The sequence below is a fragment of the Sciurus carolinensis genome, chromosome 1 (genome assembly GCF_902686445.1).
Source record: "Sciurus carolinensis chromosome 1, mSciCar1.2, whole genome shotgun sequence".
NCBI lineage: Eukaryota > Metazoa > Chordata > Mammalia > Rodentia > Sciuridae > Sciurus > Sciurus carolinensis.
This window is the reverse complement of record NC_062213.1, coordinates 105,934,393-106,038,149: the sequence shown is the minus strand read 5'-3', so window position 1 is coordinate 106,038,149 and position 103,757 is coordinate 105,934,393. Positions and strand designations below refer to the sequence as shown.

General features: G+C 41.6%; 1 protein-coding gene and 1 non-coding gene across 2 annotated transcripts; one reads left to right on the top strand and one right to left on the bottom strand.

Moving 5' to 3' along the window:
• Positions 1-7,840: 7,840 nt before the first annotated feature.
• On the bottom strand, positions 7,841-69,060 carry Casq2 (calsequestrin 2). The gene is made up of 11 exons (XM_047529663.1): positions 68,666-69,060; positions 47,119-47,203; positions 44,199-44,299; positions 42,076-42,187; positions 36,257-36,330; positions 30,583-30,713; positions 29,143-29,188; positions 23,004-23,058; positions 12,779-12,879; positions 10,776-10,850; positions 7,841-9,161 (listed from the first exon to the last, which is right to left on the bottom strand). Exons 1-11 carry the CDS (start codon positions 68,897-68,899, stop codon positions 8,934-8,936), a joined length of 1,242 nt encoding a protein of 413 aa, XP_047385619.1. The 5' UTR covers positions 68,900-69,060; the 3' UTR covers positions 7,841-8,933.
• A 4,696-nt stretch (positions 69,061-73,756) lies between these two features.
• LOC124968188 (U6 spliceosomal RNA) lies at positions 73,757-73,863 on the top strand. The gene has a single exon (XR_007105645.1). It is a non-coding gene; the product is annotated as a U6 spliceosomal RNA (small nuclear RNA).
• Positions 73,864-103,757: the final 29,894 nt, after the last annotated feature.

Sequence of the window (103,757 nt, the reverse complement as noted above, 5' to 3'; positions counted from 1 at the left end):
CTGCAGTGGCGCATTGTGTGGGAGGCAGCATCATTTCTTTCAACTGTGGGTTTGCACTATATAGTCCCTTGGATATTCTCCCTTGTGCTGGCAGAGTTCTTGGGGTAAGTCCATGGAAAAAATTCAAAAAGACCCTTCTTTCTAGAAAGGCTTCCAGGCAGCCAGTGTTGCAGCTACTGCAAGACACAGGAGTGCTGTTAGTCTCAGCAGATACCTGGTGCTTTTGCCTCTCCACCTTCCTCTCCTCCCTGCTGGCTTGGGCAGGATGGGCACCTTAGGCCTTGGGTACACCTGACCTCTTCCTAGTGCAAGGGCACCTTCATGCTCAGCCCATGTTGAGAGAGATGCTCTCTGTAGAGCAGTCTGGGAGGTCTGGAGCTGGGGCTCCTGGCATGGTTCCTTGGCATGGGTGTTCTCAACAAGCAATTTGCATCCCACTATTTCCCCACACCTGCCCTCAGGACTTTTGACAAAACAGACATAAAATGGGACTTGGGTGGGGAACTATTTGTAAGTTTTGATTCAGTTGTGCGTAAACCATCATTTTCTGCCCTGCTGTCTGTTTCAGTGGGAGGCAGGACAGAGGGGGTGGTATGCTTATCCCTCAGCATGGCTTCTCCTGTGGAATTAAGATGAGCTTTCAAAGGGTGGTTAAGAAATATAAAGCTACTGAATAAAATTAGACTTTAGGACTCTGAGTCCTTTTGGCGAGGTCCTGTCTCATTTCTGCTTAGGTAGCCCAGTTTACTTCATCTGTGAAATAAATCTCTCTAATGAATTGTTTTAGTCTCCCAAGCACAACCGAGATTCCTAAAGCCTGAGGCAGCACAGAGAAGGTTGCTTCCAATATGGCACTACCAGCCTACGAGTTATGTCGTCCTCAGAAACATCAGTGTTTTCTCTGTATCATAGAAGAGACTTTTCTCTTAAGTCTTGGGGACAAATGTAACAAACCCCTAGGCTATCATCTGAACTGTGTCTTAGGTACTTCTTTTGGCACTGAATTTGTATTTGGATGACAATATTTGAATGCACAGGTGCCTAGATTTATATGTGTTTCTATTTATCTGAAATTTCACTTGTGGCCAGCAGCTTTCATTTGTGAAGTTGCTCATCCTTTAGGAGTTTTTAAAACTTAAGAATTCTAGGAAAGATTTATCTGAGAGGACAAGGAACTATTGCTCAGGGAATTTGTTATGGGACCCGGGCATCTGATCTGCAGGTGACAAGTCTAGTTCAACTCATATTGTGGGAGATTTAGACAGATAAACATTCATCACCATTCTAGGGACCAGGAGGTGGCCATTGCTTTCATGTGCAAGTGCCTCACAGTTCCAGCAATACAGAAATATTCAGAAATACACAGAAAATAGGCGTATTGTATCTTAGTATTTAGGTACTAAGTGTTTAGTACTAAGTACTTAGTATTATGTCTTCATACTTATGTCTTAGTTCTTAAGGGACACATAAGAAAACCTAAACTTTAATGATAACTCCTTATTTTATGCTGAGCTTACTCTGGGATTTAATTACATTGCAAGCTCTTCTGGGTCCCCATTTTGACATGGTTAACCAGATTTGATTTCTAAGCAGTCATTTATGTACACAACTATTGCACAGAGTGCAGAACACCATAAAGTGTGATGTGGGACATATACTGACTCCCCAGGGCAGTTAACCACTTTGTGGATGTCACATCTTCAAAAATGGTGCTAATCAGAGGACCAGAGAGTCCTGGGTCAGGACTCTCTGAGAAGAGATTGACAACTGCTTTTGTTAGCAGTACTTCACATTTCTAAATTTATACTCCAGCATCAATCCAAAAAGTTTAGTGATAAAATCATCTTATCTATTTCTGATGGTGTCAACTGCAAAAAATATAGTCGGGGACCTTTTGTGTTCTTTACAATTAGTTAGTTCTGTACTTTGTAACCAGGAGGGGTAGTTTTGCAAGCTAGCCTCTACTCAAAGTCACTGGTCACTGTATGTATAAGACAAAGCCTGAGTGGGAGTTGCTGCATTAACTGGGTGGTGGGCTCTATTGAGACATTCCTAAACATGTAAATGAATGAATTATACTACCAGCAGTCATCTACACAAGTCCATTTACTTGCACAAGTTTTACGCTCTGAAACCTCTTCTCATTGTGTTGTTGGTAGCTGTGTTAGCCTCTGTCATGGTCACAGTGTATCTGGTATCCAAGTTACTTTGTTCCCTTTCGGGTCCTCCAGTGATAGCCCTCCCCCATCTCAATTAACATAAAACATTTTACACATTACACTTTTTATACTGTAAACATGGAAAATAAACTAAAATCCCAAATTGTATATTGTTTCTTTCTTTTGTGTGATTATTTCAACCTAGAAAGTTTTAAAAAGGGAACATTTTCACTCTTGCATAATTTAAAGAGAACTTGATTTAACAGAAATGGTGACACTTGCCTTCTGCTAAACTCAGATATCCTTTACTTGCATGGAATGTTGATAGCACATGATTATATTTTCATCGGTTACCATGGACAAAGATCAAAGAAAGCAACTAACTTGAAGATATTCATTATGTAGATTATTGATAAGCTTTTTGGGCCATTGGCCAAGATGTGCACAGTTCATAACTGTACATTCAAACAGTGCTAGAGAAAAGATTGAAGCCTATGCAGATATAACAAAGGCTCTTCTCCTTTTCTTCCTGGTGTAGCTATAGAATTTGGAGGCATTTTGAGAATCTCAGATGACACACCATCAGATCATGGAAGTGGAGTGAGGAATACCAGGATGGGACCAAGTATAGCACAGAGCCAGAGAAGGCCCTCCAGTAGTAGGGTGCACATGGGCAGGATCCCTGCTGTAGGAGAGATGTGGTGTCACCCACTGGTGTCAGTGTTCCTGAAAGTATTCCCTAGCCACACAGGCTCACGTGGGCATGGACAATCCAAAATCATAGTTGACTTTTAGGTGTGTACTCTGTGTTCACATCTGAATGTGCTTCTGTGATCTGAGACTTTACAATGTTTCGGGCAAAATGAAGATGCGTTTGCAAGGTGCCTCAAACATTTTTTTCTTTTCTGGCTCTCTGCTCAACTCTTCCATTTACCCCACATTTTTACCTTCAGTCACCTACACATGGTTAGATTTAAAGGTTCATCCATTTAATTATTTTTTCTTTTGTTTTTATACTTGTTCTTTTTAGATATATATGACAGTAGCATATATTTTGATATATTATATATACATGGGGTATATCTTATTCTAACATCCATTGAAGTTTTGAATGAACAAATGTTCATTCCAAAGAGAACATGATAGTATGCTCAATGCTAAAATTACCAGCTTCAATCTAACTGTATATGATTGTTTTTAGGGAATATTAGGATTTTGTGAGGTCCCAAAATTATCATTAAGAATTCTGGTCATCATTGTTCTAAAGAGTTCAGATTGTTAAATTGTCACATGAATTCTGAAAGAGATTGTTAATTCACCTTGCAAGTATTTGAGTCTGCAGATGCATTAAGTAGATGAATTGACGTTTAGATGGCTGTGGTCATTTCATTCCCAGAGAGTGGGACTTAGCACTTCTGCTCTCGGCTCCAGTCTGCTTTGCTTCTCCTCATGATGGTTATGTTTCTGGAAGACTTTGCTCACTCAGAAAAATAGAAATATCCCACACTAGAAACTTTCTCACTAGACCAAGGAGATTCTCTGTTCCATTTATGTAGCAATTAGTGATCCTATGCAAATTTAATAGATGATGGTGTGTGGCCAAAAAATTTTTATGATAAGATTTACCTTCAATAATCACTAGATTGATTTTTGCACATTCTTAGCAGGAATAATTGCTGTTAAATTCGCTTTGCATTGTGATTAAAGAGTATTTAGACCGATGAGACTTATTAAGTACCCATCAAAACTTAGGCACTGAAGATGTAACTAAATCAAACTGTCTTTTCACTAAGGTTAATTTCAGACTAACAGGGGAGAAACACATACTGGTGAAAGGTCAATCAACTGTAGATTCCACAAAAGAAGGCTGCGTAGGATGCAGTGAGGATTCTGGAGGAAATGGCCATCTTGCCTGGGGCATGAATGGAAAAGAGTCATAGAGTAAGATACCCAGGAGTTTGCTGAGGCAGGTCAGACATTCCAACAGACAGAAGGGCATGAACAACAGACTTGGAGGTTTTAAGCAACCAGGCAGCTTCCACCAACTTCAGATTCTAAGATTAGAGGGCCAGATAGTGGGGGACATCATGAGAGCGGTCACAAGAAGCAGCTCACATTGACCTTAGGAGTCCTACATAGGAAACTGACTTTTGCCCATGACAAAGTTAGAACTGACCCCCTACCTTTTGCCAGTAGTGCTAATTTGACTTCTGCTAAAATACCAATGGGGTGCCATAATCCTCAATGAGGTAGTTGGATGCCATAATCCCAAAATGGACACTATGTATGCTCCATGTGCACAGTGGAGGTCACCCCAACCAGTCCAGGACTTCTCTAACCCATGAGCCTGGTATTCCCAGACTCAGTGCTACTCACACTTTGCTCTGCTCCTAGGTAGGAGAGACACTTGGAGGACTTTGAGTTTTACAAGACGTACTTGTATCTTCTCCCCAACCTCACACCTCTCAGCCTAGACTTTACATTTGACAGTTAAAATGTTTCCATTCAGAGTTTACTATTTGGCCTCTTAGACTAAAAAAATAATTTTAAAACATCTATCAGGATGGCATAGCATATCAGGAATAGAGAGCCATCAAAGAATTTCAAGCATGGGCATGACATGACCAATTTTCTGTTGTGGATTAATAATTGATTTCAATCTGGATTGGAGTTGAGAGGACAATCTGAAAGTTGAAGTAATCCAGATGAGAGGGGAAAAAAAAGCCCTGTCAATGTAGAAATGGTGGGGAAAGAGAGGATTGCAGGGCTTGCTCCTGGTTAGTGCAGGAGCCCGAGGAACTGAAGGGCTCTAGGGCATCTGGCTTGAACACTATCAGAGGAGGATGCCCCTTCCCACCACCCTGCATTACAAGGATAGACCTTTTCCAAAATGCTGCTGGGCTTTTTTCCAGCCCTGATTGCTATCCTGGTTACTAGGTAACACTTGTTCATGTTTCTCAAGAGTAAAGTTCCTATATGGGGGTTCCAACCTTTTGCTCCTCCCTCTCCACTGAGAGGCAATGGCCTGCATCTTTTCTGCACATTAGATACCCTTTGCAGGTTCACTTGGGGGCAGGAAACTGGGAAACCCATTTTCCTAAACTCTAGTCTCCTAAGAGTTGCTTTTCCATAAGAACAGTGATATTTTGGAATGTGCTCACTTTTTTACCTAATTTTTTAATTGGTTGATATCTTAGGAAAAGAGCTACCTTTTAAGGGAATCCATTTAGAGTCCCAAAGCTTTGTTGATCCCAGATACCCAAGGGATGCACAGAGAAAGCTAGACAGGGGCAGTGGACTGAGAGCTTGGAACTCAGGAGAGGCCAGGCCACAGAGAGAGGAGGTGAGAAAGCCACAGGTGGGACAAGATGACTCGGAGTGGGAAGAGTGGTGGTCCCCAACCCTGGCTTGTGTCAGTCTCCAGTGACTATGGAGATGGTCAGTTTCCAGCTCTGGAGAGGGCATAGCTGTGTTCTGGGCTGGTGACAGGTTTCCGTGTTTTCTAAAATAAACTCAAGTGTTATCCTAATGCTCACTGAGCAGAGCAGAGAAACCCTGCTGGAAGTGTTAAGTTTTCAGAGTCTCAGGAATCAGCATTTAAAAGGAATCTGGATTATCAGGGTCTGTGGAACAAAAGTCATTTGATAATGACCTATGATGAGTGATATTAACAGCATGGGGTTCCCAAGGGCCTGAATGGGACACAACCTTGTTACAGAAGACACAAGTTCATTTCAAGTTCTGGAATTTTTTTTTTAACAGAAATACATTGAAAATATTTATCCTGGATAACACAATGAATCTTACTTCTTTTTTTCTTTTTCCAACAGGATGGCCAGATCTTGTGTTTCTAATTAGCCCACATTTCAAATATTATTTAGGTTGATCATGGCCTCAGAATGAAAGGAAAAGGGGCATTTGGTTCTAGCAATAAAGGGGATTATGGGAAATTCACTGAATCCAACTTTGGACAGTATCTGAGAAAAATAATCAATTCTTTGATCCTTAATTTAAGGAGGTAATTAAATTTAAATCCTTATAAGTACAAAAATGGAGTTACATTTATACTCCTTCAAAGTGTTTGTGTGAGCATGGGAAATTACTTGAGTCCTTGGTCTTAGTTTCCTCATCTGTAAAATGAGAACAATAGCAAGATGCATCTCTTAAGCCTATGTGAAGATTAAATGAGATAACACATGTGAAGTACTTAAAGTACTCTGGGTACATAAATATTTCATGAATGTAGCCTAAAAAGTTTAGACTAAATGGCATTAGGACTTACAGACAGGACTGGTATTAACTCTAATGGCATTAGAGTAATGCCATTTAGTCTAACGTGGGAGTCTAACGTGGGAGTACCATATCAAGATTTTAACTTAATGCATATTTTCAGGCCTCTGAGAACAAGGAAATTTTCTCTAGCTGAGAAATAGAGACCACTTTTGCAATGGACCACACTCCTTGGCTGCATGAAAGATTAGCATTGGAAACTCTTTATTCCTTTTCCAAGAGCTTATTGAAGGTATGAGTGAGCCTGGGTGGATAGCAACACAGTGCAGCCTGAAGAGCATCTCCCTCCTTTCATGAAAAGAGAATAAATAGCAAGATCTGGTGTTATGGACCCAATTGTGTGTTCCCCAAATTTATGTTGAATCCGTAACTCTCAATTTGACTATATGGGGGCTTTAAGGAGGGAATCAAAGGTAAATTAAGTCACAGGGGTGGGGACCAATCTGATAGGACAGTTATCCTCATAAGTAGAGGAAGAGACATCAGAACTTGCTTGTGTGCCCTATCTCTATCTCTGTCTCTATGTGGAGGAAAGGCCTTGCAAGGATATAGTGAGATGCCAGGAAGAGAGTCCTCCCCAGGAACCAACCCTGCTGGCAACTTCATCTTGGACTTCTGATATCTAGAACTGTGAGAAAATTTTCTCTTGCTTTAGCCACCCAGTCTGTGGTATTCTGTTATAGCAGCCCAAGCTGCCTAATACACCCTATAAGTGCCATTATTCAGTAGTGCTGGGGAATTATAGCTATTCTGGTTAATCAATTATTCATGTATTAACTCAATAAATGAGCCACTTTTTGGTGATAAGCAAAGTTTTAAATACTAGAGATTTGAAGATAAATAAATTTCTTACTTCTAGGGAGCCTGCAATTTAGTGAAGGGACAGATGCGCAAGTATAGGTTATAATTTAAATGATAAAGGCCACGATGGAGCGTATACACAAAATGCCATGGAAGCAAAGGGGAACAGGGCACACAGACAATGGTAGAGATGGCCAAGCTGGGACTCCAGGAGGAGGAGGAGAAGTCGTTTCAGATGGACAGTAATAACTACAGGTTGTGTTGTGTTGAGTTTGAAGTGGGTGAAGGGCATTCAAACCAAGGTGATCAGAGACAGTTGACTAAGTGGATCTAAAACTAGGGCAAGAAAGGAGTCAAGGTTAGAGAGCTATGTTTGACAGTATTAGTACACAGGTGGTAGTTGATGTGCAAGGAGGATACTGCCTTGGAAGAGTGGACAGAGTTGAGAGACCGTGAAAAACACCAACATTTGAAGGGCAGGCCAAGGGAGAGGGACCAGAAGAAAGCCGAGAAGGGATAGAAAGGTAGGACTGGACCTGAATGAGAATGAACAGGATCAGAACAACCAAGGTAGGATTTTCAAAATAGTCTCAGCATTTTCAAAATCTGAATTTAATGCAGAGTTAGTTAGCGACTATTCCACAAAAGGATGTCCCTAATTTCAAAAAATTTGCACAGATTGCAAATATTTGTTAACAGATTGAGAAAATAAATGAGAAGTTTACTGCACACTTAATACTAAAATTATCAAGCACAATGTAACTTTTAGGCAATTCAGAAGGCACTTTGGGTTTTTCTCCCTCTATGGCCTCAGGGCATCCTTATGAACTCCAATTATTGTTGCCCTGGTCAACCGTGGGAGCGCTGATAAATGGAGAGTTAATTGACCACTGGATAAAGCAACCTTTACGTGGGAAGGCTTACTAGCAGCACAGAGAAGGCATATTCCAGCTCAGGCTAAGGGGCCAGCTGATCCATGCAGAGACATGAGCCCTCCCCAATATAAAAATAAAAAAAACATCTAAGCCTTCAGTCTCTTCCCCTCTCCCCCACTACTGGTGAATATGAGGGACTTGTCACCTGGTAGGAAATTCAGAGAGCAAATCAACCTCCCATCCCAGCCTCCTAATACCCTAGAAATGACAGTGACACCTTAACAGAAGTTCCAAGGTCTCTCAATAGCCATCCAAGGGCTCAGGTCAAAGTCCACTGATGTTCTAGGTCTGGGGGCTGAATTGATAAATAGTGTGTCCTCCCTGGGCTCTGATGACAAGGTTACTCCATGCTTGTGAATTAGCAAACTGTCAGCTCTGTTACTGGCATAGTCAAAGGTGACAAGTGAAATTGAGTAGAGGTCTTAGGAGATGGTTCTCCCCAGACTGTCAGATTCAGGCACAGCTAGGACCCTGGATGGTCTAGCAAAGAACAAGAACTGTTCTGTGACAGTCAGGACAAGTCAACACGGGAACATGCCTCTCCTGTCCCTGCTGAGTGGGACTGCTGGATTTGAAAAGGCATCTGCTGAACTGTACTGCTCCTGATGAGAAGGGGGTGGGAGACAATGTTGGAAAAAGGAACGGAGCTGGCTGGGTGTGAGGCAGGGCTGCTGGCTGCCACGCCGGCCATCTGTATGGTGGGAGGTGGCCGGGATCTTGTCTTCATCAGAACCATTTGGAGTCGGAGTTATTCATCATCATCATCACTGTCATCATTCTCCTCTTCATCAGAATCCTCATCTTCATCCTCATCGTCATCCTCATCATTGTTGTTATCATCGTCATCATCTTCGTCTTCATTGTCATCGTCTTCAGTGTTGATCTTTCCAGAAAGCACATCCTCAATCCAGTCTTCCAGCTCCTCCGCTGTGGGCAGGTCATCGTCATCTGGAATCTCCATCCAGACACTGTCAGCCTGCAGCAAGGGACACAATGAACCAGTGAGCAGAGGCATGAAGGCAGGGTCAGACTAGAGGGTTCTAAGTAGCTGTGTGGAGTCACCCGCCAGGTCTCTTACACCTATCAGGAATGTGTACACATTGTTAAAGGCCAAGTTGCAGAATGGTATGTGTAGTGTCCTGTTTGTATAACGTAAAACAAAATGTGCATCCCACTGTCCAATGGCTATCCATGTATGTGAAATCTCTGGTAGGATACTCATGCAACAACCAGCAGGCATGGGAATGTGTGCTTGTATTCCCAGTTCCTGGCAGGGTGGAGGTGGGGACTGAGGCAGAAGATGGCAAGTTCAAAGTCAACCTCAGCAACTTAGCACAGCCCTAAGCAACTTAGCAAGATCCTGTTTTAAAATAAAAAATAAAAAGGACTCAGTGGTAAAGCACCCCTGGCTTCAATCCCTAGTACTGCAAAAACAAAACAAAATAAAACAAAAAACAAACAAAACAAAACAAACAAAAAAATCAATGCAACAAGCACCAATGATTTGTCAAGGAATGGGACTAGGGGTAAAGTTAGGGCAGTGAGGAAAAAAAAAAGCCTTTTCCTTTTCATTTATAGCCTATGATTTTATTTGACGTTGTTTTAACTTGAGCATATTTTTACTTATTTGTTTACATTTTGGTATTGGGGATTGAACCCAGGAGTGTTTTTACCACTGAGCTACATCCCCATCTCTTTTTATTTTTTTATTTTGAGAAAGGGTCTCACTAAGTTGCTGAAGCTAGTATCCAACTTGCAATCCTTCTGCCTCAGCCTCCCAAGTCTCTGGGATTACAGATATGCACCACCAAGCCCAGAAAGCATATTTTAAAAATTATTTATTATTATTTTTATTAATTTTAAAAGTAGTTTACAAAGTGAATGAACACTTACCAATAAGGCAAAAGGACATTGCTAATGATCCCTGTTCACAAGATTATCAACCTCAATTAACTTTGGCTCCAATGTGTGATCTGTGATCATCCTTTCTGCCCACCGTTTGCCTGGTTGTGTCTGTCCTCACTTGTTTGTTATGGTGGAATTGCATCAAAATCTGGACTGACGTCTGAAATTCCTTCACACTCTGCCCGTTCAGCTCACTGGTTCTTCCCACCCTCAGCTCACCAGCACCTGAATTGTGAGGGGACCACCTTAGCTGTGCATGGTTTTCTTCCTTCTCTTCATGACCTGGTCTCCCAACTGCAGGGTGTTGCCTGCATGAGCTTCTAGACCACAGTTGCCCCTTTGCTGAGTGTGCAATAACAGCTCCAGGTGTGGGTTTCCTTATGTGAAGAGACCTTGTTGTTTGGCTTTGGGAGGGGGATACAAAAGAATTTTTTGGGTGGAGGGTTATAGATTGATGAGTTGGATCAAGCTGGTCCCAAGCAAGAGAACGTACCCAAGGAGGAACAATAGCTTAGGACTGGTTCAGAGACCAGGCTTGGGCCACACCAGCAAGTTTCCTGAGCTCAGGCTGGGCCAAGGGTTCTGCCCATCTCTGAAGGAGCTGATGATCTCACAGTCTGGGCCACAGAGCAGCAAACCATGCAGGCTAAGGGCGCCTGAGCAAACCTTCACAGGGTATACTCACGTCTGTCACATTCACCACCCCAATCTGTGGCTTGAACAGATCAATCTTGAAAGTTTTCTCCCAGTAAGCAACAAGCTGTAACAGCAAAAAATCAGATTACACAGCAGGCAGAGGGCAATCCCTGTTAAAGCCACTTTTTGTGGCTGGACTCACCTGCCATTCTACCATAGTAACTGGGTCACCATTGGTTAAAGGTCTTCCACACAGCTGTGGGCACTTAGGAAATTGAAGACTTGGCCCCAGCCCTCAGGCACTTTAAATAAGCATTTAATAAAAGATGCCATAGCATGAACTATGAAAACATATAATATAAAAGCTTCTACAGCTGTAAGGAAGAAAATTACAGAGATGGTCCAACATTGATTCCCAAATTACTTGTGGCTCTTTTATAGTTCAAGGGTGATGAAAGAGCCATTTCCCTCCATCTCTCTTTCACCATCTCATTTGAAAAATCCCCTATCTTGTGCCATTCTGCTATAGGAAATGGCTGGGAAAGCAGTGATCTACCATGAGTTGGCATAAAACAAATAAATAGAGGAAAGATTCTTCATTCAGCCAGGCTTGGGCTCCACATTGACAAGTGTCTGACTGGGGCAGGACTGAAGGAGCCAGAGGCCATGGGGCTTAGAAAATGGAGATGCTCACTGGTCGAAAGTGTCCCAGGGAAATATAGAGACTGGTGGCCCTGGGATATTCAGGAATCTGGAACTCACAATAGTGTGAAGATTACCCCTTTGCAAAAACCAAGACTAACACACAGAAGTGACCAATAGCATTGCAGATTATCTACAAGCTTACCTTACAAAATAGTAAGATAAACAAGAAATACAACCAGGCAGAAGCAAAATAAATGAAGCTGTGCTCTGTTCAGTCTTATATGGCCAGGACTTTCCAGAATTACTCAGAATTATGACTTCAGAATTGGCTTCAAATGTCATAGAAGTCTCTGCCTTTCATTCACCCATTCTCTACACAGGATTGGGTATCAGGATCTTTGAGATCATTAAAATCCCTTCATTTTCTGTATTTAATCATAGTACTCATGATTTTATGTATTTAATCATCAGTTATAACCTATACAACTAATACTAATTAGATATTAGTTAAAACTTTAGAGGTAAAGTTTTCATTTATAACTGACTGATAACTAAACTTATACTCATTACCAACAGTTAGCTCTACCAGAAATGATCACTGTAGACGTAGGTTGGAATATCTCTCCAGCTGTTATTCTTTTCATCTGTCTGATAGAGATCATGATAGTACCTGCATCCCAGGGTACTATCATGTTGTTGAGGGGATGAGATGTGATAAAACAACTCACTGTAGTTGCAGATACACAGTAGAGGGCATTACCTATGTTTATAATTATTTCTACCGAATTCATGTAGCACGCAAATTCTCTTTATTCTTTTTAAAGCTAAGCATAATGAAAGTTTCCTGGCCATTGATCATTGACACTGGTTAGAGTTTGGACTCCAAGGTTCTTGCACCTTCAATACACACTAGATACTCCTGAGCTCCTGGGGAACACAGTGGATGAGGTAGGCATGGTCTCTGCCCTCAAAGAGGTCTCTCCACCAAGTTCTTAACTCTGTGAAAAATGTTCATCTCTGGATTTTATCACTTAGTAATTCTAGTTGCTTCAAAATGATGGTCCCCACTCAGAAAATGAAAGGAGTTACAGGGAGGGGTAGTGGTGGGATGAGGAGTAGCTATAGAGAATGACAGAAGGAATCCACCCAGCTCACTTGGGCGGGTCTCTCTGAGAGTCTCCAACTCCTGTCTTAGGGAATGGGAACAGTATTAAGTCTGGCCATTTCCGTGACTGCACCAGGCCCCAAGGTCAATACTCTCCCATGAGCCAGGATTTCTACCCCACAAGGGATGGCCACTGGGTTTCTTTGAGTGCCCTTACCTGTTTCATCTCTTCCTTCATGCTTGAGGGCCTCATACTGCACACAAACATGACCAGAAATGGGGCCCTGGCCTGAGCCACTCACCAGAGGAAAGTCATCTGGGTCGATCCACACGATGCTCAGGTCAGGGTTGTCAGTGTTGTCCCGGGCAACCTGTTTCAGGATCTCCAGGAACTCATAGCCATCTGAAGTAGGATTCAAGAAGGTTGAGTAACCCCTACATATATGTGGAGAGCGGGGAGCTCAGCTTTCCATGAAGGTGTCTTAGGCCATTTGGTGTGTACTCTCAATTATAGGATTAGTCTATAAAATGAGTCATATAAGGGTTCCAGCCACAAAGCAGCTTATATGAAGGAAACAATAAAAGTTTTTTGTTTTTTTTTTAACAATAAATTTTTGAATAAAGAAATTAAAAGCTCACATGAAACTGACCAGTTTCTAACCTAAAGCCAAGCCCCATTTGTTCACTTGAATGGCCTTAGTGAAAAAGTTCAGTTCCCAAGCAGATGACCACTTCCTGTTCCCAGTGGCCTTCTGTGCCATCTCTTGAAGCGTGTGCTATCCATCAGAGTTCCCCACATCTGCTCTATGAACATTTAAGTCTGCCTTTGGTTCTTTACAACCTGGAATTCCTAAAATCTTCAAACTAAGTGTGCTCCTGATCCACAGTCAAATGGGGCTTCCCACTCCCTCCTTCACCAGTTCTGTTTATACTCTGTGCTCCCTCTATTCAGTCAGCAGTATTCACCACCCTCAGGGAGGGATGATTCATAGGAAAAGCAGAGACAAGCCTTCTAACCTTCAAGAAACAAACTTTCTTTTCAAAGCTTAAACCTTGAAGAGTCGGTACATACAATTTTTGCTATAAGCAAAAATTCTGGAAGAACTTTTGGTAAGAGATGGTGTACTATAAACCTTCAGTGCCACTCTTCTATCCCTAGCTAGCACAGACAAGAGTATAGATTCTGGCGGGTTCCTGAGAATAAATTCTGTGTGTGTGTGTGTGTGTGTGTGTGTGTGTGTGTGTGTGTGTCTGTGAGTATGCAGGAATAAACACAAGCTGTGTGTGCATATGTATCCACCTATAGAATCTCCACAAGGTCAGGGAATCCCAAAGTAGAGAGGACTCACACTTTGCTTCATAATGAAACTTAGGCAAATGAAAGTCCCCAGAATACTTGAGAGAAGCCCTTAGCATTAGAGCAAAAGAAATCGGGAGGCTTGATGGAACTGTTTGTGCTTCTGAGGAACATGGCTAGAGTCAAGAATGGAGACAGATATGATCATTTACTATAGGTGGGAGGGAAAAGGGCCAGTGGTGACCTGCTTGGAACAAGGACCAGAGAGCAGACAGCATGACAGAATTCTCTGAAGATGCCCATGTGGACAGATGATGATGACTACACCAGCTATGACTGGGTACCAGCAAGAGTCTGGTCCTTAGGATGGTTGGGTGGGGTTGGGGGACCATTAATTGTCAGGCTAGTTCCCACCGTTCAGTGGTACACAACTCAAAGTAGACATTTAGGTTTAATTCTAAACAATAAAGTTATTTTCTTGCATAGCTGAATTTGTGACCTGAAATTTACACCTTGTATAGAAACAGCTCACCAACTGCTTGGGAATTCAATGCAGCAACTGCCCTTTCTTTGAAAAGCATTTCTTTCTCCCTCCCCATAACTGACCCTTGTCCCATGGCCTCAGTTTAACAAACCTCCCTCTCTAGGAACTGGCTTTTGTTTGACCATTTCAGCCTCTTGGTCAAGGTGTTGCTTACAATTATTCTTCTCTGATATATTCCAGATAAAATGCAAACTATTAGCATCTCTGCTTTGGGTGGGTGAAGTCTCTTTAAATGTTACTAACTGGTACTGAAGATTCCCACTGGTGCCCTTAGGCATTATTACCTGGAAATCAAAGTGACAACTAATGGAAAAGAGGGTCTTTAAGGCCTGCAGCCTCTTCCTGCAGATATGACAGTATTGGCCTAAGTGGTTTGTCAATCTCTGCTCATCCTTATATTGCAAATGAGATTACATGGCAGCCACCTGAAATTGATAGGGCCTGTGCTTTAGAGTTCATAAACCTATCAAGGATAAGGGTTCTGTTCCTGCTTCCTGTAGGTGTGGCCGAGAAGGTCAAGTCCCTCCAGAATGTCATCAGCTGCTCTATGTGGAGACTGTGGCTCTCCTCCAGGCATGTGCCCTTGTCACAGGAGAGGGAAATAGGGAAATGCACAGAGCATCTGAGGATTTATGAATCATAATGCACAGACCACTAGGAGGAATTCCCCCAAAACACTACGGTTACTGCTTTCAGCAGCAGAGAAGAAAAGGAACAATAATTGTGGTGACATTGCCTATTCTCTGGAAGATGAGATTCTAAAGTTAAAGTGGCCTTGATAAATCTAAAATTCACAAAGAGGATAAAATTCAACAACACAGATCCAAACTCAAATCAAGAGTAAACCTGAAGTACAACTTGAGACTGATTTATGTAAAAGAAAAGTAGAGAACTAAGCCTACAGAGAGGAGCTCAAGTTCTCAGGGAATCATGCCTAGAGGTGCAGAGGGCACTGTCTGCAGTCAGAACTACAGGCTGAATGTACAACAGAGCACTGTAGTTTTGTGATGGAAAAAATTCACATAATGTTAGGGTTTATAAAAAGGAATGTTCCATGTAAGAACCAACAGCACATTTCTAGTCTACATTTTATAGCAGGTTCAGAGAAAAAAACAATGGAAGAATAAAAATTGAGTTCTAGAAGCAAAAATAAAATGGATTAGAATTTTGACATAAATAAAAGAATTCAAAAGTGGGGATTTAATGCCTGTTTTTAAGAATATGAAAGATGTTTGTGAAGGGAATATTCTTCATGTCTATGAAAGGGCAAGGGAAGCTCAAAACCTATTCAAAGAAAAAATAAACAAGATTGGCATTAAAGCCAGAGAAGTTTCATTGAGATCAAGGGCAGTCCTTTGACTTGAGGGGTGAGGGATTCTGTAATGGGCTGCCATCGATGGCCCTGGATACTTTCAATAACACAACTGCCCCTTCTTCAGAGAGGTAGCCAGCACAACACGGAAACACAGGGGTTCTGGGGCCAAATGACCTTGTCTAGATCAGCGTGTGACTCAGACCAAGTTACTTAATGTCTTGTTAACTTGTGTGTAAAATGGGGGCAATGATGATACTACCTACTTCATGGGGTGGTAGTACATTAAATGGGCATCTCTGAGGCATTTAAGACAGTGCCTGGCACCCAGTAAGGTTCAACCGTTATTTTTCCTCAGTGATCTGACATTCTTCTGTCTGAGTGAGAGGAAGCCAGCGAGCCCTCTCAGCCCAGCCATTCATCAGTGTATTCAACACACATGTATTAAGAGCAGTGACCTAGGTGCCAGGAGAAGGTTAGGAATAGTCTTGGATCCAAGTGACAGAGAAGATACATGCTCACAGAAAAATAACCCACAAGACAGTATGTCCAGGGCTGGTTCTTTCTGGCTCCTATTGCTAATTCTGTGAGTGAGTTTTGGGACAGCTGTGAGAACCTTGCCTCCATAACTGGTTAGAACCAGTTTAACTGCTTTGTTTGTGAGGCATTATTAGCTCACTTGGATATTCCTGATTTGAGGCATGTAAGCCTCCATGGCTGCCCCCTCTTCAGTCCCCAGCCTTGAGCAGAGCTATTTGAATGGCTTCTCATCAGACTGGGAAGCCTAAATCAGGGCAGTTAACCTGGTGTCATATGTATTCAGGTGCTAAAATCATAAGTTGTAAGTTCCATTTTCTGCGCTGGAGAGCTTAAATTTCTTGGTAAAACTGGCAGATGCCCTGGACAAGGAAAACAGCCACTGTGGATCCCCCCTCTGGCCAGGAAGGCCGGGGCAGGAAACCTAGTTCACTTTTGTGATTAGGCATTAAGCACAGGACTAGAGCACAGCTGGAATCCCGTGAGTGAACCAGTAAGTTTGAAGTGAATAAATATTTCCTTTATCAGCGATGGACCTGGCTTCGAGGTCTTTTTAGATTGTGACCATCTAGCTTTCAAAAGGAATAGCCCATAATTCAAAACTGCATGTAAAGAAAAAGGCGGGAAGGGCTATTCAGAGACTTGCAGGCTGAAGGCTCCTTAGACTTGTCAGTTAGAGGACTATTCCCTGAGGCTAGGAGAAGCACCAATTCCCAGAGCCACAGAAGATTCCTGAACATCCTGAGAACCAAGCAGGTGAACAGCCCCCTGTCTTTTCTTTTGAATATCTGCAGGGCTAAAATCCTTTGACCCTCCTTCAGGCCAAATATGAGGTTGATAATCCTTAACAGTCAAGAATGTTTTCCTTGCATTCAACTCCTTGTGAAATCTCCTTCTTCACAAGAAGTTCATTTCCGGATTTCTTCCTTTAGGGACACAGTACTTTTTTCTTTACATGCTGAAAGTCTGTAATCATGCTGCCCTGACCTTTATTTCTTAAGCACTTATTGAGCACTTACTGGGCACAAAGTACTTTTGCATTTATTCTTCACGTCTGGTCTTGATGGTCTTATCTCCATTTCTCAGAGGAAGGAAGCAAGATACAGGGAGAGGAAGTGACTTGCTCATATCATGTGTGGCAGAGCCAGGAGTTTAACTCAGGTCTTTAGTCTGTATGTCTGGCGCTGATTCCATCATCCATCTTCCCTCTAAGGTCTCAGCCCTCTTCCCAATATTGCTGCCATCTTCCTTCCTTCCTGTGTGCCTGAGAACCTCAAACCCTGAGTAAAGCTTCAACATCAGGGAGGCAGGAGCTGGGTCACAGAGGGACCAGCCTGTGTTGTAGCCTTGGTGCTGGCGGGCTGCTCCTGCCTTCCCCGTGGAGCAGTTGAAATAGAGTCCCTCCCTACCTCTGATCACACTCCTGAGCCTTGTCCTGCCCACAGCTGCAGTGAGATGGGTGGTTTAATCAATGACATTGAGTAGGACTAGAATCTCAGAGATGAACCAAAATAAAGAGGAGTGCTGTGAGAACTCCACTTCCTTTCCAGCCACTTGGGCTCTAGTCCCCAGAGTCCAGGACCCAGGTCTAAGGGATGCACACTGAGCCAGGAGGTTTCCCACGGCAAGCAAGTGGCCTCTGGGAATCACAGTTTTGTGGGAAGAGAAACCAGTGATTATCCTTTCCTGCTTCCCTGGCAGAGTCTGGTGGGAATGAGCCTGCACCAAGCCCTGGGGGACTAGCTCCAGGCCGGGAGCAGCCATGATGGGAGCCAAGGCCCCACTTGGCAGAGGCACATGTGTCTCAGTCCAAGCCATGGCCCAGAAGCAGACAGGCCCGCTGTGCTGCCCCCCTGCCCTTACCTCTGTCCTGTAACCTAATCCTGGGGAACTGGCTGTGCTCAGTCCACTAGGCACTGAAAGAAGCCCTCCCTGACTCCATACCATGGAGTGTTGTGAACTTTAGGATCTTTGCCTGGGGAGAGAGGCTGAGGCTTGGGACAGCCATGTGGCAGGTACACAAATAAGTAGGCCAGGGGTCGACCCATCCCACAGCTTAGAGATTATGTTTGGAGAGGACACCATGTCCAAAGTTTGGAGACCTCACATGGTTCCCTAAAGCCTTCTGTGCCCTCCATTTTCCCCTCTGAAATTGGAGCAAATAGCTTCCTTGTTACCTCGCAGGCTGGTTGATAGTTAGGAGATGCTATTGTCATCATGTGAGGACAGTGGGCCACATGCCCTGGGGCCTTCTTCCTTTCTCTCCTACACCCACATCAATCTTTTACTCACTTTATGTTTTTTCTCACTACTTTCACTTTCCACTGATGGAAGCCTTTGGTTTTTTGCCTTAGGTAAGTATATTTTGAGTCCCTATAATGTTTCAGGCCCAGGGCCAGGTGCTGGGACACAAAGGTGTGTGAGGCAGGTGACTGCTCTCAGGTCCTCCCTCAGAAAGGCCCAGGGGGTCCTTAAGCAAAACCCACTTAGCAAGTACGGAATTCTCCGACAGCAGAATTCTGTGAGCCCGGGCCCTGTAGGGAGGCTCAGAAGGAAAGACAAGCCTGGCAGCTCTCCCTGACTAGATACAGTCACCAAGAAGCCACATGTCAGAGCAAGACATCCACTTAGAACAGGGACATTGTAAGGGCCCTAGGATTTTGAGATGATACAAAATGCCTGAGATACAGGAACCTGCTGCTCCTTACCTAGCCTTCTTTCTGTGCTGTCTTCTCCTGGCCCTCAAATCCAAGAACTGGGGAGACAGGTCCATTTTCATAATGGAGAGAAGCATAAGGTGGTAGTTACAGAGCCCAGACTTGGGGCTGGACTGCTAGGTTTGAATTCCAGTTTTACCACTTATTTGACCCATGAGCTGGGGATGCTCTTTAACCCCCTGTACCTGTGCTTCCTCATCTGTACACTGGGAAGATGACATGACAGCCCCTATCTACACTATTGTTGTGGAGATTACACGCATTGATGTTTGGAATAACATTCAGCACCTAACCTTGTTAGGAATTGAATATTGGACTTGGTAAACTGTCTTTAAATTTAAAAACTCAAAGAAGCATTTAGTGTTCCCATTTGAGACAACGGGTCTCAAAATCATTTTTACAAGAACCTGAGGCAGTGGAAGCTCAGGTGCAAGAGTGCTTGGAGACTTCCTTCCAGGGCCTGTCACTAATTCTGTTCCACTCCTCACAGACAGCAGCCTGTCCTTGCCTTTCCAGCTTGTTAGTGCTAATATTCCTGGTGCCCTTGGAGAATATCCATCCAGCACGCGCTCATGTAGAAACACTGCTTTGCAAACCTTTCATCAAGTGTTATAAAGAAGATGTCAGCCTGATGCCGACACATCTGGGGGCAGCAGGGAAAAAAGTCGTTCATCTTCAAACCTGTCAAACAAGCAGCTCTGGGCCGACACTTGAGTGTTGCTGTGGGAGAGAAGGTTTGGGTGAAGGTTCTTGGGCTGCTGTGGGCCACCAGCAAGACAACAGAATGTCCTTCCCAGCCAGGTCTGCCCTCAGGTACCCCGAAAGGAGCTTATGGGAGTGGAGAAACCTGGTGGTTCGGCTCCAGGGTCAGGAGAGCAGGCACAGCCTTCTCCCAGGGAGGCCTGCCCGCCCTCAGCTTTCTGCAGTGGGCAACCATAGCCTTGTAAAGGTCAGAATTGCAACAAGAGTCCCTGGGGGCCCAGAACACTGGGATAGATACTATTGTTGATGCTGCTTTGTAATCTCAGATTCCAATTCTGGGAACATCAACGAGCAGCGGAGAAAGTGGGATTTGTCTTCATTAACTGGGCGCTCAAGCTCCCAGATGGCTCTGCCCTCCTCTCACTTCCCCACCCTCCTCCTGCTTGCGCAGCCCTTGCCCTTTCGCCCTACATTGCAGCAGCACTGCGCATGCTCTGAGCCTGAGGCCTGCCAGTTGGCAGGGGCACTGTCAGAGAGGTGGTGTGATAGGGTGGACTTTTCCCAGAAGGAGCACGCAGGAAATCTAAGCGCACATTTCTGCGATCCCATAACCCTGTGATCTTGATCATGCTACCAAACTTATTGGGTTTCCACTTTCTTGTCCTTCAAACGTTGGAGATGGAGGGGGTGGTGAAAGACAGTGGAGAGGGAGGAAGGTGCACTGAATGGTAGGAACTCAAAGTGGCATATAAATGTCTGCAGCAGGTCTCCCCGTTAGAGTGTGGACTGGGGAGCCAAACAGCTCTCAGCTGAATTCCACTGCTTCCCAGTAAACATCTCTCAGTCTCAGCTTCCTCAGTTGAAAAATGGGAATAAAAAAGACCCCCCCTCATGGGATTATGTCATATAAGCCCACAGTAAATGACCATTATCACCACCTTCATCATAATCATGGTACATAATCCTGATGCTCTAGAAAGCCTACTAGAAAGTGAATTTTGGTTTAGGTGCTGTGAATGCTGGAGGCAAATTATTTAAGACTTCCTTTCCTCATGTCACTGGAATAATAATTAATTCACCATGCACATGTCACAGAGTGGCTTTAGGACTAAATGAGATCGTCTACATAAAACTCCCAGTTCAGTTCCTCAATACTGTTAGCTCTTTAAGAAGAACCATGCCGCTTTCCTAGATGTATAAACTTCCTCCTTTGGCAGACAGGTAGCAGTCTGGTTAGGTAATAGGTCCTGTGCAACTTGTTAGCAAGAGCAAAATTATCCAAGGAACTGTCCTGAGCAGAATTGAAATTCTCAGTCCTGCAGTCAGGCCTCTGGGCCCAGGTTACACATTGATGCCCCGCAGGTAAATCACTGACTAACCACAAAGTCAAAGTCAGGGACTAGGATGGAAAAGCCCTTCATTTTCCGGCCGATTGGCCAGGTCCTCCCTTTGCTGAAGGATGATGCTTCCAGAGCTCCTCCCCCTCACCTCAGTGCAGTGCTTCAGCTTCTCAGAAACAAGCCCCAGCTTGGCCTCCTTGGGAGAAAGACAGAGCTTTCAGGCCCAGGGATATTTGTATAGGGAGGAGGTAGAAGAAGTTTCAGGAGCTTGATTCATTACAGCAGCAATCTCCGTCAAACAGGTTTTTGCAACTTCAGGGAAGGCTCTTTGTTCCATTGTTGCAGAGAGCCAGACAGGCCTCCCCACAATCCTGAAAGGGGGCAGTGGGGCGGGGAAGGAAGTTCCCTGGAGTCATGCCAGCAGGCAGCTGCCAGTAGCAACTTCATCTCAGTTCACACAACACCAGGGATCCGATTCTGTTTGATTATTGCTTGTAAACCTTAGGCAATTGGCTTCCTTTGGTATTTTCTCCCCCAGGGACAGAGGGATGGTCAGAAACTGTGAAAAAAAGCTGAAACTATTCTGGTTTTTATTTACTTACTTACTCATTTATGGAGAAGGTCAATATCTCTTTGAAGATGTTTTCCAACTCTACAAATTTATAATGGGAAATTTGGCACATTAATGGATATTCAAAAAAATTAATAGAAGAGATAAAGAAAGCTCTCAGGTAATTTGGAGCATAAATTTGGTTTCAATGCAATGGAATATTATTTGGTCCTAAAAAGGAATGAAATACTGATACATGCTGTATAATGGTTACACCTTGAAAACAACATGCAGGATGAAAATGTCCTAGAATTAAATAGTGCTGATGTTTGCATAACTTTGTGAAATCCAGAACCCCACTGAACTGCACACTTTAAAAGGGTAATGTTTATGTTATGTAGATTATATTTTGATTTTTTAAATTTTAAAAAATTGGAATTTCAATCTGTAGGTCATTCTGACAATCTGTCCCAAAAATACTTATTGGGTACCTGCCCTGTGTCAAGGTACTGTGAGGAATTAGATAAATACTGAAAGACATCTATCCCTCCTTCATGATGTGCCACTAAGTGTGTTTTCTTGGACAGCTAGATAAATTTCTCTGAACCTGTTAAAGTCAGCTCTAGATGTCTCCCTATGAGAGCAGCTGAGGTCCTGACAAATACATTTCGAGTCTACATTTCCTGGAGCAGTGCTCCTAAGCCTGATGGTACATCACAGCTTGGCTAAGGTTCTGTCTCAGGCAGCTCAGGGATCTTTGATGTTTTGCAGTCTGGACACTGTCAGGTTTTGGAATCCTGCCTAGGCACCTCATGACCCAATGCCTGGCTGCTAAGCCATCCATGATGGAGTTCCTTGCATCCCTGGTTGCATTCTGGATGGTTCCAGGTTTCTCAAAGAACACAGAATCTCTACTTCCACTGTCTTGTTGGGAACACTTTATCTCACAGAGCATTGCCATAGGGAACCAGCATTTTGCCTCCTGCAAAATTCAATTTTTCTGCACTTCACCAGGGAAAAGTTGTGTAAGTTGCAATAAAAATAATTACTCATCCATTTATAGAGTCAATCTTGCACCTTTTAAAATAAGCTGCTTGGTTTGCTCAGTTCTCATAGGTTAGGGAAATATGTTTCATTCTGTTGAAGGATACATGTATGATTATGTTAACATAGGATGGTGATTTATATAGGCTATATCACGAAATTGGTAAATAAACATATAAAGTGAACAGAAGTTCATACACACACGTCCTGTCAGGCTCGGATGTTCTAGTACCCTCGCCAGTACTCAATGCTCCTTCCAGTTTGGGCAGCCTAGCAGAATGTCTAAAATTCTAATCTGTGCATACCTTCTTTTCCCTTAACTGTGTGCACAACTGAAGACAGACTCACACCTAACAGGTGACCACCAGGGGGTGCCCAATATCTTGCGGTTGCCTTGTAGAAAGGATGTGAGGGAAGAGAAGGTGAGGGCTGGGGAAGGTGAGACCGTTCCTTCTAAGAGCTAAGCAGATGGGGGGTTTCCTACCTGGGTCACTCCTCTCTGCAAAGGCCACAATGTGGATCCCGTTCAAATCATCCTCCTGATGGAGAAAAGAAACCAAGGTCACACTCTCAGGTGGAACAATACAAAGGAGTGAGCCAGGGACAGGGACACAGAGGCTGGACTGTAAAGGGGGGGTGCGTAGGGAGAGTGCAGAATGTGGAAAGGGAACAGACACTGAGGCACAGAAGAACAGAGCAGGGCACACATTAAGGAAGGGAACCGTGATGAGCAGTTGGCAGAAATGCATTGAATTTTGATCAGGGATTTGTATAAATGGGTTTGCTAGACAGCAAAACACCAGCTACACATAATAAGACATTACACTAAATGGATCTCACTCCTTCATTTGGTCAGTCCAGAATAGCATCAGTGAAAAGTAAAATGAGGAAGAATAAATCTGGCTTATCAGGAGCTCCCAGGGCAGCAGGCACTGCAGAGGCAACTCAGGAATGACAGCTACCCCTCTGTTTCAAGAATTCGCCACCAGGAGATATAAGCAGCAATGTATCCAGTTATGGGAACTTCTGCATGCTGCTGACAGATCCTGAAACTATCCCCAAATGGGCAGCAGAGAACACTCCACGTAGGTCTATTTGAACGTGGCTGCTTTTGTTTACACAAGAATTGTGTACAAGTCAGGACTCTGATTGAAGAAACAGCCCATGAATTAAGTAGGGGATACCCTGCTGGCTGTGACTTCCAGGTGGTTTTCTTGGGGTCCTTTCTACTCTCAAACCAAAGCTTGCCAAATCCGTATGAGCACTTCTGTGAGTGTGGGAGGCCCCAAGAAGACTCTGGAATTGGGATCTCTGGAAGATTGAGGGTGTGTGACTGGGAACAGTGAGTGTGATGGTTGGGGCCAAGACAAGGAAAAGAAACTAGAGAGAGTATTTCAAATAACGGGCAAGCAAGGGATATTTTGTGTTTTCACATCCTCGACACAAAGGGCCTTCTGCCTTGTGGCTCCTTTGCATTGACTGTTGCTGGAGAAGGAAGAGTGGGAGCTTGGAGGGGCCTCTGTGAAAAGAAACGTGATGCCCAGGAGATTTGGAAAGGAATATGTGTGAGATTGAGGCACCTGGGGACAAAGCCAAGTGAATACTGATTATGACACGGGAGAGGTATTCACTGGGCACCCTGAATGTCATACCAGAAGCATCTTATGGGAGAAAAAACTCCAGGCAGCTCAACCCTCCCCAGACCTCCGTTTCCATTTCAATTGATTTTAATGCTGGTGCAATCCTATCTAAATGCTAATTTTTTCCCTTTGAGTTTAAAATGGACAAAACCTCCAAAAATTCTAAGAGAGATTAAATAGAAAATATTATTATTAAAAACAAGACAGTGGGCACTGCCTTGGTCAGATTCTTTGGGGAATTGAATTTTACAGATATAGATATGTGTGTGCGCGCCAGTTTATTACACAAATCCGACAGCAACCAGAAGGGGAGTCTGAGGTCTCACTGTTTTACATTTGCTATTCTTGCCAGATGGAATATCCTGGTCAGTTCTCATTAGGCTGCCCGGCGTCTCTGTCTCCTGCCATCAGTTGGAAGTGAGTGCTGTTAACTCTCTGAAGCAGGCCTCATTTCTGTGTGCCCTTCTAGAAGGCGTTTGGAAATTGGTTTTAGAATTAAGAATCCATATTCGTTTTCTAAGAGGCTGCTCGTAATACGCCTGTCACTCTCCAGGCCTGACACTGTCCCTGGCTGGAGAGCTGTAATCAAGGGACAGAGCCCTTCTCTGCCTGCATCTCACAGATTCAGCACATGAACCCCTATTGAACAGAAGCAGATGCATACTAGGGGCCAGGCATTTTCAGTGATAAACTCACAGAATAAGAATCCATGCAAGTCCATGAGTCGGGGTTACTTGGTGAGAACCCACTGTGCACAGACCAGAAAACAGTGAGCTCTCCATAGGACTTAGCAAATCACTGGCTTTCTCTGAACTTGGAAGTCTTTGCTACCTAGAACACCCATCTGGCCTTTACATCACTGTGCCTTAGAAATTTTCTTTTTAATTGCACAAATCTTTCCTCATCAACTAGGTGATAAGCTCTCTAGGAGAATTATGATGCTTTAAAATAACAATGATGATTCAAATGTTGACAGTATCTACCATTTGCCACTTTTACTGAAGTACTTTGTAAATACATGATCTCTAAATCTCAAATAAAAATCCTATTCCTCCTTAATACTTAAGGAATTGGTGACTTACCCAAGGCCACCGAGTTAGTAATTGGCACAGTGGGATTCAAGCCAGTTCTGTCTTAAAAAAAAGCCCACTGTCTTGGTCCATTCTGACTGCCATAACAAAATAACAAATTGGAAAGCTTGTAAACAACAGGAATCAATGAACTTTATTTCTCACTGTTCTTGGGACTGGGAAGTCCAAGAAGAAGACACCAGCAGATTCAGGGTATGAATCTTGCTGCGCTCTGGCTCATAGACAGAAAGGGCTAAGGGGTTCTTGGGGTTTTTTTCAGAAGGACAATAACCCCAATCATGAGGGCCACCATTACCCGACCACCTCCCAAAGGCCCCGCCTCCTAATATTATCACGTTGGACTTTAGGATTTCAAATATGAATTTTGGGGAGATACAAACATACAGACCATAATGCCCATGTTCTTTCTTTGTTAACACCAACCACAGAACAGGCTCTGAATTGACTGCCCCTCTGCAGGGTTTGCAGAAGATGTTATAAACTTGGATCAGTGGTTTTCAAGTTGAAAGAGGCTGAAAAGGAACCTATAGATAAAATGACGATGCACTAGATTCCCCAAAGAACTGGAAATTTGAGACTTTGCTGAGTACCTGCCTCTGGATCTCCCAGCACTTCAGAGGCCCTCTGTCACAGCAGTGAGCTGTGGTTGCTGTTATGTTTTGAAATTGTTTCATCTCCTCAACCCTGAGCCCCTAAGGACAGGACAGCACATCCACTTTAGTAACTCTTTTAGCACAATATTATAGGTTCTTTTTCCTTCCTTCCTTCCTTCCTTCCTTCCTTCCTTCCTTCCTTCCTTGCTTCCTTTCTTTCTTTCTCTCTCTCTCTCTTTCTTTCTTTTCTTTCTTTCTTTCTTGTTTTTAGCTGTAGATGGACACAATATCTTTAATTTATTTATTCATTTTTATGTGGTGCTGAGGATCGAACCCAGTGCCTCGCACATGCCAGGCAAGTGCTCTGCCACTGAGCCACAACCCCAGTTCTATAGGTTCTTATTAATATCTATTGACTAAAAAAAGAATGTGACTATAAAAATCTTATATTGTCACTAAAGAAAATTAGAAACTTGTAGAAATACCAAGAAGAAACTAGCCTTATCACCTATCTACCAACAAGCTGTTACCAGTGTCAATATTTTATTTCCTTCATCTCTATTGAATGCTCTCCTGTTGAATGAAGAGGCACAGAGGGAAAAATGTAGTTTAGGCTAATAGGCTTCCTAACTGAGGTGCAATGTAGTGGCCTCGGGCCTTGTCTAGGAGTCTTTGGCCTCATTTTGGAAGTGCCTTGCTGTTGCAATAGAGGGAGGATTGTTTTAGAAGAAAGCACTGATTCTCATCCCCTCTGGACACTTGCCAAGGACTCTGACTGACCATTTGCCAGGATGGGGGTGGAGTGTCCAAGGAAAATGACAGGTCAGCACTGAGTTTGGATTGCCCTGCTTCACCTTTGAAATTCTTCGAGTAATAGAAACAAATTAAATAAATAAATATTCTTGGATTTACACACAGCAGATATTACTAGGCACCAATTTCTTTAGCAATATGTGATAGGTTGTATATGGTCTACTTTAGAAACCTGCATGATTGGGTGGGGGTAAGAAAAAGGTAAATAGTTACTTTATACTAGCTGACTTTCCTATCTTATTTAAATATTTTTCAGCGTCTGAGAAAGTGACTGTTGAAGATAAAGACTCTTAAGTTCATTAATGGTCACTTTCCACAATATCTGATTAAGTGGCCCATGTGCATGCCACTCTGGAGCGGTGTCCTCTGGGTGGGCACAGGGGAGTAGTTTCTCAGAAGCATTTCTGACCGTTGTTTTCTGCTTTTCCTTTTTAAGAATGTAAAGATAACCCTGGAGGGGGCTGCCCTGCCTTTCTCCCTATTTGGAAACTTGGATGAGGGAGGGCTATCTGGATCTGGTTAGGGTTTCTATGGATGTCAGTGGCTGGTCCAGAATGGGGTGTTAGGAAGGAGCAAACCATTCTAGTGTCCTTTCTGTACTTGGTTAAGCTAAATACCCCTGCCTAGATAATTGAGAATTGTCTTTTAGGGATAAGGGAAACAGAAAAACTAAAGATAAAGACACAGTAGATCAGAACAGGAATGACTGTTCTCAATTTAAAATGGTTGTGTTATGATAGAAAAACCATGAACCTATTCAGGATTAAAGGCCACTAAAGAAACATAGCAACCAAATGCAAATGTGAGATCCTGCATTGGATCCTGGATCAGGGAAAAAAAAAAAAAAAGTGTTTCTCTTGCAATAAAGGACATTAATGGAACAACTGGTCAATATCAGTACCATCTACAGAGTAGATAGCAGAGTTAAATCAGTGACGATTTCCTGTTTTGACCATTGTTCTAGGACTATCAGAGAAAATCCTTAAATTTAGAAATACTTGAAGTATTTATGGATAGAGGGGAATCATTTCTACTACTTACTTTCAAACAGTTCACAAACACATACATACACACACACACACACACATATTTGTGGAGAGAGAGAAATAGGAAGTCATGATAGTAAAATGTTAACATTTGGGGAATTTGGGTGAAGAAATAATGGTTGCACTGCTTTTATAAGTCTGAAATTATTTCAGAGTAAAAGGTTAAGTCAATTTTTAAAAGGCATATTACATTTAAAGCATTGTTATATCCTTTTATTGTTATTATTTTTAAATTTAGTAACAAGACCTTTTAAAGGTTAATTTTTTTGAAAGGCTTAAATGTTAGGAAAATAGGTTTCTACTGTACTGGATTTTTCTTAAATAATGCACTCCTCTAGACTCAATTATTTGCCCTTCAGTGTCTGATGAAATGTTTGTTCTTTACAGAAATTCAAGTGAGTTACATGCCAACAAAAATAGTATGTATCAAGTTACTCCATGGTCCTGTTTATTCATCACCTTGGATTATGAATTACAGAATAAAAAAGAATGCTTCCACGTTTTTCCCTGACTCCCAGCCCACATGGCACCCTGTGGGGACAGGGTCACTCTAGGGAGGCATACAGGAGACAACATTAGAGTTGGCTCCAGATGGCCTTAATTTAAGTCCCAAGAACTAATGTGTTATGTGTCCTTGAGTAATTAACCTAATCTGCATGATTGTCAGCTTTTCCATATATACAATGGGCTAGAATGATACTTGTTCTACATCATCTTCTAGAGCTATTGAGAGTCTAGTTAAAAGGACAAGCAAAATGCCTTGGAAAATGCTGCACAGACTTTGGTTGTTATTGTTGATGTGGTTTGTATAAATCTGAGGCTAGGGTGAGCGGTGTATCTTCAGGCACCTCTTTCTAATTATTATCTGAGCTATCTGGTACAGTGTCTATGACACTGACCTTGAGGACAAGCTGACTTTCCAGTGCCTTGAGTTGATATTTTTTAAAAAATTACCTTTTATTAATGGAGCACTTACCATGTTCTAAACTCTTCATCTCACTTATCCTTACAAAAAGTCCTGATTTTAGATGGGGAAACTAAAGCTTACACAGACCACATGACTTTATGTAGGACACGAAGCTACAAGGTGGCACATTCTGGACTTGAACCCAAGCCTCTGTGACTTTATAGTCTGAGCTCCTTCCACTACATTACTCTGCATCTCTGGTGGTCTACCAGTGGAAGCCAACAAAACATGTGGGAATTGAGCTCAATACAGTAATTTTGCCCACTGAGAAATACTAAAGAGGGTTACATTGGATCTATGGAAAACAGGGTTTAAACTGAGCATGACACTGTCCGTGTTTCAAATATTACACCATCTGGACATCCGCCCCAGCCAAATAAGACCTAGTTTGAGTCCTGGGACTTAATTGAAGGGGTACCTCTTAGGGAATATACTCCTTTTTACAAGGCAGGAAGAACTTGCCAATTTCTTACCCATGTTTCAAACATATCTTCTGGGCGCAGGCGCCGAAGAGTAGGTCTGAAAAAAGAGGAAGAGCTTCCTTGAGTAGAGATCACCATGTCAGAGACCAGCCTCAGCCTCTCTGAATGGAGATGAGACAAGATGAAGAGCCCCAAACCCCTTTCTGCCTTAGGAAAGCAGAGCTGCTCTACCCTACTGCGTGGGGCTCAGAACTCAGTCTAATCACTCAGCCTCTTCATGGACCCATTTGATCCAAGGCACGTAAAGCCTACTACAGTGAGTCAGAAGCTTCAGGGTCCATTCATTCCCAGAGCAAGAAGCATTTCCCTCCCGACTGACAGCGCCACTCCTGAGAGCCGGGAACAGGCCCAGAATGAGGAAGCTGGAGAGAAAAAACAGGAAGTTTTGCTGTCTCAGCCCAGAATCTGCCATTGTTTTATCAGAGTCCATTCATCAAAAGCCCCTTAGGAATTTTTGAGGGGGCAGGTAGGATCTACATTTGCTCACAGTTTCGTTTCTTTCTGGATGTTGGCAATAGTGCTAGACATATTAATATTTGTTCCTCCAAGAGCTGCCTTCCTACAGAGAGTAGGACTGTCCCGGCACCGGGGTCATGATTCTCCAGATTCAATGAACACACCTTTGCATGTGTGGAGCAGGGAGGATGGGCAAGGCAGTGAATCCACTGACATGGTCCATGTTCCAGTATTGTCCCTCCCACAAGAGCAGAGTCAGCAAACTACAGCTGGTGGGCCAAATCCAGTTAGTGGTTCTTAATTTTGTAAACAAACTTTGATTGGGACATGGCCACATTCATTTGTTTACACATGGTCTGTGGACATACTATAAGGGCAGAGTTGAGCAGCTGCAAGAGAGGCCATCTGGCCCACAGAACCTGTAATATTTACTAGTTGTTCCCTTAGAGAAAGTTTGTTGATCTCTACTAGAGCTACTCTAAGAGGGATCAAATATTCCTCTCCAAGAACTTGTATGTATAGAATGTTCATCCTTGACTAATTATTTAAATACTCTGAGTCTTACTCCCTGGTCTGTAAAACTGGGATAATAATGACCACCTCATAAGGTTGGAGGTGAGATAAAGAAGCTCCCATAAAGCACCCAGCATGGTGCTTGACACATAGGAAGCTTTCACTAAACTGATATCATTATTAGTGTGGAATTTTACTTCTATCTTACTCTGACTTTGAAGGGATTTTCTGACTGTGGGAGGCAGTCTAAGCCTACTTTCACGTGCAGACCCATATTCAGAAGTAGTAACCTATGGGGGAAACCCTGCTGTTTATCAATGACTTACAAAGCCATATCACTGAGTTCTGTTCTTCTGGGGAACTTACTCTAGGTTGCTGCTCTTGTGGGTCTGAATCGTCAGCACTGAGAGGTTCTTCCCAACTCCCCATCCCCCTCCTCCCCCCACAGGCCATCCTGGGCACCTTTGGTGTTCCTTTACAAACTCCACAAGCTCGTCTTCTGTGTGAGGTTTGTTGGGGATGGCAATGGGCTCGTCCATAAATGGCTCATAGAAATCGACCTCATTCATCTTCAAGGACAATTTCTTTGCAACCTGTAACAGAAATAAGACAATAGTTTTGTTTGTTTGATTGGTAATTTGGAGTAGTAGTGGGTTGCCCATCCAACACAAGTGTACATATTCCCTGGTGAAGACACAAAAGCATATGCGCAGTTCTAACTGGAAGGTTGAAGTCACAGGAACTCATCCCGTGTGGCCTGGGCTGGCTGGACCAGACTTCCCTCTGTGATCAAAGAGGCAAAAAGGTCAAGCGGGGGCAGGGAAGAGGTGGAATGAAAAGTAGGAAAGTTAACTGTACAATCACTATCACTCTTGTGTATTTGCCAGGGCTGGAGGAGGAAGGAGATGCCAACAGTTTACTGCACTGGGTTGTATGAATTCAATGGAACCAATTTTGACGAAACAGGTAATTGATGAAAATTGTTAAAGCATACAAGTACACAGAATCAGGAGGCAATCCATGAATCTGTCCTGGACCAGTTCATGCACCCTCATTTCTGTTTAGGCTGAAGTTCAGGCCCTACAATTCAGTCTCTTAGTACCAGGCTTACTTGGTTTGTCAGGCTCTGGGAACTGCCCAGATTGTTAACAGTCATAAAATGACCACCCATCCTGCTTTGCTCAAAGCAGAGGGGTTTCCTGGGATGTGGGAATTTCAGTGCTAAAATCTGGATAGTTCCCAGCAAGCCAGGATATGTGGCTCACCCTATAATAGGTAAAAAAATCTTGGGGACCGAGGCCTTAACCTGGTACACATTTTCTCTCTTGATTAAAGTGGCTACATGTCAGTTTGTTGTCAAGGCAGAATGGTTACTGTGTTTGCCTGCAAAGCCACTGAACTCAGGATCTTTCTTTGTGACATGATTTGAGAGGCCTGGAATGTGCAATGCTCAATAGAAAACCAAATGCCGTTCTTTTCTAGCTCAGAGCTTTGGTCCAAGAAAGCACAGGGATGAACAGTGGTTCCCTTGAAACTACAGTGGAATTGCCTAAGAGTTGACGCCCTGTGGTGGTAACCACAATGCAGTGACCCAGTGACCTGGGAGCTGTGACTAATTGGGGAGGGGGAGGCACTGGGCGTTGCATAAGCTCTTACATAAGGAAGTCCATTCTGAGGAAACGCTTATGTTCATAGGACTTTTGTCATCAACTGCTGTTGATTCCATGTCACTATATCCCAAAAGATATTTCTTACAGTACTTAGTGAAAGAAATTCCAGCAGCCTACCCAGAGTTAAAATAAAACTCAGGCCATGTTAAGAGTAAGATCAGGCAGTCTTACAGTCTTATTGTCATGTTGATTTTGTTTCAAGAGAGAACTGTGGGGTTTTCCTTACTTTTCCTCTGTAGGTATGCAGTGTGGATGGGGAGTGATCAGGCAGGAAGCCAGGGAGAGGGGAAGAGCAAACATACAACCAGAGTCTGGGTTTATACACAATTCGTTTTTCTTGGAGGAGGGTGTATTCTATTTATTAGACAGAAGTCCCGAGCTCCAGCCCACATTCAAGGAGAGGGGTATGAATACTAAGAGGTGGGCTGAGGTGGCTAGGTATTTCTGTCCCTGCACACACAAAATTCTTTGCAAAACTGGGTCCAGGGTAGAATGGACTTGAAAATGACATTGGATTCTGGTCTTTTTTAGTTCACTTGATATATATTCTAGGAACCAGGAACCCCGGCTTTTCTGAAACAGGAAGTGATTGGGAGAACAAAAAGGGTAATAATAGCAAACACAGGAAGTGCTTACTATGGGTTGGGCAAAGTGTTTCAGGCAGATTACTTTATTTAATCCTCATTTTGTATGAGGTAAAAACTGTTATCAAACTTATTTTACAAATGAGGAATCTGAGGTGTGATTTGGGTTAGCAATTCATTAGGATCACATATCTGGCAAGGGTGTGTGTGTGTGTGTGTGTGTGTGTGTGTGTGTGTGTGTGTGTAGTGGTGGTAACGGCCTCTGGTCCCTGAATGCCAGTATCTGGGTCTGAGTGTCCAGTTCTATGAACGTAAGACCTTAGCTGGAGTTAGAATTCCCAATCTAACTGGGAAATCTAAGCAAAAATTCCCAGAAGTTTTGTTATGATTTAGATATTAGGTGTCGCCCAAAAAGCTCATGTGTGAAATAATGCTAGGAAGCTTAAAGGTGAAATGATTGGGTTATGAGAACCTTAAACTAATCAGTGCATTAATCCCCTGAGAGGGATTAACTTGGTGGTAACTGAAGGCAGGTAGGGTGTGGCTGGAGGAGGTGGGTCATTGGGGGGTGTGATTTGGGGGTATATATTTTGTCTGTGGAGAGAGCCCTCTCTCTCTCTCTACTCTTCCTGGTACCATGTCCCCAGCTGCTTTCCTCTGCCACACATTTCCACTATAATGTTCTGCCTCACATCAAGTCCTGAGGAATGGAGAGGAATGGAGTTGGCACCAAGACCTCTGAAACCATGAACCCCCAAATAAACTTTTTCTCCTTAAAATTGTTCTTGTTAGATCCTTTGGTCACAGTGGTGAAAAACCTGAGTAAAACAAGTTTCTTCACTCTTTCCTCCACCCTCACAGAGTGTTCTCATCTTGTCTCCCAGGAGACCCTTTTCTCTCATTCTTAAAATTGTGTCTTGGATGGTAAGGACAGAAGGAGGTTTGTCTGACTGAAGTATTTATTCATTTATTTCATCAATAAATATTTAGTGGAGTCGTTTGTATCCAAGGCATAGATCTAGGAAGACTGGTACATGTGCATTGCCGTTAAATAAGAAAGCTTTCTACTATTAAAAATCAGCAGGTCTTGACCTTGAGCAAAACTGACTCCTGCCCTCATAGGATTTAGAGTTTAATGTGAGAAAGAAGATGGGAAGACAGAAAGTAAATAAGTAAATAAACCAAGACTTTTATTACAAGTTGGAGAACTGTAAAGAAAGGGAGATGTCAAAGGAGGTTCTGTAGAGGTGGAAGTCAGTAGTTCCCAACCACTGCCAATATTGGTATTCTCCAAGGAGCTTTAAAAGTAATGATCTGTGGGATCACACCAGAAATTTGGGTTGTGACAGGGTCCAGGAATCTGGGGTGCACAGGTTTGGGACCTACACTGCTCACCCCCCCATGATAGATGCAATAGTCTCTGTGTCCCATGTGGAGAAAATGTGTCTCCTTTTAAATGTTATGAAATCCCACAAGGCTACATGAACAGTGGCGCTTATGACTCAGTGTCTTTCAGAGTTTTTTGAGAAGCTTTTTTTAAAGAGGCTTTTGGAGTTTTTAATTATAGCCTGACCTCACCTTCTTCACAGGCCACAGATGTGAAACCATCCAGTAAGACTGGGAGGCACTTCTGAAAACAAATACTACCCTGAGCTCAGAATGGAACCACCCCTCCAAAAAACTAGGGCTTTGTTGCCTGGCCAAGTCCATCTGCCTAACTCTCTTCCCTCCAGATGGGTTCTTAGCCAGCAGCCCCTCAGCCAGTCCTGGCCTGTCAGAGCTAAATGCCAGAGATGGACCCAGCCCGGGCTTCTGTGTTCCTTCCTCTCTAAGATCCCATCCCAACCTCCCATCGTTCCAGGCCTAGATGTCCTCCTTCTTATTAACAACAGTCCTTATATCTGGCTGACACTGACAGAATATTTACTACATGCCCAACACCAGTTAGCATTTTACCAATGCCGCTGCTTTCTCTGGAACATGAGAATAGAGACTACATCCGGCTTCACTATTCTCCAGTATGTGAACAAATCACTAGATCTCCCATTGCCTCAGCTTCGTCCTTTATAGAATACTCATTCCACTTTTACAAGCCCGATGAGAGAATGGAATGAGAAAATCCATGAGAAGCTCTTAGCACAGAGCCTGGCACGTAACAAGTACTTAATAAGTGATAGTTACTACTGTTGGGGTGTTTTTGCTTAAGATCTCTTCCAACTCTAAAATATGATCAAGTAAACTTGCTCAAGTTTAGATAATATTACATAGATTATAGACTTTTCTTCTGAACTATAGGTTTAAAGACATGGGCCACATCATAGAAGTGGGAGATATATATATATATATATATATATATATATATATATATATATATATATATATATGATCTCTTTATTGTGCCCCTTTCCTGCCCCAGCATCTACTGGTCTCCCTTATTTTTTAGAATACTTGAACTCATCATAACAGAAAGGTCCATGAGCACTGCCCACCAATTACTTGATTCCTGAGGAGGCTACTCTGATTGACTTTTATGGAGTGTGATCAAGGACTTAGTTTGTCTCGGATTTACTTGTTCTGGTAAATATGGTAATTTATGGTTTTCAGTTGGGGTGTGTGTGTTTTTCTGTGTGTGTGTCTATGAGTGATGTGTATGTGTTATGTATATGTGTATCATATGTTGTGTGTGTTTGTGCATCCTGAATCTTAAGGGCAGATATAGGATCTTCTATTTAATATCATGGTACAGGAGAGCAGGCACAGGTTTGGGGCTTATCCTAAATTGGGATCTCAGCACTACCATTAACTTTCTGAAGACCTTGGATCTACCTAACCTTTTTAAGTCTCCTCTCTGAGAAGTAGGATGTCTTACTTTTCAAAGTTGTTTAAAGGATTAGAGATCATATAGATGAAATACAGTCATCCCTCAGTACCTGATGGGGGATTGGTTCTTGGGACCTGCAAAGCCACCAAAATCTCTAGATGCTCCAGTGCCTTAGATTGAATGGCATGTTATTTGCATATGATCTACTCACATCTTCCATATACTTTAAGTCATCTCTAGATTACTCATAATTCCTAATATGACATAAATCCTTTGTAAATAGTGTCAAACTGTATTATTTATGGAATAATGACAAGAAAAAGTTGATACATGTTCAGTCAAAGCACAGTTATTTCTTTCAATTATTTTCTGCCTGAGGTTGGTTGAATTCTTGGATGCAGAACCCACAGATACAGAGTGACTTTTTATCAAACTTTCCCAACACATGAAAACACTCAGTAAATAATGTTCATAATAGTAGTTACAGGAACCAGAGGGGAGTACTCTGACTTCAGTAGACCCCAAATAAAATACCCATGGATTCAAGGTCTCTTGGTCTCTGCTGTTGCTTGGCTTAAAAAAATTGCATGTAACATTCAGTTTTTAAGCAATTGGATTATAGAAAATTACATTGACAACATCTCTTGAAGGCAACTTTCTAAAGCACCAGGGCTTCATGTGGTCAGGGTTTCTCCACATTTAATTTCCCATCCTAACCCAGCAGAAGGGGTCATGTGCAACCCCAGGGAGAGGAACAAGGGAAGAGTGGCTAGTGCCCCACCACTCTGGGCTCACATGCTTCCCATTCTTAGTGCATGGAAATTAAGGGGTGGTCCTCATCTTTCTCTGGATGCTTTTAGAAATCCGCTTACATCTTCGGGATTAATGATCTTTGCACTCATCTCTCAATCAATACTGAAACAAAATTTCTAACCCTTCTGGAGAAAGAGGCAAAGGAGGATGGTTCATGTTGCCAAAAGCAAAGAATAAGTGATAGGAAGTTCAGTCTCTAATTCTTCTTACCTACAATGTGTTTAACTTGGGGGTCCAAAGATACTTACCCCTTTGTCAAAGGTTGCAAAAAATTTGATGTAAGGCTGAAAGTGTTCAGCTGCCTCTTCAAAAGCCTTGTAATCTAGGAGAAAAAGAACAATAAAAGAGACAAATGTGTTCAAGAGGCTCTGCAACTTTTATTTCTTTTTTTTTAGTTCTATGGTTGGTACCAGGCCTTGAACATGCCAGGCAAGTACTCTACCACTAAGTTACACCCCAGCCCCACACTTCTTTTTAAATGATGTAGAAAGAGTTCAAAGCCAATGAATCCTGAGTGTGTTATGGGGCGCAACTTAAGAACAGACCGATCACCACTGAGAAGTCCGAATTTGAGAGTCTTTATTAAGCTGGCCAGCTGTCTGTCTCACACAATGCCCCCCAAAAAATGGCTATTGGGAGAACAGCCCCGACCACAGGGTTGTAGGGGTTTTTATACCAAAGATCACATCAATCATAAGTGTCTGTTGCTATGATTCAAAATTACAAACTAACATCATGAGATCATTGACAGAGGGGGAAGTGGGTCAAACTGACCCTTACCTAGGTACAAACTAAAGAATGGTTGCTAACATCCACACAATTAACGTTTACATGGTACATTGGTTACTACATAGGAGTTACCATTGTATATTATTAAACATGTCACACTAAGTAACTGATGATGGGCACAGAGGCAGGGTGTTCCCATGGGAGAAACTTATTTCCTACATAACATGGAGTCTCAGAGCAAAATGGAGTCTATTTAGTCATTTCCCTTAGAGTCTGGCCTATAGCATTCTCATGGAACCAGATCTGTCAGCCCATCACAAGTGGATAATAATTTAATAATTATTTAGATAGTTAGTTATTTAATGCTGTCTAAACTCATATTTTCCCCAAAGAGTTTGAATTAACTGGTATACAATTGCCAAAGAGAAGGTCTCCGCACACTATAAAGAAGATTGTGAATGGAAAGCAGAAAACAGGAAAGAGAAAGAGAAAGGAGATAAAAAAAAAACATGTAAAATTCAAAAGAAAGTTCACTTAAATAGCTGCTAGTTACAAATGCATTGTCTAGACAGAGTACAGTTAGCTGTATTATTAAGGAGCCCTGATTAAAAGGAAATTCACCTTACTATGTGAAGTAATCATAATCAAAAATGTCATCACACAAGTATTTTAAACTCCTCAAAGCAGGTGTACAGCTTTTGGTGTGTCCTAACTTTCTTTCCTTATTATTATTATTATTATTATTAATTTTCTTTTTTTTCTCTCTCCCAATTTTTTGAATTATTTAAATTTAATCAAGCCTCTGCTTGACTCTGGTCCTAAACTTTAGTCCAAACTGATCAAGATAGGCATGCATGCCCATGTGATGTAGGATGCTGTGTCCTGGCACACCTAGGCAGGTACTTGGTAAAGATACCCACATTGGAGCCTTAGATGTGTGGGTGATGGTAATGGTGGAAGCAGTCGTTATTCCAAATGAACGTAATAATCCTGAGAATCCCTGAGTCCATGATTTATTCTTAACAAGATTAACTTTCTTCCATTTCATGGAATTCCACATCCTTTATCCAACAGGAGGATAAACTTTTGCTAGAATTCTGGGACCATGCAGGATTTTCCAAGATCCTATAAAAAATATTTTGAGAATAATACTGGTTCAAGGGAATACCAAGATAAGTTAAAAAAAAAAAAAAAAAAAAAAAAAAAAAAGGCCCATCTTAAAAGGCCCAGGCCATGGATGCTTCAAAGAATCACAGTGCAGGGTGACAGCTGCTGTAATGGAGCTGACAGCAGCATGCATAGGAGAGAGGGGCTGAAGACTTATAAGAACATAGGTACTGATTATACACACCAAATTCATCCCCCAAAGTAAAGGGAGGTCAGAGAAGACATTCTGCAGTCTGGTAATTGGGGTAGAGGATTGGGTAGAGGGGGAGAAGACAGGTGAGGGCATTTGAAGAACAAGGAGACAGAAAGTGAGGAAGTGGAATGGTTAGAACAATACCAAAGCAGCAGTGGGCACCATGAGAATCCCCTGTCCCTTTTTCCCCAACGTCCCCAAAGAATCTCTTGAACTCAGACTCTGATGGAAAGAATGCACTGACCTGTGTCAGGAGCTTCCCTTCTTTTCTTGGAGATCCAACCTACACTGCCTCTAGGATGAAGCATGGTGACCTGACAGGTTGGTGATTCAACATGTTATTGAACCATTAGCATCGCCCAAATGGCACTTGTCTTCCAGAATACCTGGTCTTAGTGTGCTCTGTCTGGTGTTCGGCCCCCAAGCTCCAGCTTACTGAAGACTTGGTATTTCCTCATTTCCCGCTTCTCTCAGGGTTTTCCACACAGGGATATTAGTACATCAGATGTAAGTAATCGGATGTGGCTAATTGCACCAGTTAGAAACCTTGAAGAGAGATGCTTAAGATAACATCTTTTGTCTTATAAAGAAGAATCAAACCAATTGTTGAGGCATGAAACACTCAAAAGAGTAGAAAAAAGCATCCCAATAGATTTTGGAAACACTGCCTACTTTGTTCATTAAGGTGCAACTGCAGCAACAAGAAGGTGTTAAGATTTATACACAGAGTTCTATCTGAGAATCTTGGGATTCCACAACATTCATTCACAGAAAAGCTCTGTCTTATAAAGCTTTGTATATGAGTCTGAACTGCACATAAAATGTTGCCATAAAGAAGGTGCCTTGCTGGGCATAGTGGTGCACACCTGTAATCCCAGTAACTGGGGAGACTGAGGCAGGAGGATCACAAGTTCAAAGCCAACTTCAGCAATTTAGCAAGACCCTAAGCAACTTAGCGAGATCCTGTCTCAAAAAAAAAAAAAAAAAAAATATATATATATATAATAATGAAATAATAAAAGAAGGTGCCTTAACATCCTAACCAACTTAACCCCTCCTCTTTTACCTTTTGGTTAAGAAGCAGGTTCAGAACCTCCCACTTGCTCTTTGCCATTTCACACTAATGCAGATTAACTGTCCAAGGAGAGTCTTAAGAGTTTATCAGCTAAGAAGTGAATTAAGAACTAAATTGTGAATTATATTCATTTTGGAAAAAATTTTGGAGGACAATTATTGACTCTGAAAAACACTGAATCTTGCAGAGCATCCTAATAAACTTAATTGAAAATTGTAAGAACCATGTGAAACATACAATGTACTGAAAATGATTAACAATATTAAAGCAAAAATTCGACTTAGAAAATGAAATAAAAATGACCCACTAGTTGTTTTATTATTTAGATTTTAGAAATAATTATTAAGACTAGTAGAGTGATATCTGTAAATTCCTAAGAAAAAGCTGCATTATTATTTCAAAATATATAATGATAAAAAGGATTTAATTGGATTTGCAATCCAATCAAATTATCACAAGAAATATGAACATTATATTTTTCATGAAAAGCAAAGTCATAGCTGTCAAATTGAAAGGGTTCTCCTTGAAGAACAATTTAGAGATTGAATTATCTGAACTCTGTCCAAAGGCAAGAAGAGAATTTTCATCAGTTATAGAAAAAGCAATGAATGCTGTCCTTCATTGACCACCATCCATATTCGTAAGTAAGTCTCTTGTCAGTGGTGACTATCAAGTATTTGAAGAACTCTTCAATTGCAAGCTGCTACTTCAAGCATAATATCTAATATCAAAAAGCTTTATTCTTGGAAACAAGTTCAAGATTCTCATTCAAATTCTAAAAATACTTTATCTGAAAATTTTTTAGTGTGATATGTGATGTTTCCTATTTTACATTCTACATTATATAAAATAAAGAAATTACACCTTTTTTTCACTAAGCCCCAATCCCTTCCAGTTTACCTCATTTTATGCCTATAAGTGTTATATTTTTTTGTGTGCCATGACCTGAAGCCTTAAAAATATAGCCCAGTAGTTACATGTCTGAACTCTATAAAGTTCTGGAATTTGAATCGTGGCTCCACCATCTACCGGCTGCATGATATTGATTGAATTCATTGAATCGTTTTTTATTTTTTATTTATTTAAAATTTTTTAAAATTTTTACAGACTGCATTTTGATTCACTATACACAAATGGTGTACAACTTTTCGTTTCTATGGTTGTGCACGATGTAGATTCATACCATTTGTGTAATCATACAAGTACATAGGGTAATGATGTCTGTCTCATTCTGCCATCTTTCATACTCCCGCCCTCTCCTCCCTCTCTTCCCCCTCTATATAATCTAAAGTTCCTCCTTTCTTCTCTCGCCCCCACCCCAACCCCATAATGTATCATCATCCACTTATCAGGGAAAACATTCGGCCTTTGGTTTTTTGGAATTGACTTATTTCACTTAGCATGATATTCTCCAATTGCATCCATTTATCTGCAAATATCATAATATTATTATTCTTTATGGCTCAATAATATTCCATTGTGTTTAAATACCACAGTTTATTAATCTTTATGCTCCATCCCTTCATCATTACTAAAATACAGATAACAGTGACAACTACTTCACGGGCTTATTGTGACAATGAAATTCTCCATATGAAGCTCCTCACAGGTGTTAATTGAGTTATTAGGATTATGAAGAAAGCAAGGTAAGGTGTTCTTCATGCTGATCTCAACTTTACCTTCCTTCTTACCTGTCACCTGAGCTCAGTGGAGAAGGAGAGAGAAATAGAAGGATGGAAACAAATGAAGAGAGAATGACCGAACAGGAAAAGGGAAATAGAAGAAAACTATACCAAGACGAGAAAGTAGAAGCGGGCAGGAGAAGCTTCCTGGAATAGTCGGTGCCCACAGAACTGGGGCGAAACTCCCTGGCTAGCACTGTCCCTGAATGCACCCATTTTGAGCACTGTGAATGGAGGTTTCAATGAAGGGAGTGAGAAGAGGGTGAAGCTGGGGCATGGAAGCGAGAAAATAGGTGGGTTGTTGTTGATGAGGTGACCGAGGACACCAGTGGGCAGACTGAGTAAAGACACAGCTTTGCAAATAATTTCAAAATATTTGGGGGTTTCCAGAAATAGTCAGAAGCAGCCCATAATTGCACCTCCTACTTGTACTACACTACCAGATTCTCTCAGACTTATGCCCACCCCCTCTCACTTTCCCTCTCTCCAAGGCTAAGGCACAGGAAAAGGCTTCGCTCATTGGGTTCAGACTGCCAAAGCAATTTAAAAAAATGCACTCAAGTAGTTCCTCTTCCTGCCCTTCTGGTCCCTTCTTCCTGCTCTTCCTGACTCCCACCCACCACCATCTCATCTTTGTATGAGCCATGCTATTCTCAAGTCCTGTGCCCACCCAAAACCTGACCATGAAGTCTTCATAAGGAATATGCCCAAGGGTGTGGTGGCCCAAGGACTAGCAGCCTGGTTGTCAGCTGTGGGTTTGACCAACAATTTCCACAGTCGGTAGCAGCTGCTAAGACCATCCCCATCCAAATTTTCCTCTGATTCTTTCTCAATTGACTGAGAAGCTCTCCCCTGGTGACCACAGAACTGCCAATGTCAGAGAGGTGACCTACTGTGTGTTCCAGTTTAGAGGAGAATCCAACTGGGAGGTGGATAGGTAGGAAAGTGGAGGAAAGGGCTTTCTCCTGTTGTGGAACACACACACACACACACACACACACACACACACAGAGCACTTCAAGGTTAGAGAACATGAATCAGCCTTAATGTTCTGGCAGCACGATTCCCTCCCCTCCCCCCGCATAGGGAAGAGGAGAGATTCTAACCATTATCCTGTCCAGCACAAGAGATGCTGAAGACACATCCTCTGTTAAGATAATCTAACATCCCTTATTGGGTATCTGGTCTTTAGACTGACAGACAGGCATTGACAGAACTTACATTCTGAGTCTTCACTCTTGAAAAAGCCAAGGAGTTTGATCTGGTCCTCAAGGCGTTCGAAGGCCTGGACTTCCAGCTTGCTGTTGATGATCTCCACTGGATCTTCGATTAGCTGAAATGCCACACACACCACACACACACACACACACACACACACACACACACAAATGTTCAAATTGGAGAAGTCTTTCCTCCCCAGCAGGGAAATAGAGTGCTTCATGGGGAAGTTGTAGCAGACTTTGTGTTTGGGGCCTGAAGTATCCACCCCGCTCTACCCCAGCAGCACAGCAGCAGTACTTTAGATGGAACTGACCTTAAATCAAGGGTTGAGACGATTGTTCTGGGGGCAATTTTTTCCTACTTACAGATTTTTTAAAAAATTATTTTTATGGTAAATTAACAAATTATAATTTATATATTTGTGGAGTATGAAATGATGTTATGAATTATGGATAGGATACAAAAATAATTAAATCAAGCTAATTAAAATAAATACCACCTCATATATTTATCTTATAAAAAGCAATGAGAACATTTGAAATTTAGTGATTTTGAAATGTACAATATGTTACTATTTACTGTACTTGCCATGCTGTGCAATGCATCTCAAAGGGAAAAAGCTTATTCCTTCCGTCTGATTGAGACTTGGCCCCATTTGATTATCTTCCCATCTCCCCACCCCCACCGAGTCTCTGGCAATCACTATGCTACTGTCTGTTTCTTTTTAGTTCAATCGCTTTCAATTCCACGTGTAAGTAAGAACATGTAATATTTTCTTTCTGGGTCTGACTCCTTTCACTCAGCATAATGTTCTCCAGTTCCGTCCATATTGTTGCAAATAACAAATTCTCTTTTTTTAAAGCTAGATAGTACGTTATTGTGTAGATGCACTATTTTCTTCATCTATTCATTGGTTGATGGACACATGGGTTCATTCCATCACTTCACTTGCCACTTATTGCTTCATGAATGGACCTGTGGCCTATTTCTGGCCCAATGAGGCTCTGGGAAAGTTTGGGATTCTTAAGAGAACAATGGGAAGCCAGAATTGGGGTTTTTCTCTCATTGGCTATGAATGAGGAAACATGATGCATCAGCTCCTGATTCCGGCCACCTTATAATTAACTTGTGAACAGTCAACTGAAGACCAAGGCCAGATTCTGAAAGCAGAATTATCTGTAACTTACAGACATAGAACTCTGATTGGATAATGTCTAAATCTGCCCTAATTCTGGCTTTTTACCTATGTTGGTCAATCACATTATTTATTGTTTGAAGCAGGTAGAGTCTCATTTCCAAAGCTGCAGGGACAGGGGGCACCATGGTGGTCCAGAGTTATTATGATACTTCTCTCAACATTTTTCAGGGCTTGTAGGTGTGAGTCAACAAGATGGTAGAGAGAGGACAGGTCAGATGTGAGTTGTAGATTGTAGACAGGCAACAATAAACCACAGGGTACCAGCTTGTAGACAAGGAATGATCAGAACGAACAGAGGTTCAACAGTAGGTCCTTTATCTTGCAGAACTTGTATTCCAAAGCATTAAGCTCCACAGCTGGTATTGAAAATGTGAGTTTATCTATGAGCAGAATTTTTTATAGTATTTGCTCCTGTTTCTCTGAACTTATGGATCTGAGGGTGTAGTACCTCCATAGTTGAGAGTGAGTGTGATTTGGGGGGCTCCTTAGCACTGCCTCCCTCTCCTTGATGCTGCTCTCAGGAAACTCAGGGCAACTCCACCTTTTGGTCACTCCTCTCTCTCCTAGTGACAGGTTTTCCCACTCTCTCCCATAATCCCCAGCTCCTCCTCAGCAGCACTGGAGCACAGCTGAGGGAATTTCAGTGGATGTCAATGTCTAACAGGTAAGAAAACTATTGTGTTATTACTGAATGGTCCCAATTTGTGACCCTTTGATCACTAATAAACAGTTTCTAGGGTGACTTAAGGTCCAGCAACCCAGTAAAAGTAGTTAGCACTGGGATGTAATTGTTCCTTAGTTTGTGTGTGTGTGTGTGTGAAGTCTGAAAAACCTGTCTTATCACCATCTTCTCTGTTCTTCTGGCTTTTCCTCTATATTTGAGCCCAAACAACTCCATGCAGGACCACTGTGCATAAATGCTTACATCCAGAAGAAACTCCACCAAGACATCAGCTGCAAACTCGCCATCGAACTCAATTGTACGATCACCCTTGAGAATGTACAGACTTCCTTCTTCATTGAAACCTGGAAGAAACAAAGAGACCCAAGAATAAGGTCATTCTAAGGTAGAAAGAGTCACCATATTGGACCTGAGTAGCAGCAGGGTCAGGATTAGTGGAACTAGCATTAACCCAAGGACCAGTCCCCTCAAAACAACACTTCTTAAAGGTTCTCAAAGTGGGCATACAATTTGAAATAGCCAAGAACTAATAATTCCATCTGGATTTTAACTTAAAAGAAAAATTTATTCTTCAACCCACCAGTACTTTTCAAAAAAACACTGCTGGTACCACATCATTTTCCTTATCAGAAAGCTTTAACACCCACTATCCACTTGACTCTTTATCCTGGTGTTCAAATTCCCTCTACCATGGTGCCAACCCTCCATTGGCTATACCCATACTCCTTTGAGAATTGCTCCCTGGCCCCTTGTGCCACTCCCTTTGCATCCTGCTCACATGCTGAAATGACAGGCAATGTAAAGGAAGAGAAGAGTCCCAGAGCACAATTCTATACATTTAGGTTCTCCTTGTTCCCCAAGTCAGGAGCTCATGCTGTTATCGATCTTCCCTCAGTTCTGTTTGCAGGTACTCACTCTAACAGGTTCTCTGAGGATAGGGCCATTGTCTTCTTGTTATCCCAATGCTTTGTACACATTGACTGGCACCCCATAAATGTATGTGGTCAGCCTGCATTCCTATTCTAGCTGAAATGCACATCTTCCTTACTCCATTGATAGATTAAGCAAGGACAGCTCTGCACCTTCTTTGCTACCCTCCAGGGCCCTTGGTGTAATGTTGTGTACTTCAACAAATGCTTGTTGGAAAACTGCATTTCCCGCTCCCCATTGATGGTAAATAGATAAGGCTGGTATTTATTCCAATGGCAAGACATCCTTAATTCCTTAGATTGTTTCCAAATTCTCTATTAGCTGGAGAATGCTTTCTCCAAATGAACTTTTCTGCCAAACCTCCAGAGGCAGGAAGGCTGTACTGCTGCCGACCTGAGGAACCCACATCAGAGAGCACTGTTCATAAATCAAAAGGAGCAATGTGCTAGGTATCCTGGAGGCTGGCAATGGCTGATCTTGAAAGGGGGAATATCAGTTAGTGTCCTGCCGATGTTGTATTTGAAAGAATGTTCAGTAAATTTAATTAGAATAAAATACTAACTAGTGTTCCAGCAGTCTACAAAAGTACTTAGAACAAGTTGGGCAAGAATTCATAAGAAGAGACCAGCAAAAGACATGACGGGGCTTGGTATGTCTAAGTAAATTTTTTTTCCTTAGCAAAACCAATTAAGAAGTGATGGCCCTACAGCCTGTCAGAGACCAGATAAGGCCAATGGAAGAGTGGCTGAGGATGAAAGGGCATGCTCACAAAATGTGACCACATCCTGTGGATCCCAAGGATCAAACAGTCAGAAGGAATCTCCTGCCATTCCCCAAGGTGAACTCTTTTTAAAATTTTTTATTTATTCTTTATATAGTTATCACAGTGCTGGGGATCAAATGCTAGGCAAGTGCTCTGAGCTACCTCCCAGTCCTTCCTACTGAGCCTGGAGAACAGTTTACTTAGACATACCAAGTCCCATCATGTCTTTTGCTGTTTTTTCTTTTTTTCTCCCTTACAAATTCTTGCCCAGCTTGTCCTAACTGAATTCGTAGATTCCTAGAACACTAGCATTTTCTTCTAGCTAAATTTACGGAAAATTCTCCCAAGTACGAAATACTCATTAAAACAATGGCAAGGGAGACAACTAGGACTCAGTAGGCTACCAGGGGAGGAGAAGAATTCATTAAATTGATTTTGATTCTAGGAAAAGAGTTCAATGTATTTTGCTCCCATACTCAAGGAGAAAAAAACTAATCCTTAATATTTTTCCAGGGAGATATCCTATGCATTCTTAATAAATCATTATCATTTTATAGGCCTGAGTTCTTCCTTGTGTCTAACCTAAGTAGTTTCCCATAATTTAAAAGTTATCTAGAAAATAAAATAGAAAACGATTGCTTGTGATTTTCTGGGATAATGAACTTTGATGTACCTGAAAGTATTTACTGAACCACCACTAAGCTATTTTTTTTTCTTTCTGTGCTTACTACTCGAAATCCAATTAACCTTTCTTCAAAGGTCCTGTTTTATAACCTCCTGCTATTTTTTTAATAGCCATTCTTCACTGGTCATGCAGAAAATGCCAAACGGGCAGTACATGTGTGAGGCTGTTTGGAAACAGTTACCTCTATCCTCTCTCCTTGGAATTGTAGAGTAAGAATCTTAAAGGGCACTTGCACTTAAGCATGACATATTGACATGAGAGATTACAGCTTCCACCTTGTAGTCACTTAACCATACCTCCCCTAAATCCTCCTCCTCATCCTTGGTGATAATGTCCAGCTGGGGCTTACCCTTACATTTAAAAACCCCTGGGGCCCTGGAGTCACAGCCATCAATACTATCTTTTGCTGACTGTTTTAGCAAGAGGCAAGGTGACGTAGTGATGGAAGAAGAGAGTGTAGCTTTCTCCAAGAGAAAGAGGAGAAGCTTTTCGGCTATTTTAGGGGCTAGAAATAAAGGCTTGAGTCTTTACAGTCAGTTTCTAAACCAGAAACCCTCTGTTGTACTGATACAAAGATGCATGAAATGATTAATGTGATGACATTTTGTTTAGACCTAGATTTACATTTATGAGACTCTTCCCCAACCCAAGACTAAGGTTTGCAAGATCATTTTACATGTATTTAAAAATAGTCCCATTAGCATATAAGGATAAATGCAACTGTACTTTTTATTTTTATAAGACACCTTTGTCTCTTCCTAATATATCTCAAAAATCACACTTACCCAGTTTCTTGGCAAGCTTGGCTTCTTTCTTGGCATCCACCATCACAAAGCCTATATCTTTATGTTCCAGGACTTGGGCCACAAGCTGAAGGGACAAATAGGAGGATAAGTGGGCTGAGGGAAGAGAGAGGGTAGAAAATACCACAGGATAATACTGCAATGTTTTGTCAGGAGGGTTTTTCTTCATACTTCTGCTATTCTGACCTATTCAAGCAGCAGTGAAGGAACTCTGTACTTGTCCCTAAGTTGATGAGTCAGCAAAATGTTAAGAATAAAAGGCAGAAAATTTGAGGAACAGACCTATGACATAATATTTGAAAGAATATCACTACCATCAGACACACTTTTGTGTCATCCAGTAGATAAATTTTGAATTGAAAGAGAGGAGAATCAGAAATAAAGCTGAGAATATGTGAACACCCATAGATACCTGTCAAGGGACCCTGAGCTTCCCCAGCTGTCAAATGAACCCAGAGAGGGGGATCATTAACCCCAAAGGTGAGGAGGTACAGCAGTAAACTAGATGGACAGATGGCTGAAAACTGCTCAGGGTGGACACCAGCATAAAGGATGACACCAAATGCAAGACTGGCATGGAGCTAAGCTTCCTGACACTTAGATATGAGTAACATGGGAGACACAACAGACCAAGATCTAATTCTTGCCATCTAACTAAAAGGGAGTTTGAAATAGAAATGGGGTGAAGTTACCAGAGAGATCAAGAAATACTAATGCTACTCTTCTTTTTTGGGGGGAGGATGGTGTTGTGTTTGGGATTGAATGAGGATCTTGATACTACTTTTCAAAAGTTAAGTTTAAAAAATCATTGATTAATATGCAGTTGTGCTGGGTGTGATAGTGCAAGTCTGTAATCCTAGTGGCTCAGGAGGTTGAGGCAGGAGGATTTTGAGTTCAAAACCAGCCTCAGCAAAAGTGAGGCATTAAGCAACTCAGTGAGACCCTGTCTCTAAATAAAATACAGAAGAGGACTGGGGTTGGGGCTCAGTGGTCAAGTGTCCCTGAGTTCAATCCCTGGTACATAAAAAAAAAAAAAACCAAAAAAACCAAAAAAAACCAAAAACCAAAAAACAAAACTTTGCAGTTTAAGAAATAATGCAGAGAGAGCTCTCATTCATTTTATCCAGTTTTCCCCAATAGTAAGATCTTACAAAACTGAGGTACGATTACACAACTTGGATATGGACACGGATACAATGAAGATATAGAACATTTCCACCACCATCTCTGTTGTCCTTTATGGTCCTATCCACTGGTTCCTGCCCCATCTCCTTTTTAGTCCCTGGAAACCACTAATTAATCTGTTCTCCACTTCTATAATTTTGTCATTTCAAGAATGCTATGTAAATGAAATTATATAGCATATAACTTAAAGGGACTGTCTCCTTTCACTCAGCATAATTATCTAGAGATTCATATTGCTGCATGTATCAACATGTTGCTGCTGAGAATTCCGTGGTATATATGCACATTTTGTTTGATCATTCACCCACTGTAGCTGGTCTGAGTTGTTTCCAGTTATTGGTTATTATGAATAGAGTGGATACAAATATTAGTGTATAGGTTTTTGATTAAATACTAGTTTTAAGTTCTCTGGGTAAATGTCTAGGACTATATAGCCTGGGTTGTTTGGTAGTTTCATGTCTAGTTTTACTGGAACTCTCAGATTGCTTTCCGGAGTTCTAATCTCATGAGCAATGCATGAGTGATTCAGCTTTCTCCACATCCTTGGTAGCATGTTGTGGTGTCACTATTTTTTATAATTAGTCATTCTGATAGGTATGTAGTGATATTTCATTGTGGTTATAATTTACATTTTTCTAATAGCTTTTGATTTTTAACATTCTTTCCATATGTTTATTCACCTTCTGTATGCTGTCTTCTCTGAAATACCTAGTCATGCTTTTTGCCCATTTTTGTATTGGGTTGTTTTTTGCTTGTTTTTAGAGTTTTTAAATATTTGCTCCTTTTCCCCCCTGCTATGTGGTCTATAAATGTTTTCTCCCACTCTTCAGCTTGTTTTTTTATCTTCTTAACCAGGATCTTTCACAGAAAGTTTTCAACTCTGATGCATTTCAATCTAGCAATTTTTCCATTTGAGGGTTGGGTCTTTGATGTTCTTGTCTTCTCTGTGTATTGACTCTGGGATGACAACTCACTCTCTACGTCCCTCTACTTTCTTTTCTGTGGCTGCTTTTTCATTCCCTCTTTATTCCTAAGTCTTCTTTCATTTTGCCTGGTACCTCCTCCCTTGAGTTTCCTTAGGTCTTTCCTTACCTATCTGTGCCTCCCTCCCTCACCTTGTCATCTGACCCCCACTCTTTTTCTTTGTCTCTAGCTCCTAACCATTCCCCTTTCTCTAAGGTTAAGGATGCATGGCAGAGCACAAAGAAGCACTCTGAAGAGTGCTCTCATGACAGGATGGAGGAGTGGAGGGGCAGTGAACAAATGACATCCCCTGTCTCTCATGCAGTTTTCTCTTCTGTCTTGGATTTTGGTTGAGATCACAAAAGTTTAGTATGAAAGGGATCATGTCAGTGTTCTTGTAATGCCTAAACAAGCCAGTCTTTTGTAAAATCCCTTGACTTTAGTCTGTTGCATTGAATCTATCAGACAAAATTATTTTAATGCCTGGTTTTCAGTGTAAGCCACTCTGTCCTGTTTAGTGCTGTCAGAATCTCAATTTAAATGTTTCCCTGTCTATCATTCAAAGTCAATAATTATGAGACTTAAAGGTCTTTTGATACGGTAGGTTTTCCTATTTCTAGAGCATGAGCCTCTGACAGGGGTTCTTAAACTTCACTGTGTGTAAGAATCAGCTTGGAAACTGGTTAATAGGGGTTGCTGGGCCTCAACCCCAAAACTGGGGTGGGGCTCAGGAATTCACATTTGTATCAACCACACTACCACACCCCATGATTCCAATGCATCAGATCTCAAACCACACTCTGGAAAACAGCTATAAATGGTTGGTCAACGCATCCAAAAGGGATGTGACATAGTGTTCTTCTAACTATGGGTCCACATTGGCTCTTTTGGCCTCTCTACTTTTGGTGCAGTAGAATAGTGGTAATAATAGGAAGAATGACAACCAAGAAAGAAAATAAATTAACTCTAAGAATTCAACAAAGAATTGAATTCAGACCTCCCCTAGGTCCATACCATCCACATTTTGTTTATGTGTAGGTAAATACAAATGTGTACAGTTGCTGGCAGCAACTGCTACACATACAGAATGTGGTCTTCTAGTTACCATGCTGATGCTTCGTGTGACTTCTGAGGGTATAAGAGTGAGAGGTGCCATCTCAGATTAACTCAGTTCTCTTCTCCTGATTTCCTGGCTAACTAAGCCCAGCAAATCACTGTCGTGTGCTGTATGGAGTAGGCAATTAGAGAGAGCCAGCAGGCCACATCAGCTGAGACCTGCCCACCTCTTCCTCAGCACTCTGATGCACACACCCTCCAGTGCCTCTGACCACTCTCACCTCCCACCCTGACTGGGTCCAAAGCCTGTTCATCTGCACTCATCATCACTGCCATCAGCCCTTGCAAGCACCCTTCTTGGGCCTAAATTCAGGGCGGTCAGCAATTGTACAGTGCCTTGAGACTGGGTGTGGAGAGTGACTGGGTGTGGAGAGGTACAAGCCTGGGGCCTTCTGAGGTCCCTCAGGACCAGGGGCCCTTGCTGGCCTGTTTGTGTCTTTCACTTGGCTTGACCTTGTCTTCATCCTACTCCAGCCATAATTCTCCTGCTTAACCTCTTCTCTTTTCTCCTGCAATCCAGTCTCACCATACTCAGGTCACTACCAGTCCTGGCTACCCTTGGCTGCAAAACACAACTCTAAGCTCATCTTTCACCTCATTCTCCTTTCTGGAATTTCAATATCCCATCACAGGGACAGCACTTTGGCACCTAATTTGTAATCATTAGTGTTGGGTGTAAGTCTCTACTGTATTGTGACTCTTTCCACCCTGGGAGAGAAACTCTGCTTTGTGCTTCTTTTGTATCTTGCACAGTTCCCTGGAGACACTCAGCATACTTGTGGATGAATGGGTGAGTTGAACTGAGTGCTTCACAAGTTCAAGGGACTTGTCAGCCAAAGGGGCAAGAAGCAATTGTCACCAAATACAGTGACTAAGAGTTACTCTTCATATGTGAGGAGAAGCAAAGGTAGAGTCAATGTTTCTTAAATGCTCAGAAACCTGGAATACTCTCCAGACACAATTGCAATTTTCTTCTGTTAACTTGCAATCATTCCTCTGCTGGTTTTGTTTATTTGACCTGTTGGTTACTTCTCAGTCTTGCTTGATGGGTTCAGCCTAGAGAATGGGCTTGTCTACTGGTTGGTAATGTGCAGCCCCTAGTCATTGGCACAGTGTTTACTCCTTCCAGAAACATGAAGATTTGCTTTAACCACTGATGATTCTATTGAGTACAAAAAGAACTTTTTACAAAGTTCTACATAAATAACATGCATCACAATAGTAAAGAAGGGGTTGTTTATAGTATATCCTTACTCTCTTTTATATTGTATTCTATAGGTATTTATTGCACTTCTGTAATGATGATGTCATCTTTAAATGAATGGCCCATGGAACCCAGTGGTTAATAGCACAGGGCTCCGAATCAGAGACCTGGCTTCTTGACTTGGTTAAAAGCCTGTACTGCAACTTCACTGTCAATTTTCAACAATGATGGTATCTATTTCATTGGACTCTTTTGAAGACAAACCAAGATAATGCATGTGAAGTGATCAGTACTGCTCTTGACATGAAGTAAGTGCTCAATGAATGCTACATTTCCTTTTAATATTATGGCAACTGGATAAGGTTCTGGATCTTGTGCCAATTCAAAAATACCAAAGCCTAAATTATCAGAATAGAAAGAGAGCAACAATCATCAATTGGGTATCTACTATGTTCCAGGTAGTATGCAAAACAAAAATGTGTAAGGTGTAAGATGCATGTCAGGCGAGAGGATCTTATGATTTTAAGAGGGAGGACGGTAAGGCACTGGGACAGAAAATAAGGGCTATGAAGACTTAACAGAGATGGTAGGCAGGGAGGTCAAATCACACAGGGCCTAGTGGGCTGTGATAAGTACTGTGGATTTGATTTCCATGCACTCAAATGGATCTAAAACCCCCCCAAATGCCCTGACTGGTTGGCGTGACTGCTGCACAAGCTCACTGGGGGCCCCTCTGTATCTTACCTACTACACTCTTCTTGAACTCCTCAAAATTTGGGGCTCTTTCCTGCCTCTAGTCTTTGCATGGGATCACCTCATTCAACTGTGCTCCCAAGCCCTAGGTCTCATCGCAGGCTTAGCTGCCTACAGGGGGACAACTTGTCCCAAATTCGCACAAAGTCATAAAAACACACAGTGTTTTCACATATGCCCTTCACTCTATCTAGAATACTTCTGCTCCCCTCCCATTTCCTCAACTCCAACCATCCTTGAAGTCCACAATTAAGCATCAGCTACCCGAAAGCATTCATTCCCATCTTCAATCGGGAGCTCTTTTTAGTCCTGTCAGTGGCACCCTGGGCTTTCCCTCTGCAGTTCTTTCTCAGTTTGTAAGTACATATTTATTGCCATGATTACTGACCTTCAACTGTCCCTGATGCAGCCTGTGAGCTGTACATCCATGTCTGATTTTTCTCTCCAGGCTAGTACCTAGGATAGTATTGGAATGGAGTATGTTTCAAAAAAAAAAAAAAAAATAGTATCTTGAATGAATGAATGAATGAATGAATGAAAGAGGAAGTTTCAGTAAGATCGTGAAAGAGGAGTGGGTGGACAGGCAGAGGGGTGCAGCAAGGGCATCCCAGGAAGAAGAAAGGGCATAAGCAAAGGTTTGAGGTGGGACTGTGCAGGGGGCCATAGGAGAACAGGCTGATTGGTTCAGGTGGAGCAACTCAACTTTAGCAGAATATATTTGGGGGAACCAAAAGGAGTCCTGTGTTTAAGACATATAGGAAGTCCAGACATAGGAAAAAGCAAGAGGACTTTGAATATTAGAACTGGGAGTTCTGATGTGGGAGTTGCCTGATTAGAAGAACAAAATGACTAATTTGAGCTACAGGAAGGTGTGTCTGAGGACACAGACCAGACAGAGAGAAAGGGAGTGGGAAGGAAGATGGCCATTTGGGGAGATGATGCTGTGGACTGAGCAGGAGATGGCTCTGGTCTCAGACGACGCCAGAGAGAGTGAGAAGTAACGGGAGCAGGTGATGCTACGAGTTGCGAGTCAGTCAGATCTGGTAGGTCTTTCTTGACTTTGGAGAGAGGAGGGATGTAGAACAAAGAGGAGGAGAAGATAAGATGATGTCAGGGTCCCTAACCAGGAAATGGAGTAAAGGACAAACGGTGACAACAGGAGGGCATGACAGAACCAGGGGCCAGTTTCTCAGTGTGGATTCAGATGCCGTGAGTTCATGGTCACAGAAGTCCAGCCAAGAGCTGGGGCGCCAGCTGGGGCTCAGCGGGGGAGAACCCAGACAAAGTTGTGGAAGTAAGAGCTGGAGGCTTGAGGGTGGTGACCTCTTTGGAAAGCAAGTGCATGAGAAAGTAACAGGATCGAGGGCTTGCCACCTTGGAGGGAAATACATGAAGAAGAGCCTGCCCTGGATGGAGCAAGGGAGGACCTTTGAGGAAACTGGAGGAAGAAGAGATTGCCATGCCCCCATGAGTCCAAAGTCATGGAGGAGAGAGTGGTCTTGTCAAATGTTGCAGGCAGTCAAGGAGCCGTGGGACACCTGTGAGGTCTCTCCTTTCAGGACTGATAAGTCACGGGTGACCTTGTAGAGAAGAGCTGGGACAGAAGCCAAGCACTGGGAGCTAAGCAGTCAAGTGGGTGGCAAGGACAGGCTAGAGCAGGTGCGGATCACTTGTTCAAGAAGTCTGCCCGTGAAAGGAGGGGGAAACACACACAGCTGGGAGAGGGGCACACACTCCCTGTGCTGCCTGACTGTCCCTGGGTCTCAGAGAACAGCACATCCAATATGCCAGTGTCTTCCAAGTCCAGTCCCTTCATGGAATGCATCAGCCTTAATCCAGGGAGAGAGAGAAAGAATCCAGGGAGAAAGAAAGTCACATTTGTACCACTTGCCAGGAACTGCCTTTGTGGAAGAGAAAGATTAATTTCTCTCCTGGTGAGAGGAGAGGTGAGAGAGAGAGAGATGGAGTAGCAAAGAAAAAGGAGGATGTCCCTTATTAAAGGGAGGTGGGTGGGGATTACTTTCTGCAGGGTCAAGAATCTGGGGGGAAAAAAAATCAAGAACTGAAGTGCCTGAGGGGAAATATCACATATCTCTGCTCAAAGTGAATGTCCCTCAGGCCAGTCATTAAAAATACTCTGGCTGCAATCGCTCTTTCCATGTAAGCCAAATGGTTGTTTTTACCCACTGTCCCTGATACCATCTGGCAACATGTCAAACTATTCAACAACTGTGTGCCCTCTTCTGAAACCAGAGAGCTGAGGTTTATCTCCCGTAATCTCCTGTCACTTTCGGCTGCCCTCACATTGGACCTGGGCTATGTATAGCTAGCTGGGCAGTTGGCACGTGATATGTCCGTGAGGAGTCTGGTTGAGGGAAGAGAGCAGCTATTTTGTGAGAATCAAGTTTATTGGGGTTTTCTGGAGATGGAATGGGTGGACCCTCAAAGAGCCTTGAGGGAGAAGGAGGCCATTGTTTCTATTAGCACTTTTGGGACCATTACTTTGACCAGTGCCTAGGAAGGGACCTGAATGCTGAGGCTATGTGCTTATTGCAACCCACCAGACGGAGAGGCAGCAAAACAGCAATAATAGAAATATTATTGTTGGGTGTTAAAGGTACTAGCAACTGCTCCAACTACCTTCCATGAATTATCTTTTTGGAGTTTCACAAAATTCTCCTGGTTTGCAGATGAGGAAATAGAGCCACAGAGGTTAATCAACATGCCCAGGGCCCACGGAGCACTTACCCAGCCTGGGATTCCAACCTGACACTCTGGCCCCAGGATCCAGGCCTCAGAACCACAGTTTATTCTGTGTGAGGTCTCAAAGTGTCCTGCCCCAAATCCTTCCTCTCCTCCTTATCAGCTATGAGACTGAATAGGTTACAATTTCTCTGGCCTTCAATTTCTAATCTTTATGAAAAAGAAAAAAAGGAAAAAGAAAGAAAGAAATCTAATACTTGCATGAGTAACATGTATGCAAGTGTTTAGTGAATATTTATTACATATAAATTAACTGCAGGGCCAATTCCATTTTGCTAAGTCTATGGTCCTCAAACACGAGTGCATGTCAGTATTTCCAGGAGGGAAGACTGGTGACAACCAAGAGTGGCCCACTTCAGTGGTCTGATTCAGTAGGTCCTGGACAGAACCCAAGTGAATGTAGTTTTGATCAGGTCCCAGGTGTTGGATGCGGCTGGCCCTGGGTCCAAATGCTAAGAACCTCTGCTCTACTCTCTCAACATGCAATCATAACTTTTTCTTGTGTAGCATTTTGTGATGTCCAAACACAGACTGTCCCTGGAGGCCAGGGGTTTTGTTTTGACTTTTAATTTTATGCTAAAAATATTGTTGCATGAGATTTTTAAAAATTATTTTGACCCCAAGACTACCAAAACCAAAACAAAACACCTAAGATAATGTTTTGGACTGGGGGCGTAGCTCAGTGGTAGAGCATTTGCCTCTCCTGAGCAAGGCCCTGGGTTCAATCCTCAATACTGCAAAGACATAAAATAAATAAATAAAATTTAAAGATGGATTTGACTGACATGGGGATATTGCATGCCCTTTTCCAATTTTTCTCAACAGAGGTCTGTGCTCAAAAGCGTTTGACATGCAGTCCAGCAGCTTGAGCCCTGACATGCCCTGGAAGCCCCCTCTCAGCTCTTCCTAGGAAGGGGTCCCACGTCATATTTAGTACTTTTCTGGAGCCAGTGAGAACTCATCCCTTTTTAAATTAAGTTTTCATAGGTTGTCTCTTTGTTTATTAAAAGGGAGGTGGGGTGGGGCCTTTATTCATGGAGGGACCTCCTAAATGTAAAATAATGGCCAGGTGAAGAAATCCTCAACTTTTCTCTCCCATGGTGCACATTGAAAAGCAGAAGAGGGGCCTGTTACTGCTTGGCTGAATTTTGTGAAATGTTTGTTGGTGTTTGTTATTAGCATCAACTAATGCCAATAGACATCATGGATAACTAACTTGCACAGAGAGCTGTAGGATTCAGGTGCTCACCACACTACCGTGATGAGTTCAAGAGCATCAAAATTGTGATGTCACTTTACACATGCGATATGCCTCTTATCATAAGGTGTCCCAGGAGGAAGTAATGTATTGTGGTTTATATTTTACAAAACAAAACAAACAACAACAAACACAGTCTTGGGGAGTTAAGCGCCGTGCCTGCAGCCACACGACCAGGACAAGGACTCAAACCAAAGAACCTCTAAACCTTAAAGCCTGGTCTTCTTCCAGTGCTCGGTGCTGTCACTGATTGTGATTTATATGTTGTGATCACTTTTTCCTGAATACAGGAAATGCTCTTGTTTCCTTTATTGATAAATTGGGGAATTTTGGTCAAGCTAACTAATGGTTTGATATCCTGAGCCAGAGTAGCTGCGGTCAGTGTGAGGCAGAGGTAGGTGAGCATGTAAGGGCCGACCTGTTGGCTCGCCTGGCCCGCCCAGCACATAGCAGATGGAGAGGAGAGGCCTGCCTGGCTTGGGGCACCCAGCAGCAGGAGGGAGCTCCTGGAACCAGACACCTCGGGCACACAGAAGCGGCTCTGGCCTGCCTGCCCACAGCATCGCAAGATGGCACGCTGGCCATCTTCCCATGTGGCTGTCCAAACAGAAACTGCTGTCTGGGTAATTCTGGTTTACTACATTCAGTTCATAAACTAAAGAAGTCTCAGAGGCTTCTTTAGACAGGCTCGGTACTTCAGGGGGATGGTTTTCAAGGTGGAACAAGTCATTTTAGATAAGCACTAAGTGTAACTGACAATTACACAAAAATTACACTCCTCACTAGCCTATAAAGCACACATGGCAAGAGAGCAGGGCAGTTGATTTTAAAGAAAACTCTTGTGATTCTAAAACTGATTTTTACCCTACTTTTTACAGTAGTGCTTTATATTATAATAAACCTATCATATTTCCATAATGATGATTTTCATGGTACCTCATGTCCTCATCTAAAAAAGTGTAACTGGAAGAGGTCTATCTCAGAAGTATGATGACTAGGTATCCTCTTTGGTCTTGAGTACTATTGAGGGTTTCAGGGGTGCAGTAGTGAGAATGTTCCAGTGGTCTGAAAACTTATGCACCAACAGTGTGTCTTCCATTTTGTAGAATCTTTATTTCCTTATTAATTCTATACATGGAAAGAAGAGTTTAACTACAGTCAACTCAATTCATGCACTTACAGCAGCACTTCTTGTTCTTTCACCATCATTCCAAGCATTAGTTGCATTACTGAAAAGTGTCCAGCAAATGCTCATCCAAGAGCTCCACGGCACTGGGGCTTTACCAAGAACTGCAGTTTAAGAGTGAGTCTCTCCTGGGACAGCACGGGCTCCACATGAGGATTTGTTCTCAAAGCCGAACCAAAATAAGCCTGACCTCATCTGATTTTTCAGAGTGGAGCAGGTGTGAGTTTGGAGAGTGCCATCTTTGGGGCCATGAGCAGTTGGAAAAAATACCCGAATCCTGTGTGTGTTGCTATTCTCTGCCCAGTATTCCCACATCTCTCCATCTGTAGATCTACTTGACTCCAGCAACTACATTTTGCCTTGGGGTTTGGAAAAGCAATCACTGGGACATTTGCCAGTGCTAAATAGGTTCAGAATACAGGTCAGGCTTACAGAGCCTAGAAGTTTCTGTCCATGTGTATGTATGTCTATACATGTATATGTGTGTGTGTGTGTGTTGTATGCATATGTATCTGTGTGTGTGTATGTGTGTGTGTGTGTGTGTGTGTGTATGTATGTATATATTTGGGCTAAAAATTCCATGGTTAACAAAAATCTGTTTTATCTAGTGTTAAAATTTGGATCTATAGTGTCTCCCAAAATCTCATGACTTAAAGGATTGGTTGCAAGCCTGGGGTGCTATTGGGATGTGGTAGAAACATAGAAAGTGAAGCCTAATGGAAAGAATTTAGTATCACTGAGGCATGACCTTGAAGGGGATATTGGGACCCCTGTCCCCTCCCTCTATCTTTTTGCTTCCTGGTCACCAGGAGACCAATAGATTTGCTTTACCATGCACTCCTTACCAGGATGTTCTGCCTTACCACAGGCCCAAAGTGATGGGTCCAAGCAGCTATGGATGGACACCTTTGAAACTATGAGCCAAAATAAACATCTCCTCCTTTTAAGTTAATTTTCTCAGTTATTTTGTCATAGCAAAAAAAAAAAACTGACTAATACACCCATATTTCAGTAAGCTTAAGCAAGGATAACTTACAGGTCCCTGAATCTGATAAATTAAAACTCCTTATTATTATACACAATATTTCTAAAAATTTTTATGTAACAATTTAAAAAAGAGATTAGGAAACATATAATTCCAATTTAGGTGATGCATTTATGATTCCTTGATTTTTCCTTCTCTCTCCATGCATTCATCTATCCAACATTTATTAAATTCCAAGCAAGTGCTAAGCATTTGTCCATTTAATCCCACTGGTCATTTAGGCTCCACACAGAGTTAATGCAGTTGTACAATTTAACCTTGCTAAGTATGGGTGAAAATCCAGAGTATAAAGATACTTGCCCTTTCGTAAGTTGTTACTGCTTATGAACATGAAGGTATTCCCATCAGCTGTGCTTTGCTGTAGTAGAAGACACATGCCATTTAGAATCAAAGAGGTGTAAGTTCAAATCCTGATTCATGCTCTGCTTTGTAACTTTGTGATTTGGGACAATTTTTACTCAACTCTCTAGCTCGTTTCTCTGTAATATGTTGTAAGAAAGAAGTGAAATATGTAAAGTACCTGCTTGGGCCTGGTTTATAATAAGTTCATGATAGGTACTCCTTCCCTTCTCCTGCTTCCCCTTCAGTTCATTCAACATTGGATCAAAAACACTATTGAATACCCACTGAGTCAGGTCCTGATCTAGGTGCTTGGCTATAACAACAAATAGAACAAAGTCCTTACCTTTGTTGATTTTACAGTCTACAGGTGATGTCACCAGTGTGCAATGTCACCCAAGTACTATGAAGACAAGTAAGGCAGGGTCGAGGAGAAAAATGGAATCTTGGAGAGTGTGATTTATATAGGTGGTCAGGGAGATAACTGCTTTAATAAGGTGACATTTAAGTATAGTCCTAAAGGGAGTGACTTCTTATCATCAATAAAAGAGGACCATCTTAGATTTTGGGGTCATGCCATCTGCATCTTAAGATGAATATTTGATGAATAAAGGCAAACATGAATATTTCCATTTGGGCTTCCACAGGACTTAGTTTCACATTATAGAACACTCACTAGTTTACTCTGAGTAACTTTCCTCTATGTTCCCATTAAACATCTTCATATCCCACATCCATACACCTCCAAGATTCTCAGATTTTCCATCTCCTTTATGGAAAGGGATAATGGGACCCAGCAATTCAATAGATGTGTATCTTCCCTTTTCTAAGGTAAATCTTGAACTAATGAAACTTAGAAGGGCACTTTCTGATTTGGACTTAGAAAACCAGGAAATTCAATGGGAACACTCTAAAAGAGAGCAAGATTTCTCAAGTACCCAGATCATTCCCTTTTAAGGAGACTCAACGTACAAATTTCTGTGTGACTGGGGAATCAGTGGGAGAAATTGGGAGGTCTGGCTGAGTCCCAGAATAAACCTGGATCCCTGTACTCTCAGACCCAATTTAATATCTCAGTCCTCTTCCAAATCAGAGGGTTGCTGACAGGTCCATCATCACTCGGGAGAGTAAAAAGGTCAAAGGTCAAACAGGTGCAACATGATTTGGTCATCTGAAAAAAATCTCTCAATCGTATAGATCTGCTTAGTGCTTTGCAAGTTGGAAGGTACCTAATCATTCAGGGAACCCATTTAAATGTAATCCTGATTCTGGGATGAGACCTGAGAGTCTTCATTTTCATGTTCTCAGGCAATGCCACTTTGGTCTGGGGTCCACATTTTCAGCATCAAGGCTCAAGTGGTCCTTAAACTTGGTTGTACATTAGAATCACTTAGGGAGTTTTAAAACTATAATATCTGGCATCATTTCTTATGTAGTTAAAGCAGCAACTAGGGGGAATAAGATCAAGGAATCAGTATTTTTTAAAACTCCTTAGGTGGTTCCAGGATTCAATCAAAGTTGAGAACTACTGCAACTGGCCAACAACATGTTTGAAAATTCAATGACAGGTAAAGGAAATTCATATTTGATAAGCACCAGCTATATTTCAAGTACTCAGGCATTCTACATAAATGAATTTCCTCAACAGTAACTTACATACAAAAAGTAATTATATACCTAACTCTTGTACAGCTTCTTATAATTTTACATGACATTCTGATTCCCTTGCTCTCATTGAATTCTCTTAATTCATTGAAGTAAATGATATGGTTGAGTTTATGCATGAGTATAAGGAGGTGAATCTCTGGTTTGCTGAAGATCAAATAGTGAGTAAATGGGAGAGAATTCAAGTGTTCTGATGTCCATTTGTCTGCTTTTCCCAACCACAGCTACCTCATTTGAGGTTGAACACACACAAGGACAAACATGTTCAAGTACACATTAGAGTCCCGTCAATGATGCTGAGCACACTGCAGATTCTGAAGAGGCTGTAGTCACTTCCAGCTAAAGATTGGTTTGCACAGATATACAGATCAATGAGGAACTGAGATCTGCCCAAAGAAGGGAGCTCAACTGCTAGAGACCCTCATAGCCTGAGAGCAGCGGTATCAAGAGACTCACCTAACAGCTGCAGAACCCTGATTCTGGATTTTGCTGTGGATAATGGAATCAGCTTCATCCTTCCTATAGGGCCTAATGGATCATCTGTGCTAAAATCACAGTCTAAAAATTATTGGAAAGTTACCTGCATCCCAGCACCGGAAAATTAGTTCTAACAATAATTCTTCTTGCTATGGATAAGCTGTTTCCAACTGTTTTAAAGTAGTTCTCCTGCCGTTAATACCCAAGAGGTCTTAGTAGAGTGAGTCTGCAAAGGTTCTGATTGTTGACAGCAGAATCCCCACAGGTTCTCTATGGTGAAGCTAAGTGGGACCTTCTTAAGCAAGAAGAGTAGGTGTCCCCACAGAGGGAACAATGAAGAGTAGGTTCAGACCTCAAACTCTAACTGCAGCCTGTTGAGAAGATGGTCAGCCTTTTGTTCAACTATCAAGATGATACCGCTGTCTTTGTGCCAAGCCCCAGGACTGTCATTCCAATAGAACTTGCTCATCCAAAACAAATAAACTTTGAATAGTCACAATATAGAAAGCATTACTGGCTTATCACCCACACGTTCACTCTTTCATTCATTTAATCATGCCAAGATCATTGTGTATCTGCTGAGAGCAATGAGTATTTGATAAATGAATGAATATTTCTATTCAGAATTCATAGTATTTATTTTTATGTTCCAAAGCACTAACTTGACTGAGAAAAATACCCATGACTTGCCTCAGTCCAATAAATATGTTGGCCTATTTAGTAATTCCCCATGTTCCACACCTACTTCAAATACATACACTTAGTTAATAGCATTAACTTTAAATTCTGTTTGAATTCAACTTTGAATTCAAAATAGAAAGTGCCCAACGAGTGTAAAACTGAGCTCTCAGTTTCAGACATATCTCCTTTCTCTTCTTTCTGGAGAAAGTGTAAAATGGTCAGAACACTTTCTCTATGTAAATGGGAAACCTGCCAGGAAAAGTTATTTGTTTCTTCCTTTATTCTTTCCTAGCAGAGGAGTGATAGAGAGAAAAGCCATGGGCTTTGGAATCAAGGATAAGATCTGTGTGAAGGTAGGGGGAGAAAAAGAAGTAAACAACTCCCCATTGCTGGTTTAGGGCATTGGCAGATGATGTTGCCATTTCCAGAGCTCTTGGAAACTTATCCTGCGGGTTCCATGTTGCTTATACATGGTCAGCTGGGACTTCTGATTTTTTCATTTACTCCATTGTACTTCTGCTTCACAAGCATTTCCTTGACCCTCCTTGCCCAGTGTGAACTTGATTCAGGTTTGGGGGGTTGATGTTGTTTTGCTTCCCTTACTATTGAATTTGTTATGAGTTGAGGTTGCTCTCAGGAGGCTGACAGTTTGGAGGGAGACATCTTGACATGTGTCTCCGTGGGGAGAAAGAGTAAGTTAGATTTAGAAGAGAAGTGAGCAGTCAACTGAAATCATATCTCAAAGTAAGGGAGATGGAACTATGACTGAAAGTGTAGAAGGGCTAATTTAATAAGGGTGTTGACAAGGTTGCCTAATGCATCTGACATGGGTTCAGCAAAGCCTTGGAGATCAGGAGGGATACTGGACACGGGGAACTTCAAGAGTCTGGATCATGCATGGGTCACTTCTCCTCTCTGGGGCTTAGCAGGCTGCCATGTAAGCAAAATGGCGAAGCATGCCCATTTCAAGCTCCAAACTTGATGGAATTAGGTTGTGTTGTGTTTCAAATCCTGACTGAAAGGAGCCAGCATTTGTTAAGTCCCTTCTGTGTGGCAGAAGTGTGCTCTTGCCATGCAACCTCACTCAGCCCTCACATCAACAGGATTATCTCCACTTTACAGGTGCTCTGAATGCAGGCTTCTTTCTTGACCATGGAACACAGGCCTATCTGACTTAGAAGCCCATGCTAGAGTACACAATCTCTTGAGCATTTCAACCTGAGAGAAGACTGGTGATGTTGGAGGACTTTCTCTGGCAGTGTTTATAGGACATGACAGGAGCAGCAGCTTGCACAGCAGTTTCAAGGAGAAAGAAGAAGCAGAAAACAAAACAGTGAGGAGGAAGCCAGTTCACTGCTCAAATCTGGCCTTTGAGTCTCTGAGCCTCATAATGCTATCAGGGGTTGGTTGCTATGGTGTGAATAAATTTACTATCCTGGCTAAAGCTGCAGGAGACATCATTAAAAACAATTAGAAACTCCCTTTCTAATTTTTGTTGACACCCAATATAAAAACAGGGAAAAGGCATAGGAAAATAATTAATAGAAAATTAAATACATAAGTGGCAAATAATGTTATTACAAAATCAATCTAGCTAGAAATCAAAGAAATGTTCGTTACAATAAGAATGAAAATTTAAATAGGTAAAGATTTCTGAAACCATGAAAATCGGGTCAGGATTCAAAAATAGGGAAGTACATTTAAAGTGCATATGGTAGCCAGGCACGGCGGTGCACACCTGTAATCCCAGTAGTTCGAGAGGCTGAGGCAGGAGGATTGCAAGATCAGTCTTAGCAACGTAGTGAGATCCTGTCTCAAAAAAAAAAAAAAAAAAAAAAACTCAAAAAGAACTGGGGATGTAGCTCAGTTGTAAAGCATCCCTGGGTTCAACCTCCAATACCAAAAAAAAATTTTTTTTAAGTTTCTTTTAAAAAGTATGCATGGCGATACACTGGAATACTACACCAGCTTTAACATTATGTGTACAAAGATTATAAAACTAATGACAAACTTATAATACAGGAAAATTTTAAATGTGGGAAACAAAACTGTATACTCATTTTCAAATGAGCATGTGCTATTTTGATGTTGAAGAGGGTCCAACCAGAAAATTTGGCTCACCAGTTGTTAAAGTCAAGGCCACATCTATGAAGTGAGGGGTTTGGAACAATCCAGATAATTCCAAAGGTTCTTCTAGTTCTAGCTTTACATGTATTCATTCAACAAGCAGGTATAAAACACCTATATAGAACTATGTATTGAGCACCAACCCCGGGACCCCTGAACACTTGACCCTGGCTAGATTTGAAGGCAAAGTTTGAGTTTGGTGCCTCCTGATGACATTTAACTTGCCCTTTTCCTGTTGAGCCTTTAATGACCTTATATTCTCTCCCTTCTCTTCTTGTCAAACCTTATTTTCAGGACAGAATTCAGACTCAGTCATAGGGAGGTGCACGTGATTGCTAACATCTTAAAGGGTTGCTTCTCCTAGAGTGACTCAACAAGTAGGGCTGGAAATCTTATCCTGAAAAAGTAAAAAGCTAGCAGATGGAAAAATAGTTGAGAGTTGGAATCTTCGCGCTCTCTGTCCCCTTCCCTACCTAGTAAATTGTTACTTATTTCACAAACCGGTTCTTCCCTATCATGTCTCCTGTATCTCTCCCCAGAAAGAGTGGGGCTCTTCCTCTTTCCTTTGCACTCCCAGAAAACCTTACACATGTTTTCCTGTTTCATAGTTTCACTTACTCCTGAATCCATTACTCCTGGCCCTCAACTGAGAACCAAAAATATGAAATGAAAAAAAATCTATGAACAAACCACTGATAAGTTTTAAATTGTGTGTCATTCTGAGTAGAGAGATGGAATCTGTGCATTCTGCTCCATTCAGTCCAGGATGTGAAAATCACTCCTTTGTTCAGTGTACCCATGTTGCATGCCCTACCCGCCCATTAGTTGCTTGGTAGCCTTTTGGTTATCAGAACGACTGTTGTGGTAGCAGAATCACAGTGCTTGTGTTCAAGTAACCCTTATTTTACTAAATAATGCCCCCAAAGTGCAAGAGTGGCCATCCTGACAATCTTCACAAACAACTGCCGTAAACTGCTTTCTTTAAGTGATAAGGTGAAATTTCTTTAATTAATTAGGAAAGAAGAAAAAGTAAGTATAATACAATAAGATTTCGAGAAAGAAAAGCCACATTCACATAACTTTTATTATGATGTATTGCCATATCTGTTCTATTTTATTATTAGTCCTTGTTCTTTATCTTTTATTTATTTATTTATTTTTTGCAGTGCTAGGGATATGAACCCAGGGCCTTGTGCTTGCAAGGCAAGCATTCTACCAACTGAGCTATATCCCCAGTCCTGTTGTTAATCTTTTAATGTGCCTGATCTATAAATTAAACTTTATCACAGGTATGCAGATCCCTATAGAAGAACAAAGTATATATAAGTCTAGGTACCATCTCCAATTTTAGGCATCCACTAGGGGGTCTTAGAACATATTCTCACCAATAAGCGGGGACTGCTGTAAGTTGCTCCGTTGTCACAGTGACTCATTACACTGCATGTCTTTTTCTTTATTAGGCAGTGAGTCAATTGAGTTTCTTTCCCTGTGTCCACAGCATCTACCCCAGGGCCCAGCATAGATGCACAAATAATTGAGCAGCATTTCAAGGGCCCCTCGCTAGGCAGCGATCCCCTCCTCTGTGGGTGGAACTCTTTCTGGGTCTTTTCCTTGGTATGCTGCTTTACAGCAGCAGGGAAATCATCCATACCTGGCCATAGTGGCTTTGGATTTTTCCAGAACCAGATGGCTTTTCCATGATTAGTTATGAACATCTAATCCCTATGTTTCAATCCCTAAACATTACTCAGGTGTTTCAAACTGGAGATGGCAGAATGAACCCACTTTAATAGTTTGGGATCAATATTTCTTTAAATAAAATAGAATAGAACAGACTGAAAATTGAAAATAATTTTTTAAAAAATTCAAGTATTCCCCAAGTAAGGGTAAGTATTGTCCCATGAAATTCATGTTTCAGTTGTGTTGTGTGTGTTATATACAAGGTCACACTAGGTTACAATAGCATCATGGGAAGTGACCTTCCTACATCACTGGTGGGAAAGGAGCCCCTCTCTGCTCTTTGGTAGCCATTTGCCACAGCCAAGGCCATACTGCCCTGTGGACAGGGAGCTGCCTCCTCTTCTCCCTCCACATGCTGAACAGTCCCAGCTCTTATATTTCAAAGTATAAGTTTGGGGTTTAGAGAATTAAGAAGACAAAAGAGTTGCTTTGACTGTGAAGAAAACTTCAAAACTCATTCATATCCACCCTCTCAATTCACCCATGGGATTTCTGGAGCCATTCTCGTCCTGGATTTTGAAAACCAGAGCTGAGAACTGACAGGTACCTCTAGGAAGTCATGTCCTTCCCCTACTATCGCAAGGATGTCAGGCCACCTCCCTGCTTTGGGCTTTTACATGAGCTGGGACTTCAGGACTACGTGCTTCTGAAGGCGATGCAGGTGGCATCTTCAGACCCAGGCCTGGGCTGAGCAACCCTGCTTCAGAAAGATGACTGCAACTATCCAAGCAGGGTGTCCAACAGGTTCCTGTACTTTGTCTCATGGAATTGTGCCATGTAGGGGCTAAGACTGCCTTCACCTGTACTAGTTGGGTGACATTGGGTAACAGAGCTCCCTGTGCCTTCATTTTCCTATCTGCAAAATGGGGTCAGTAACTGTGCCTACTCCATAGATTTATTCTAAGGATTAAACCAGTTAATATATACAAAGTGCTTTGCACAGTCCCTGCACACAGTAAGCATTCCATATATGCTAATTATTCTTAACCTTCCCATAGGCCTGTATAATATTATTTTTTCCACATTTACCACTAAGAAAATGAGACTCCAAGAAATTAAGAAACCTGCCCTGTGTCGTGTGCCTAGTAGAGGCAAAGCCAGAACTTAAATCCAGAGCTTCTGGCAACAAGTCATATGTTCTTTTAGCCCTAATCATGCCCTATTACTGCTCTAGGAGCCTAAGAAATATCAGAAATATCAGGCTAGTCCTCATGCTGAACATCCCTTCATCTGTCTCTCCCAGGCCTGGCGCCTATGCAGGAAGATGCACTTTTGGATCAAAAGTGTCTAGAAGGAGGGGAGCCCAGGGAAAGTCCTTTCTCATGATTTTGGATGGTGGCCCATAACTTAAGTCTTTGGGGAGATATATACTTGGGGTATATATAGACACAAAGATGCATATAAATATATGTTTAATTTAATATAATAGGCAATCACATATATATTCACACACATATGTACACAAACAATTTAATATGATAGGGTATCAGAAATGTGTACCACATACAGGTGTTCTTTTCTAGTTCTAGGCTAGCTGGACGGTGATGAGTATGGACAGTAGAATCCTTATGCCTTCAACTAACTTTTTCACAAAAATGTCTCTCAGTAAGTGAGTATGGCAGTTAGAGACAGAGATGACAGCGTAAGTGCTGATTTCACAGGCTCGGCAGCAGCCCCACTCTCTGTCCTGGTCTTTTCCAGCCTGTGATTTTCCCATTTCTGTAGTACAAAAGACCTGACCACCATCCCTGCTTTCTCTTTCTGTGCAACCCACAGAGGGAACTGAAATTGGGCATTCAGCCCCCAGGTGCAGCCTGAGGGGAAATGCAATGGTAGTGATGGTAGTGGTGATATTTTTTAAAACACCAGAACTCTCTGATGACCAGGAGACACTTGGAATTCTGAAGTGCTTTACAAATCTTCTAAGTTATTTGGATGCATTTAGGATAGTTTTGCTGGATTTTATTATAGTCAGTATCTTTTTTTGGGGGGGCGGATTTAAAACCACATGGGCGGGGGGTGGGGCTGGGGATATAGCTCAGTTGGTAGAGTGCTTGCCTCACATGTACAAGGCCCTGGGTTCAATCCCCAGCACCACAAAAAAAAAAAAAAAAAAAAGGGTTTTCTGTGCTAATTCTGTTAATCAAGCTATTTGATTAACCTGAGTTCTCAGACTGTGCTGGCTAATAAACTGTAGAATTATCAAATAGCTCTTTCAACAGACTGGGAACTTGGGGGACACTCAGTGCCTCCTAGGATGCCTGGCAGCCCAGTGCTTCTAAATGGTAAAGACCTTTAGCTCTGCAGGGGGTGCTGCAGGACAGTTCTTGGGGCCTTGACAAGGGATTAGAAGTGGCCCCAGCGACAGGTTGCCAGCAGGCCACGTAATGCAGATAAAATAAGAAGTGACTTCAGTATCTGCCCTAAGCTCACACCAAGAACTTTCTGAGAAAGAAAAAAGTCCCCATTAATGAACATGAAGCTCAGAAGCTCACACATCCACACCCCGTAATGCTGACTGAAAACAAATCAGAGAGAAAAGCCATTTAGTGACATTCTCCATCTTACGCCAAGAAGAGAGGCAAGATCGAATGACTCTTCTTTCTGCAGGATTGAGGGGAGACTTGAGGGAGCCAAGAGTGGGGAATCAGCATGTAGAATGAAACCTACAAGCAGCCCTGAAATTTCATTTCAGTCTACAGTTTTAATGATAGTTTGAACATTCTTTTGGAAGACTAGTAGGTGAAATAACAAGAATAAGAGGACCATGATATGAAAACTTTAGATCAGACCAGTGTTGTGCAATAGGCTCAGTCCCCTCCACTTTGAGAGTGGACCCACCCCTCCTCATTCACACCCCACTCTGCCCCACTTTGCAGCAAGAACATCTTCACTTTATAGGAAACTAAAATGCAGTCAGTATCCATTCTCTGTACTCTGGTTCCCACATCCCAACCCCTGGCTAGAGACGCCCCATCCCACCTCCAACTCACCTAAGCAGGTGTTCAGCCCCCGCTGTTTACTCACCTCCAGCACAATCTCCTTCAGCTGGAACTGTTTCTGTGCCACCTTATCTGAAGACACCGGCTCATGGTAGTAGAGGCAGAGCAGGTGGTATTTCTTCAAAATCTGCTTGAAGTTCCTCTCCGAAAGGCTCACTACTCGGTCTTTCCCATCATAGGTGGGAAAGTTAAGCCCCTCTTCTGCCCTGCAGGAGGACAGCAGATAGACCCCCACAACAAACAGGTGAGTTCTCTTCATTGGGAAGAGTATTGTTTCTGATTTCCCAAAATACTGTGTGCAGGAGAAAGAATGGAAAACTCTAGGAGGCTTTGGTGAGCCAAGTAGGGAGCAGAGAGGTGATCTCTCCTGACCTCCTTGGGTCCCACAAGCTGTGTAATCTTGGGCTCAGGACAAAGAGCCAAAGCTCACGCACACATGCGCATAAAGTAGAGCCAGGCAGGGAGGCTGGGAGGCCAAGCCCCAGATACCTTACATAGCTCTGCCCACCCCCTGTCTCATTAGGAGATCCATTTTTAGGATGCAGTTGTTTCAGGCTAAAAATAAATCATGCAATGAATAAAAAAGTTAGATAGGACACAGTTGAGGGATTCACTGATACAGTATGTCAGCGTAGTGGAGAGGGAGAGGGCAGGAGAGAAAGAAGAAATTGTGCACATGTGAAATAAGGCGGCTCAAAAAGTCAAATAAGAGAAAAAAACAGAGAGGGAGGAATTTGAAATGATGAGAGAGAAATAAGAGATGATGGTGCCAATAAGAAAATGGAGATGCAAAATGAATATGCCACTCACATCATTGCCTTGCTGAGCTCCGCTGAGGAGTCATGCAACCTGTCCTCCCTTGGCTGTGCTACAACTCACTGTGACATGGGAACCAGAGCCCAGAGGTGGAATCACATTCTACACTTGTCTTTGCAACTCTTCTTGGAAACCCAGCCCTGGCTGTGCTCACTTGGCCTTCTTACCCCCTAGACCAGGGACATAGGGACACCCTTCCCACCAGCCCTCCACGCAAAGGGCTTCAGGAGCTCCACACCTGTTTTGGACCCCAGTTTCTTCCCTACTACTACTTTTTTTTTTTTAATGTTAACTCTTAATGCACCATTTTGCCCCTTTCCTCTTCACTACAGACAGGATGGTCTAGAGGTTCTCAGAGCTAGACATACCAGAGTTCAAATCCCTGCTCTGCCTTTTACTAACTGATGGACTTTGGAGGATGGCTCACCCTCTCAGATCCCCCCTGTGTAAAATGGGAAGAATTGTAACTGGAAGGTTTGGAACACATGGTACAGAGTACAGACTCAAAACCAGTAGCTGTTACTACTTCATTCTCATTGCAGGGGGTAGAACACTGGTTATTATGATTATTTGTCAGTCTCCACTGTCAACTATTTGTGGACTCTTTACGGCCCATTCTTTCCTTGAATTCAGCAAGTGGTTGGGGCAGAAGTGATTTGTGCTCATTTTACAGATGAACTGATTGGGCTTCAGAGAGATTGCAGAACTCTACAGTCAGTCTGAGAATTCAACTCTTCCTTAAAGTTTGGAGCTCCTGTTGCTTCACTACTCTCTCTCTCTCTCTCTCTCTGGCAATTCCCCTGCAGATACCCATTTTCTTAAGTGACTTCTTGACAATCTCTTTAGGTCTAACAGTGGTCCAGTCATATCCTCTCACTCTTTAGAGGAACCTGACCCTTACAATTCTGACCAAGTTTTTGTCTTCCTTTGGTTGGAAAATCAGTCACTGCATCCTTTGCAAAGAATAGAAGGAAAATAGAAGCCCAGTGGCTTCTCCCCATCAGGCAGGACCCTCTGTAGCAGCCAGGAGCCTAATGCTGGGTCTGGCAGATGAGGAACCTCCCACGTACATGACTAGGAGGCCAGGGCCTTGGAAACCCATTCTTAATCGCCTCAAGAGCATTTAGTTATTGCCAATAGTGTGGCCGCTACACTTTCTAAAGATGGAGCCAAGGCACATAACCATTCCAAGACACAGTTAGCTGTCCAGATCATTGGCAAACATGTGAGAAAATGTAAATGGGGAAGGACTTCTGAGTGAAACACTGTTATGTCTTGTTGTTTTGAGGTCAGCTTCCCAAAATGGTTCCCAGTTGTCTCATTCTCATTGGGTTACCTTTATTTAGAATTTGCTTCACTTTTCTTAGTGTGTGTGTGTGTGTGTGTGTGTGTGTGTGTGTGTGTGTGTTTCTTCTGTTGCTGAAAAATTGGGATATATTTAAAGAAAGATTTGTTGAATTTCCAACTGACTTTCAACTGGCAAAACTGCAGGGCAGAGGGAAGATTTTTTAAAACCTAATTTAGACCTGGAGTCTGGCTTCTGACTGAAAGCTTCCTTGTGGGAAGTTCTCATCCCTAAATCATGGACTGTCTGGGGCTGGTGATCGGGTTCCCCTGTGCGTCCATCAGTGGCAGATAGAAGCATCTGAATTCATGTCCCACCCTTAGAAAGAAGCAGGTTTTCATGGTTTACAATTTGTGTACCAGCTTTCTTTTCTGCCTGTCCTTTGTTTCCCTATTTTTGTTTTTCCTATGCTTTATTACTCACTGACTGTTTGTTTTGTAACCAATGAAAGCTTCGCACATTTCTAGGTCAATCTTGCAATCTGCAAATCAGCTATTTCTTTCCAATGTCAGCCAGGATGGCATGCACTCCTAGTTTATGTGCTTCTGCTGCAATATGTATATTTTTTTGTGCCATTAGTTGTTAATTGTCATCACAACATATGACGTAGGCCCCTTGTTTTTCTAACAGTTTCTGCGTGGGCATCATCAAGAATCCCTTAATCTAACATAGTCCATTTCATTTGTTTATTCTTGACAGGTGGCAAAGCAAGCTTGTATCTATTATTTAATTTGATCTTCATGATACTGCATTTTATTAGTGAATCAGGATTTGAAGCCATGGCCTTTCATTCACTTGTCAATTAAACCAATTTTTATGGACTATCTTCTAAGTACTAGACACTCTTCTGTGTATGGCGGATAGATACATCGTAAACCTGAATTCATGAGTTTACTTCCTAGAGGAGACATAAATTGTAATCCAAAACAAAATGTGTGTGAGTGTGCAAGCTCCTGCATGTGCACATGTGCACGTGTGCGATATTGTATCAAGTAGAAGTATGTGAAGAACAGCTGAGGAAGACACCTTGGAGCCAGCGACAATGACGTGGCCTGGTCCTGGAGGAAAATACCTCTGAGGAGGCTGGGAGCAGAAAGTTGACAGATAGGAGGGACGGAGGCCAAAGGCAAGCTGCTGAGGAAGCTCTCCCCAGCACGTGGACAGAGTGCCTCCTTGTCAAGTCCCAAGGGCCACACACCAGCTCTAGGAATGGACAAGGCCAGACAAGGAGAGGAGGCTCTACTTACTTCTTCCTTTCCCTGAGTCAACATTAGTTTTCTCATACAGACTATTTTATTTTTTATTAAAACACACATGTTCACAACTATATTCCCAGGTCACGCCTTCATGCAAGATCTACAGGTGTTTATCTGAACAACTAAAAGCTGTGGCCAGGAAGTCACCCACCCGCCTGGCCTAGGTCAGTTCTCCTCACACCTCAGCTCCCTCATTTCTAAGTGTTAAAAAGAGGACTGGATTCCTGATGCATGGCCCCTTTCTGGCTCTTTAATGTTGAAGTTTGTTTAGAAATTCTCTTTAGGCACAGCGCGTGGTTGTACTCCAGGAAGTGTGACCAGCTCCCCTGTGGAGAAGGGTCCTGATGGGCGTGACTCTGGACAAGTCCCAGCTTGCCGGTCTCCACAGCACAGATGTCCTCACCCAGTGTCTCCTCGGGCCTTCTCTGGTTAAAATACTCCCTCCAGTGGGTAAATCAGAACACAGCATCTTTCTTTGTTCACTACCTTTCCTTCCTCCTTTTTGCTGGGCATGCCGGGCCAGTAGAGCTGCGGGGCTGGGGGAGAGCACAGAAATGTCTGTGTCTAGGGGCTGCTACACCTGGCTGGCCTGCTGCTCCTCTGGTCAGCTCAGCACAGGGGAGGCAGCAACCCCAAAGCCTCCTTTCCTTTTAACTCTGAATATTGGGTAGTCCCCAGAGCCTTCCACCTCCCAGCACCAGCAACCAAGCAGAAAGGGTTGATGCTAAGCTGAAAATGAGCCCCAAAGCTCCTCCAATAGGATCCCAGGTTTTGACAAATGTCAGTTCCTCAGGGAGGCCCTCAGCGTAGACCAGGGCCTGCGGTTCACTTCCTCACACACTGCGCTTTTCCTCAGATACATTCCTCCCCCGGGGGGTGCTTCTCCTCTCCGCTAGGCCTGAGAAGATGCTGGACAATAAGGAGGGTACCTGGGAGACAAAAGCCCAAAGAAAGAAGGAGGCAAGGCCAAGGTTGAGCTGCCCTGGAGCAGGGGCAGCATCCACTCCCAGCATTCCTCATGACCACCCTGGGGCCAAAGGGGAGTAGTCAGCAAATATGTATTAAATACATGTGTAGCATTATTTGGGCTAGGCCTTTTTAAAAGTACTTAGAAATTTAACTCATTTATTCCTCTTGACCACCCCATGAGGTTGGTCATTGTAGTATCTCCATTTAACAGATGGGCAAAGTGAGGCACAGAGAAGTTAAGGATATTGTCCAGAGTCATATGGCCAGTATTGGCAGAGCAGGGATTTGGCCACAGCAGATGCACTACTGTGTCTATTCCCTAGTACTTGTAGCCACCACCTGATCAAGGGCTCTCTGGGACCTTGTGTTGCTTAGGCAAGCCAGGAATTGCTTCGTAATAATAATTGTCTGCCCATAAGGGAGGACAGATCCCTCAGGGAGAGGTCCTGGTCCTTTGTCCTGAACCAACTAACCTCGCTTTCTGTGTCTATGGAAGGGAGAGAGAAAGAAACTAATGCTTTCAGTGTTTAGTGTGGGTCAGTCACTGGCTCATTATCTCATTTCATCAAACTGGTGCTATTCCTTCCATTTCACAGATGAGGAAACTGAGGTTTAGCAGGTCAAGATAGCTGCCCAAGTCATAAAACTGCTAAGTAGTGGAGACTGAATTCGGACCTGGGTCTGTCTGGCTTATATAACCCCAGATTGCTGTGCTTAAGGAGGGCACCCTGTGCTCGCTTCTGCAGCACAAATACTAAAATTGGAATGATACAGAGAAGATTAGCATAGCCCCTGTGCAAGGATGGCATGCAAATTCATGAAGCACTCCATATTTTTCTGGAGTATTGGTTTGAAGATGACTCATTTTGAGACTTTCACAACAAATGGACAGTGTTGAACTCAAACCTTACTTCTTGGTAACAAAAAGCCTAAAGGAAGGAAATGAAATCACATCTAAAGAAAAGGCATTGATAACTGCAATTGTTTGCATCCTCTTGTTTTTAAGAGGCATGATGTCAGAATAAAATATGTAAAACATAAAAAAAAAGGAGGGCAGCCTGCACTCTCTCCAGAGAAAAACAAAAATGGAAAAGCAGATTACATAGAATTAACAGGATAAGAAAACGAAGGAAACCCAAATTTGTTTGTTTGTTTGTTTGTTTCAATACTACGAATTGAACCCAGGGGCACTTTACCACTGAGTCACATCCTCAACCCTTTTTATTTTTTATTTTGAGACAGGGTCTCACTTAAGTTTCTGAGGCTGACCTTGAACTTGCGATCCTCCTGCCTCAGCCTCTCATATTGTTGGAATTACAGGCATGTGATACTGTGCCCTGCTGGAAACCAGATATTTTAATAAGAAGAGCAAGAGGAATGGTGAGAGAGGGAGGGAGGAAGGGAGGAAGGAAGGAAAGTAGAAAAGGAGGGAGGAAATGAAGGAAAACTAAGATTTGGGTTCAAAAAACAAGATAAACCAGGCCCAGTGGCCATACACAACTAAGGAGGCTGAAGCAGAATGATTGCAAGTTCATGGCCAGCCAAGGCAACCCTGTCTCAACATAATAAAAGTCTAGATTGTAACTTGGTGGTAGGTAGAGTACTTGCCTAGCACTCGCAAGGCCCTCCCTAGAATTCCCAGTACCACAGGGGGGTGCGGAGGGAGGCAGGCTAGGACCAATGGAAAGATAAGGGTTAGGTTATCCGGGAACTGGAGGGAAAATGAAGGCCTCTCAGGGGCAGTAGCAAAAGAAAAGGGGAAAGCCTGTATACAGAGGCCCTATCAAACTGTCCAAACAGAGGGCGTGGTAGGTACAGCATTGTTCCTCTCTCTAAAACGTCCACGTGCTCATCCTGGAAACCTGTCAATGCTTGCTACCTTACATGGCAAGAGACTTTACAGACATGGTTATGTTAAGGCTCTTGAAATAGGAAGATTAGCCTGGATTGTCTCTGTGGCCCAGTCTTCACCAGGGGCCTTATAAAAGAGAGTCAGGAGGGTCCAAGTGAAAGAAGGAGTTGTGAGCATGGACACAGAGCTTGGAATGAGGCCAAGCCACCAGCCAAAGAACATGGGCAGACTCTAAGAGGTAGAAAAGGCAAAACAAGGACATCTCAGGATCCTCCAGAAGGATGCAGCTCTGCTGGCCCATTGACTTTGAGCCACTGGAACCGTACTGTCATACATGTGTGTTGTTCTCACTACTGTGTCTAAGTTGTTAGAGCAGCGATAGGGTATAACACAAGGAAACTGAATCCTAAAATGAAGAAAAGCTACCTGCCCCATGTCTCAGCTGCTTTACCTGTGAAAGTAACTGGCACCCTCACCCAGCCCTATTGCCAACACCAAAGAGAGGAGAGAACAGCTCCGCAGAGTGCAGTGGATCAGCCCCTTTGGCATTTTTGGTGCCTTGGCTCCCCACTTCTGAGGGAACTGGCTCAGTGTCTCTGGGTCCCTCACTTCTCACCTCTCAAGTTCTCTAAGAGAGGGAAGATCAGCACTCCCCATCTTCTAGACTTCTTTTTCTTTAGTAATACACAATCTCTCCACATTTCCTCTCAGGAATTAAAGAAAAAAGTTGTTGTTTTTGCTTAATATATTTTAAAAAGATTTATTTTCAAGTATTTGCAGATTGGTATATTATTCCAGTCTCTATTATAATATCTGTTAGGGTTTAGATATGAGGTGACCCCCAAGAGCTCATGTGTGAAACAATGCAAGAAAGTTCAGAGTGAAATAATCGGAGAGCCTTAAACTAATCAGTGCTTTAATCCCCTGATCGGGATTGACTGGGTGGTAACTTTAGGTAGGTAGGATGCAGCTGTAGGAGGTGAGTCCTTGGAGGCCTGCCTTTGGGGTATATATGTTATTCTTGGTGGGAGCTCTCTTTCTCCTTCCTGGATCCATGTCTTGAGCAGCTTTCCTCCACCACACTCTTCCACCTGCTTCATCTCGAGCCCTAAGGAATGAAGTTGTCCATCTATAGACTGAGACCTCTGAAACCTTGAACCCCAAAATAAACTTTTTCTTGTCAGGTCTTTTGGTCCCAGGAGCAAAAAAGCTAACTAAAACAATATCATTCCCAATAATAATTATTATATACAGAATAAAGATGAATTTTGATTTTCAAGTTAATAAATGATTCATTCTGCTTAAATTAATTAAAATAATTATGCAAGAGAAAGGTTGGCTTGTCAAAAAAGGTTTTTAGTAGTTTATTAGTTTGGTAAACCCATATGTATGTAGGAAATATTAGAACTTTTTATCTTTTAAATTTATTTTTTAAGTTGACCTACAGTAAATTGTTCATGTTTAAAATATAAAACCTGATGTCTTAACATAAGCATACACCTATGAAACCATCACCATAAACAAGATAGTGAATATATCTATGCTTACACATTTCTTGAGTCCTTTTGTAATCCACCTCTTCCTTCTATTCCCTTCCCCTCCCTCCAGTCCCTATAAAGTCTCTTTATCTTTTTCTTTTCTGTCACTACAGGTTAGTTTTCATTTTCTAGAATTTTCCATAAATGAAATAATATACTATATTTTTGGTTTGACTTCTTTGGCTCAGCATAAGTATTTTAAGATTTAATAACATTTTCCATATATTAATAGTCCATCATTTTTATTGCTACCTAAAATTACACTGTGTCAATATACACCATGTGTTTATCCATTTCCCCTTGGTGGAAACTTGGGTTGTTTTCACACATAAAGCAGTTATGAACATTAAATTTAGGTCTGTGATTCATTTTAGTTTATATGATATGAAATAAGGATCCCATTATTATTATTATTATCATTTGCATAAGGATAGAATTGTGGTTTTATCATTTTTTGAAATGATGATCTATCTCCAGTGCATTGCATGTGCAACTTCATCAAAAATTGGTTATCTATATATGTGTAGATCTATTCCTGGGCTTTCTATTTTCTTCCTTTGATCGATTTATCTTTTTAAATGTCAATACCACATAGCCTTGGGGACTGTGTCTTTGAAAGTCTTGAAATCAGATAATGTCAGTCCTCAAACTTTGGTCTTCTTTTTCACGTTATTTTGGCTACTGTAGGTCCTTTGGTTTTCCACGTGAACTTTAGAGTCATCTCACCAAGTTCTAAATAAATGTCTGTTGGAATTTTGATTGGGATTGTGTTGACTCTATAAATTAACTTAAGGAGAAATGAGATATTTTCACAATATTGAATGTTCTGAAACATGAACAAGGTATCTCTCTCCATAGATTTAGATCTTTTTAAAATTCTTTCAGCAATGTTGTGTCATTTGACTATATAGGACTTATCCATATTTTGCCAAATTTATCTGTATTTCATGTTTTTGATGCTATTAAATATGATTAATTTATAAAATTTTGATTACCGCTTGCTTGTTGGTAGGAACCTGTGCACTTGCTAAACTCACTTATTAGTTCCAGAAGATTTTTGTAGATTCAGTTGGATTTGCTACGTAGTCATATTGCTGGCAAATAAAGACCTTCTCATTTTTTCATTTGAAATTCTGATCCTTTTTGTTTCTTTTGCATACCTTATTGCACTGGCTAGAACTTCCAGAACAATGTTGAATAAACCTGGTGAGAGAGTAGACCTCCATACCTTGTCCCTGATCTCAGGAGAAAAGAGGTAAGCCTATTCACTATTAAGTATGGTGGTAGCGGTAGAACTTTTACAGGTGCCCTTTGTTGGGTTGAGGAGGTTCACTTTGCCTAGTTGGCTAATAGTTTTTAATCAGGAATGGTTGTTGGATTTAGTCAAATAATTTTTCTACAATTATTGGGATGATTCATGGTTTTTTCTTATTGATTTGGCAAATTATCAAATTAATCATTTTTTTAAAGTTAAATCAACTTTAGGTTTCTCAGATAAACCCTATTTGATCTTGATGTATTATCCTTTTTACAAATTATGAGATCCCATTTACCAATGTTTTACAACTTTGTTCATGAAGGGTATTGGCCTGTTGTGCTTTGTGTAGCTGTGCACGTTGTATTTTGTGTAGCCATCCCCATCACCATCAGATACCATTTTCTATCTATCAGATGATTTCCTCGAACATTCTTCAGGTCTGTTATGACGTTTCCTTTAGTTTGAAAAGATAATTTATTTTGCTTTTGTTTCTGAAAGCTGTCTTTCCTGGGTAAGCCAGGGAAAGTCTCAGGCTAGCAGTTGTAGTTGCTGTTGTTTTCTTTCAGTCCCTTAAAGCTGTTGCTACACTATATTGCTTGAATTTATTTCATACAAACAATTGCTGTCATTCTTATATTTGCTTCACTGTATGGAATTTTTCTAACTATTTTCAAGATTTTTTTTTTTTTTATCAGTGGTTTTAAGCAATTTGATTGTGATATACCTTTCTTTAGAGGTTTGGTTTTCTTCATGTTGTGCTTGGGAATTGTGAATTCCTTGGAGACATGGATTTATAGTTTTCATCAGACTTCTTAAATGTTTGGTCACATTTGCCTCAAATATCTTCCCTGTCTCCCCACTCTTAAGGACTCTGGTTATATAGGTGGGGTTGCCTTGGTTAGTGTACTTTTCAATTTCTAAAATTACTTTTTTCCTTTACTTCACTGTGGATAGTTTCTATTGTTGTGTCTTTAAGTTCATTAACCTTTTTTCTTCAACATTGAGTCTCTTGTTAATATCTTCTAGTATATTTTTCATCTTGGACATGATAGTTTTCATCTCTAGAAGTCTGATTTGAGTCTTTTCTATACCTTTCTTGCCTTGAGTTTTTCAACACAAGGAATGCAATTATAATGACTTTAAACATCTTGGTCTGCTAACTCTAATATTTCTGTGTTCTGGGTTCATTTCAATTATCCTTCTCATCATTATGAATCATATTTTCCTGAAATTTTTAGTGCCTGATAATATTAGATTGAATACCAGTCCTTCCTTGTGAATTTTACCTCATTGGGTTCTGTATTTTTTTTTTTTAATATGTCTTGTTGACCATTGTTCTGAGATGCAGTTAAGCTGGAAACAGTTTGATCTATTCAGGTTTTAATGTTAAGATTTTTTTTTTTTTTTTGGAAGGATCAGAGCAGCAACTAGCCCAAGACCAATTATTCTCCACTATTGAGGCAAGACTCTCCAGAAGTTACCTGATGTCTTACTAGTTACATGATTTTCCAGTCTGGTTGGAGGAAGCTGGACCTTTTATTGCTCTGTGTGAATAGTGGGTAATAATCCCTCTCTTTTAATCCTTTGGATTGTTCTTTTGTTCAGTCTCATGTAGTTTCCTTAAAATACATGTCCTGGCATTGATAACTTTGCTCAGTGCTTGAGGGTGACCCTCAGATCTGCATGTTTGTCTCTGTGAGGTTCTCCTCTTTGATGTTCTGGCCAATGTACTTCAGCCTTCTTGTTTCCTTAGATTCTTCTCTCCACCTCCTCACACAGGGACCCCCACCTTGCTCACACTCCTTGTGACCATACCAGAAGCTCTCCAGGCGGTATGCAGGGCCACTTGTAGGGATAAATCACTTATTTTCTACCTTTCAGGGATCATGTTCTTTCATTGCCTAATGTGCAGTGTCTTGAAAGTGATTGTTTCCAGTATTTTGTTATTTATTTCTTATTTTCTGGTGGTTTCAGATGGAGGGTAAATTTGTCCCTTTATTTGCATTTTGGCTAGAAATAGAAATATTAGAAAAAAGAAATTCAGTGACTTTGTCCTTTCTGAATACTATAATAGAATTCCATAGACAGGGTGGCATATACACAACATAAATTTATTTATTCTTCACAATTCTGGAATTGCAAGATTAAAAGTGCCAGGAGACTAAGTGTTTGTTGACAGCCCACTTCCTATCTCATAGATGGTGACTTCTGCTGCAATCTCACATGGTGGAGAGGTTGAGGGACCTTTTTGGGATCCTGTCCATAAGGGCACAAATCCCATTCATGAAGGCTCCACCTTCATGGCCTAGTCATCTCCCAAAACCCCACCTCCTAATACCATCTAGTTGGGGGTTAGGTTTTCAGCATATGAATTTAGGGGTGTAGGGGTTTAAGTATCTAGTCTTTAGCATTATACAAATAAAAACAGGCAACAGCTTTTAATGATCTGATATCAGTCATTCTTACATTCTTAAGTAGTTTAGCTTTTATAATTGTCTATTTATAACTAACTGGAAATTATTAGAATAATGATAAATTATAGGTATGTCACTGAGATTGTGTTAAGATGCAAGTAACAACACCACAGTGCATGCTAGCTTAGCTTGTGTAAGTGGAGGTAGGAGGGTTGGTGTGACTCATCCTCTCAACAAGTTTCCTGCCTTCCCTTGTCTTAAACCCTCATCGTATTATTGACTGTGCCTGGTTGTTGAAAGACAGCTGCAAACAATTCCTGGGCTCTATACTTTCTCTTCTGCTTCCAAAAAGAGAGTATGGAGATGTTTTTCCTCAGAAACCAGCAACAATTATCTTCTCCAATCTCATAAAATAAAACTGAGTCATGTGCCCACATCTGAAAAATAAAGTCCAAGCAATTGTGCTGATATGGAATCATTCAGATTCTGGTGAGGGTCAACTCCCCAGAAAGCCCTTTGATGCCCCAAAATGTTAGGACCAAAGGATACTCAGGTCATCATCGAACAGATGGAACTAGAGAACACTGTGTAAGCAAAATAAGCCAGACTCAGAAAGTCAAAGTCAAACGTTTTTTCTCATATGCAGAAACTAGAGAGAGAGGAAAAAAAGGAATAAATAAGGGGATTTCATAAAAATAAAAGGGAGACCAATAGAGTAGAAGAAGGGGGATAGAGAAGGAGGAAGGAGGGAGGTACTGAGGAATGAAATCTACCAAATTGTGCTATTGTCCATGAACAAATATGCCACACACACATACACACACACACTCATGCATACACACATGTATAATTATAATGCACTAATTTAAAAAATAGTAATAACAATAATTGACAGGAAATCAGTAGAGTAGAGCAAGCAGATTGGGGGAGGTTGGAGGGGAGGGAAAAGGAAAGTACTGGAATGAGATTGATCAAATTGTTATGTGTGTGTACAAATATGGCACAAGGAATTCCACTATTAGGTACAATTGTAATGCATCAATAAAAAATTTCAAAAGAAAAGGCAGAGCAACGTGAGGAAGCCATGACAGTGTCCACTTGGATAGGTGTTATGCTATGGTGATCTCTTCATTCCTAATAAATAAAAAGGCAGATTTATTATAATTAGGATGGTACTTTTAGACTTTGACTTTGGATATTTAGGAGACATCTGGATGTGTAAATTGGGATTTGGGTCAGATAAGTTAAACTAACAGGGTTATGAAGATTATCTCCAGATGAATCTGCAGAACAAATAGCATTAAAATGCTTCCACTTAACTTGTGTCTCTGTATCTCAGCACCAACGTTCCTATGTTTCTTGTCTGTGTACAGAAGTGTGTAATAGGCACAATTGAGACAATGTAATGACCAATAAAATATTATTATGACAAATAATAAAGGTAACTGAAAGCTCTGCAGTCATTGAAGCCACCATGACAGCTGAGTGAAAGTCTGAGTGTCTGAATTAGGAGCTGGCTCCTCTGTCCTGCAAGGGGCCAAGGGGTTAACAATTGAAAGCTTTCAGCAGTTTTGTTTTAAGTGGCAGGACATTTAAGTTCATAGCTTAGTTATTTATTAAAAAAACAAAATAGGAAAATAGACCTCAGTGCTATTAACATCATGAACACTTGGAACACAGTAACAACTACCCACTGATAAGTGCTGGAAGAAATATTCTGCAGGACTCCCCATGTGCCAAGTGCTGCGCTGAGCACTCCACATGCAACAATGAAAATATATCCTCACAGATGCCCTGTGAGATGTCACTGTCATTATCTAGTTTATAGAAAAAGAAACTGAGATGCAAAAAGACAGAATTCCCTTGCCAAACGTCGCACATAGGGGATAGAGTTGGGATCTCTGCTGCAATTCTGGCTGCAAAGTATGTGTAATTAACCATGTATTTCATACCTCTGTTAAGTGCTCAGGGAAAAATTCTTATATAAACAATGACTTGTGGCTTTACAGATATAAATAAATCAATGCAAATGTCAGATTTTTAGCACAGGTGTCTATATTTCACACCAAGCACAAGTCTACAGAAATATTATTGCAAATGCTATCATTTCTTCCGAGGCTTAAGACCAGAAAGCTAGATCAGTGGTTTTGAATTAGGTAATTTTGCCCCCAAGAAGATATTTAGCAATGTCTGGAAATATTTTGGGTGGTCAAAACTCAGGGGGAGTTGTTTGGGGTGTTACTGTTCCCTAATGGGTAGAGGCCAGTGGTGCACTAAATGTTTTACAAGGCACAAAACATCTCCCCACAAAAAGGAATTGTCCAATGCCAAAATGCCACTAGTGTTGAGGTTGAAAGATTCTGGGCTGAATTAAAACAGAACTCATTTGTGTTCATTGAGATTCCCTCTGTGGACATTACCCAGGACCTGGTAAATCCTTGTGACTTGAGTAGTGGTACTCCCAACCCTGAAGAACATGTGGCACATTTCATCCCTTGTTTGGCACATGAGCTTGTGTCTCGAGCTCCAACTGTGGAGCTTGTTGCTCTTTATAGCTCGGTCTCCTTGCCTCATGAGCTACAGGATAAGTTTAGACTGGGAAGAACACTCTATCCTTAACTGTTCCAAGGCAAGTTATTCAAAGCATGCCTGTTCCTTTATCTGTCCTGAGTTATGCTTTCATATAGTTCATTGGTTCTATTTCTGCCTGTCCTATTTGCTAGATCCTTGTAGTAGCAGCCACCCTTTATCAAAATTCCCCAATTATTATCCTCAGCACACAAACCTACTTGGTGGAGTTGAGATGCTCATGCTTCTGTGAGACTCTGTCCTGTGGGCAGGGTTCTCAAGTGCTTAGGAATGCATGGACATACAACCAAAGCAAGGCATGGCATGGGTCCTTCTGGTGTTGGCTCAGTGTCCCCTGACCCCTGTGGGCTGCAGTGAGCAGGAGTGATACCCTCTACACCATCATCTCAGCAATGTTCCAGGAATAGCCTCTGTGTCTTGCAACGTGTGGTCTGGACTCATGACATCCAGAAACAACCATTTGCCACTCCTTCTGAGGGCACTGGGACTGCTAATCCTCTCTCTGACTCATAACTGAAGATAGCTTCCAAAGGGGTGAGGCTCCAGAGCCTGAGAGAGGGGCCTCAAATCCTGTTCCACCTGTTTCCTGCTCCAACAAATTCCTACACAATCTTTTTATCATTCCCTCCAATGCTATACACGAGACTCCTTAACTTGGAGAAGTTAAATGATTTTCCTGAGGTAACACAACTAACGCTGTAGATGGTCCATGTCTATATATTTTGAATTCCCTATCCTTTGCTAGGTTATTTCCAAGAAGTTTCTTGACCTTACTAAGTGCTGGGAAAGGATACTCAAATTCTCTAAGTGTCTAAGTAACAAGGTTATGTTCCCCATAACAAACCAAAATGGAACTTCTAGCCATGAAAAATAAAATATCTGGAATTAAAAGCATATTAGACATTGCAGAAGGACAGACCAATAAACCAAAAGATATAGCAATTAAAAACTTTCTAAAATAAAGAACAGACAAAAAAGAAGATGAAATGAATTGAGAGCTCTAATGTTCTATGAGACAGTATCAAGTAGCCCCTGAAAGAGTAGAGGAGGATAAGAAAAAAATTTTGAAGAAATAAATGATTAAACAATATCTAAATTTGATGAAAACTATAAACACACACATCTAAGAAGTTCAACAAACTCCACCAGAGAAAGGTTAAAAAGGAAAGGTTAAAAAGAAAACATGCAATACAAATAGTCAAATTTCTGGAAAAGATGATAAAAAGAAATAGCAAAAGCAGCCAGAGAAGACAGTGTACTAAGAAAAAAATATGAGAATATTTCTTGCTAAAAACTGTAAGGTTAACAAAACTGAAGAACAATGATAAAATTTTAAAAAACCTGTTAACCTAGAATTTCTTGCTAAGAAAAAATATCTCTCAAAAGTGAAAAATAAGGGGGAAACAGACAAAAAAGGAGTATGAAGAAACTCATGGAGGTGAAATGTTCAGCATCTTGATTTTGTTAGTGGAATACACATATGCACAGACAATCATACTTTGTTTACTATAATTTAGGTTAATTTTGCACCAATAATTCTAAAAATTATTAATAAAAAGGAAAAAATAAAACTTTTTCAGGTAATAAATGCTGACAAATTCATGAGGCATAACCTGCACTGCAAGACATGTTAAATGAACTTTTCCAACAAGAAGGAAAATGATACCAGAAGGAAATTTGAAATTCAAAAAAAGTATTAGTAGCTCCAGAGGAATATGGTATGTATGACTGTTTAGAGAAAAATACATATCAATGTATTGTGATGTATGTAGCATAAATAAAAATAAAATGTATGATAGCAGCACAAATGACAGACGAGAGAGATGGAGTTTGCTGTCATAGGTTTCTTACATAAAATGGGAAATAGCAAAATGTAAAAATACAATTACAGTTTTGTATTGTTTAGTAACTAGGTTATATTCTGAGAAATGTGTCACTAGGCGATTTTGTCCTTGCATTGAACACCATGGGGTGCGCATACACAAACAACCTAGATGGCGTATGTCAGTCACTTGACATGGTCTCTTGGTATAGTAAAGATGCACAGGTAAATACTAGATATGTGAGGCTGCTGCCAGTGTAACAACATGCTATGTTACTGTGACCTTTTTTTATATATAAGCAGAAGGCATATACTTTAATGTAACACTGAAAAGTCTACCAAATACCTAAACCAGTGGTAGAGTCACTTATTATTATGAACTGTTAGGTACTGTACATATTTGTATGTGCTGTACTTTTATATTACTGGCAGCACAATAGATTTGATTACACCAGCAACCCTCAACACAATAAGTTGATTGAACTTTGATAAGTTGCTGAGGCTAACCTTGAAATTGTGACCCTTCTGTCTCAGCCTTCAGGGTCACCAAGATTATAGGTGTGCGCCACTACACCCTGTTTTGGTGGTGTCTTTTAAAGTTAAATGTACTTACCATACAACTCAACAATATCCTACATATTGAACCAAGGAAAGTGAAAAACTCATGTCCACACAAAGGTCTGTAAATAAATGTTCATAGCAGATTTATGATAAATCAAATTACAAACATAGCATTTTGTGCTATATTCATATAATGGACTATTCTCCATCAATGATATGGAACAAATATTGGATAAATGCAAAAACATGGAGTGAATATCAAAGGATTTATGCTTTGGTGAAAGGAACCAGTTATAAGGTCTATGTATCATGTAACTCTATATAAATAAAATTCTTGAAAAAGCAAATTATAGCTGTTAACTTACCAAAAATTTTATGAGTAGATAATTAAACACAGTCAATATTAAAGTCAAATTGCATAAACTTATAATTAAATAAATTATATTAAAATTAATATTCAAAACTCATGAATTCCTCATTATTTTACATTTTACAAATATACATGCTCTCTCTTTTTATTTATTTATTTATTTTTTGTGGTGCTAAGGATTGAACCCAGGGCCTCGTGTCTGTGAGGCAAGAACTCTACCAACTGAGCTATATCCCCAGCCCAATATACATGCTCTTGAGGCTATTTAAGTCTGTAGCTTCTGTGTGGTGGAGATTCTGCATGGTGGTGCTCCATTGGACATCCTACTTACCAACTCTGCTTTCAGTCATGTTATGTGATGGCATGAAATCAACCACAGTAGGAATATTTACACCAGAGCAGTTGGCAAATAACAAGTCAGGGTTTTGTGTGTGTGTGTGTTTCTCCGGGGGGCTTTTGTTAAACATTTGCTGATATACCACTGTTGCATATTCATAGAAGATTTTATCTAGGAGGGAAGAATCTCCTACATAGAAGGAGAGAATACCTAAGATGGATGAAGAGAACTTCCTGGAAGAGCCTGGATTTGAACCAATCCTTGAAAATGGAATTCAGACTGGCAGAAGTGACCAGGGCAGGCAAGGAAAGCAAAATTAAGGGACAGCCTGGCTGGAGTGAGAGCCGTGTACAGCAGAGTGGACAATGATGCTGTGAGCATATGTTGGACCCAGACAGAGGAGAGCTTTGAAGGACAGGTGTGATGTTTAGCTGCTTGTTTTTCTTTCCTTTCCCTCTTTCTTCTCATAATAGCCTTCTACTTCTAGCCATGTTGCTATGTATCATGTAACTCTATATAAATAAAATTCTTGAAAAAGCAAATTATATCTGTTAACTTACCAAAAATTTTATGAGTAGATAATTAAATTGGGAATGCTGACCACCACAGAGCATACCTGACCCTCTGTCCATAGTGGCAGGTCCAAGGAGAGACACAGCAGAGGATGGCCCAAGCAGAGACTGACCGTTCAGGCTTTTAACTAAATATAGATAGTATGTCAGAGAATGGTTTCCCCTTCTCTAATTACTAAACTTGATGAATGACAGTTCTGAGCTGTCTCAAGCCAGTTCATGGAGAGTAACAGAATCCACACATATTAGAAGCAGAAATAAGAGAAGGAAAAGAGAACTTTTGGATCTTTGGTTCCAGTTGTCTTCAGATTAGCAACGACTGTATTTCCCAAGGTTGAATGTGTGAGTCAAATTCCTCTTTTTCTTTTTCTTGCTTAACCTCGATCGAACTTTTTTCTGTCCTTTTCCACCCAAGATTTGTGAATGGCACACTATACTCAGGATTTTAATATGTACTTTTTTTCCCTGAAAGCCTGACTGTGTATAAAAGAGCAAAACAGAAGGAACCCCATCCTTTTGCATCCAGGCATCTTTAGTTCCTGGCTTTTACCTAGTGGTAAGGGACATTCTTATAGATGGGGTGATCTCTGGTCCTTGGAACAAGAGGGATTTCAGAGGTCATTAGGGCCCAAGGATTTGTTGTGGTTTGCAAACTGAATTCCTGGAGCTGATGACTTCCTCAGGAGTGCTCAGGGGCCTCCAGGGAACTCCAGACTCCCTTGCTCCAGTGAAGTCACCACCCCTGCAAATGACAAGGCACCTGGAATCCTCTGGATAGAGGGAGATAGAACCTTGTGCTTATTTATGCTGTTGTCTGACATTTTGTGCACCCTACGAGGAAATGATTTCCTTGTGAAACGAAACCCCCAAATCCATCATGGAACCAACAGAGAATGTTAGAAGGAGAGGTTGCTAAACAAGAATTCTTAGAAGCCAGTTCCCTGAGTTTCATCTCTCACTTGGAATTTTCAGTTCAGGGTACATCAGTTTCCACTTAAAACTCAGGCTCAACAGTGGACAAAACTGTTTCCCTTGGTTCTTCATAGCACAGCTGAGACAACCTGACATTTTCAAAAAGAATTTAACTAAATACTAAGGAAGAACAAAAAGGAAATAATAGCAGACGGTACAAATAGTGAGTTTCCAGGGCACTGGTTTCTGATCCTAAGGTAACCATACGGTGGTCTTAAGGATGGTGCAATAATTTGGATTATTGTTCAGCAAATAGTCATTCCCCACCCCTTGCCACTGTGCATGGATTGTACATTCTTGTCCCGTTGGTGTGTGTGATTTTCTTTGTCTAATGGAATGTTGATGGACATGATATGAACAGAGGCCTTAAATGTGTTTATGTGGCTTGACTTTTGCATTCCAGTGATCAGCCATGAAAAGAACATGCCTTGGGTAACACTTCCCTTTCAACCTGGACCCTACAGATAGAAACCCATCCTGAAGCCAAGATCACCACTCACTGGCCCACAGCCTGCAACTCAGCCTCCCCTGCACTCCATCCTAGATTAGCTGAATTGCAGAAAACCTGCAGACCATGAGCATAGTATGAGCATGTGGTGACCATTGGGGGCCGGGACAACTTGTTTGTCACAGCTGACTAATACAAATGACACTGTCACAGGTCCTGTCTAAAATCCCTTCCTTGTCCTATCTGTCTTACTGCCTGCTACTCAGGTACTATATCAGAACATCTTGACTTTGTTCCAACTGGCCACAGAGCTGAGTGAAACACAGGACCTGCCTTCAGTCCCCTGCTGAAGGAGACATTTACTATACTACTTAGAAACAAAACAAACAAACAAACAAACCCTGCTTTATCACTCCACCCCATAGTGGAAAGCAGCCTTGGTATAAATACTATAATAGGACGGTGTATGCTATGATATGATATGGTATAGTACCATATGATTCAGTACAGATTTGAACCAGAAAATAATTAATACAGTGAAGAATAAGACCTGACTTACCTGCATCTGCCTGTGCTCTTCCAGCAGCTCAGGACTCATGCTTTCCTTCTCTTCAGAATTAGCTCCACTTATCCTTATCTCACGTGGCCTTCCCTAACTAGATCAAGCCCCCCACCAGTCACTCCCATAACTGTTTATTTCCTCACAGAACTTGGAGGTGTGATTTGACACTTACTCTTAGGAATACTTGTTCAATGTCCTTGAGCCCCATAGGCTGTGAGGTTCATTTGGGCAAGGAAATGCTTCAGGTTGTTTTTGCTCAGTGCTGTGTGCTCAGTGTCCAGCACCATGCTTGGCATGTGGGCTCTTAATAGATGTATATGTTGAGTAGACCAAGCTTGTGTCTCTCACCAAGACTCAGAGCTGCCCTTTCCCTAGAGAATCATTTGGTGTCCTGGGTTTTCCTTCCTCTCTGTAGCACTTTTTGTCCCATAACTCATAAACTAATAAGGTTCTGACTACAACTGCAAAGTCCCTTTTGGAGACTTCAAAGTCCCAAATGTCCAAATAGAGAAGGAATCGTCTCTAAATAAAGATCTTACTATCTATACCTTTGATGTGAGGACACATCTTCCTTAATTAACAAAGAGGGAGACTGAGGCACATTTCACCCAAGTTTACTCAGCTGGCCATTGGCAAGTGTTAGCGCTGTTGACAGGAAATTAGTTCTCCCCTTCTGTTGTCACTGTGGGTATAAATTGTTTTCCTCCTCTAACGATGACTTTGGCACCAAACGCCATTGATCTGAAACTCCCATTCCTTGTTAAGCAACCTTGGCTTTGGAGGGCCTGTGAGTGAATAGGGACAGCTTGGGAGCCTTCCACTGGCCAGGTGTTTGGTAGCAGCTGCCACTTTCCTTCCTTTGTTTTTTCTACCATCACTGGTTTTAACCCTCATCTAGAAGGCCACTTTGTCTGGGACAGGGAGATAATTTAGTCTTGCGTCTGTTTGGCAGTTCCCTGATTACCAGCTGAGCCTGATTACACAGTCTGCCTGTCCCAGGACAGATGTGGGCTGCTGCGCTGGAATAGAAGACTGCTCCAACTCTGCGACTGCGTGTGGAGTCTACGTCCAGCACCTCTCCCTGGCTGACCCAGATGCGATTCCAGCAGGCAACCAGCTCCCAGCACCATGGCTGGCTTAATAGCTCCTTGCACCCCCGTTTCTCTCCAGCAGGGGGTCCTAGTGCATAGACCAGGCTCTGTCCGTTTCCAAACCTCAGATCTGGCCCTTGCATAGGCAATCCTTGCATTTCTTGGGGATTTTACCCCCTTTCGCTAGAAAGACAGCTTCCATTCATAAATTTAACAAGTTTAAACAAAACACTTGGCAAAAACTTACTTAAAGACTTCTATGTCAGACACTTTGGAGGTAAATTGAGTAAGCCTCAGTTCTGACCCCATGACCTCTCAGAATAGGTAGAGCAGAAGTGCAATATGTATAGAGATAGGAGTTCTAACAGTGAAAACCAAGTAAACAGACTAGTTTTCTCAGATAAAGGGAGGAGGGGAGTAGTTCTGGAAGGTTTCACAGAAGAGGTGCCATCTTGTTTGAGTCTTAAAAAGTATAACTGGGATTTACTATTATGTGTAACTGAGTAATGCAGAAAGACATGGAAGTCCAAGGTGATAAAGGTAAGGGTGTCCATGGTGGATTGGAGAATCTCAAGTAATCAAATATGCCTGAAAGACATTGTGAAGGCCCCAGGGAAGGGGAAGAGTGGAAGATGGGACTTCAAAGTTGGGCAGAAATCAGAGCATAAAGGATGTTATATGACAAGCAAGTCCCCTGTGAGGCAGGCAGAGTTACAAACTACAGCTACAAATAGTAACACCTGTTTGACCATGGATCAGATCATGGAATTTCCATGCAAAAATATCATTTTTATGTGCTAGATTAAATACTTTTCTTGGAACGTAAGACATATATCATAAGTAAGCCAAGGGAGACTGCTTTTAAAAGATCCTTTTATAAGATGATACTGGGGTTAGATTGTGAATTGTCAAATGAAAAGCTGTTGCTGACACTCTGAATGATTGCCATTTGCCAGACCCCGTGGAAGCACTTGATATATATTTGCCTCACTTAGTCCTTAGAGCAATATTGGATGCAGATATTACTTTTATTACTTGCATTTGGTAATTGAAGAAAGTATCTAAAGTCCTGGGCATTTGGTGTGTGGTTTATTTGAAGGCGATCACTCTGATTCCAGGGACTATGTAGTAAACTATATATAATTTGGAAGACAGAATTCTAAATTAAGGAATGCCAATTTTTTGCAGGTATTGGGGAACTACAGAAGATTCTGAGCATGGGGGACATCTGATCCGTTGATGGACAACTTGTTTTTGTTGAGTACATAAGGAAAATGAAAGAAATACTTGCAAAACTTTCAGGGACTGCACTTGGAACAATGTCAGGCATGGGGACACTGGGAAATGAGACCCAGGGAGGCCAGGATGGCAGCTTGTGTCTCCCAAAGAAAGGCTTCATGCTAACTGTGCATCAAAGCAGACACACTGCATAGATTGACAGGCCCTGAGGACAGGGTCCTGACTGTGTGTATCAACAAATGGCCTTCTGTGGGTCCCCATGTCCAGACCCTGGCTACATTTAAGTTTTGCAGTCTTCTCTGTGCTTTTCCCTCAATAGGAAAACGTGCAACTATGAAGCAGAAATTCTAACTTAAATTCCCCTTTGTCACCATATAACTGAAGTCAGCAGTCTAAAGACAATCTCATGACAATAGATGGAAAATACCTTTTCCTTTCAGGTCCAATCACTTAAAAAGATGGATGTGCATGTTTCTCAACAAGCAGAGTAAAACTTCATGTGTTAATGACCACTGCTGGGGAGCTTTCAAAATTTCTGTCATTCAAGATGCCGCTCCCTACAGCACTGGAGGCACTGTGCTCGGATTCCCCATCTCGGTCTGTATCTTCTTTGTTCTTTTCTGACTACCTTTCCAAACGAACCTCAGAATTTCATTCCTGTTCTTCCTGGGGTCTGCAAATCCTCCATAATGAATAGCCATCTGCAGATTCATTTTTATGCGGTTTCCCCTCCCCCTTTAGATTGGTAATAAAAATATGAAACAGGACTAAACCCAGTACTGACCCCTGCTGCACCCTGCTAGACAGCCCCCCTTGGGATAGGCTGCCTTTTATCACTGGCCTTTTTTCTTGCAGTTGTTTGTCCAATTTATAATCATCTGCCCCTGTCCTCAGCGAGGCAGCCTGGACCTATTGTGAAAGTAAAAATGTGAAGAGCTATTCCAAGCTTTCCAGTGGAAGTCCAGCTCTAGGTCTTTTTCTATTCAGCAGGAGGCAATCTGGGTAAAAACTGAATAGCACCACATGAAGTATGAGTATAACTTGAGGTGATCAGGATAGTTGACCATATGTTTCATTTTTCAACAGGTTCTTCAGAATCGTGTGTTCACAACTTAACAAACACCCATAAGGAGAATTTGTTTTGCTCCATCTCTTCTGAAGCCAGTCAGTCTGATTCCAGGGACTGGAACACATAACACATAATCAAACTCAGACCCAGGGCATTCTGAGACTCAGTTTCTTCCCATGTAAATAAAGTGATCCAATTTGTGTATCACAGCAAACTCCAAGGCATTTTTAAATAGAATCACAAAGGATTGTTTATCCCCTAAATGTGCTTTGCCCTTTGACACAAAGGACCCCAGTGCAAGAGAAGCCAAGCAGATCCACTTTATTTTTATGAAGCTCTTCCACAATTCTGGAAGTCCCAGGAGGAGAATGCTCCCCAGGGCCTGCATTCCAAATGTATGGCTGTGCTATGAAATACAAACACACCTGCTCCTCCTGGACTGGGTTTGCTTTTCTCCCTTTCCCTCCTAAGACACAGGCTCACGGCATCAAAAGCTCAGGTGCATCTGGCCATGAGAAGGCATCTTTTCAGGCTTTGTCTTTGCCTCAGTACCCTCGTCATCGTAATGAGGATGGACAGAGATTTAAAAGCAAATATGATCAAACAGATAGGACAGAACACTTTCTAGTCCACATCCCACACAAAAGAGAGCACTCCCAGAATTAGTTCATCAGGAGAGAACACCCCATCTCATTCAGTAAAACCTTTCTCACTCTCAAAATATCCAAAGGGTCACACATTTTCAGAAGGATTGTAAAGAAAAAGAGTTCCATATTTGGTCTAAATATTTTAAAATTTTTGTGACTTATTTTCAGTCAGGAATGCTGTAAAACATAAGATCACCCACACTGGAAACTTAAAGTACAATTTTTAAATCACAACTTAACAAGAGTTTGAAATAAGAACTCGACCATTCTCAATATTTTTTTATTCTATTGTATACGGAAAAGAGTTAATAAAAGTGAAAAGGATTATATAACTCAAAGAATATCCTCAGTGACAAAGACATTATTTGCACTCTTAAGATATCATCGTACATAATGAAGAATTTCTAAGAACAATATATTTCAAATAGTATATACAACTGATTTATTTTGTATACATACTATTTACTGGTGTTGTATATTATATAGGCATGTATTTTTGTGAATGTATTTCTAAAATCACATATAAATGTAGTTTCACTGGTTAGTGGTTTCATTGATATGGCAATGTGGGTCCTCAGCCTGGCTTTCTTTGTATCTCTGCACAACAGTCTCAATGGCAATGGAGTGGGAGCTGTCCAGTTTCTGAGTCCCTGAAGCCCAGGTTGTGTTTGTGTATGGGGAGAGTTAATGAGAACAGAATGGCTTTCTTCCCCCAGCTTCCCCAATCCCATCTGTTCAAACAAAAGGCTGAAAGGGAAAGAGAACCGAGACCCTGCTGGTCAAGGGGGGAGGAATAATAACACATATCCTTGGGCGACATTTCAGCACATGCAACCCTTTTATACTGTGCTTAAGCTTTTATTCAGACAAAAGGAAGTCAGGCCAATGTAGTTTCCATTTATTTTTAAAATTATAAAAAAAAATACATTAGGCCCAAGGGCTTTTTTTTTTTTTTTCAATGACTACATTTGTCGGTCTAGATTGAAAAATGGAAAATATGAAAGGAAAAGAAAAAAGCAATTTGATTATAGTGAACTATGCTGAGTAACCCACCTGTGTGGGCAGCTGTGGAAGACCAATTTCACTTATTTTGTATGATATTCAAAATACAAATAATTAGTATTAGAACAAAAGGAGGAAAAGAAAGCCCTTCCCTCACTTCCTAAAGATAGTCCATGAAACTATTATAATTCCCAGTAGTGGACGAGAAACCAGTTGCCTTTTGACCTTTAGGTCAATGACTTGTGCATAGACGTGTGGCCAGCTGCTCTGGAGGATCAGAATAACTCTCCCCAGAGCAGGTAGTTCATTGATGTCCACTGGCTCCTAGAGATGGCTCCAGAGTCCCAAAGGACAGCCTCGAGCGTTTATTTTTTCACAAGGCCAGTCAGAGCTCTGATAGATGCTGCTATTCAAGGCAGGAGAAGGAAAGATTTCCCAGTTACAGCTTCACTAAATTTAAGTTGGCATTATCAGATATTCTTACCATAGATGGGAAAGTGAATTTGCCATCCAGCCACCAAGTTTCTTTTATCTGTATTACAAAACTTATATTTCCATTCAATCCTCGCAGTGACTGTGTGGTCATCCTGTACAAACAGCCTTATCATTTTTTGGAAAGTGTATGAAATGAACTTTATTCTTTCTTCTTAACTCTGACACTTCACTCCTGTGATAAAGTAGATAAGAAAGGGAAGATGAGGTTCACCAATGGAGATTGCCGAGGAACTGAGATGTTTAGGTCATTATGTATTGGTAAACATAGAGTCATGTCTTTAAAATATTTTCCAAAGAATGAAAAAAAAAAGAGAAGGAGGTGAAGAGAGAAGGAAAATATAAAGCATGTTAAGAAGTGTCATCTTAGGATCTCTTGGGAATTGGGAAAATTCAAGGAAATTCCATAAGGAAATGCTGATGGAGTACCCAAGACCCACTGAGGTAGGGAGTGTGGCTGCTTCCACAGAGGATCCCTCAGCTGCCCACTGAAGGCAAACCAGCTCTTATACCCAGAGGGTATGGTCTTTGAAATAGGGAGAAATATTCTGAATTAGGGGATGGGGCTTTGAAGTTCAGTAAGGCACAAGTTCAGTGCCTCTTGACCATCTTGATAGAATATATTCTCATAAATGTTTATTTTCTTTGTATTGTCAACAGTCAGTTTTCCATGGGAAAAACAGGGAGAGGACAGCCCAAAATGGTGATTGGGCAAAGCTGCATTATCTGTCTTTTACCTGTGTTATATTATTATTATTATTATTATTATATTATTATTTTACAAAACATTTTCTTTCCTCATAATTTACTTTTAGTTGGGCTTATTTTAAAATGAGTTTTATCCCCCTGGCACACCCATCAGTGTTGACCCAGAATGAAACATACTCCTGACCATCCACAGGGAATAGAATCCATGACATTAATAACAGGGACACTGCAAGCATTTGCCTCCTCTATTTCCCTCCTTTATCCCTGAAGGAAAATATGAATGTAAATACACTGACTTTACAGAAAATATGTGTTTTTAAAGGTTGGCTCCCAAAACAACCTTTTTGGTAAATAGAACCGGATTTTGCCATGAATGGTCATTATAAAGTTCAAATTGCATACTACGTGAAAAGTCTTGCTCTGAGGGTAACCTCACTTAAAGAATAGCAAGGCTTTGAAGATCATAATGAAGGGGCAGAAAGGTGTGATATCTCATCATCTAAGGGTCATGGACAATACTCCTATAACAAAAGACAAGTTAACAAGAGAAAAGCATAGCAATTGTACTTGATCATAGTTTTATGTGATACTAGAACCTTCCGACTGAAAACCGAAGACTCTGGAGGAACTGTTTTCATGTTTAGAGTCTAAGAAAAATGAACAGTGGTGTTGAAATGTGATTTGTGTTAGCTTTTCATTGCTGCGACCAACTTACCTGACACAAACAATTTAGAGGAGGAGGAAAAATTTGTTTGGCTCGTGGTTTTAGAGGTCTTAGTCCGTGGTCAGCTGGCTCCAATGCTATTGACTTGAGATAAGACAGAACATAATGGTGGAAGGTTGTGATGGAGGAAAGCTGTCAGTTTGTGGTAACTGGGAAGCACAGGGGGTGGGGGCAGGGAAAAGACATAGTCCCTAAGGGTATGACCCAGTGACCTACTTCTTCCAACCATGCCCCACTGCCTACAGTTTCTACCTCCTCCCAGTAGACCATTCAAACTATTCAACTATTAATCTATCAAATGGCTTAATCCACTAATGAGGTAAGAGACTTCATGATCTAATCACTTCCCCAAAGTCCTACTTTTGGATATTGCTACACTGAGGACCACATCTTCAACACATGAGCTTTTGGAGGACATTTTAGATCCAAACCATAACTTGATTGGACGAAAGGGGTACGACTTAGTGGGAACAGACTAGTGGGGAAACCCAACAAGGCCACTCTGGGTAGCATTTCTTTTTCCTAATTATAGGGAAAGGATCCTTTCAGGAATGAGGATCTTTAGAGGATTTACATTCTCTTTCCTTAAGGAAAACTACTGAAAATATATTCTTCTACATAGCATAGTACTGGATTTAAGGAGTGCTTGGAATATTTGTTAAGTATAATATATCAAAGAATATAGTTGGTTTTTGCCCCTGGTTCCTGGTGCAGAGTTCAAAAACTGTGGAATTTCCTCAGTGATAGGAATGCCTTTTATTTTCATAAGACCCTCTTTGATCATACCTGAGTTCATGCTAATGAGAAACTCGTGGTAGGACCTTAGAGTAATTCAAGGGAGGGATCAGCCACATCAGAAGCACCAAGTATGTGATTAGAAGTCTGGAGTTTCCAGACCCCCTCCTGACCTCCAAGGAGGGAGGGAAGGCTGGAGTTTGAGTTCAATCGTGTGGTCATTGGTTGAATTAATCATGCCTATGTAATGGAAGCCTGGATAAAAATGCTGGACACTAGGGTTGAGGGGAGATTTGCTGGTTGGTAAAGAGATGGATGTACTTTCTCATCCTGATGCCTCCTAGAGGCCAGATAAAGAGTGTAATTTCAGCCTGGTGACAAGGTGGAACTTTAGCATGAATGACTCATTTTGACTTTTAGTCTGGTCTGTCAGGGCCTAGTGCAGAAGCTCAGTCTAAGACAATGGATTTCTGAAATTTTTGTTTAACATAATAGAACTTTAGTTGTAAGCATGGTTCTTTCAGTGAATTCTGTGTCATTCTAGGGAATGATGGATTCTGAATATGGTCATGTGAACCTCCCAAATGTATAGCCATGTCAGACAGAAACACAGGTTTCCAGGGACAGCATGTTTGGCTGGTGTTTGAAGTTAGGGTAACTTTATTGGGGACATTGCCCTGTGTTCTGTGGGATCTGATGCTAACTTCAGGTACTGTCAGAATTGAACTTTGCCCTCACCTTGTGAGGTCTGCTCTAACTCTGGGTAGTGTCAGAATTACATTATAAAACACTTTGTTGATATTGGAGACTTGCTGTTTAGAACAAAGTATTTTCACAGGTCATAAATAAATAATATTAATAAGCACCTGCTCTGTACCCAGAACTCTGTGTCTTACATGTATTCCCTCATCTAATCCTCACAACAAAACCACAATATAGGTGTTGTTATTATCCCCATTTTATATACCAAAAACTTAGGCAAGAGGAGTCATTTCAATGTTACACAGCTGGCAAAATTGGGATTTGAACCCTACCAATTTGTCTTTAAAGCCCACATCCTAAACCACTACCCCACCTAGTCCCAATACTTAACCCTGTCTAATTGATCCTAAAAGTCAGTTTGGGTAAACCTGATGGCAAATACTCTTAAATATGGAAAAGAGCTCTTCTGAGATACTTCATAAAAGGCTGTAATGTGGTTGCGAGTTCCCTGAGAATTGAAATGATGCCACCTGCCTCATCTCAACCCAGATATTAAGTGTGAAATTCCTCAGATCCTATTAATCAAAGCAATCACTGAAATCAATATTCATTAAACAGCCACATGCATGAGCAAAAGTTAATCAAAAGAAGACATAGATGCTGCTCCCAAATTGGTTCTGCCCAAAAGGAAAGATAATACTCAAGGAGACAGATCTTCCTTCTTGTCTTGGGAAGAGGGAGGGAGGAAGAAAGTCATACTTACCCAAATGGATTTGAAGTACTTCACAGCTGCCCCTATTCCCTCCTCATATCTCTTCATATGTAAAGTATTTTCTATTTGGAGCACAGAGCAAGACTAGATTAATGGCAGGGCTGGTGACCCCTATCTGTAAAGGGTGTTGGCCTCTCATAAAAATACTTAATAGAGTTCTTTCCCTTTAATTGCATGCCACAATCTTTGGGGGCCCATCCATCTCTGTGGATGCTCCAGGCACTAGTCTCCCTTTGTAATGTGGCTCTGCCTGAGTGTGGAATCAGCTGATGAGGCCAGGGGTCCCAAGGCAGTACACCATCTGGCCAAGGTCATGGGTGGCAGATTACCAATTAGGAAGCATAGCAGGGAGGATGTTGTGTGGCTGGGGGCCAGGAATAGATGGTGGATCAGCCATTAGTAAAGAAACTCATGTAGGTGTTGCAACAGATTAACACACAAATCTTTGTTCTCAGGGGACCCTGCATAAAACCTTATATTTGGTCACTAGGAGCTTTTGGAGGTGGAAAATGAAGCAACTTTATTAAAAGATGTGCATGCACTTAAGAGTGGTGTTTCTCAAACTTTTATGTGTATATGAATCATGTAGGGATCTTGTTAAAATGCTGTTTTGGATTCAGTGGATCTGAGGTGGACCTGAGATTTTGTACTTATTATAACCCTGGAGATGCCAATGCTGCTGGGCTATGGACAACTCTTCGATGCAAGGTTTTAGAATACATCCCACCTGGTTCTCTGTGTCTCCTCTAGGAGAACTTATGTGTAGTAATCATGTCATTGGGGCCTGGTTTCTTTAGACCTGTTCGCTACTTGGATTAAATTCAACGTTAGTTTGTGCTGTAAATAAGAAAGACCTTGTCCTTACACTTTTTTTCTTTCTCTTCTTGCTTAACTTTTAAAAATACAAGTAGTACATCTGGAATATTTTAGTCAACCACAAAAATCATATCATTTAATCTTCCTCATCCATCTCTAAAATAAGGACTCATTATTTTTCTTAACAAAGTTAATAATAATTCATCTAATATACTAATACATGTTCAATTTCAACAACTGTGCCCAAAGATCTTTTTGTGCCCGATTTGTTTGAATGGAAACCTAAACCATATCTACACAATGTATTCAACTGGTTTGACTCTTTAATAATTTCTTTTAATCTCTAACAGTTTCTTTTCTCTCTTTCTCTCTCCCTCTTTCTTTTTCTGTTTTATTCAATTTATTTGCTGAAGAAACTAGATCACTTGCCCTGTGGGGTTTCCCTTATTCTGAGTTTGTCTCATTGTGTCATTTAACATGTTCTTTTATCCCTTGTATTTTCTATAATTGGGTATTTGAATCCAGAGAGTTAATTAGACTTAGTCCTTTTTGCTTTTGCTTTTTGCAGTAATGCTTTGTAAATGGCACTGTGTGCTTCCTACCCCATCATGTTTGGAGAAGCATAATGACTATTAGTTTCACCTTTAGAGATGCCAAGATGAATCACTGGGTCCAGATGATCTGAACTGAATCAACTATTATGAAGTCTTCCATCACCCTTCCATCCAGCAGTGTAGATGTTATTGATGACCCTCGCTTGCACTCTTGAAAGTGCTCCTATAGCACCTTCCCTCCCCCGTTTCGGCACTTTTATTCCTCAACTTTCTCTGATTGATGGTGAATTCCCTCAAGGCAGGATCATGTCTGTCTCTGTCTTTAGCACTTAGCCCAGTACCTGGTGTACAGTTGGTACTCAAGAGTTACAAAATGAATGAATTCTGCACCTAACATCTCCTGAGATCAACGGATGCCTGCTATAGTTTGCATGCTATTCTGGGAATATCAGGGATTTTGAAAGCCTTTTTGATATTAAGGGCATTTCTCCTAGGAATTCTGGCCTGGTTGGACTCAGCACAGACTTCAGAGACAGTTATTTCGGCCACAGCTGGAGTTGGCAAGCCCATGGTGCCTGGGAGGAAACAACAGAGAAATAAAGAAGAGGTGAGTTTGTAGAAACTTTTGTAATCCTTGACTGAAGAGACATATCTTGGTCAGACAGAGTCTCATGCGAGCACAGATATGTGCTTGCTTTGGGATCAATGAAGAGGCACTCTGACCAAATGTGTTTTGAACAGTCATTGATTGATGAGACCCTGAAATCCCATTTCAGAGTAGAGGGGTCACTTTTTTTCCCTTTTCAAAGTCTTTGGATTTCCAGGGACCTGGAAAGGCCTGCAGGTGGAACCATTCCACTCATGGGATGGTAGAGGACCTTTGAATTTCTTCAGTATATTAACTGACAGGGAAGAAAGAGGTTGGGGGTAGGTTTGTTGGAACAGCTGAGCAGCAAGATCTAAGCTTTCGAAAATTGAAGGGTTGAGAACAGCGTGCCCAGTAGGGGGAACCCTGATCAGTGATGATCCTGGGGTATGCTGGACCAGAGGAAAGGCTAGGAGCAAGCATCTGCTCAGTTCCTGAAGACATCCTTAAAAAAATGTGTAAGGTTAAAAGGGAACTGCTGACTTTCCAGGTTCCAGATGTTTGCAACCTCACTCTCTCCCTGACTTGCTCTGCCAGTGTATCTGCACACCAGTGCCAAAGCCTATGGCTTAAGAACGGATCTCAGTTAGGAAAGATTTTGCCTGTCCGCACCACTTTCTTCCACCCCTTCAAGTCCTGCCCTTCCCCATTCCTGTATTTTGATTTGGCACCAAAGAGGTGCCTTGCATTTGCACAAAAACCAAACTGCCCACCATGATCACTACCTGACATCTGTCTTCACTTTTCCCTTGTACTCCCTTTCTAATTGATGTCTACTAATCAGGAAGACTCTAGAAGGAAATGCAACATTGCTACTTTAGATGGCACCCTCCTCCCTGCCCCTAGGGAACCAAGATTCATTCCACACATTTTCGGTCATTGCCAGTCCTTAAAAGTTTTAATCTGAACTGAGGTTCATGGCAAAATAGGGAAATAGCCTTTCCTCACCTCTGGATGCTGCTGCCCTCAAAGTTTTGCCTTCATGAAAGCAATACCTGTTTATGATGCAGCTAATTGACCAAGAAAACACACACACACACCACACACACACACACACACACACACACACACACACACACACAAACACACAGGCTTTGTAAACAAGTAACAGCAAAGTCCAAATCTCTTTTTAGAAAATAAGCTTTTTTATTTTTTTGTAATAAGCAGGATCTGTAGAAAAGCAATTCTACCCAAAACTTAGAAAATATTTTTTCTATTTTTCTATTGTTTACATCTCTCCTTTCAGTTAAGGTGTCTCAAGTATCTTACTTCCTAATTATAGACCCTGATTCTTATTTAAATTTCTAAATGTTCATTCTAGGACATTTCCAAAACTAAAATTTATGTGTGAATATGTGTGTCTCTGTGTGTGTGTGTGTGTTTTCCATCCCATTCCTTACAAGAATTGAAACTCCTTACAACTTTGAAGTCATAGTTTCAAAAGATATTGTACCCTTTCCATGAAGGCCTCTAGACCATTAGGACAAAGATTTAGTCAGAATCCAGGTCCAAGTTTCTCTGAGCTTCTACTCTCCCCAGCATGTGACCTGGATATCATCTCTTCCTAAGGCAGTGGTGACTGAAGGCATGCTTCTCTTCTCTGTATCCTTCCCTTGCAATTGCTGCATTTTCCTATTCAGGATCCTGGTCATGCATGGAATGTCAGATCTCGAAGGGACCTTAATGACCTACATTAGATGAAGCAAATCACCTGACTCAAATTCCATCCTCACCTCCTGGTGAGTTTCTGGTACTACAGTTGCTGGGAAGTTCAAGGTTTCATTTCTCAAGCTTTGCTTATAACCAGGGTCTTACCTGCAGTTTAAGTTCTGTCACTTAAATGCATGAGCAAGACTTGAATATTGGAAGTCAGGGAGGGGCCATTTTCTTTTTCCATGGGCTGTTGTTTCTGATGAGCAAGGACAATAACACAGAGCATGTTCTGCAGTAACGTCAGTCCTAGCTTCTTGGTGTCAAAAGGTAGTAGAGATGAAGGCAACTGAGGGAGTAGATGCTTGGTCAGCAGCATGGCAGTGTGAACCTGAGCTCAACATTTCTGGAGGCCCAGCCTAGAATTCACTCTCCACCTCTTCCAATTACTTGGTACTACCTCATTTCCTGCATTAAATTTATTTCTGCTTAAAATAAACAAGTTCCTATATCCTGCATTGCACCCTGCCTCATAAAGGTGATTCAACAATGAAGAAAACCCTATCTTACTTGCCATTGATGTAGGTGCAGAATTGAGAGCCCTAAAGCTAGCAGAGAGTGGGAGATGATGAAGAGGAAGCTAAGTCAGGATGTAGCAGGACCACAGTAGGAGTGTCTGCTATTAGCCTTGGTTGATGGGGACCCTGGAATGGCTTTGCAAATATGTGCAAGGATATATCCTTAAAAGTTATGCAAGAATCAATAAATGGGATGGATTCAAACTAAAAAGCTTTTTCTCAGCAAAGGATATAATCAAGAATGTGAAGAGAGAGCCTACAGAGTTGGAGAAAATCTTTTCCACAAGCACTTCAGATAGAGCACTTATCTCCAAAATTTATAAAGAACTTACAAAACTTTACACCAAAAATACAAAGAACCCAATCAATAAATGGGCCAAGGAACTGGACAGACACTTTGCAGAAAAAGATATACAGGTGATTAATAAATATATAAAAAGTGTTCAACATCTCTAGTAATTAGAGAAGTGCAAATTAAAACAACTCTAAGATTTTATCTTACTCCAATTAGAATGTCGATTATCAAGAACACAAATAATAATAGATGTTGGCGTGGCTGTGGGGAAAAAGGCACACTTTTACATTGCTGGTGGAGTTGCAAATTGGTACAGCCACTCTGGAAAGGTGTATGGAGAATCCTCAGAAAACTTGGAATGAACCCACCTTTTGACCCAGTTATCCCACTCCGTTTATACCCAAAGGACCTAAAATCAGCAAACTACAGTAACACAGCCACATCAATGTTTATAGCAGCTCAGTTCACAATAGCTAGATTGTGGAACCAACCTAGATGCCCTTCAAAAGATGAATGGATAAAGAAACTCTGGTATATATACACAGTGGAATGCTATTCAGCCATAAAGAAGAATAATATTATGGCATTTGCAAATAAATGAATGGAATTGGAGAATATTATGCTAAGTGAAATAAGTCAATCCAAAAAAACAAAGGCTGAATGTTTTTCCTGATAAGTGGAGAATGATATATAATGGGGGTGGGGGGTGGGGAATGAGAGAAGAATGGGGGAACTTTAGAATATGTAGAAGGAAATGAGAGGAAGGGTGGTATGAAAAATGGTGGAATGAGACAGACATCATTACCCTATGTACACGTATGATTACACAAATGGTATGAATCTATGTTGTGTATGACCATAGAAACAAAATGATGTACCCCATTTGTGTACAATGAATCAAAATACAATCTGTAAAATATTAAAACTAAAAAAAAAAAAAACATCAGTTTAACTGAAATACTGTAAAAAGTTTCTAGTGCCTAGACTGGGGGTTGAAAACAAGAATGGGCTTAAACTGCATAATCTGCAGAAATATTGTTAACCTAAGTCTTTTTAGATAAGCCAGAGAGAAGGAAGACACCACTTATTAAATATATCTCCTGTTCTATAAATAAGATGGTGAAGTGATAGAAGTGAGCAGTGAGGCTGCTCACAGAAGCCTGTGTTAGCAGCAAATCAAACCTTAGTCTTTCTGGCTGTGCTTTATACCCATTGCCGAGAAGTTTAATTACCCTGTTGTATCACAGCATGTTACTTGAATAACCTATAAATTTCTTGCAGAGTGATGTATTGCATTCCTGGGGCATACTGTAGATTCTCAGATCTGTTGTTCAGGGTAAATTCTGATTTACCATTTGGAGATTTCCTGCAGTTACAGGTCCAATTTTGACACAATTATGTGGCAAAAGAAACAAACTGGAGGGGTGCAGGGAGGACAATTAAAATTTTTGTAAAAACTGAAAATGTAAAGGTGAAGCACTCTTTTTGATAATAAGGTAAGAACCAAAGCAAAGCTCCCAGGACCACTGGGAGAAGAGCAGAGTGGCCCCAGACCCTGGATAAATAGATGTCCTCCAATGTTCTCTGGAGAGTTCATCACAGCCCGCCAATTCTGGGCAGTACGGAGTACTCCCCTTATGTCACGTGTAAAGGACCTACTCCAGGGATGGAATGCTGGGTCCTGGTTTGCATGCTTTCCCAGTGGTCCCCTCTACT

What these genes read in the sequence shown, in the direction of transcription:
- Casq2 (XM_047529663.1), bottom strand. Translation starts at nt 68,899, where the DNA reads ATGAAGAGAACTCACCTGTTTGTTGTGGGGGTCTATCTGCTGTCCTCC. An exon ending in TGAAGGAGATTGTGCTGGAG is followed by an intron (nt 47,204 to 68,665) that starts GTGAGTAAACAG and finishes TTGTCCCTTCAG; the next exon opens with CTTGTGGCCCAAGTCCTGGA. An exon ending in AAGATATGTTTGAAACATGG is followed by an intron (nt 23,059 to 29,142) that starts GTAAGAAATTGG and finishes TTTCTCCATCAG; the next exon opens with GAGGATGATTTGAACGGGAT.